This window comes from Chiloscyllium plagiosum, chromosome 4, assembly GCF_004010195.1.
Source record: "Chiloscyllium plagiosum isolate BGI_BamShark_2017 chromosome 4, ASM401019v2, whole genome shotgun sequence".
NCBI classification, from domain to species: Eukaryota; Metazoa; Chordata; class Chondrichthyes; order Orectolobiformes; family Hemiscylliidae; genus Chiloscyllium; species Chiloscyllium plagiosum.
Genome location: NC_057713.1, coordinates 44,521,165 through 44,665,343, shown reverse-complemented (window position 1 = coordinate 44,665,343; position 144,179 = coordinate 44,521,165). Strand labels below are relative to the sequence as shown.

General features: G+C 39.8%; 1 long non-coding RNA gene across 1 annotated transcript; it reads left to right on the top strand.

Annotated features, from left to right (window-relative positions):
* The first annotated feature begins 66,587 nt into the window (after window positions 1-66,587).
* LOC122549550 lies at window positions 66,588-116,919 on the top strand. Its single transcript, XR_006311571.1, has 3 exons — window positions 66,588-66,620; window positions 113,218-113,287; window positions 116,185-116,919. It is a non-coding gene; the product is annotated as an uncharacterized LOC122549550 (long non-coding RNA).
* The last annotated feature ends 27,260 nt before the right edge of the window (window positions 116,920-144,179 follow it).

Here is a 144,179-nt window from a genome sequence, read left to right as displayed (position 1 = left end):
CATCCAGATTGCGTAATTACTGAGGAGAAAAGAAAAAGATCATGTGAGAAAATTTGTCCAAGACCATGCAGACTTGATACTGTAAAACTCACACCAAATGGAAAAATTCAGCCCAAGCTTAATTGCCTTCAGTTAATTTAGTCTTAAACTCTAAACCCCACCCAAACTCTAAATCCTTCAAACCCGTCTCTTAAACAAACTTTCACCTGATACTTTCATGTACAGCTCAGTGTCTTATTTTGTTAGTTTTATAATTCTCCTCATAAATGCCTTGGGATGTTTCACACAGATATTAGTTGTTGTTGGTTGGGGGACCTTTCTTGTTGCATGACTTGCATTACAACAGTCACTTCAATTAACTGTCAAATTCTTTGGGTGGTGCCAAAATCAAAGAAGACACGTTTTAATTGAATGCCTTCATTTACACTGAGATATGCAGGTACAGACCAGAAGAGCCACTGTGTTTAGAAGAGCTCCAAAGAACATGGGAAAAAAATGGCCAGCGTCATTGGACAATACATGAAATATAATAAAGAACAGTCCTGATGTTCATCTCTGAAAAGTGAGTTAATCATGTTCCCCACAGTTATTGCCAGACCTGCTGAGTATTTCCACCATTTCATATACCCAGCATCCAGAATATTTTGCTTTTCACTTGCATCGCCCTGAACATATGTGGAATCATATTCCCCAAACAATGTTAACCACATTGACCCAGTTTTGGCCAAGGTTGCCCTTTCAATCTCTTATTGTTTTCTTCAATTAGCTCTTACACACTGATAAAGACACTATCTGGCCACTTAATTGTTTAAATTGTTTCTAATCATTAATTACTGGTAAACGATATGCGTAGGTGGCTCAATTATGTTTCCCTATTTTGACCTAGATGATGTGTGTGCTGGTGAACCGTATCTGCTCCTTTTACACGTTTCCTGAGTGAACCAAATCGGAAAGGTGACAACATGCTGACTGATTGTTAGTTAGGCGAAAAGGAGTACTGCAGACGCTGGAGGTTAGAGTCGAGAGTGTGATGCTGGAAAAGCACAGCATCCAGGTCAGGCAGCATCCAAGGAGCAGGAAAATCGACGTTTCGGGGAAAAGCCTTTCATTAGTTAGGTCTAGTTGGACTGAAATAACTCTCTACCTCATCAAGCTATATTTCAAGTGATTATCATGATGACTTTCCTACTTGATATACTGTGAAAGTTTCTTGGACATGCACATTTTGCATTTTGCATTGTGAAAGAAGCAGGACAATGACAATGCCCCTATGTAACTGTGTCCAAAGATGCAGACCCCAATATTTGATCTATTATTACACTCCTGGCCTTTGACCACTGTATTCACTTAAATTAATGTTAATAGATTCCATGGTACCAATGAGATCTGTAAGCTTCCTGATAACATCTGATTTGCTGTCATCTGGAAACCAAAGGAGACAGCTGCTACATCAGTTTTTTTCCTGGTCTACATCTGATATGTCTTCATATATTTGCTGTATTTTCACAATTTCACTAGATAAATGGCTTGTGGCTTGGTGATAAATGTCTAGCTTAGGAATATTCCTGATTAAATTAGTTTAGTTAGCCTACACTGGAAAGAGGCATTGTTAGGCTCAGTAATTCTGGGCCTGAAGGAGGAACATGCTTCCAATAATGATTGAAGGCCACCAGTAAAATATTGTGTGGTCTATGTTAGCACAGGATCAGGTTGTAAGGTCTTCACCCAGTTTACTGTGAAAGTTCACATATACCTGTATATAAAGCATCATTTATATACTAAAATGTGTCAAGATATTTTACCACGAACAAATACTAGATAGTAATAATAGAGATGAAGAAGTGAAATACAGATAAAGAAAGAAAATTATTTTAACATATCAATTTGTGACAGTCATAATTCCTTTTCTACTCAGTGAATGCTTTTCTGCATTTATTTTCCACAGTTATAATGTATAATCTTTAATAGCTTCTGCCACCAACCATAATAGCCTAATTATAATTACTTAGCATTTATTTTTCAAATATACATTTACTCAATTCTGGGAAACTAAAATCATGGGCTTGAGCTTACATTGTTTCTGTGTTGTTCCCAAAGAAGAATCTCTGTGGATTTTCTACCCTACATTCTGGAGTACAGTTCAGGTCAAAGTGAACAGAACACAATGGAAAATCAGGAGTTTTAATGGACTAATGAAAATTGAACTAGCTTCATAATGCCATCAACTAAGGATAGCAAAATGGTCTCCAAATTAATTAAGGATAGATACAGAGAATATTCACAGCTTTTGCTTGTCTGCAGATAATGAAAGTGATTGTTCTATGTTCAGGCTAAAAACCTCTTTTTGTTAGATCTCACTAAATCGTTTGCATTAATTGTTCATCTTTTAATGAGATGGTATTTCGAAGGATGCACACAGCATGGTAGGAACTATAATACAAACTCCCACTGATTTTGTCAAATGTACCAATGTTTCAGAAAAAAATGGGAACTGACTCAAGCCCAGCTGCATCTCTGGGCTGAGGAAATTAACACAATACCTGTAAACTTAACAGTGAATTCAAAGTTAAGGTTGTGATTTTTTGAGTGGTGAGTACATTTTCTATTGAAACCACTGTCTTAAATCAGCAATAATCATGTAATCCTGCATCTTTCCCAAATTAGTATCCTAAACCAATCTACACCATGAAACATACTTTGGAATTTCTAACCCTTTATGACTAATAAAGTTCTGCAGAATAGTCATACTGAACTTTAAATATTAACACTGTTTCTCTCTCCAAAGATGGAGACTTGCTGAGTTTCTCCATTTTTTCTGTGTTTGTTTCAGACTTACAGCATCCACACTATTTTGCTTTTATTTGAGTGTTTAATTTTCCATTATTTCAATTCTGCTCTTCTCTCCAACAGGATATCCATTTAAACCTACATCTGTTTGTTCATCTACATCACTTTCCATCTACCTTCTAGTGTTGGATAAAGTGCAGGCTAAAAACTCAGCCAGAGACTTTTAGAGTGATAGAGAGGATGTTGTTAAACTTGACAGGGTGCAGAAATGATTTACAAGGATGTTGCCAGGATTGGAGCTACAAGGAGAGGCAGAATAGGCTGGACCTGTTTTCCCTGGAGCATCAGAGGTTAGACATGACCTTATAGAGGTTTATAAAATCATCAGGGACATGGATAGAGTAAATAGATAAGGCATTTTTCCTGGGGTGGTGAGTCCAATACTAGAGGGTAAAGATTTATGGTGCAAGGGGAAAGATTTAAAAAGGACCTGATGGGTAACTTTTTCATGCAGAGGTGGTGCATGTATAAAACAAACTGCCAGAGAGAGTGGTGGAGGCTTGTACAATTACAACATTTAAAAGGCATCTGGGTGTATGAATAAGGAAAGTTTGGAAAGATATGGGCCAAATGCTGTTAAATGGGACTGGGTCAGACTGGGATGCCAGGTTGGCTCGGATGAATTGGACTGAAGGGTCTGTTTCTGTGGTGTATGACTCTATGACTGCCTCTGGCTCACCCTTATGGATTCCAATTGAAGTTCCAACTTTCATGTTTCAAATTCAACCAGGTCAATGAGACCATACACCGTTCCTCAGACAGCTGCTCCCAATGTCTTCTGAGATTCATACTCATTGACATGTACCACCACATGCACACTCTCCAACTCTGTCCCCATCAACTGTGCCTCACGCTATCTCAAAGCTGACCTGATTCCCAATTCCAATTCATTCTTCACCTCATTCAATGCTTTAACGTTCTCTTCCTTCAGGTATGAAGGAATGCAAGCTCCGAACACTCAAGGCAACTGATGCCTCTCTGGATCCTCCTTCACCTCTCCTTTCTTCTTGCTCTATTCCTTCATCTAATCCCATACCTCACTGTGTATTCTTTACACATTCTGACATACCTCTCTCTGATGCTGGATATTCTGTGCTCAGAAAAGGACTTAGCTCTATTCCTTTACAACCACACTTTAATGAACAGATCACTGATCTCTTCCCCAATTGTCTCTGCTTCTGTGCCCACTTCTTTGGACAGGAATCTTTCTCCACAACACATATCCTTTCACCCATTTCCAATAATCCCACTCCACTTAGACCTTTGTCTCTGGCATTTTGCCAGTACTTGATCTCTTCCTTGAGAACTGCTTATGTGACATTGGCTGCTTTAATTTCTCTGCTCCCCTCACTCACTCTAACCCTTCATGCTGCATTCCATTCTCTCAGGTCCAACCCCAAACTTGTCATCAAACCTGCCAATAAGGTTGGTGTTGCTGTCATCTGGCAAATTGACCTTTACCTGTCAGAGGCTGAGTGCCAACTCTCAGATACCTCCTCATAACTCCCCTTCGGACATGTCCCCACTATTGACTATCTGCCTGTAGTTTCCAGGACAGTCACAGACCTCATTTCCTTTGGAGATCTCCCCTCCACAACTTCCCACCTGATAGTTCTCCTACCTTGCACAGCCCACTATTTCCTTCCCAAAACAAATGGTTCTGCAGAAGAGCCATACTGGACTCAAAATGTTAACTCTGTTTCTGTCTTCACAGCTGCTGCCATGCTGGGTTTCTTCAGCATGCTTTGTGTTTGTTCTGAATGACTAATACTTCATTATAAGAGGAACAATCACCAAATTTGATGTTTCATTTCCAGTACAAGTCTGAAAGCAGGTTCGGTTAGTAAATGTGTACAAATCCTCACATCAAATTCTATAGGTGGCCTCACACCTGAAACGTCGACTTCTCCATCTCCTGATGCTGCCTGGCTTGCTGTGTTCTTCCAGTCGCCTGCCTGTCTACTTTGGATTCCAGTATCTGCAGTCTGTTTGTCTCTCAGCACCATCTGTGGCTAGCTAAGGAAGTTAAGGTTGAAAAAAAAACTGAGAATGAGGTATACAAATATGAGAAGGTTAATCGTGGCCAGATGATTGAGAAATTAGCAAAGGAAGATTTAGAGAAAAGGAAAATAATGTAGAAATAAGAATGAAATAGCAAGAAATATAAACATGTACGAGTACATAAAAACAAAGAATGTATTAAGATTAAATATTGGTCCCTTACAGAATGAGAGTGAGGAGTTAATAATGAGAAACAAAGAAATTCAGAGATTTTGAACAAATATTTTGAATTTTCATGGTAGAAGATGCTAAGAATACTCAAAAACAGTGGAACATAAAGAGTTAAGGGGAGGAAGAAATTTAAACAATCACTATTATTGGAAATATAGTAAGGAAACTAATAAAACAAGGGCTAACAAGTCCCTTCATCCTAGAGTTTCAAAAGAAGTGGCCATGCAATTGTAGATTGCAGGTCAGGCTTTTCCAGCAACACATTCTCAGCTCTGATCTCCAGCATCTGCAGCCCTCACTTTCTCCATGCAATTGTAGATTCTTTGCTTCTAATCTTCCAAAATTTCCAAGATTCTGGAAAGGTCCCACCGACTGAGAAATTGCAAATGCAACACCGTGAATCATGAAAAGCTAGTGTGCAGCTGCAGTAAACAATTACACAGGCAAATCGAATGTTGGCCTTCCTCACAAGAGGATACGAGTACAGAATTAAAGACGTTTTGCTGCAATTGTCTCAAGCCTTGGTGAGACTGCACCTGGTGTATTATGCATGGTTTTATCTAAGGAAACGCTGCCAGAGAAGAAATTTAACAGAGGTTCACCATTCTGGGATGGCAGATTGTCTTATAAGGAAAAAAAAAGAGAAACGGAGTCTGTATTCTCTAGAGTTTTCAAGAATCAAAGGTGTTTTAATTGTAACTTCAAAAAACTGTCACAAGTCATGACAAGGTGAATGTGGATATGATGGTTCCCCTGGCTGATACGTCTAGATCTAGGGGAATAATCTCAGGATAAGATGTAGATCATTTAAGACTGAGTTGAGGGAGAATTTATTTGCTCAAATGTTGATGCATCTTTGAATTCACTAACCCAGAAAGCTGTGAAAGCTCAATCATTGCACATGCTCAAATGAAAAATATCGTCATGTTTCTGGATGCTGATGACATCAAGGAATTTGGAGAAAATGTGGGAAAGTGACAAAGGAAACTGTCATGAAGCATAACGAGCAGACAGGCCTATGACTCCTTCATTACAACCGGATTCCAGGCTGAATGAGACCCTGATATGACTTTAAACCTGTTCCTCCAGTTAAATCATGGTGCTAGTGTCAGCAGAATTGGAACAACACTTCAACAGAGGAGATGATCTGGAGGTTGCAGTGAGAGAGAGAGACTCACTGAGAGTCTTGTAGACAGAGGAGGAGAACTTCTTCAAGGTAGGCATCCTTGTAAGAGGATTCACAGTAAGATTAAAATCAACTAGGCAAGAGTGAGGAATGCAGCTGCTGGGAATCAGAGTCCAGATTAGAGCGGTGCTGGAAAAGCACAGCAGGTCAGGCAGCATTTGAGGAGCAGGAAGATCGATGTTTTGGGCAAAAGCCCTTCATCAGGAATGAAGGCAGGGAGCCTCTGGGGTGGAGAGATAAATGGGAAGGGGGTGAGGCTGGGGAGAAGGCAGTAAAGAGTACAATAGGTGGATGGGGGTGGGGATGAAAGTGTTAGGTTGGAGAGGAGGGTAGACCGGATAGATTGGAAGGAAGATTGGCAGGTAGGACAGGTCATGAGGATGGTGCTGAACAGGAAGTTTGGAACCGGGGTACGGTGGGGGAAGGGAAATGAGGAAACTGGTGAAGTTCACATTGATGCCCAGGGGTGAAGCGCTCCATATTTCTATAACCTTGCCACCCAGAATGAGAAATGCTGCAGCCCCTTAGCACGAGTAGGTCAGGCATGTGTGCAAGCTTGGAAGCAACAAGCATTTGTCATTTTCAATGAAGTTCCACATGTCTCACTGGCAAAATTCCCAAATGCTGTCAATGCCTTGGAAAGAATCTATCATGTATACATCTGAAAGATACGAATAGAAAGCAGTCTCAGCAATATCTGCAGGTTGCCAGATAGCGTCCTACTTACATGTTTACGGATGCTACCCAAAGCAAAACTTACACGTCAGTTTTCAGTGATGCCAGTACTTATGAGGCTACATAGTAAATGGCCCCTTTGCCCATATCACCCATCACTGATTGTCCACAAAGTGGAACACCCTTAAATGCATTAAACTGATAGAACAACTAACATAATGACCACTCAACATACATAAAAAGTAGACTCACAATCAAACATTTGAACATGAATTGCTGGCCTCTAAAGAAGTGATACAATGCCACCTTTGTCATTACAAAGATTTTTCGATTTCTGTGCTATACCAGGTATGCCCTAATATCTAAAGTAAAGGTGGGGCTAGTCTGCTGAAATCGATGCCCGGGTTGCCTCAGAAGATATTGGTTGCTGTTCCCTGGTGAACTAGGGCATGGATGGTTCTAGCCTGTCAAGAGTCTCTGACCTGCTGGTAGTGATGGAATCACTGCTTGATGGGAAGTGGATTGACAGCACACACCTGGATTACACCAAGATGATGCCTCAGGGATGCCATGCTGACACTCAATGTCTCACTGTCCTTGTATGAAGCCACTGCCCTTTCTCCATGAGGAGAAGGGGCACATGCAAGGTGCTTATGATGTCTCATGAAGCTCTCGTCTAGTCAATGCTGCACTGCGCCCATTGTCCGAGTGTCAGGAACCAGCACTAAGTGCACGTCTGGCAGCCATGATTGTTCTGCTGGACCTGGCTCCACGTTTTTAATCAACAGCATCTCCTTGGGGAAAGGCTTACATGGCCGAGACATGACTGCAGTTAGAACTTGGACAGATTTGGCCATCTCTCCCTCAAACCTGCATGTAGCCTCACATTTCCTTGCCAGACGTTCTTCTGTCTGTCTCTGTACCTCCATCAGGTCTCTTAAAAATAGTTCCAGACACACAACATCTACATGAGGCTTAGCATGAGCCTCACCTTCAGCAGTTCTCCACCAATCAGAAAGCTCAGCTCTCACATCCTCCACCAACTGTGGATATGTGTCTGAAATGTGCTGTCCAGATTATCACCCTGAGCCTCACTTAGAACTTTGGTGAAGGTCTGTGCACTGCTGAAGGGTGGAGCGGAATAACTTGAAGGAATTTTAATTCTGAGTCTCTGGTACCATCATCCTTAGTAGTGGAAGTGGAGCTGGGGAAAAGCTGCCTCTCCCTTTTGCTGTTTTTCTTGTTCTTCCAGTGAGGAGCTGCAGTGAAGAACACAATGAACTAGCTTACAGTTACATGCAATCACTTGCCTCACCTATGTTATATATGGTACACCTTTGTGCCCATTTGTTAACACAAGATTAGAGGCTACCTCGCTCGACTGTGCAGATTGTCCAGACTCTATCTATGAAGGAATATTCATGTTACATTGCTTGAAGCCCTAAAAGTAAGTGCCAGTTTGCAAAGAATACAAACTGTCGTTAATCCATTCAGAGCACAGTAGATCATTCATTCTTTTTCAAACTGCACCCAGTTCCTGGAGTCGATCCCATGACTGCTAACTTCCGTTGCAGCTTCTGTTCAGGTCAGAGGGCTCTCACTACCATCCCTAGGAAACAGGACATTTTGCCTTTTCCACTGGGCCCAAAGAGAATGTGTGGAGAGGCATTACTGAATAGCCATTCATTGCTTGTGCAAAAGGTGTAGCAAATGATCAAGACAGAGAAGCAGAGGTAACTCATTGGCAGAGAAGCAGACATCCCAGGGTCCAGTTAGCATCTGGAGTGGGGGTGCAGTGGTTATATTTCACAAAAGCTCATCAGTCAAAATGATGTTTCTGTATTACAGGGATTTCATGCCTGTCTGTGACACTTTGACCTTCAAATCCATGAAGTACCTATAAGGTCATTGGCTTCCATCTTATCCTTGTTGCAATGTTTGCCACTTTCCTTAGTTGTCAAAAGCTATCCTACCCACCAGCAGAAGTATCATGCATTTTCAGGCCAACAACTTGGATGACAATGGGAAGTCATGCCCTTTGTCTGAAGGAACTTTGGCCCAGATTTCTGATAGCCAGAGAGTCATTATTCCCGAGCAGATGGGAGTTGGATATGAGGATGCTGTGGAATCTAACACATTCCAAAGCAATTGCTGCAGAAACTGAAGTTTCCACTGGAAGGTTCTCCAAGTGTGGAACCTTCTGGAAGTCTCTATTTAAAATCGGAAAATTTGGAGCCTTCTAATGAAATTAAGTAAAAGATTTACTCAGATAAAGTTAGACTATTAAATATATAATCTAAAGACTCAGTAAGTATTTAACAAACCTCATACTTACCTCACACCTCCATCTGATCACTTATATTTTCTAGCCCCTGACCTAACATCCCCTCTCTGCTCCCAGCTCCCAACACTGGCAACCACTGTGGAACACTACACCCACCTCCCTCGTTCAGCTTTTCCTCTGCCAAGGACCCCACACTCCCTTCCCCCATCCTGAATACATGTCCATTCTTTCCCACAGTCGTGAGGTGATCTGCCTATCCTCGCAGGAACTAGCATCCACCTTCCCCTACTCCAGAACTGAATTGTTACTGATCATCTTGACCCACCTAACCAGTGGTTCTTGACCCACTGTCCCGCCCTTCATCCCATACCCCACCTCCAGGCCTTGCCACACCCTACTCTGGACCATCACTCCCTTTCCCTTACTTGCCACAAGGCTAAGCCCCATCCTCCACCAATCCCAACAAGTCCCATCTACACCAACCAACCCTAAACACTGCACCATTTACTTCCCCCCATTGCCACCTTGCACTGTAGGAATCTATCCCTGATATCAAACGACAACACACTTCTAATCTACCTACTTGGTACACTCCCCTTAACCACTTGGCACCCTACCAACCTGACACCCTATTGGCTTGGCATCCTTATCCTTTGGCATGCTACCCTTCCAGCATCTTAAGGTCTCATTTACCTTACGTACTTACAGTATGACAGCAGCTGTTGGAGTGGCTGTCTGTGATTCTGGACCTTTACATTGCAGAATGACTGCTGTAAGAAGAGGTCATGTTTGCCTTCACCTGATAGCTCTGCAATATGAGAGAACTGCCATACTGAAAGTATGGCCTCGCATTCCTGATTGAAATCTCTTGCCAGAAATGGGGAGCTCTTTCCTTTTGTAAAACTGGATTTGTGTCATAATCTGTTTGAAACTGCTATTTCAAAACATAATTTCCATGCTTATAGCCGTTTGTGACATGCAGCTTCCTTCTCTCTTAGTGCATATCCAGGCTTCACCGATCCAACAGTAACCCTCAGTGATAAACAGTTCATTTCACTGCAATTCAATGATGTGTAGGTTAGGTTAATTGGCCATGCTAAATTACACATAGTATTCAGGTATGTGTAGGTTGTGTGCATTAATCAGAGGTAAATACACGGTAGGGGAATGGATCTGAGTGGGTTACTCTTCGGAGGGTTGGTGTGAACATGTTGGGCGGAAGGGCCTGATTCCACACTGTAAGGATTCTATTCTGTAGGGATTCAATTCTATTCTTAAACAGAGAAAGTCAGATCTGCAATTAGTACCCCAACCAGTAGATTAAGAAGTCATTCCTTCAGCACTCCAGTATAATCTGGTTCCTATCTGTATCTGCCATAGATTATATTACTAAAGGTAAAGGTAAAGGTACCACAGTCCCACAGAACCATAGGGCTATTATCTCGTTAGAGATTGATGGGTGGTGGTGGGTTAAGCTGAGAGTCACACCATGTCTCAGTCTAGGGGCAAGGTTGAGAAGGTGAGACTTCCATGGTAACCTCAGCCAGCACTAAGTCACAAAGGATTGCATGACAGCATCTTCAAATGCTGTGTTCCCTACCAGCTAGATGAAAAGAACAGGTGAATGAAGACATTCTCCAACTATCCTGATTTTAAAAATGACTGTGTCTTCATCATTCCTGAGTCAAAATCTCAGATGACCCTGCTGAACAGATTTGGGGATAAATCCCCACTAAGTGGGATGCAGTGAATAAAGAAATTATCTACAAACACCATTTCAAGATCAACTAGATGTGTGCAGTGGGTTGGTCTTATCAGTAGCACCACATTCCAGTAATGATACATTTCCAAACCATTAATTACTGGCTTTTCACAACTTTATCTGAGAATGAATGTACAAGTATCTTGAGTATTAATGCTAATGGTTGCATTTTGTATTACCATGTTATTACTTCTGGTAAAAGACAAATGATTCACCAAAAATTCCTGTGAGTGCTTTTGTTTTAACACAGTTGTGAAACCATTTAAATGGATTAACAATTATGTTAAAATACACACAAAAGAATTTAATGCATCGAAGATAGACATTTATTGAATTTCTTTTGCTGGGAAAATTTGAGTTCGCCATGTAGGAAATAAGCACAACAGCATTTTGATATGCAGCAACGTATATTGTTAGTTGTATAACTTCAATAATACAGCCTGTGTTTAGTGTTTTTGTTTTATCCTAATATTTGTACGTGTAGGATCTTTGCAAACAGCTGTTTGTGAACATGATGAATGCATTCATTATTACTGTATATCCCTCATGTAATTTTTTTTGTCACTGATTATGTGGCCAAGTTGTACCAGTAATGAAGCCTGGCTGAACAAGGTGTTAAGTGCATGTGAAGCTTCAGAAACATCCATAGCGTTGCTCTGGCACTGGTCAAATGAAATGTTTCTTTGGCAGAGCCATTTACAGGCAAGGGAAGTAAAGATAAAAATGGATCCGTATCCAAACTTGAATGGCAGGTGAATCTACCCATTAGTCTCTTGCTTAACAAGATGCTGCTATTAAGCCAAAAAGACGTTTTTCATGCTGTACAATCATTAATGTGATATATGAGTTTCAGTGCTAGTGTGATGCCAAGTATATAAGCCATATATCCCAATGACTAGTGGATCATATTGAACAACACAATCCATTGAACATTTGCAGCTAGCAGCTGTATGCACATTACTCAAACAGCCCATGCGTGCATGCCTCAGATAAGTAATGCCATCAAAGGAAGTGATTCTGCTATTGGAAATAACTTATTACATAAACTTCACAGTGCTAAGAGTTACACAATGAGCTGCAAAAGATAAGGATAAAGCATTCACAGCAATCTTCAGCCAGAAGTTACAAGTTGATGATACATCTTAACCTGCACCGGAGGTCCCGACATCATAAGTGCAGGTTTACTAACATGATTCGCTTTACGTAATTAAAGAAATGGTTAGAGGCAACAGGTACTCGAAAAGGTCATGGACCCTGACAACACTCTGGCAATAGTACCGCAGACCTGTGCTCCAGAACTTGCCACAAACTTTGTCAAACTATTCCAGTACAGTTACAACACTTACATTTACCTGGCATTGTGAAAAGTTGCCCAGATATGGTCCACACATAAACATCAGGATGAAACCAACCTGGACAATTATCATAATCAATCTACTTTCAATCATCAGTAAAGTGATGGAAGGTGTTATCAACATATGATAAAGCAGTAATCGTTTAGCTATAACTGACATTCATTTTGGGTTCCAACAGGGCCACTCAGCTCCTGACTTCATTTTAGCTGTTGTTCAAATATGGACAAAAGAGCTGAGTTCCATAGGTGTGGTGGAAGTGACTGCTCTTGACATGAAAGCTTCATTTGACCAAGTGTGGCATCAAGGAGCCCTCGCAAAACTGGAATCAACGCGTATCAGGGAGCATACTCTCTTTGGTTAGAATCATACCTGGCTAGAGGAAGATGGTTGTGGTTGTTGGACGTCAGTTATCTCATCTCCAGGGCAATGCTGCAGATGTTCCTCAGGGTTTTGTCCAAGGCCAAACCACCTTGAGCTAATCCATCAATGGACTTCCCTCCATCGTATAGTCAGAAATGAGATGTTCCCTACTGATTGTACAACATTTGGTGCCGTTCATGACTCCTCAAGTACTGAAGCAGTCCATGTCCAAATGCAGAAAGATTTGAACAATAGGCTGAAGTGACAAATAATATTTGTACCATACACGTGTCAGATAATTCTCCAACAACAGAGAATCAAACTGCCCTTTGACATTCAATATTATCACCATCACTGAATCTCCTACTGTCAACATCCTGGGAGTCAATGTTGGGTAGACACTGAACTGAACTAGTCATGTACTGTGACTACAAGAGCAGTTCACAGTCTAGGAATCTTGCTTTGAGTAACTCATCACTTTACTCCCCAAAGCCTGTCCACCAGCTACAAGGCACAAGTCAGGAATGCGACTCAATGCTCCCCAATTGCCTGGATGGGTGCAGTTCCAACAACACTCAAGGAGCTTGACACCATCCAGGCCAAAGCAACCCACTTGATTGGCATCCACTCCTTCCACCACTAATACCCAGTAAGACTAGTGCGCACTACCTACAAAATGCACAATTCACCAAGGCTCCTTAGACAGGACCTTCCAAATTGATAACCACCATCATCTAGTAGGACAAAGGCATCAGTTACAGGGGAACACCACCATCTGCAAGTTCCGCTCTAAGTGACTCACTGCCCTGACTTGGAAACATATCACTGTTCCTTTGGTGTCACTGGGCCAAAATACTGGGATTTTCTCCCTAACAGCATTGCTGGATAACTTACAACACGTGGCCTGCAGTGGTTCAAGAAGGCACCTCACCACCAACTTCTCAAGGGCAACTAAGAATAGGCAAAGAATGTTGGCCCAGCCAGGAATGCCTACATCACACAAGCAAATAAAAAAAAGTTAGATGATGCTACTGCACAGATAATTGTAAGGAGATATTGTGAGTAATACATGAAATTCCTATGGCAGAGCATGCAGGAATATGAAAACTCAGGCACTGACATACAGTCATTTTACATGGCCAAGACTTCATGTGTAATTCTGTAAAACATGTTATACATGTCAGATAGTGGGAAAATCTCAAATGAAATTAATCCAGCACCCTTAACACCCATACCAGTTTCCGAAGAACTATTCAGTTGGGTATTATTAAATTCTGGAAGGCCATTAGTGGGAATAGTGATTACAATTCCATAAGTTTTAGAATACTCATGGACAAAGACAAGAGTGCTCCTGAAGGAAAAGTGCTAAATTGGGGGAAGGCCAATTATACCAATTTTCGGCAGGAGCTGGGCAATGTAGATTGGGAGCAGCTGTTTGAAGGGAAATCCACATTTGATATGTGGGACTCTTTTAAAGAGAGGTTGATTCGAGTTCAGGAGAGATATGTTCCTATATAAATGGCAAGATTAGGGAACCATGGATGACAGATGAAATTGTGAGACTAGGTAAGAGGAAAAAGGATGAGTCCATAAGGTCAGGCAACTGAAGACAGGTGAAGCTTTGGAAGAATATTGGGAATGTAGGACCAATCTGAAACAAGGAATTAAGAGGGCTAAAAAGGGTCATGAGATATCCTTAATGAGCAGAGTTAAAGAAAACCCCAAAGTATAAGGAGCAAAAGGATAACAAGGGAAAGATTAGATTAGAGTCCACACTGACTCTCCGAAGAGTAACCCACCCAGACCCATTTCCCTCTGACTAATGCACCTAACACTATGGGCAATTTCCCATAGTCAATTCGCCAAACCTGCACATCTTTGGACTGTGGGAGGAAATGGAGTGCCCGGAGGAAACCTATGCAGACATGGGGAGAATGTACAAACTCCACACAGTCAGTCACCCAAGGCTGGAATCAAACCTGGGACCCTGGTGCTGTGAGGCAGCAGTGCTAACCACTGAGCCACCGTGCTGCCCACTCAAGGGTTGGCCCACTCAAGGACACAGGAGGAAAGTTATGCATGGAGTCAGAGAAAATGGGTGAGATTCTTAATCAGTACTTTGCATCGGTATTCACCGAGGGGAGGGACATGGCGGATGTTGAGTTTAAACGATAGATCTTTGATTACTCATGGTCAAGTTGGCAGAAGGAGGGAGGAAGTGTTGGGTATTCTAAAAGGCATTAAGGTGGACAAGTCCCTCTGTCCAAGTAGGATATATCCCAGGTTACTGAGGGAAGTGAGAGAGGACATAGCTGGAGTTTTAACAGATATCTTTGCAGCATCCTTGAACACGGGTGAGGACCCAGAGGACTGGAAAATTGCTAATGTTGTCCCCTTGTTTAAGAAGGGTACCAAGGACACTCCAGGTAATTCTAGACCGGGTAGCCTGACATCAGTGGTAGGGAAGCTGCTGGAGAAGATACTGAAGGATAGGATAAATACCATTTGGAAGAAAATGGGCTTATCAGTGATAGGCAACATGGTTTTATGCAGCATAGGTCATGTCTTACAAAACTAATAGAATTATTTGAAAAGGTGACAAAGGTGTGATTGATGAGGGAAGGGATGTAGATGTCATATACATGGACTTTAGTAAGGCATTTGATAAGCTTTCCCCATGGTTGGCTGATGAAGAAGGTGAAATCGCATGCGGTCCAGGGTGTTCTAGCTAGATGGATAGAGAACTGGTTGGGCAACAGGAGACAGAGAGTAGTAGTGGAAGGGAGCTTCTCAAAACTGAAGACCTGTGACCAGTGGTGTTCCACAGGGATCTGTCCTGGGGCCACTGTTGTTTGTGATGAATGTAAATGATTTGGAGGAAGGTGTAGGTTGCCTCATCAGCAAGTTTGCAGATGACACTAAGATTAGTGGAATAGCAGATAGTGAAGGGGACTATTCCTGAAGAAGGGCTTATGCCCGAAACGTCGATTCTCCTGCTCCTTGGATACAGCCTGACCTGCTGCGCTTTTCCAGCAACACATTTTTCAGCTCTGATCTCTAGCATCTGCAGTCCTCACTTTCACCTAGTGAAGGGGACTGTCAGAGAATACAACAGAATATAGATAGATTGGAGAATTGGGCAGAGAAATGGTAGATGAGGTTCAATCCAGCCAAATGCGAGGTGATGCATTTTGGAAGATCCAATGTGAGAGCGAACTATGCAGTGTGGAAAAGCCCTGAGGAAAATTGATGTACAGACAGATCTGTTCTTCAGGTCCATTGTCCCCTGAAGGTGACAATGCAGGTCAGTAGAGTGATCAAGAAGGCATATGGCATGCTTTCCTTCACTGAACAGGATATTGAGTACAAGAGTTGGCAGGTCATGTTACAGTTGTATAGGACTTTGGTTCAGCCACGTTTGGAATATTGCATGCAGTTCTGGTCACCACATTACCAAAAGGATGTAGATGCTTTGGAAAGGGTGCAGAGGTGATACACCAGGATGTTGCCTGGTATGGAGGGTGCTAGCTATGAGGAAGGTTGGGTAGATTGGGATTATTATTATTATTGGAAAAATGGAGGTTGAGGGGGGACTTGATTGAGGCCTACAAAATCATGAGAGTTGTAGACAGGATGGATAGCAAGAAACGTTTTTTTTTCCCAGAGTGGAGGACTTAATTATGAGTCATGAGTCATGAGTTCAAAGTGAGAGGGGAAAGGTTTAGGGAGGTAATGCATGGAAAGTTCTACACACATAGGATGGTGGGTGCCTGGAACATGTTGCCAGCGGAGTGTGGTACGGGCAGGAATGATAGCGTCATTTAAGATGTATCGAGACAGATACATGAATGGGCAGGGAGCAAGGGATACTGATCCTTAGAAAATAGGTGGCAGGTTTAAATAGAGGATCTGGATTGGTGCAGGTTTGGAGGGTCAAAGAGCCTGCTCCTGTTCTGTAATGTTCTTTGTTCTTTGTTCTATTACTGAAAACTAAAGTCAAACATTCATATATCCTTATAGTTATGACTGTGAAAGCCCCAGATTTCTGGAAGTTATTCCTTTAAGGACAATTAGAGTTAATTAAGTGATGGAAAAAAATCATATGCCTTTTTATTCATCATGAACTAATGATTAAAATAAAATCAGAGCAAGGTTCTAAATCAATTCTAAATCCACAGGGTATAATAAGCAATTTGAGTATAAAATAATTGACGTCCATTATATATCATCTGTAAACCCAGGGAGCTTTGCAAAGTTATTAACTGACTTCCAAAATAATGATTGTCATGTATTGTTACAGATATGGGATTAGGACAAAGGATTAAATTTCTTACTATTTACTACCATTTACATCTAAGGCTAAAGGGATATCAGCTTCTGTTACACCAAATAGCGTTTATTAATATTGAGTAGTGCTATTTGGTTTTAGAAATTCCCCAGCTACATTCCAAAGACATATGAATCAAGTTGTAGCTAAAGTGCCTGGCTATATTTATTTAGATTATATCATAACATAGATTATAGCTGACAAAAAATGGGTAAAGCAATTAGATCTTCTATCAACTATAATTAGGCTTAATAATGAATCTGGGAAAAATGAACTTGCAAAAGCAATAGTAACTTATTTGGAATTCATCAAAAGACAAGGACAAGTTTTGTAATGAATAATGAAAATTAAAACTCTGATTGAATTCTCCATTCCTAAGACGAATGGGAAATCTTTCAACTTCTGGAAACATGTGGGTTTACTGGAAATCTTTACGTAACTTCAGCACAATACTTACACCTCTAACAGATTGCTTACAAAAACAGGCAAATGTGCTATGGTCAGCAGAGTGCCAAGCAGCCTAGAGAAGTTGATATCAATCTTAATAAATGAATTAGTGTTGTTCACCCCTGACTTTATGAAACCTTCAAAAAAGGAATTGTTGCAAGTAACTTGAATAGGTGCAGTCTTATTGCCAGATGAGGCTATGAGGTACTTTTCTAAGAAAGTAAACCAATATCAGGAGAAGTATTATTTTTCTGATATTGGATTACTTTCTTAGAAAAGTACCTTATAGGCTTCATTTCTCCCAATTCATCATCTTGCAATAAGACTGCACCTTCCCCAAGTTACTTATAACAATTGCCTTTTTGAAGGTTGGGATTATTATTGGCTCTTCAACATTTTGAAGCCTCTGTCTGTCACAGATGCAAAGAAGCATTAATATATACTAGTTATTATACCTTAGTTTTGTAAAGAAATTTAAGTCTAAAGTGTGAGATTGCTGTGATAGAGGTTATACATTGAACAATTTAATGTAAAAAATGTTCACAGTTTAACTTCTGCATAAGGAATGATTGACAGTGAATGCGAACAGACTTATTCTGTTGCTTTGTATATATGTTATGTTCACCTACTGATGAAATAAATTTGAAAATGTTGTTTCATCACTTGAAGGGCAAATGTTTGTAAAGGACCAGATATTTTTATGTTTTGGACTATAAACTGGAAAGGCAGTCAACACTGTTGAAATACAGTCAAGTGTGTGGTGCTGGAAAAGCACAGCAGGTCAGGCAGGATCCGAGGAGCAGGAAAATCGACGTTTCGGGCAAAAGCCCATGTAGTACCCACTATTGAAATACAGTTAGGAGAAATTTTCAGATGTACAAGAATATGTTGCTTTTGGAGCAGCAAGATTGTTATAATATTCAGTTAGAGCGGCACCAAGAGATTTTGATCTGAGTAAACACTGCCTGACAACAGCCCTCAGATTGATCAAACTATAGTTTGTTACAGATTAATGGGAACAGTGTATCCAGAACCATCTGGAGTCGGCAATAAAAAATAACATTTTTGTCCCTTCTCTCTGATGGTAAAGACAAAACAAAAATAAACATAGAAGAATGAATTCTAAAGCAAGAGAAAATTGAGGTTCATCCCATAACTGTCGAATTGAAAAAGCAAGCAGAGCTCTGCAGACAGCAATGTTGCTAACACCAAAGAACTGAGTGGCAGCTTCCTCCATACCTATTGTCTGGTCTTCAGAATTTTCTTTTTATTGTGTGCATTTTTTCACCCATAATATTTTTGTCAAACTGTCTGTCTCTTCTCTGTCTTATTCCTTAATGAGTGTGTATATTTAGGGTTTTAAAGTATGCTTTAAGTTGTTTAGTAGTAGATAAATAATGTTTTCTATTCTCTATAATTTGTTAAAGTAAAAATATGTTTATGATAAATAGTTATTTTCCTCTTAATGAAAAACCCAGTGTGAATTACTTTTGTTCTGAATAGTAGTTAGTCAGGCAAATTAGTCATTTTGATTATTTAATTGGTTATTTATACATTTGTGATGAGTTTGGAACAGTGGGGGCTGATTATTGGTGCGTTCTCAATGACGTTGCAACAAAATCTATTAATTGTATGCAAAATACAGGTTCTACCTATCCAAATTTAATAAAGTTAAAAATCACACAACACCAGGTTATAATCCAACAGGTTTATTTCGAAGCACTACCTTTTGGAGCACCCTCCTTCATCAGGTGGTTGTCCGGCGCTCCCATTTAATTTAATTAATTTTCAATTAAATGATGTTAGATACATTAAACCTGCACTTATGGTAGTGCAGTACAGAAGAAGCCCTTCAGTCCATTGAGTCGAAACTGACAATGATACATTATTACCGACACTAATTTCACTTTCTGACACTGAGCCCATAGACTTGAACCTTATGACATCTCAAGTGCTCATCCAAGTACATTTTAAAAGGTTGTACGGCTTTCTACTTCCCAAGCAGTGCATCTCAGACCCCCACCAACCTTTGGATGAAAAAGCTTTTCCTCAAGTCCCCTTTAAACTTCTTTTTCAGTTTTAAATTATGCCCCCTTAGTTTCCCACAATTCCTTGTTAGTAACATTAGTTTTCAACACTTTCTTTTGCGGAAAATTAAACTACAGAAAAATAGAATCCGAATAAAATTAACTATACTGAAACTGGCAGAAAGGGCAAAGAACTGGAAGATTACCCTCCATTAATAATGAATTGGAGACAGATAAAGGAAATAGAACAGGTGCTATTTGAATAGAAGATGAATGTTGCCAAATTGCAGATGATAAACACTATTCATATCTAGACATTATGCAAACATGGACGTACTTATCCAAGATTCATGTCTGACAGACAGAAAATTGAAATGGCACTGAGACACTCACAAATTAATTTCTACTGGGCAATAAATAAAATGCAAATAGCTATACACGACATTTGCACAATGTGAAAAAGTAGATTCTACTTTTCAAGAATACGTAATGACAATATAATTTCAAAGTTAAGTTTTGATCTCGTTCTGAAATGAATGAAGCCAAACCCAAACTGCCTTGCCAGAACACCATGTGTGAGATTTTATATATATATATATATATATGTATATATACACAATGAATTATATTCATTGGCAGTGTTGTAATGCTTGTTGTAGTCTTACCATCTCAATGGGACTAGATAAGTTATTTGATGTGAAAGATGTGGAGTATCTTCAACCACAAAAACTATGTGCTGCAAATCAATTGCCCATGCCTTGGTACCTCTCTCATAATCAGCAAAGTGGAAAGCCCACATATATAAGTTGATTACAGTCAAGGAAGTACGGATAAAACACTGGGTGGGTTACTAGAGTAATGATAAGGTCTAGGGGAGGAAACACACTCTTCAATATCCAGTTAGTAGATACAAAATACACACATAATAGGAGCAATGGAATCTATCATGTTTCTACAGGCTTCAGGAGGGAACTGTCCATCACATGTCTAAGATCGTGCTACAAAATTTGAGAGGTGGTCAATGGACAACTTGCAAGTCATCTTACTTTCATTGTGGAGTGCAAAGAAGGAAACAGGTCTGCAAGTTGCGAATGGGAGTGATGGAAAGATTGTCAATGAGGATAGAGCAAGGATAAAGTGAAGGCTGATTGCATTCTGAAGCAATGCAGGGAGGATGAGGGCTCAAGGTAGAGAAGCAGAAATCTGAGAATGTGAGTCAACTTAGCAATATTCACCATAAAGTGAACTTCCTGATGCTACACTTAGAGGTTTGGCTCAAGGTCCATTTTGATGCAAACATCCAGGAGTGGAAGGTCATGAAAGTACATCTCAGCTGCTTTAGTACGAATGTTAGTCCAGGCAGAGGCATGGGGTATCAGAGTTACAATTGAAAAGAGCATCAGTGACATCTCGGTGTTGAAGATTGCAAAGTGATACAAAGACCCCAGTGACTCCCTGAAACAATCCACTGACAGAGACATTAAGATCAAGTGTAAGCTTCAGCGCTAGCGGGATGGGATTGCTATCCAGTCCTTGTGACCATAGATCCTGATTCAGCAGCTGGCAAAGGTAAGAGATGATATTTGGATGTAGTTTGCTCACAGAGCTAAAAAAAAGGTAAAAACAATGACTGCAGATGCTGGAAACCAGATTTTGGATTAGTGATGCTGGAAGAGCACAGCAGTTCAGGCAGCATCCCAGGTGCAGTAAAATCGACGTTTCGGGCAAAAGCCCTTCATCAGGAATATAGGCAGAGTGCCTGAAGGGTGGAGAGATAAATGAGAGGAGAGTGGGGGTGGGGAGAAAGTACAATAGGGACCGTTCCCTCCGTGACTACCTGGTCAGGTCCACACCCCACTACAACCCATCCTCCCGTCCTGGCACCTTCCCCAGCCACCGCAGGAATTGCAAAACTTGCATGCAGACCTCCCCCCTCACCTCTATCCAAGGCCCTAAAGGAGCTTTCCACATCCATCAAAGTTTTACCTGCACATCCACCAATATCATTTGTTGTATCCGTTGCTCCCGACGCGGTCTCCTCTACATTGGGGAGACTGCACGCCTCCTAGCAGAGCGCTTTAGGGAACATCTCTGGGACACTCGCACCAATCAACCACGCCACTCTGTGGCCCAACATTTCAACTCTCCCTTCCACTCTGCCGAGGACATGAAGGTCCTGGGCCTCCTTCACCACTGCTCCCTAACCACCTGATGCCTGAGGAAGAACATCTCATCTTCTGCCTCAGAACACTTCAACCCCAGGGCATCAATGTGGACTTCAACAGTTTAAGGGCTTTTGCCCGAAACATCGATTTTACTGCTCCTCGGAGGCTGCCTGAACTGCTGTGCTCTTCCAGCACCACTCAAACCCAGAATCGCAAAGCTGAAAGCTTCATTTCCTGATGTTTCGTTACCCTATTTGGTAACATCTTCAGTGGGCCTCAGGCAAAGCAATGCTGAAAATTCCTGCTTCTTTTTATATGTTTGAATTTCTTTGGGTTGGTGATGTCATTTCCTGTGGTGATGTTTTTCCTGGGATGAAGTCACTTCCTGTTCCTTTTCTCAGGGGGTGGTAGATGGAGTCTAACTGGATGTATTTGTTGATAAAGTTCCGGTTGGAATGCCATGCTTCTAGGAATTCTCATGCGTGTCTTTGTTTGGCTTGTCTGAGGATGGATGTGTTGTCCCAGTCAAAATGATGTCCTTCCTCATCCATATGTGAGGATACTAGTGAGAAAGGGTCATGTCTTTTTGTGGCTAGTTGATGTTCATGTATCCTGGTAGCATGTTTTCTGCCTGTTTGTCCAATGTAGTGTTTGCTACAGTCCTTGCACGGTATTTTGTAAATGACATTAGTTTTGCATGTTGTCTGTATAGGATTTTTCAAGTTCATTAGCTGTTGGTTTAATGTGTTGGTGGGTTTGTGGGCTACCATGATGCCAAGGGGTCTGAGTAATCTGGCAGTCATTTCCGAGATGTCTTTGATGTAGGGGAGAGTGGCTAGGGTGTCTGGACGTGTTTTGTCTGCTTGTTTGGGTTTGTTGCTGTGAAATCGGCAGACTGTGTTCATTGGATATCCATTCTTTTTGAATACACGGTATAAGTGATTTTTCTCTGCTTTGCGTAGTTCCTCTGTGCTGCAGTGTATGTTGGATCATTGAAATAATATTCTGATGCAGCTTCGTTTGTGGGTGTTGGGATGATTGCTTCTGTAGTTCAATATTTGGTCCGTATGTGTTGTTTTCCTGTAGATGCTGGTTTGAAGTCCCCCATTGGCCGTTCGCTCTACTGTGACATCTAGGAATGGCAGTTTGTTGTTGTTTTCCTCCTCTTTAGTGAATTTTATGCCAGGTATTATTGATAATTGTGAAGGTTTCCTCTAATTTGTTTCGTTTATTGATGACAAAAGTGTCATTCATGTAGCGGACCCAAAGTTTGGGTTGGATGGTTGGCAGAGCTGTTTGTTCAAGTCTCTGCATTACTGCCTCTGCTAAGACCCCTGATATCATAGATCCATGGGTGTTCCATTGGTTTGTCTGTAGGTTTTGTTGTTGAATGGTAGTTTATGGTAAAGAGATAATAGTTCAGGACATCTTTAGTCTCCTTTTGCACTGACAGCCAATCATTTATAAATAACTGGATCTAAGCCTGGATATCCTGCTCCACAGAAGAGCTCCCTCTTTCATGGTGGCACATATCTGCTGCTTTACTTTGAAGCCTAGTGTGGCAGCTGATGACATTGTTGCTGCAGAATCACTTGTCTCTGCTTCCTAATTACTGTGGTCCCTTTACTGCTGGATTGAGCTCTACCATTCATTCGTAAAGTGTAACACATCCATGAGATCAATGGGAGAAAGTACTCAGGATACAACACTCACTAACCTGGACTGGACAGTTTTAGTTATGAAGAGAGATTCGATAGAATGGGGTTGTTTTCCTTTGAGATTTTGGGGGTTGGGGTAACATGACTGAGATGTATAACATTATGAGGGGCATAGACTGTGTAGACAGGAATGAACTTTTCCCAATGATGGAGGGATAAATGACTAGGGGCATAGATTTAAGATAAGGGGCAGGGTGTTAACAGGGGATGTGAGAAATTTTTTTCACTCAGTCGGAATTGGGAACTCATTGCATTTAATAAATATTTAAAATGTGCACCTGTGATATCGAGGAATACAAGGCTATGGTCCATAGGGTGGAAAATGGGACTAGAATATTTAGGTGGTTGCTTTTGTCTGGCACAGACCCAATGGGTTGAAGGGTCTTTTTCTGTGCTGTAGACCTCTATAACTCCTGATAATCTCCCCTATGGATCTTATGGTAGCATTGATGAGGGACAGTTGCTGGAGAGAGGCTTCTGACAACTACTTCATATTAAACCCCCAAGGACACTTTGAGATAGAGCCTGCATGAGCTCAGGATTGCTAATCTGTATGGGAATGGATTTAGTTAGGATTGAAGGAAAGCTCCTGTGAGATTGGTATTGAGCAATTATTCAATTTACATGCACAGCAATGCAGAGTCTATTGGAAAATGTTCTGTTTGGGTCTTAGCTATGTGCACTGTCTTGTGTATGAGGATATTGCAGAAAGTGTAAGAGTGTATTTCTTGGCTAATCGGAAAGATGAGATATTGAGAAAATATGCCAGACTCCTTTGAGTCTTGTTGACCTCAGAGATCACACGATAGTGATCAAGCTACAACATCTTCTCAGCCAGTTTTTCATAAGATGATGGTAAGAGGAATGTTGGGAACTTCTGAGACAGCAGGTCCTGGTTCAAGTCCCACCTGCACTAAAGTCTCTCTGAACAGGTTGATTAGAAAATATTTGTTCCTGATTATTGGAGTAGTCCTTTATGTAGCCTCATATTTCAGTTTCAACTTCACACAACTTACATAAAAACATATACTTACTGTTCCCATATTGGTTGCTGCTTTGTCAGTAACAAAATCTTATTGTGCAGTTAATTTTTGGATCAACATGGTGTTACGACGCAGCGGTAAACCCTTCTGCTAATTAAAACAAAGGCCTAGAAAAGCTCACCTCGCCTCATAATCTGTTAAAATCTGAATGACAGAGAACTCCCAAATCCCACGATTTAAAGAAAAATATCAATTTTATTCCTTAACTCTAAAAGGGAATATTAAACCACAATTATTTACAACTCTAAGCCTCTTTTCTCTTAAAGGCCTGCTATCTACCTCCAACTCTATAACAAAACACTGATCCAATAAAAGCCCCTATTAAAATTACATCACTTAACTTTCAATTCAAGACAGCAGCTTTGTCGCCGGTATATGTCTTTTTTACAGCTATAGATCTCCCTGGGTCGTCTTCGGTCTTTTGCTGCAAAGATGTTTCATTTGAAGAAGATACCTTTGATACAGTGTGTTTTGAATAGCAGTGTCTCTCAAGATGGCAGGTTGCTCTTTCTCTGGCTAACTCTCAAAATGCCAGCTTATTTATACCCCAAACATTGGATCATCTCATTGGTTTGATATTATCAAAACAGCAAAATTCAAATTTGATTGGGTTATAGTATCCTGGGGCATAATTTAAACTGAAAATGTGTTGCTGGAAAAGCGCAGCAGGTCAGGCAGCATCCAAGGAGCAGGAGAATTGATGTTTCGGGCATGAGCCCTTCTTCAGCCCTTCTTCTCATGCCCGAAACGTTGATTCTCCTGCTCCTTGGATGCTGCCTGACCCGCTGCGCTTTTCCAGCAACACATTTTCAGCTCTGATCTCCAGCATCTGCAGTCCTCACTTTCTCCCCACATAATTTAAACTGATTGGTTAAAATTGAACTGTTGTGAAAACATAGCAACCAAGAGATAGGTATTTCACAGCCAAATGTTATATATTTTCGACTTTCCAGTACACTCTGAGGTTGCCAGTCACATGACAGGTTCCTGCAAACTCTCAATGCCAAAACAACTTTCACTTTCTCTTAAAGGTACAGTACATGCCTTCAACTTCATAACAACAGTGAGGCATTGACCTTGTATTCACTGCAGTGACATGCTCTGCCTGTGATCTATAATTTACCTACCAGTCTACAGACTACAGGTTCCCTATTGTCTTGTAATTCTTGTGACCCTAATGACCCTTGTTATGATCTTAGACTATCAATGATATGATACAGTAAATGACCAGTAATTCTTATTTCTAAAGTTGACAAAGTGTGAAACCTAGGGAACATTAGAGTCATACTTATACAGCTTACTTCTGATGCTCATAATTAACATGTAGTAAATATGGATAAGAGACTGTGATCAAACATCCCACAGTACACATCAAATAGCAAATGCAATTATGACAGACACCATGGAATTCTCAGCAATTTCATCTAGATGTGAATGACACAGTGGTTTATCAAATCACATTTTAGCTTCACGAAGGATTATAATTCTTCACTGTTGCCAATCTGGCTTCAAAGCGCCCCCTCAAGAACTATTGTGTCATGGATTCCCTCAGTGACTGCTCCTGTTCAGGTCTATCAATCTCCTTTACAATGTCTAACTCTTTACTGACAGCTAGCTTACTGAGCCAATCCTACCTCTATGTTTTTGCCTGAACACCAATCTTTTTTTCAGATAGATCAAACAAATATTACTTGAGATCTTTTCAGCTCCACTCACTCAGCTGGATGAAATACTAATGGCTGCAGACTTTGCCCAAGTTCTTTGCAGTTTCTGTCAACACAGCCAGTAATTTTCATTTTCTCAGCTCCCCAAGACTTCTGAGTCTTGACTCCAATAGTTAGCTACTTAGAAATTTGTATAACATCTACAGGGTTCACAAAGTCATAGACGTCAACAGCACAGAGAAAGGTCCTTCAACCCATTAGGTCTTTGCCAGTAAACAAACAGAGACCTATTCTAATCGCAGTTTTCAGCACCTTGGCAGATATACTTATATGCATTGGCATCACAACAGCACATCTAAATGTTTTTTAAATGTTACAAATGTTTCTGCCTCTACCACCCCTTACAGGCAGTGCGTTCCAGATGCCCAACACCCTCGAATGCTTAAACGCTCAATAGGGTGAAGGCATTGAGTGAAGATGTGAGAGAAAGACTTCATGTTTGGAGTGCTGCCATTCGCTGTACTGCTGGGAACAAAGAACAAAGAACAAAGAAAATTACAGAACAGGAACAGGCCCTTCGGCCCTCCAAGCCTGCACCAATCCAGATCCTCTATCTCAACCTGTTACCTATTTTCTAAGGATCTGTATCCCTCTGCTCCCTGCCCATTCATGTATCTGTCCGATACATCTTAAATGATGCCATCATGCCCACTCCACCATCTCCGCTGACAATGTGTTCCGGGCACCCACCACGCTTTGCGTAAAGAATTTCCCATGAATATCTCCCTTAAACTTTTCTCCTCTCACCTTGAACTCATGACCCCTGATTATTGAGTTCTGTACTCTGGGAAAAAGCTTCTTACTATCCACCCAGTCTATACCTCCCATGATTTTGTAGAATTCAATCAGATCCCCTGTCAACCTCCATCTTTCTAATTAAAATGATCCTAATCTACCTAACCTCTCTTTATAGCTAGCACCCTCCATTCCAGGCAACAGCCTGATGAAGCTCCTCTGCACCCATTCCAAAGCATCTACATCCTTTTGGTAATGTGGTGACCAGAACTGTATGCAGTACTCCAAAAGTGGCTGAACCAAAGTCTTATACAACTATAACATGACCTGCCAACTCTTGTACTCAATATTCCGTCCAATGAAGGAAAGCATTCCGTATGCCTTCTTGACCACTCTACTGACCTGTGTTGTCATCTTCAGGGAACAATGGACCCGAACACATAGATCTCTCTGTACATTAATTTTCCCCAGGGCTTTTCCATTTACCATATAGCTCGCTCTTGAATTAGACCTTCCAAAGTGCATTACTTCGCATTTGCCCAGATTGAACTCCATCTGCCATTTCTCTGCCCAACTCTCCAAACTATCTATATTTTGCTGTATTCTCTGACAGTCCCCTTCACTATCTGCTATTCCACCAATCTTAACATCATATGCAAACCTGCCAATCAGATTACCTATAGCTTCCTCCAGATCATATATCACAAACAACAGTGGTCCCAATATGGATCACTGGTCACAGGACTCCATTTTGAGAAGCTCTCTTCCACTACTACTCTCCGTTCCTGCTGCCCAGCCAGTTCACTATCCATCTAGCTAGTACACTCTGGACCCCATGTGACTTCACTTTCTCCATCAGCCTACCATTATCAAATACCTTACTGAAGTCAATATATACAACATCCACTGTCCTTCTCTCATCAATCAACTTTGTCACTTCCTCAAAGAATTCTATAAAGTTGGTAAGACATGACCTTCCCTGTACAAAACCATGTTGCCTATCACTGATAAGCCAATTTTCTTCCAAATGTAAATAGGTCCTATCCCTCAGTATCTTCTCCAGCAGTTTCCTTATCACTGATGTCAGGCTAACCAGTCTATAATTACCTAGATTATCCCTGTTATCCCTCTTAAGCAAGGGACAACATTAGCAGTTCTCCAGTCCTCTGGAACCTTCTCCAGTTTTCAAGGATGCTGCAAAGATATCTGTTAAGGCCCCAGCTATTGCCTCTCTTGCTTCCCTTAGTAATCTGAGTCAGATCCTATCCAGACCCGGGGACGTGTCCACCTTAATGTCTTTTAGAATACCCAATGCTTCCTCCCTATTTATGCCAATTTGACCATGAGTAATCAAACATCTATCCCTAATCTCAAAATCGGCTACGTCCTTCTCCTCGGTGAATATCGAGGCAAAGTGCTCATTAAGAATCTCACCCATTTTCTCTTATGCCACGCTTCCTCTTTCCCCTTCCTCCTTTGTTGTTGAATGGGTCAACTCTTTCTCTAGTTACCCTCTTGCTCCTTATGTACAAATAAAAGGCTTTGGGATTTTCCTTAACCCTGTTTGCTAAAGATATTTCATGACCCATTTTAGCCCTCTCACATCCTCATTTCAGATTGGTCCTACTTTCCCGATGTTCTTCCAAAGCTTCATCTGTTTTCAGTAGGCCTTCTCCTAATTTAGTATTCTTCCTTCAGGACCACTCTTGTCTTTGTCCATGGGTATTCTAAAACTTACGGAATTGTGATCAAAATAATCCCCTACTAAAACTTCAACTACCTGGCCGGGTTCATTCCCCAACATCGGGTCCAATATGGCCCCTTCCCGAGTTGGACTATTTACATACTGCTCTATAAAGTTTCCTGGATTTTCCTTATAAATTCTGCTCCATCTAGGGCCTAAAAAACTAAGTGAATCCCATTCCTGAAGAAGGGCTTATGCCCGAAATGTCGATTCTCCTGTTCCCTGGATGCTGCCTGACCTGCTGCACTTTTCCAGCAACACATTTTCAGCTCTGATCTCCAGCATCTGCAGACCTCACTTTCTCCCCTAAGTGAATCCCAGTCAATGTTGTGAAAATTAAAATCTCCTATCACCACCACCCTGTTGCTCCTACAACTTTCTGTAATCTGTTTACATATTTGTACCTCTATCTCACGTTCACTATTGGGAGACCTGTAGTACAGCCCCAACATTGTTACTGCACCCTTCCTATTTCTGAACTCTGCCCATATTGCCTTGCTGCTCGAGTCCTCCGTAGTGCTCTCCTTCAGCACAACTGTAATATCCTCTCTGACCAGTAATGCAACTCCTCCACCCCTTTTACCACCCTGTCTATCCCACATGAAGCATCTATATCCTGGGATATTTAGTTGCCAACCATCCTCTTCCCTCAACCAAGTCTCAGTAATAGCAATAACATCACTTTCTCAGGTACTAATTCAAGCCCTAAGTTCATCTGCCTTACCTACTACACTTCTCGCATTAAAACAAATGCACTTCAGACCACCTGTCCCTTTGTGTTCATCATCTTCTCCCTGCCTGATGTCATTATCTAATTCCTTACAGGCTTTAGTTACTACCTCTTTACTGTCCACTAACCTCCTCAATTGGTTCTCATGCCCCTGCCACATTAGTATTAACCCTCCCCAACAGCGTTCACAAAAGCACCCCCAAGGTAATTGGTTCCAGTCCAGCCTATGTATAGACTGTCCAATTTGCAATAGTCCCACCTCCCCCACAACCGGTTTCAATGTCCCAAAAATCTGAACTCGTCCCTCCTGCACCATCTCTCAAGTCACGCATTCATCCTGCCTATATTTTCATTTCTACTCTGACTAGCACTTGGCACTGGTAGCAATCCTGAGATGACTACCTCGGGGCTCCTACTTTTTAACTTGGCTTCTAACTCCCTATATTCTGCTTGTAGGACCTCATCCCATTTTAACTTATATTGTTGGTGCCTATATGCACCACGACAGCTGGCTGTTCACCCTCCCCTTTCAGGATGTCCTGTAGCCAATCTAAGACATCCCTGAACTATGCACCTACCTGGGAAGTAACATACCATTCAGAAGTCTCATTTTCAAACACAGAACTGCCTATCTAATCCCCTTACAATTGAATCCCCTGTGACTATAGCCCTTCCATTCTTTTTCCTGCCCTCTTGTACAGCAGAGCCAGCTACGGTGCCATGAACCTGACTACTGTTGCCTTCCCCTGGTGAGCCATCTCCCCAAACAGCATCCAAAATGCTATAGTTGTTTTGGAGGGAGATGACCGCAGGAGATACCTGCACTGCCTTCATGCTCTTTCTCTGCCTTTTGGTCACCTATTCACTGTCTCCCTCAGCAATTCTAATCTGCGGTGTGACCAATTCAGTAAATGTGCTATCCACAACCTCCTCAGCATCGCTGTTGACTGATGCCAATTCTGTGTAGGGCACTTAATGAGAAACAGATAGGTGGCTGTGTGCTGTTAAACCTTAGAAAGAATATGGCCAGCATCTTTGGGGGCATGTTTGCTCATGCTGGGAGGGTTGAAACTAACTTGGTAGGGGATGGTAACCAGAAAAAGTATTCAGCACAAACAGAAGAACAGCAAAAGGATTGTGCAGTCGGACCATGGCTCACTGACCAGCAGGGGCAGGACACAGTACCATGACTAAGACCATGACTAAGACCTCCCTAAAACACTGAATCCTCAGCCCTGGATCAATTGATTGACAACAACCAGCCCCTCAAACTAGAAATAGCCTTCGTCTGTTTCTGACAGTACCCAATGACCTACTGAAATCCACCTTCACCCCCCCCAAACTGTCTGCCTTCTTCCTTTCACACATTGCATGGCCTTCAACCATAGGCACTTTATTTGCAAACATATGCATTGTATTTGCTGTCACTGCACCTTTAATATTGACACAGCTCTGTGCTGTGCATTGATGTGTGGCCTACTTTCAGATTGATTCCTACTGTTTCCTGTGAGCTACCTGCCTTTTCTATTCAATAAACTTCCCCTTTCAGGGAAAAACTGCCTGCTTTTCCTTCTGTGCTAAAGTTCGAACAAAGTCACGCTGTACCTGGTCATCCAATGTGTAGTACCTGAGAGCCTGACATTGCCATCACCCAGTGGGTGGGATGATAGTTCGTGGAAACCTTGTGCCTGACTCAACCTGAGGGCCCCCAGTGTGTTTGTAATGGTTTCACCTAAAATGAAGAGAAAGAACAGTGGCATGCAACCCACTTCGTTTGTGTGATCGAGATTCTGTAGCATCAAGTAACTCAATTAGGTGAGGCTACCTGAGAAGGGGATGTTAATTCTGGTGACTGGAGTAATTAATGAGATGCAAATGCATGTTCAAAAGCTTCTTGTCACCTGATGACAAGAAAGTAGTGGCACCATTGGAGGAGAGAGGACTTAACTGTGACAGGTTAACGATTATCTGATTTTTGGACCCTCGCTCAAGTAACTTATTATGCTTGTCATTGTTCTTAACACCCTGGGAGAGGAAACTTCTCTCCTTAATAATGATGCAGATGTGTGGTTGGAAGTTTAGGGTCAAATATGCAGACAGTTTGCTTCAGCTTCAAATAGTTGCCAAGGAGACGCTTTGAGTCAGGAAAAGAAGGGAGTTTGAGGTAAGGACTGAAACTGATGGATGGATCCCACTGCTTCCTTTAGATATGACCCCCTTCACTCACAGTGGAACAGGAGTAACTGCTGGACAGGATCAGTGACAGATCCAGGCCACAGATCGTTAGAGCCAAGATGTTGGGAAATAGTTTGGATGAAAAGGCAGGAGAAGGTTCTCAGCAAACCTGAGAACCTTCAGCTGCCAGGACCCCTCATGTAGGCATTGTGCCTCTTTCTGAGGACGCCCCTCCACTATCTCCCGAGACTCATTGGGACCCCTAAAGTATACTGTATAAGGTTTCATTGACCAGCCGCTGGTCGAATAGTGCCAACGGCAGAGTGGGCACTTAAATGGGTATTATTTACCCAATGAAAGGCCTCAAATGATATCAGGCTAGGAAGGCTATCATTAAACCTTTCCACTCCAAACCTAATGTGAGGGAGAGGTATGAAGGCAGCATACTCACACACAATAAAAAGCTCTATCTACATCCAAACCTGCCCCCTGGGGAGGCATTACATTTCACCCATACTTTCCCCTCGTATTTAACTCCTGTTCATTCAGTACTGGATAAGTAACTTGACGACTTTGCAACCTTGGAGGAGGGGAAAAAGATGGTGGTAAGTTAGAACTGCATGTCAAAGGCAAATTTGTGAAAATGAATGAGGAATGTTTTTGCTGAGGGCTGGTTGATAATTATGAAGAAGGCTGAGTACAAATAGTTGAGAGATACCAGAGATAGCTATCTGCACAACCCCTTTTGTTCGTTAATCAGAGGATTGGAAGAGAAGTCATACAATTGACACTCTGGTTACAATTGGATAGGTGATAATGGAAACAAATGGATGTAGTCCCATATAACACATGACAATGGAGAATCATTGGAAGAGAATGGCTTGGTAAAATATGTTGTAACGTGAATGTGGTAATTCTATTTTAAAATTAGCTCAAATCTTGGGAGAGGTGGTAGTTAATAATTGGGCTAGTCATTCAGATGGCCACAAACTATATTGTCTACCAAGTTAGTGAGTTTTGAGAAGATTTGTAGCTCAGGTTGAGGTTCTGGATGTAAGTTCGCTTGCTGAGCTGGAAGGTTTGTTTTTAGATGTTTCTAGGTAACATACTAGGTAACATCATCAGTAAGCCTCCGGTGAAGCTCTGGTGGTATGGGCCACTTTTTATTTATGTATTCAGGTTTCCTTGGATTGGTGATGTCATTTCTTGTGATGATGCCATTTCCTGTTCTTTTTCTCAGGGGGTGACAATTGTGTTTGTTGATAGAGTTCCAGTTAGAATGCCATGCTATTAGGAATTCTCATGCATGTCTCTGTTTGGCTTATCCTAGGATGGATGTGTTGTCCCAGTTGAAGTGGGGTCCTTCCTCATTTGTATGTAAAGATACTAGTGAGAGTGGGTCATGTCTTTTTGTGGTTAATTGATGTTCATATATCCTGGTGGTTAGTTTTCTGTCTGTTTGTCCAATGTACTGTTTGTTACATTTCTTGCAAGGCAATTTATAAATGACATTAGTTTTGCTTGTTGCCTGTATAGGGTCTTTCAAGTTCATTAGCTGCTGTTTTAGTGTGTTTGTTTTAGTGGGTTTGTTAGCTACCATGATGCCAAGAGGTCTGAGTATTATGGCAGCCATTTCCAAGATGTCTTTGATGTAGGGAAGTGCGGCTAGGGTTTCTGGATGTGTTTTGTCTGCTTGGTTGGAGTTGTTGCTGAGAAATTGGTGGGCTGTGTTCATTGGATACCTATTCTTTTTGAATACACTATATAGATGATTTTCCTCTGCTCTTTGTAGTTCTCTATACTGCAGTGTGTGGTGGCTTGCTGAAATAATGTTCTGATTACAGCTTATTTTGAAATGTTGAGATGATTGCTTCTATAGTTCAGTTTTAGGCTCACGTGTATTGTTTTTCTGTGAGATGACTGTGGGCCAGCAGCAGGTGGTTGTAGCAGTCTGCAGCCAGAATAATCAGTCTTAGTTTCAGATTGTCAAGCTGTATTTAAAAAAAAACAATCAGGACTTATATTTCTTTCAAAAGCTTTCATAAGTCTCTTTCAGGGCTGCTGGTTAGACAGCAATATATTGCAAAATCCTAATGCAGCACAAGTAGCTTGTTTAAATAGGCATTACAGAATTCCCTTGCTCCCAGTTTGGCCAGTGATAAGCTTCCAGAAGCAATATTGTGTGCACCCATTCATTTCAACTATATTTTCCTACTCTACTTAATTGATATTCCTGTGGCTGAAATCCAGTTAACTATCCCTTTGGCATTCACAACATAACAGCAGATTCGAATCACTCCGGAGGCCTCAAAATTTCTATCTAGTCATTTACTCTGTTGATCGCCCATTCAAAAATCACAAAACTATCCATGTTTCTGCATACAAAACAGGAAGATGTAGTTAGGATTTGGAGTAAGCCAAGTGTCTGAGATATATATCTATAGGATATACTGGATGTCAGTTATTAGCTCCAGACTATTCCAAACCTAATCAATTGGAACATTGAAGCTGCCAACTCAGTTTAGACCATTGATGACCGAAAACCTTTTCATTGTCAGTGTGATTTGTTATCACATTAAGTGGCAAGCTTATCAATTATCTATAAATTGGAGAAAGAGATACTGTATTTCCGTTTACAAACATTAAAATAGATTAAAATAAAATTATAATTATCAACTTGTCAACATTCAAAGTTTGAAACAGAATGCATGCTTTGTTGTAATTAATTCTTACTCTTTCTGGATTTTGGTTTTCATGTATGTTAATTTTTCATTATTACAGTTTTCTTAGGAAAGGCCTACAGTTTGAGTAGAAGAATTACAAGATAAAAAGGAATTAAGGAATTAAGGAAAAAACATGTTTAAAAAAATCATTTGAACCAAAAGTTACTAATTCTTCATTGAAAATTAATTACCAAAGCTTTCATCAAAATTGAAATTTTGTACCAGGAACAGAGGCCTGACAAATAGTTTTTTCTTTATTCATTCATGGGATGAGGGCATCACTGGCTGGGCAACATTTATTGCCTTTCCCTAATTGCCCAGAAGGCATTTCAGAATCAACCACGTTGCTGTGCATCTGGAATCACATATAGGCCAGGCCAGTAAGGATGGCAATTTCCTTGCCTAAAGGACATTAATGAACAGATGCGTTTTCCTGACAATCTATACAATTAATTCCAGATTTTTTTTTACCATTGAATTCAAATTCCACCGTCTGCCATGGCAGGATTCAAACCCAGAACTTTAACTGAGTTTCTGGATTAACAGTCCAGCTACAATAACACTAGGCCCTCGCCTTGCAGTATACTTGTTGTTAATGGAGGAAACCTTATTCATGGAAAAAAATCTGACAGCCAAATTTGTATGTATGTTCTATTACATGAAGAAGGAATTATCAAAATGCAATGAGGTGCAATTAAATCTCGAAAGATTTCCAATTACCCAGAAAAATACTTTTTAGTCAAGTTTATTTTGCTGACATTTTTGAACATGATTTTGTTGTAACAGACAATCAAATAAAGGGCTGTGATAGATCGTTTGCGATCAGGTAACAGATGTTGCCGAGAGTTGGGCTAACTATTAATCATTACAGTACTCTGAAAAAAAAAGCTATGGTTGTATTTACTATGAGTTCTGTTTTGACATTAGTTGTAGGACAATTTGTACTGTTTAATATTAGCTCCACCTATGAAAAAGTAATTACTATCTCGCTATGAGCCTCCCCGTTATGTGCATTGGTGGATTTAAAGGGCTATGATGACTTAATCTTGCCATTGTCATTACAGCTGGTAATTTATTTCATAAGGACCCTGTGACTTTACATATGGTGCTGACATGCATGCATCTTCTTTTTCTCCCATTATCCAATTTGACTCTGGTTCACACTCATTCTTATTTCATCATTCTTTGTCTAAACTTAAATTTCATTGGGTAAGGAAATAAAGCATTGGACTTGATGCTCATCAGATCTAAGACTCATGATGATCTTACGATGTCATTATCAGTCACATTCATAGCAATTAGTGGTATAAAAAGGATACAGTAAAAAAAAATCCAATTCTTGTCACTCATCAAGAGATGCTCCACTACTCCAACAATTTCTGAATTAGGATGAGGATTTGTGTGCTCAGGGATGATTTTTCAATACTCAGTAATATATTTGAAGACACATCAAGTAACTATAAATAATTATTTCATATTCAAAATTCTATCAGTTATTAAAAAAAAGATGAAACACATTGCCTCAAGTATTTCGGTCGCAAGAAATGCTTCGCTGATAGAGATTTGCAATAACTGATGAGGTATGGGTTTGAAATATTAGAATGCACTTATGGAACTGGATGTTGTAACTAATAATTGGCTAATGATGCCTCTTGGTGCAGTATGAAATAAAATTACTAACACTCTGAATATTTACCCCATAACTTTTGGTAAACAGTGCATGAATGATAAATGCATTATAAAATATAATCTTTTTATTCTGTCTCTGGAGCCACAAGCAAATGGTTTTATGATGATTCCATATTAAATGAAGCTGCTTTGCAAGGTTTTTGTATTACTAAAGAAACAACAAACAAATAAAATTACATTATTTTGTTGTATTAGGAAAACATGCAGGCGAAATGTAACTATAATCTAACTTATATTTTAACTTATTAGTAAAGGCACAGCTCAAATCAGATTGAAATTAATCCAAAATCTTATTAGACACTAAAATAATTTTGATTCATTATTTGAAAATATGGTAGCAATATTGCGTACAAAGTATTCTTTTGTGAATTTAGAAAGCAATATCTAAAATTTGCTATGACATAAATGATTGACATAGCCATCTAAAATATTTTTAGTCAGTTATTTCACAGCTGCAGATGCCTTTATTGTAAATAACATAACAAACCAGTTTTTGTTTATGTTTGAATCCATCTATTTAAGAATCTCAGCAATTTATTTTTAATTACTTTGACTATCAAAAAGAGTTGCATGTTTTCTGCACTCCCAATGTACTCATTCTGGTTTTAAACTGATAATTCATCTGTATTTATATTCTCAGGTTCCTGATGGTTGCTAGAGTTCAAAGTCCTTCACATCAAAAAACTGGGAGGTTGGTTTCCGCTGAATTTAAATTCAAAGACCATTGTCAAAGTAGAGATTATTAAGATAAAAATCTGAACGGCAATATGTGGAGCTTGAACCTTAAATTTATTCAAATAACATCAGCAAATCTCTACATCTGAAATGAAAACTGAAATCAAACTGGAAACAAACATTAACCACACATTTATAGGTAAGACTACAAGAATCATTTTATGTTACTGGCAAACTACATAGAATCAGTTCCTTGTGAGTATTTTATCAATGTGTTAATGGAGTCCGGAGTCACTGTTGAGTACTAACTGCTTTACTGCCCACTTCTACTCACACCATCCCTCCCATACCCTTAGTCCAGGAGAGAACAGACGTGGGGTGCAGCCTAGTCCAATCAGTGAGCTGGCTGCCTGTCCCAGCATACCAAGTGTGCTTACAGCAGCATTGCAATGCTAGTTGCCACTGCAATCTAAAGTGCCACTTTAAAATACAGAAGTATCCTTTAAGTGGATCTAAGAGGTGCTATGAGGATTCTGAGAGGCTTCAGGTATCAGATGCCAGCATCCATGAACAAGGGGTGCAGGTGGCTGGACCCCTGGAGTGTGCTTGAGGTGCTATTGCTGAGTGTCCAAGATGGCAGCCCTGAAGAACAAGTGTTAATCTGAAGTAGTCAGGGACACTCTCTGACTTTCATGTCGGGAATTGTTGATGTATAGTTTCCTTGCAGCAGGTGGTAGAATAGGAAATTGAATATTAAGATGTTGTGAAACTTGAAAGGGTTCAGAAAAGATTTACAAGGATGTTGCCAGGGTTGGAGATTTGAGCCATAGGGAAAGGCTGAACAGGCTGGGGCTGTTTTCCCTGGAGCGCGGAGGCTGGGGGGGGACCTTATAGAGGTTTACAAAATTATGAGGGGCATGGATATGATAAATAGACAAGGTCTTTTCCCTGGGGTTGGGGAGTCCAGAACTAGAGGGCATAGGTTTAGGGTGAGAGGGGAAAGATATAAAACGGACCTAAGGGGCAACTTTTTCACGCAGAGGGTGGTATGTGTATGGAATGAGCTGCCAGAGGATGTGGTAGAGGCTGGTACAATTGCAACATTTAAGAGGCATATGGATGGGTATATGAATAGGAAGGGTTTGGAGGGATATGGGCCGGGTGTTAGCAGTTGGAACTAGATTGGGTTGGGATATCTGGTCGGCATGGACAGGTTGGACCGAAGGGTCTGTTTCCATGCTGAACATCTCTATGACTCTATGACTTCCTGTGCAACACCCTAGCAACGTATACTACAGTGCTACCACAACTGGTGTATCTGTCTTGACTTGGGACATATCCAGGTATAGTGACAATGGTGTTTTGGACTTTGCCTCTATTCTTATGATTTCATGAGAACGACTACAGCACATTGTTTCTTGACTAATCTGGAAGACTGCATTCCAAATGTGGCAGATGTCCACTTAAACATTAGTAACAAGGACTTGATTCATTATTGACTTTTGTCACATGTACCAAGATAGAGTGAAAAGTATTGTTTTATGCTTTATGCAGGCAGATCTTACACACAAAGTGCATCAGGGTAGCAGAACAAGTTTGGAATACAGTGTTACAGCCACAGAGAAGGTGCATAGAGAGATCAGAATTAATATTTGAGAGGTCCGTTCAAAAGTCTGATAACAGCAGGGAAGAAGCTGTTATTGAATCAGTTTGTGTGTGTATATTTCTGACCAACAGAAGAGGGTGGAAATGAGTATAACTGTGGTGGAAGGAGTTTTTGATTATGTTGATTGTTTTCCTGAGACATTGGGAAGTATAGATGGAGTCAATGGATCGAAGGCTGGTTTTCATGATGGGGTTATGGTAGGGGACTTTAACTTTCCAAACATAGACTGGGACTGCCATAGTGCTAAGGGTTAAGATGGAGAGGAATTTCTTAGGCATGTACAGGAAAATTTTCTGATTCAGTAGGTGGATGTACCTACTAAAGAAGGTGCAAAACTTGACCTACTCTTGGGAAATAAGCCAGGGCAAGTCACTGAGGTGTCAGTGGGGGAGCACTTTGGGGCCAGTGACCATAATTCTATTAGGTTTAAAATAATGATGGAAAAAGATTGACCAGATCCAAAAGTTGAAGTTCTAAATTGGAGAAAGGCCAATTTTGGCAGTATTAGGCAAGAACTTTCAAAAGCTGACTGGGGGGGCAGATGTTCTCAGGTAAAGGGACAGCTGGAAAATGGGAAACCTTCAGAAATGAGATAACGAGTGTGCAGAGAGACAGTATATTTCCTGTTAGGGTGAAAGGAAAGACTATTAGGTATAGAGAATGCCGGATGACTAAAGTTATTGAGGATTTGGTTCAGAGAAAGAAGAAAGCATATATAAGGTATAGACAGAATAGACCAAATGAATCCTTAGAAGAGTATAAAGGCAGTAGGAGAATACTTAAGAGGGCAATTAGGAGGGCAAAAAGGGGACATAGAGAGCTTTGGCAAATAGAGTTAAGGAGACTCTAAAGGGTTTTTACAAATTCATAAAGGTCAAAAGGGTTACTCAGGAGAGAATAAGTCCCCTCTAAGATCAGCAAGATGGCTTTTGTGTGGAGCCACAGGAGAAGGGAGAGTTAATAAATGAGTATTTTGCATCAGTGTTTACTGTAGAGAAGAACATGGAAGATATAGAATGTAGGGAAATAGATGATGACATCTTGAAAAATGTCCATATTACAGAGGAGGAAGTGCTGGATGACTTGAAATGGATAAAGGAGGATAAATCCCCAGGACCTGATCAGGTGTACGCTAGAACTCTCTGGGAAGCTAGGGAAGTGATTGCTGGGCCTCTTGCTAAGATACTTGGATCATCGATAATCACAGGAAGAATGGAAGTTGGCTAACGTGGTGCCACTGTTTAAGAAGGGTGGTAAGGACAAGTTAAGGAACTATAGACCAGTGAGCCTGATGTCGGTGGTGGGCAAGTTGTTGGAGGGAATCCTGAGGGACAGGCTGTACATATATTTGGAAAGGCAAGGACTGATTCGGGTTAGTCAACATGGCTTTGTTTGTGGGAAATCATGTCTCACAAACTTGATTGAGTTTTTTGAAGAAGTAACAAAGAAGATTAATGAAGGCAGAGCAGTAGACATGATCTATTTAGGCTTCAGTAAGGCGTTCAACAAGGTTCCCCATGGGAGACTGGTTAGCAAGGTTAGATCTCATGGAATATAGGGAGAACTAGCCATTTGGATAAAGAACTGGCTCAAAGGTAGAAGACAGAGAGTGATGGTGGAGGGTTGTTTTTCAGATTGGAGGCCTCTGACTAGTGGAGTGCCACAAGGATTGGTGTTGGGTCCACTACTTTTCGTCATTTATATAAATGATTTGGATGTGAGCATAAGAGGTATAGTTAATAAGATTGTAGATGACACCAAAATTGGAGGTGTAGTGGACAGTGAAGAAGGTTAACTCAGATTACAACAGGATCTTGATCAGATGAGCAAATGGGCTGAGGAGTGGTAGATGGAGCTTAATTTGGATAAATGTGAGGTGCTGCATTTTGCGAAAGTAAATATTAGCAGGACTTGTACACTTAATGTAAGGTCCTAGGGAGTGTTGCTGAACAAAGAGACCTTGGAGTGCAGGTTCATAGCTCCTTGAAAGTGGAGTCGCAGGTAGATAGGATAGTGAAGAAGGTGTTTGGTATGCTTTCCTTAATTGGTCAGAGTATTGAGTACAGGAGTTGAGTACAGGTCATGTTGCGGTTATACAGGAAATCGGTTCGGCCACTTTTGGAATATTGCATGCAGTTCTGGTCTCCTTCCTATCGGAAAGATGTTGTAAAACTTGAATGGGCTCAGAAAAGATTTACAAGGGTGTTGCCAGGGTTGGAGGATTTGAGCTATAGGGAGGTTGAATAGACTGGGCTGTTTTCCCTGGTGTGTCGGACGCTAAGGGGCACCTTATAGAGGTTTATAAAATCATGAGGGGCATAAATAGACAAGGTCTTTTCCCTGGGGTCGGGGAGTCCAGAACTAGAGGGCATAGGTTTAGGGTGAGAGGGGAAAGATATAAAACGGACCTAAGGGGCAACTTTTTCACGCAGAGGGTGGTATGTGTATGGAATGAGCTGCCAGAGGATGTGGTAGAGGCTGGTACAATTGCAACATTTAAAATCCATCTGGATGGGTATATGAAAAGGAAGGGTTTGGAGAGATATGGGCTGGGTGCTGGCAGGTGGGACTAGATTGGGTTGGGGTAGCTGGTCAGCATGGACGAGTTGGACTGAAGGATCTGTTTCTGTGTTGTACATCTCTATGACTCTATGACTCTATGACTGGGCTATGTTTATGACTCTCTGTAGTTGCTTGTGGTCTTGGGAAAAGCAGTTGCCTTACCATGCTGTGATGCATCCAGACGGGATGTATTTTTATGGTGCATCTATAAAAATTAGTAAAAGTCGTTGTGGACATGTTGGATTTCCTTCGCTTCCTGAACAGGCAGAGATGTTGTTGTTCTTTCTCAATCATTGCATCGATGAGGTGAACCAGGACTGATCATTGGTGATCATCACTCTAGGGAACTTGATGCTCTCGACCATCTCCATCTCAACACTATTGATGCAGATAGGGCTGTGCCCACCACTCTGCTTCCTGAAGTCAATGATCAGCTCCATCCTTTGTTGACATTAAAGGAGACATTTACACCATATTGTTAAGCACTCAATCTCTTCCCTATATTCTGTCTTGTACACTGTTTGAGATCTGAACTACAGTGGTGACTGTAGTGTTTTTGCAAATCCAAGAGGCCTGTTGTTTTTCCTCAGAGCCTTGATTGAAGCTGATAGGTCCATCAGACTCCATCACTACTTATAGTAGCAGTTAGAACTGAGTGGATTGCTTGACCATTTCAGTGGGCAGGTAAGAGTCAGCTACATTGGTGTGGATCTGAATGCACATGTAGGCCAGGCAAGGTTAGAATGGCAGGTTTACCTTTCGTAAAGCACTTTAATGAACAAGGTGGATTTCTATTACAGTTGTCAGTGGATTCATGGTGACTATTAGACTGGTTTTTAATTTCAGATTTATTAATTATATTCAATTGTGTACACCATTTGCCAAGATGGAATTGGAAACCATGTCTCCAGAACGTTTTGCGTGGATGATCAGGTTTTTATTTTCTTAATTCAAGGTTTTGTGCATATTGCTGGCTCGGCCATCCTTAATTTCCCTGGAGAAGCTGCCTTCTTGAACCACTGCAGTCCTGCAGATTAAGATCAGTCACATTGATCTTAGAAAGGGTGTGCCAGAATTTTGACCCAGTAACTACACCAGCCCACCATTGCGTTCCTGCTGAAATTCTTCAATAGCCTGGAATGCTATTTGGGAATGGTAGTTTGGGTTCCATGTTTCTTAAGAGCCCTGGAACTGTGCACACATCTGTTACTGTCTTCACCATGCTCATGTCTTAGATCATGCCCACTGCTGTTTGTGTTTATTTAAAATATATCTATTCACAGGATATGGATGTTGCTGGCTGGACTAACATTTATTTCCCCAACCCTAATTGCCTCGGTGGCAATTAAGAGTCAACCACATTGCTGTAATCGTGGAGTCGCATGTAGGCCAGACCAGTAACAGCCTTGTCACATTCATGGGTTAAGAATTGCTGCTGGGCATGGCCTTGCTGGTGAGTCTGTTCCTAAAGTCATTCAGCGAAGAAACAGACCTTTTGATCCAACTAGTTCCTGCCAAATATAATCCTGAACTAAACTAGTTCTGCCTGCCTGCTCCCGGCCCATATCCCTCCAAACTTTTCCTATTCCTGCACTTATCCAAATCTCTGGTAAACGCTGTAATTGTGCCCACATCCACCACTTCCTCAGGAAGTTCATTCCACATGCAAACTCCCCTCTATGTTTCTCCTTACAACCTTTCTTAAACAAAGATGTAAAATTAGCCACCCTCTAGTCATCAGGCACCTCACCCACAGTTATAGATGATGCAAATATTTCTGCAAGGGGTCTCGCAATTTCTTCTCTAACGTCGCACAACGTTCTGGGATACATTAGATCAGGTCCCAGAGATTTATCCACCTTTATATTCTCTAACACCTCTAGAACTTTCTCTTCTGTAATATGAACTCTTTTTAAAACATCAAAATTTCTTTCCCTCCATTCTCTAGCCTGCATTTCTTTCTCCATTTTGAAACTAATAGAATTATGATCACTAAACCCAAAGTGTTCCCCTACTTTTACTTTTACTTTTACTTCAGTCACCTGCCCTGCCTTATTACCCAAAAGGTTAGGTTTTCCAGTAGGAGCATTCACATATTGATATAGAAAATTTTCTTGAGCACGTTTGACAAATTCTTCACCATCCAAATCTTTAACACAATGGTAGCCTCAGTCAATGTTTGGAAAATTAAAATTGCCCATTATTGCAACCTTATTATGCTTACATATATCTGACATCTCCCTACGTACTTATTTCTCAATTTCCCTTTGACTATTGAACAATTTAATCAAAATGATCTTTCCTTTCTTATTTTCAATTTCTATTCATACATTTTCACTGAACGGTTTTTCAGAAATATATTCTCTAGTTACAGCAGTAATGTATTCTTTAATCAAAATGCCACTCCCTCTCCTTTCTTGCCTCCTTTCCAATCCTTCCTATAGCATCTAAAACCCGGAACATTGAGCTGCCATTCCTGTCTATCTCTCAGCCAAGTTTCTTTAATAGCCAAGACTACCATGGGTAAACATGCCCTGAGTTCATCAGCTTACCTGTCAGACCCCTTGCATTGAAATTAATCCAATTTAGTTATTCGGAGTTACTATGCACTCTGACTCTCTCTTCTCTTTCCTTTCTAATTGACATGCTTTCTTCACATTTAGAACCTTCCTCATCAATCTTCTTATTTACACGGTTAATTAGAATTCCTTCACCCCTCTCTAGCAGTATAAAGTCTCCCGTAATGGAACTAGTAACTGTCCCTCTTCCATTTCTCTGCAGTTTTTGAGCATTTAGCTGACCCCCAGGAATGACAATTGTCCAATGATTGCTGTCTTATGGAGCATACACTTAAGATGTTGGAATCTACTAATGAAGATGGAGACTCAGAGGAGCAAGTGATGAGCTGGAGGCATTTCGCCTTCTGAGTTGTTGGCATCTAGTTTCCAGGTGAGGTTGTAATTGGATGTAAATAGGCTCCTCATCACTCACGAGCAACATTTTCATCTTTCCTTTCAAAACATGGTTACAGAATTGAGATCTTCTTTCTTGACTTTGGGAATCTCCTTTCTCTAATCTCACCATATTTTTCTAACTCACTAGCAATTACCCACATGGTTAAAGGATGGGAAAATTCAGCCCATTGTATAGTCAGATGTGAGGATCTGTTTTGTCTTCCACAGGTATGCTGCTTAAAAGAGTGACTTTTTGGCAAAACACCTTTATTTACAGGAGTGTAGTGAAACAGAGGGATCTTGGAGTTCAGGTTCACAGTTCTTTGAAAGTGGGTCACAGGTAGACAGGGCAGTGAAGAAGGCTTTTGGCATACTGGCCTTCATCTGTCAGGGCATTGAGTATAGAAGTTAGGAAGTTATGTTGCAATTTTACAGGACGTTGGTGAGGCTGCACTTGGAGTATTGTGTTCAGTTTTGCTCACCTTGTTATAGAAAGGATGTTATTAAACTGGAAACTGTGCAGAAGAAATTTACAAGGATGTAGCCAGGGCTCAACAGTTTGAGTTATAGGGAGAGGTTGGACAAACTAGGACGTTTTTTCTTTACAGCGTAGAAGACTGAGGAGGCTGATCTTATAGAGATATATAAGATCATGAGAGGCATGGATAGAGTGCATGAACACAGTCTCTTTTCCAGGGTTGGGGAATCGAGGACTAGAGGACATCAGTTTAAGGTTACAGGGGAAAAAATAAAAGGGAACCTGAGGGGCAATGTTTTCAAACAGAGGGTGGTATGCATATGGAATGAGCTGCCAGCAAACGTAGTTGAGGAGGGTTCATTAATGACATTTAAAAGGCATTCGGACAAATACATGGATAAGAATGGATTAGAAGGATATAGGCCAAGTGCAGGGAAATGGGTTAGCTTGGATGGACATTTTGGTCAGCATGGATCATTTGGGGCCAAAGGGCCTGTCTCTTTGACGCTATGACTCTACAGCTCAAGATATATATGCATTGAAGATTCACCCAAGGTTAGAGCTGGAATATTGTTGCTGCTAAAGCTGTAAACCCTGACACCATTTCAGCAATAATACAGAAGACTTGTACTCTAGAACTTGCTTCACCCCTAGCCAAGCTTTTCCAATACAGTTACTGGCTTCACCACAAAGGTATACAGGAAAGCCACACACACAGACCAAGTCCTGAACTATGAAAGCAACACCCCAACACACACAAAAGAAATTGCATCAAGACACTATTCAAAAGGGCCACAACACACTGCAGCACACCAGAACTGCAAAAAGAGGAAGAGGAACACCTATACAAGGTATTCGCTAAAAACGGATACCCGCGGAATTTCATCAACAGATGCCTAAGACAAAAACAACGGAATGAGGACATGCTGCAACCCAAAGGACTAGCCACACTACCATACATCAGGAGCATTTCAGAACTGACAGCCAGACTACTACAACCACTAGGACTTATAACAGCACACAAACTAACAGCCACCCTCAGACAACAACTCACCAGAACGAAGGACCCGATACCCAGCATGAGCAAAACTAATGTAGTGTACAAAATCCCATGCAAGGACACAAATTCCATCAACAAACACATCGACCTGGACCCAATATACCGGTCACTACAGCGGACAGCTGGAACTGACAACCGGAAGCGGCAGGGACAGGCCACTATAAATGCCGGAGGAAACACCACAGAAGCGCTTCACAGGAGGCTCCCAAGCACTGAGGATGTCACCTAGACAGGGGACGAAACGTTTGCAACAAAAACTTCCAGCTCGGCGAACAGAACCACAACAACGAGCACCCGAGCTACAAATCTTCACCCAAACTTTGGCTTCTACTCAACAATGTGGAAAGTTGCCTAGGTATGTCCTGTACAGAAAAAGCAGAGCAAATCCAACCCAGCCAATTACTGCTCCATCAGTATACTCTCAATCATCAGTAAACTGGTGGAAAGTGTCATCAACAGTGCTATCAAATAGTACTTGCTTAAGCAATAACATGCTCACTGATCTCAAGTTTGGGTTCCAATCAGTTCCTTACCTCACTATAGCCTTGATTCAAGTATGGATAAAAGAGCTGAATTCCAGTGACTAGCTAGGTGAGAGTGGCTGTCCTTGATGTCAAGGCTGTGTTTGACTGAGTGTGGCATCAAAGAACTTTTAACAAAACTGGCAACACTGAGTATCAGGGAAAAGTCACCATTAGTTGGCATCATATTTCACACAAAAGGAAATGGGTGTTTTGTTGGATGTCAGTTATCTCAGCTGCAAACATCTTTGCAGTGATTCCTCAGAGTACTGCTGTAGGCCCCACCTCTTGAGCTGCTTCACCAATGATTTTTCCTCCACTTTAAAATCAGAAATGGGGATGCTTGTCAATGATTGCACAATGTTCAACATCATTCATGAGTCTCAGATACTGAAGCAGTCCATGCAGCAAGACCTGGACAATATCCAGGCTTTGGCTGAAAAGTGTTATGTTAATTGAGTACCAGAAAATAACCATCTTCAACAAGAGAGAATCTGATCCCTTGACCTTCTTTGGCATCACTATCTCCTACTATCAACATCCTGAAGGTTACCATTAACTAAATTCAGTAGCTACTAGATACTGGGAATATTGCAACAAGTACCTTTCTTCCTTACTCCCTAAAGCCTGTCCACTATCTGCAAGTCACAAGTCAAGAACATGATGGAATATTCCCCTGCTGACCAGCAATAATCAAGAACCATGACTCCAGATTTCACAAACACCCATTGCCTCCACCATGACACTGAGTAACTGAAGTGTGTACCATCAACAAAATGCACTGCAGAAATTCATCAAGATTCCTTAGACAACACATTCCAAACTCCCAGATGCTAGCATTAAGGAAGATAAGGGTAGCAGATGTATGGGTACACCACTAGCTGTTAGTACCCCTCCAAGCCACTCACCGTTTTGGAAACATCAATATTCCTTCAGGTCACTTACATACTAACTAAAAGTGCTGAAAAAGTTGTAATTTTTGTAATTGATGTTGTAAGTAGTTATTAGTAACATCAATTATAAGAATGAAAATTACTTGCAATATATGTACTACCACAATAGAAACATCGGACAATGCTGTACTGTGGCCTTCGGGCAATACATTTCAGATCATCAAAGTCTAATGTCAAGAAAATTTGCTGACCTTACCTGGTCTGGCCGACATCCAACTCTATACCTACAGCAATGTGATTAATTCCTTCCTGCTCTGTGAAATAATAAGCAAGCTACTCAGTCCAAAGACAGTTAGGCTTGGGCAACAAATGCTGGCCATGCCAAAGGTGCCCAAATAAAACAAACAAACAAATTTTAAAAATCAATACGCTGTAAACAAAATTCTCCTGAACATGAATGCGAGGCTCAAGAAGACTCAATGATTTGATAATAGCTTTTCCTCTTATTCTTTCATGATCCAAACCTAAAGTATATTTGTTGCTGCCTTCTACTTTAAGAACAGAGTGAAGAGGGCACATCTTTCACTTATCTCAGCCAGAGCATGAATCAAACTTGTTCTGTGCAGTGGGTGTTATTCTGAACTGTACACCAACTATCTAGCCAAGTGAGCTAACCAGCTGCATTCTCTTTTCTTTATTTCAGTACAATAATTTTGTAATCATTTTATGTATATCCATGCTTCTGCCTGAATCAAATGCTTCATTTGATATTTAGGACTTCAAAAAATAAATTACATTGCACAAAATATTTCCTTCTTCCCTCGGTATGTGTGATACACTTTGATTTTTACATTTATTGCATGCAGTTTTAAGTACTTCATGAGAGTTTAGCCTACTGCATGGACAGGTCTACCTCTTCATTACATGGTGATTCACATTTCATTTCCTTTAACATCTTATCACTTGAGTGATGTGCAGTCTTATTTCTACAGCTACATGATTACTTCTGAATAGGTGAATCAGGTGCACTATGGAGCTGAATTAAAATTCATTTGATTAAAGTTTCAGCATTCGTTTAGAGCTTTGCATACATTAGCATTTATTCATGGAAATTATCCAGAGAATTTTATTTAAAAGCACTCTGAATCATTTATTTGACCAGACAAAAATTAAATGAATAATTATTAATATGTTTTATGGTTCACTTTTTGTGGCTGTAATTATTTTCTGACAGTCTCTCAATGAGTTCTACTTAAAGTTAATAAATGTCAGTGCTGACAGTTCAAATAAAAGGACAAGATATTCTATCATTTTTGGCCATGTAATCTATGCCCAGAGTGACCATTGTAATGATTATACAATAATGAGAAATGGTCTTAAATGACAACTAATAATAATAAATGTGGATTTGAGTTTTATCATTACTGAAATTATCAAATCTCGTGTTAAGAAAAATGCAATCAAGTTAACTAATTTATATGCAGTTTATTCTCAATACTTTCACGGTACCATCATAATATTGCTTTCAAAATTATCCATTTGAATCATTTTCCATTTTTAAGAACAATATAAAAACGTTAAGTATGTGATTATAAATTAATGAACTTGAGTCTAGTTCACTTAACAGCTTCATTGGTACTTATACAGCTATTAGCTTTGCAGTTGTGTTTCTGAATACATGATATTGGAGCAGGAATAGACCATTCAGCCCCTTAAGTCTATTATTTTATTCAACAGGATCTTGACAGGTCTCATTGTAACTTTAAACACACCTTCCCTATTAACCTTTTACCCCCTTACTTGTAAAAAATGCATCTACCTCTGCCTTAAATAATACTCAACAACTCTACTTCCACTTCTTTTGAGGCAGAGACTTCCAAAGATTTTCAACAGCTTGACAGAGAAAAAAAGAAGTTGCCTTATCCATGTTGTAAATGTGAAACCCTTTATTTTTTAAGCAGGGATCGCATAACATGGCAAATGTGGAAATTGCTGGAAAAACTCAGCAGGTCTGGCAGCATTTGGAGAGAAAGCAGAGTTAACGTTTTGGGTCCAGTAACCATTCTTCAGAACTGTTAGTAGCTAGGAAAAGGTTGGTCTATATACTGAAGATGGGATGTGGAGAGGGGGAGGAGGAGTAAACGATAATGACGATGGAGCCCAGAGAGAGAGAAAAACTCAGTTGGTCAGGTAAAGGAATGGGGAAAGGTCAGCCTAAGAGAGTCAATAGTTGCTAATGGGGACCATTTGTGGCTGCTAATGAATTGTTTGTGGTAGCAGCCCATGTGATGACAGGGACTGGGTGTGTCGGGGTTGGGTTAAGGACATGGAAGAAGGTGCTCAGGTCTTAAAATGATGGAACTTGATATTGATCCCTGAAGGCTGCTAGGTACCCAAGTGGAAAATTAGGTGCTGTTCTTCCAGCTTTTACTGAGCTTTGCTGGAGTACTGCTTCAAACTGGATACAGAAATGTTGGCCAGGGAAGATGGTGGTATGTTGAAGTGGCAAGCTCAGGGTCATTTCTGCGGACAGAATGTAAGTGTTCTGCAAAGCAAGCCTCCAGTTTGTGCTTTGTCTCCCCAGTGTAGTGGAGACCATATTGTGAGCAGCCAATACAGTACACTAGATTGAATGAAGTGCAGATAAATTGCTGCTTCACTGGAAGGTGTGTCTGAGGTCTAGGATAGTGACGAGGGATGAAACAAACAGGCAGGTGTTATACCTTCTGCATTGCGTGGGGAAGTTCCATAGGGGTTGGGGTGAGGTGTTGGGAGTGGAGAACATGTAGACCAACATGTCCGAGAGGAAATGGTCCCAGTTAGCAGCTCCAAGACTGACTTTTATCCATTTCATTTTCTGCCCAACTGTTCTCTTTCTCCCTCTCTCTCTCATTTGGGTTCCAACTCCCCTCCTTTACCTAACATTTACTCCAACCCCCTTCAGCAGACCTGTCTTTAGATATATAAAAATCTGTTTCTAGCTACAATTAGTTCTGAAGAAGGATTACTGGACACAAAACATTAACTCTGATTTCTCTCCAGACCTGCTGAGCTTTTCTAGCAATTTCTGTTCTTTTTTTTCTGATTTACAGCATCTAGAGGTCTTTTTTAACATGGCAGATCTACTTCTGTTCACTGTACTCCCAAGGTTATAACTGACTGGCTTATCAGAAACAGGTTTGGAAAAGAGAAGTGTATTCTTGATTGCATGTCCAGAATGGTCTAGTTTTGTGCATTCTTGGTCACAAAATTGCTTGACATCTTAATATAATGTTGCATGTGTGGGTTTGGGCATTGATAGTGAAGAGGTCTTATGCATTTGCAGATTTGCACCATGGCAACAACAGTGTTGGAAGACAATTTAAAAAATATGAGAGAATCTTAAGGGTCAATTTTCTACTATTTACTTTTTGGCTGTCTCTCTTACATCTAATTTTACTTTGCTATTACATTGAAAACAACTCCAATTTTACTTTCATCTTATTTTTGCTTTCATTCTGGTAAATGCTGAGCTCCGGTGGAATATCAATAATGAGAAGTGAGGAACAGTGTGGTAGACTCATTCCAGCATCTTTATGGAGCTAACAAGCTGTCGACTGTGTGAGGGCTGGCCTGACTGAACAAGTGGGCAGTGGGAGAAGTACTGAAGGACCTTTAAGAACAGAGGCACATTGCCACACTAACTCTGTGATTATTGCTGCGACTGCTACTTTAACATTGGACAATTTAACTGAGTGATCCCAGGAATGAGAAACTGTAGTTAAGTTGAATGAGTGGAGAGGTTGGGATTGATTTCCTTGGGCAGGAAAAGGTTGAGGGGAGTTTTGACAGAGGAATTCAAAACCATGTGGGGCCTGAACGGAGTAGATGGGGAAAATCTGTCGATCAACAAGCAGATTTAAGATAAGTGAGAAAAGAGGCAAAGAAGACTTGAGATAACAACCTTTTCACAAAGTGGGTATGTTTAGGATCTGCAATGTGCAATGTATTGGTCAGAGCATTGAGTATAAGAATTAGGAGGTCATGTTGCGGTTGTACAGGATGTTGGTTAAGTCACTTTTGGAATATTGTGTGCAATTCTGGTCTCCTTCCTATCAGAAGGAAGTTGTGAAGCTTGAAAGGGTTCAGAAAAGATTTACAAGGATGTTGCTAGAGATGGAGGATTTGAGATATAAGTAGAGGTTGAATAGGCTGAGGCTGTTTTCCCTCCCGAGCATCAGAGGCTGAGGGATGACCTTATGAAGGTTTGTAAAATCGTGGATAGGGTAAATAGACAAGGTCTTTTCCCTGGGGTGGGTTGGGGTCCCAAACTAGAGGACATAGGTTATGGGGGAGAGGGGAAAGATATAAATGAGACCTTGGGGCAACCTTTTCACACAGAGGGTGGTGCGTGTATGGAATGAGCTGCCAGAGGAAGTGGTGGAGGCCGGTACAATTACAACATTTAAAAGGCATCTGGATGGGTATATTAATAAGAAGGGTTTGGAGGCATATGGACCAGGTGCTGGTAAGTGGGACTAGATTAGGTTGGGATATCTGGTCGGCATGGACGGGTTGGACCGAAGGGTCTGTTTCCGTGCTGTACATTTCTATGACTCTACCTAAGAATGTGTTGGAGTCGGATGCAATTGAGGCATTCTAGAGGGAAATTGGCTATTATCTGAAAAGCACAGCAGTTCAACTGCTGTGCTCTTCCAGCACCACTAATCCAGAATCTGGTTTCCAGCATCTGCAGTCATTGTTTTTACTTATCTGAAAAGGAAAACCATAAAGGAGAAGATGAAGGAGAACAGCACTAAGTGAATTAGCCCTCCATACCAATGATCCCTGGGTTAGAGAGATTATTTTATAAGCATAGGTTGAACAGGATGAATGGTAGATCCAACTCTATTCATTCGAATTTAGAAGAAAAGAATGTAATCTCATTGAAGCATATAGGGTTCTTCAGGGACTTGACAGGTAGCTTAAAAGTTGTTGAATTCCATTCTATCGTTAAAGCAAAATCAGCAGCATTGCATGCTAATGTTTCAGTGAGAGACCACTTTGTTAAACCCAAAAAGAATAAAAATATGATCTATCAAGCCAAGTTTCTGTCTGGGACCTGACCTGTCCATAATAACATCAACTGGGATTAGACTAATATGACCAAAGTTTCATATTATTTTCCTATGATGAGTGGGACTTCATTACAAATCACTGTCAATGTTTCTGAGAAACAGAAAGCAAAAACAAATGTGTGTGCATTTCTAAGAAAATCTTTATTTATTTGTAAATTACATAGGTAAGCTTGCAGAAAGCTAGGACTCTTCTCTTTACAGTGTAGGAAACTGAGGGGGGGGGGGGGTGTGGAATCTTATAAAAATGTATAAGATCATGATAGGCAATGATAGTCTTTTTCCCAGGGTTGGAGATTCGAGGACTAGCGGGCATCAGTTTAAGGTTAGAGGGGAAAGAATGAAAGGGAACCTGAGGGGCAACTGGTTCTGCAGGTGTTTCAACTATTAGAGCTAGAGTTCCAAATGAAAGCAAAAAAGTCAAGTCCTGCAACTGGTTTTGTTAGCTAAGTCAATGAATAACTGAAAGTTAATCAAAAATTTTGATGACAATAGAATTCTAGTTAAGGATTTTATCATTGAAGAACGTATATATTTAAAAATTTGTGCTTTACTGTATTCGTGCTAATTAAAGATGTGCCACAAATCGATGCCAGCATTGTAGCTCCAATGGAAAAAGCTTGGTTCGGATAATATCAAGCTTTGGAACACAGTTTTCAGTGCTATGGCCGAATACTGTTTTCAAAATTTATAAACTTAACCTTTGGGTTTGTTCTACCTTTGTTGGAGTATACAAAGAAAACTCACATACCTTTTCTACCCAGGCCTAGCTAGAAAAATTGCCCACAAGTCCCAGTGCCATAATTGCAATTTGACTCACATACTTAAAAGCCTTTGGGAAGGTGGTGTGCCTTCAATGTGAAAATCTTAGCAGTTCAGGTCTTTGACAGTTCAAATGAAGTAAACACCAGAGGTATTTAACTGTCCACGCAGCTTGATTCCAAATGGATAGGATAAAATCATAATCTCTAATCTCCAGATCTGAACTATTCTAGACGGTTATCAATGAGGCAAATTGGATACTGACATCATCTTGATGACATGCTTTAGTGGCGTTATAGGATCAGTGGGAAGTCAATTCTAGTGGAAGCATTCATTTTTGGCCATCATTTCTCACGGTGCTCCAGACATCACAAGTGCTTAATGAGCCAGCTCTTTTACACCTACTCACCAATGTTACCTAACACAAATGATTCTGTTTAATTGAAAATCTCTGGCTCAACTAGTACAGAGAGCAGTGAATAATCTCTAGATATACCTTCTGCCTGAAGTACTATGGTGCAGAGTGCCTCTAGTTCCTGGCCATGTGATGACATCTAGTTACTTATCTCATTGCATGTTAGTTATCTTTTGAGCTTTTTAAAGCAACATCACACTTAAAATGATTAGAAATCATATCCTGCAAGAATTTAGCTTGCTTCAATGAGATCATGTCTCAAACTTTGACTCTCTCAAGTTTGCAGATGACACTAAAATAGATGGTATTGTGGACAGTGAGGAATGTGATCAGAAGTTGCAGCAGGACCTTGATCAGCTGGGGAAGTGGACCGATTCAATGAGATCATGTCTCAAACTTTGACTCTCTCAAGTTTGCAGATGACACTAAAATAGATGGTATTGTGGACAGTGAGGAATGTTATCAGAAGTTGCAGCAGGACCTTGATCAGCTGGGGAAGTGGACCAAGAAATGGCAAATGGAGTTTAATACAGTTAAGTGTGAGGTCTTGCATTTTGGCAAGTCAAATCAAGGTAGGAGTTTCATGGTGAATGGTGGGACCTTAAGGAATGTAGTGGAACCTTAGTGTTCAGGTGCACGGTTCACTGAAATTGGAGTCACAGGTAGACAGGACAGCAAAGAAAGTTTTTGGCATGTTGCAGTTGTACAAGACGTTGATGAGGCCACACTTGGAGTATTGTATTCAGTTTTTGCTATAGGAAGGATGTTATTAAACTGAAAAGAGTGCAGATGAAATTTATAAGGATGTTGGCAGGACTCAGCAGTCTGAGTTATAGGGAGAGGTTGGACAAGCTAGGACTCTCCTCTTTATAGTGTAGGAAACTGAGGGGGGAGTCTTATAAAAATGTATAAGATCATGAAAGGCATGGATATAGTGAATACACTTGATCTTTTTCCCAGGGTTGGGGAATCAAGGACCAGAGTGCATCAGATTAAGGTTAGAGAGGAAAGAATAAAAGGGAACCTGAGGGAAAACGTTTTTACACAGAGGGTGGTACTCATATGGAATGACTGGCAGCAGAAGTGGTTGAGGAGGGTACATTAACAACATGTGCATCAGATTAAGGTTAGAGGGGAAAGAATAAAAGGGAACCTGAGGGACAATGTTTTTACACAGAGGGTGGTACTCATGGAATGACTGGCAGCAGAAGTGGTTGAGGAGGGTACATTAACAACATTTAAAAGGCATTTGGAAAATACATAGATAGGAAAGGTTTAGAAGGATATGGGCCAAATGCAAGGAAATGGGATTAGCATGGATGGACATTTTGATCGGCATGGACCAGTTTGGGCCAAAGGGACTGTTTCCGTGATGTGGGACTCTATGACTCTATGACTCAGACCTAGTGTATGCGATCTCTCCTCATAACAAAATCTCATTATTCCACAGATTAACCTCATGAACTTCAATTGTACTGTTTACTATGCGCCCCTCCTTTATTCCTTCAGCAAGAAGACTAAAATAATCCAGGGGCATTTTCAACAAGGATTTATACAATTGCAGCAAGACATCTTTACATCTGTACACAATTCCCCTTGCAATGAAGACCAATGTTGCACCAGTATGCTAGCTTTTAGTGACTCAAGCAGAAAGGCACACATATCCTTTTCAGACAACAGCACTTCTCAACTCTCACTGTTTAAGATGTCTTTTCCTGTCTACTTGATCCACCAAAATAGACAACTACACAATTAGTTGTGTTATATTCCATCTGCAACATTCTAGCCCATTCACTTAGCCTGTCCAAGTATTGTTGAAGTTTTCTCACAGTTTCCCCGAATTTTGCATCATCGACAAATATGAGAATATTATAACTGTTCTCCATGTCCAAACCATTTGTATGGATTGTGAACAGCTGTAGCCCTATCATTAATCCTTAAGGTACCCCACTAGGAATAGCCTGTCATTCCAAGAATTACCCATTTATCCCTACTCTCTGATTTTGATTATTCAATTCACAATCCATATTAGCATATTACCCCCAATCTTACGTGCACTATTTATGTTTTCTAGCTTCATGTGTGGACTCTAACAAAAGTCTTCATCTACTTTATCTTCTTTATTTATTCTGTTATAACAGTCTCAGAAATATACAATAGATTTGACAAACACGATTTCCCTTTCATAAATCTACATTGACTCTGCTCAATTAATCTTTATTTTCACATCCTTTACAATAGACTGCAACATTTTCCCAAGACTGACATCAAACTAACAGGACTGTAAGTCTTCACTCTCCATCTTTCTCCCTTCTTGAAAAAAGTACAGTTACATTTGCTGTTTTTCAGACTGCAGGAACCTTTCCTGAATCTACAGAATTTTGAAAGAACCATAATTTCTTTACCAGCTCCTTCAACAGTTTGGTCAAAGCTCATCTGACCCAAAGGATTTTCCAAGCTTCAATACTGTTAATTCATCGAGTACCACCTATTTACCAATACTAATTATTTTTCAATTCCTCAGTTTCACAAGTCCTTTTATTGCCTAATATTTCTGTCATAGTTTCTGCATCATCTTCTGCAAAGAAGGATACAAATGAATTGTTTAGTTTGTCCATAATATCCCTATTCTCCAAGGCAAATTTTCCTGTCTCTTTCCAAAAATGATTCCACATTTGTCCTAGCTCATGTTTTCCTTTTCACATATGTTGAGAAACTGTTGTGGCACATTATTTAAAGAAATAATCAGGGGCCTCAAGGTACAGATTAATAATCATTTATTGAACCAATGTTGGGAGAGCTCACCCAGAAAGGATTTTGAGGTAGCACTCTAACTCAATGAGGATTTGTCAGATATTTACATATTGTAAGCCAAAGAGGCAGTACCATACTTGAATTCTGAAACAAGGTGTTTTTCACGTATTCCAAAAATGGCAGTGTACCTATTACACAAACGTGAGGACTGCAGATGCTGGAGATTTGAGTTGAGATGTTTCATCAATTCTCCTGCTCCTCAGATGCTGCCTGATCTGTTGTGCTTTTATAGCACCACACTCTCGAGTGCACCTATTACATCCATCTCACCACTCCTTAAGTTCCCAGGTCATAGAGTCATACCGTGATAGAGTCAAACAGCAAGGAAACAGACTGTTCAGTCCAAACAGTCTATATTGACAATAATCCCAAACCAAACTAGTCCTACCTGCCAACACCTGACCTATATCCTTCCAAAAAGTTTTTATTCATGTACTTTTCCAAATATCTTTTAAACGTTGTAATCATATCCATATCCACCACTTCCTTTGCAAATTCATTCCACTCATGAACTATTTTGTGTAAAAAAAAAGTTGCCTCTCATGACTTTTTAAAAATATTTCTCCTCTCACCTTAAAAGAAATTTGTCCCCTTATCTTGTAATCCCCAACCCGAAGGAAAAAGACACCAGCCATTCACCTTATCTATACTCATAATTTTGTAAATCTCAATAAAGTCAACCCTCAACCTTTTATCCTCCAGTGAAAAATATCCCAGCCTATCCAGCCTCTCTTCAAACCCACAATTCCCAGCAACAACCTGGTAAATCTTTTCTGAACCCTCTCTAGCTTAATAATATCCTCCTGTGACAGGTCAACCAAAACTGGACACAATACTCCACAAGAGTACTCCACCAACATTCTGTACAATCACAACGCAACATCCAAACTCCTATAGTCAGAGGTCTGAGCAATGAAGACCCCTAGGTCTCTCTGTTCTACAGCAGGTCCAAGGCCCTACTTTTAAGTGAATATATCCTGCACCGTTTGTTGTACCAAAATCCAACACCTCACATTTATCTAAATTAAACTTCATCTGCCACTCCTCAGCCCATTGACCCCTTCCTGAAACCTGTACTTTGTTCCCATCTTGGACTAAACCCCACTGCTGTGTCTCTGTGTGATATGGGTAGTTGTTATGAGGATCTTTAACTTGCCAAATATTGACTGGGAATACTATAGTTCAAGTACTTTAGATGGGTCAGGTTTTGTCCAATGTGTGTAGGAGGGTTTCCTGACACAGTATGTAGACAGGCCAACAAGGGGCAAGGCCACATTAGATTTGGCATTGGGTAATGAACTCAGCCAGGTGTTAGATTGGGAGGTAGGTGTGTACTTTGGTGGTAGTGACCACAATTCATTTATGTTAACTTGAGTGATGGAAAGGGGTAGGTGTATATACCGCAGGGCAAAAGTTATAGCTGGGGGAAAGGCAATTACAGGCGATTAGGCAAGAATTATGATGCATAGGATGGGGAAGGAAACTGCAGGGGACGGGCACAGTTGAAGTGTGGAGCTTATTCAAGGACCAGCTACTACGGGTCCTTGATAAGAATGTTTCGGTGAGAGAGGGAAGATGGCACGGTGGCACAGCGGTTAGCACTGTTGCCTCACAGCGCCAGAGACCCGGGTTCAATTCCCGCCTCAGGCGACTGACTGTGTGGAATTTGCACGTTCCCCCCGTGTCTGCGTGGGTTTCCTCCGGGTGCTCCGGTTTCCTCCCACAGTCCAAAGATGTGCAGGTCAGGTGAATTGGCCATGCTAAATTGCGCGTAGTGTTAGGTATAGGGGTAAATGTAGGGGTATGGGTGGGTTGCGCTTCGGCGGGTCGGTGTGGACTTGTTGGGCTGAAGGGCCTGTTTCCATACTGTAATGTAATCTAATCTAATCTAATGTTGTCAAGAAATGGAGCCGTGGTTTACTAAGGAAGAAGGCTTATGTTAGGATGAGATATGATGGCTCAATTAGGGTGCTTGAGAGTTACAAGTTAGCCAGGAAAGACCTAAAGAGAGAGCTAAGAAGAGCCAGGAAGGGACATGAGAAGTTGTTGGCAGATAGGATCAAGGAAAACGCTAAGGCTTTCTAAGCCATATTAGCAATAAAAGAGTGACTAGAGTAAGATTAGAGCCAATCAAGCATAGTCGTGGGAAGTTGTGTGTGGAGTCAGAAGAGATAGGGGAAGTGCTAAATGAATACCTTTTGTCAGTATTCACACTAGAAAAAGGCAATGTCATCGAGGAAAATACTGAGAGACAGGCTGCTAGACTAGATGGAATTGAGGTGCATACGGTGGAGGTGTTAGCAATTCTGGAAAGTGTAAAAATAGATAAGTCCCCTGGGCCAGATAGGATTTATCCTAGGATTCTTTGGGAAGCCAGGGAGTAGATTGCCGAGCCTTTGGCTTTGATTTTTATGTCGTCATTGTCTACATGAATAGTGCCAAAAGACGAGAGGATAGCAAATGTTGTTCCCTTAAAATAGATAAGTCCCCTGGGCCAGATAGGATTTATCCTAGGATTCTTTGGGAAGCCAGGGAGTAGATTGCCGAGCCTTTGGCTTTGATTTTTATGTCGTCATTGTCTACATGAATAGTGCCAGAAGACGAGAGGATAGCAAATGTTGTTCCCTTGGTCAAGAAGGGGAGTAGAGGCAACCCTGGAAATTATAGACATGTGAACCTTTCATCAGTTGTGGTTAAAGTGTTGGAAAGGGTTATAAGAGATAGGATTTATAATCAGCTAAAAAGGAATAAGTTGATTAGGGATAGGGTTTGTGGAGGGTAAGTCTTACCTCACAAACATTATTGAGTTATTTAAGAAGGTGGCCAAACAGGTGGATGAGGGTAAAGCAGTTGACGTGGTGTATATGGAATTCTGTAAGGTGTTTGATAAAGTTCCCCTGGTAGGCTATTGCACAAAATATGGAGGCATGCGTTTGAGGGTGATTTAGCAGTTTGAATCAGAAATTGGTCAGCTGAAAGAAGACAGAGGGTGATGGTTGATGGGAAATATTCATCCTGAAGTTCAGTTACTAGTGGGATACCACCAGGATCTGTTTTGGGTCCACTGTTGTTTGTCATTTTTATAAATAACCTGGATGAGGGCATGAAAGGATGGGTTAGTAAATTTGTGGATGACCCTAAGGTCGGTAGAGCAGTGGATAGTGACAAAAGATGTTGTACGTTGTAGAGAGATATAGATAAGCTGCAGAGCTGGGCTGAGAGGTGGAAAATGGAGTTTAATGCTGAATAGGGCGGCATGGTGGCACAGTGGTTAGCACTGCTGCCTCACAGCACCAGAGACCCAGGTTCAATTCCCGCCTCAGGCGACTGACTGTGTGGAGTTTGCACATTCTCCCCGTGTCTGCGTTGGTTTCTTCCGGGTGCTCCGGTTTCCTCCCACAGTCCAAAAATGTGCAGGTTAGGTGAATTGGCCATGTTAAATTGCCCGTAGTGTTAGGTGCAAGGGTAAACGTAGGGGAATGGGCCTGGGTGGGTGTGCTCTGGCGGGTCGGTGTGGACTTGTTGGGACGAAGGGCCTGTTTCCACACTGTAAGTAATCTAAAAAAAAAGTGGGAGGTGATTCACTTTGGAAGGAGTAACAGGAATGGGCTAATGGTAAGATTCTTGGTAATGTAGATGAGCAGAAAGATCTCAGTGTCCAGGTACATAGATCCTTGAAAATTGCCACTCAGGTTGACAAGGTTGTTAAGATATGGCTACATTTGGAATATTGCTCCTCTTATGCTCGGTTAGAAAATACAATCAGCCGATAGCCTTCCTGTTAATAGGGAAGTCCATTAAAGCTTTACAGAATCATATTATTGTGTTCTGCTTTTATACTGATTTCCTGAAGAAGGGCTTATGCCTGAAACATCGATTCTCCTGTTCCTTGGATGCTGCCTGACCTGCTGCGCTTTTCCAGCAACACATTTTCAGCTTTTATACTGAATAGTCCAGGCAATATCAGCCATGTTCCTGTCATTTTGGATATGGCTTCCTCTTTTCTCATACTGAATTTGAATGATTGGTTTATGGCAATACCTTTATAAGTTTCCTTATGTCCCTGTTGTGTATATTGTTTCCTATAGATTTGTGAAATGATGCATCATTAGTTCGGCCAGCATTTACTGCTCATTCGTTATTGCCCTTGAGAAGAAGGAGGTGGGCTGAATTCTTGAACTTTGAAGAAGGGCTTATGCCCGAAACCTTGATTCTCCTGCTCCTTGGATGCTGCCTGACCTGCTGCGCTTTTCCAGCAACACATTTTTCAGCGCTGAATTCTTGAACTGCTGCAGTCCATGTTGTGTGGGTACACCCAAACTGTTGTTATGGAGAGTGCAAGGATTTTGACTCATCTTTAAGCTGGACTTTATAAATTTTTGCTGGAGCTTAATTGGCAGATGAATCATAACATGAATCCAAAATCTAGCCTTTGTAATACAATCAAGCCAAAGTCTATATTCTGTACTTTGTGCGTAACTGTTCAAGACCAATAATTGTACCACTTCTCAATTCCACTCTCTTCAAATCCAGTTGTAATCTATTTTGTTCTTCTAAGCTGCTGATTTTACTGTACAATTTAATATTACATCCTAATCAAATCTGCTTCAGACCATGAATGAACTCAATGAAAAGGGGCAAAACCTAACATCAAACTCTATGGAACCTCACCTGCCTTGTTTAAAAGCAACTCTTAACACTTCAGCTAATTTATCAATCAATTTACTACCCTTTCTTTGACACAACAGGCCTTAAATTTAGAACACAATTCTGAGTAAGGTATTTAATTAAAAGCTTTTTGAAAGACATCAGTTGTCTTCAACTTAGGTAGGGCCGGAAGTTTCCACCATGCGTAATTTTCTGACTTACTTCAAATTGATCCAACTTTCACTAACTGATTAATCACCAATCCCACTTCAGAATGACCATCATAGTATGTGAATCTTGATTTGATTAAAACAAACAATAGAGAAACCTAGGTACTTAGAAAACTGTGTCAGATTGGACAGAATCAGAATAGTTTTACAAAATGGAAATTATACTTGGCAAATCTATGGGAATTCTTTGAGGATGTAACTGGGTTTAAGGTGAAATCATTGGATGTTATTTCTACTTTCAGAAGGCAATCAACAAAGTCCCAATAATAGATGTGAAATTAAATTGCCATGGAATTGGAGTAGTGTGTTAAATGGGATAGAAAACTGGTTAGCACATAGGAATCCAAAGAGTAGGAATATCTTTTTTCTGAATGGCAGGCAGTGATTAATGGGGTACTGCAAGGATCAGTGCTAGGACTCCAGCTACTTACAATTTACTGATGATTTAGATGAGGGAACTAAATGTAATATCGTCAGATTGCAGATAACACAAAGCCGGTTGGGAATGTCAACTGCGATGATGATGCAGATATACCTCTGTGTGATTTGAGCAAGTTGAGTGAGTGGTAACTGCATCACAGATAAAGTATAATGTGGATATATGTGAAGTATTTCATTCTGCTAGAGAAAAGGAGGTGCAAGATTATTATCTCAATGGCTAGAAATTGAAAAAGAGGACTTTTTTTTCCTTTATTTATTCATCTCTGGCTTGGCCAGAATTTACTGCTCATCCTTAATTGCCCAGGAGCAGTTAAGGGTCAACCATATTGCTGTGTGTCTAGATTCACATATAGGACAGATCAAGTAAGGATGACAGATTTCCTTCCCTAAAAGACATTAGTGAACCAGATTAGTTTTTCCAAAAATCAACAATAGTAATTATTAGACTCTTAATTCCATATTCTTTCTACCATGGCAGGATTTGAACATGAATCCCCAGAAAATTAGTTGAGTTTCTTGATTAATAGTCTAGTGATAATACCACTAGGGCATTGCCTGAGAAAAACACGATAAATATGGAAGAAGACTTCTGTGGCCTGGTACATCAATGACTGAAGATATGCATGCAGGTGCAGTGGGTGATTAAAAAGGCAGATGGTATGTTGACCTTCATAGTGAGAGAATTTGAGTACAGGAGCAGAGATACTTTGCTGCTATTGTACAGAGTATTAGTAAGACCACACCTGGAATATTTGGTCTCCTTATCTGAGGAAAGATGTTACTGCTGTAGAGGGAGTCCACCAAACATTATCTAGACTGATTCCTGGGATGCTGCTATTGACTCATGAGGAGAGTTTGAATCGGTGGGCAGATGTAGGAACGATGTCCAAGATGGCAGGACATTCCAGAACCAAGGGTCAGAGTCTAAGGATATGGTGTAACTCATTTAGAACTGAGATGGGGAGAAATTTCTTCACCCAGAGATTGGTGAGTGATGAAATTAACTTACACATCACAGAAAGTGATTGAGGCCAAAACATTGTGTGATTTCAGGAGGGAATTGAATATATCCCTTGGCTAAAGGACTCACAGGATATGGAAGGAAAACAGTAACATACGTTGGATGATCAGTCCTAATCATATTAAATGGCTGAGCAGGCTTGAAGGACCAAATGACCTTCTGCTGCTCTTGCTTTCCATGCTTCTAAGATTTTTAATGCTACTTTTATTTTCTTAATACAAGCATTCGCCATCAAATTTTAACGTCTACAAGATCATTTGCAAATTCTTTAATAACACCTATCAGTTACTTGGTTATTATTTAGAATCTTCTCCTTCAAAAGGCATCATTGCAGATGTGATCCTCTAATCAACTGTCACTTCCCTCAAAATATTTTGTAGATCATTAGTCACAATCAATTAAAAGCTGTAGTACTTTCTTAAAATTGTGAGCACTTCGATTTAATTTTTGCTATTTCCTTTAAGTAATTTACTTGAATCTAACCTTTCACACAAGAATCAGATATAACCTTCTTGTAGTTAAAATCAAAATACAAAGACTGAATCTTTCAACATTCATTCTTATGAAAATACATTTGCAAATCCACTGCCCTTAAGCACCCTCAAACAACTTCCCTTCCCAAAATTCTACTGAACTGTCTATTCAAATTTTCTTGCTCATAATCCTTCCTGGGTTTTGTTTGTTCTCTAATTGGCTTCTCAGTTCTAAGATAGGCATGAGTTATGAAAAAATTTCCACAGATCCACTGCAGCGACACCTTGTTAAATAATCTTCTATACAGAGGACAAACATACTGAATCCTAAAAAATACAATTTCTTTCAAATGATGTTCAAAGCTGATAAGTAGGAGGTTGTATATTTTGGGAGGAAGAAGAGGATGTCACCTAATTGGAAACTGCCAATGTAGGTGAGGTCAAAAAACAAAGGCATCTCATGGTACAAATACATCAGTTGCTCAAAGTTGGTCCAGAGTTAGCAGTGCAATTACAAAAACAAGCCATTTTATGTTTAGAAAGATAGAATTGAGAACTAAGGAATTTATATTAAATCTGGCAGATCTGGCTGCCTGATTATATAATGATGCAGAGGTGCTGATGTTGGACTGGGATGGACAAAATCAGAAGTCACATGTCAACTATGGTCCAACAGAAACAAAAACAAAAATTGCTAGAAAAGCTGAACAGGTCTGTGAAGATCAGCTCTAATTAGAATTATATGTTTTCCCAATAGTTTACCACTGCTTCCTCACTATTTTCCCATTTGCAGCATTGCTTCATTTACTCTGCTATCTCCGTTTTCTGAATAAGGACATAACCCTAACTTCTACCTAAACAACATTAATCCTAACTTCAAAATCCATCTGGGCTTCTGTAGTTCAAATGTTTCAATCCCAGCATTGTTCTGCCATTTTGTACAGTTCTAATATTTTCTATAGAAGCAATTAATAAAATCCCTTGGTAATTTGGAACAGTTTAGACCTTGTTTCACATCTTTATAATGGCGTCCACCAAAGAAGTGGGTTAATGTTAAATTGTTTAAAATGCAAGAGTGTCATTTTGTTATTTTTTCAGCGTGTGCGTTGTCTTCCTGACTTGACCTGTGAAAACAAACTCCTGAGAGAATCCTGTAGTGTAATGAAAAATTAATGTGTTAATGATACAACGATATTACTGTGACATCGACAGTCATATCTTGTCAAGAATCAAAGATGAAAATATTGGAAATACTATAGAGAGCCGTAATTGATGTAATGTATATTAGACACAAATACAGGGCTTACAAGACTAACTGAGAGTGAGGGTGAGTTAACCTTAGATGAAGACAACAATTTCAAGAGTGCAGTGTAGAAACCTAATAACCAAGAATGTGTATGCTCATCGAGATGTTCATATAGATAAAATCCATCAAAAGACAACAATGCAGGCACATGTCTGTGGAAGTAGCAGATCTACAGATACAGTTGCGGCAGAATAAACCATTCTAGCTTTCAAAGAGAAAAACCTTTGTTTTCAAATGAATCACTTTACTCCTCCTTATCTATTTCTTCCAGTTGCAAATCCTCCCAGATATCTGGCTTATTTCTAATTTGTCAGCATGCTTTTGATGCAGGCATTCTATCATGGTCTACTAGAATTTTCCAGTGAAACCCAATACAACCTGGAAGATTAACAATTCACTTATATTTTAGGCATTTTAAAGTCTTCTAGACTCAAAATCGGGTTCAATAAATTCAGACCATTTATTTTTGGCTTCCTCACAACAGTGTCTGGTGTTGGTTTTGCTTTCAGCAGATCTAACATATATTCTGTAGCCAACACTTACTCTGGATTAATCTTACTTCTCCACAACAAGTCCTATGCCCTTTGTCCTTTGTTCTATGACACCGGAGATCCCTAATTCCTAATCTCATTCATCCTCTGATCTTTATTTGACCTTCCCTTCTGTTCCACTTGCTACTCTCCAGCCCTTCAAAGTGTTTACAACTGATCACTAATCTCTCTTCACTTCTGAAGAAGAGTCATATTAGACTTGAAGCATTAATTCTGATTCACTCTCCACAACTGATGCCAGACCAGCTAAGCTTCTCCAACATTTGTTATTATTTCAGATATCCACCATCCCCAATATTTTGCTTTTACTTTTGTTTCAGTTCTGGCTGTTTAATTTTAATCATTTCATCATTGATGAGAAATTGAAGGTGTAGTGGACAGCGAAGAAGGTTACCTCTGATTACAACAGGATCTGGACCACATGGGCCAATGGGCTGAGAAGTGGTAGATGGAGTTTAATTCAGATAAATGCGAGGTGCTGCGTTTTGGGAAAGCAAATCTTAGCAGGACTTATACACTTAATGGTAAGGTTCTAGGGAGTGTTGCTGAACAAAGAGACCTTGGAGTAAAGATTCATAGCTCCTTGAAAGTGGAGTCGCAGGTAGATAGGATAGTGAAGAAGGCGTTTGGTATGCTTTCCTTTGTTAGTCAGAGTATTGAGTACAGGAGTTGGGAGGTCATGTTGCGGCTGTTCAGGACATTGGTTAGGCTACTGTTGGAATATTGTGTGCAATTCTGGTCTCCATCCTATCGGAAAGATGTTGTGAAACTTGAAAGGGTTCAGAAAAGATTTACAAGGATGTTGCCAGGGTTGGAGGATTTGAGCTATAGGGAGAGGCTGAACAGCCTGGGGCTATTTTCCCTGGAGCGTCAGAGGTTGAGGGGTGACCTTATAGAGGTTTACAAAATCACGAGAGGCATGTTAGGATAAATAGACAAAGTCTTTTCCCCAGGGTTGGGGAGTCAAGAACTAGAGGGCATAGGTTCAGGGTGAGAGGGGAAAGATATAAAAGAGACCTAAGGTGCAACATTTTCACACAGAGGGTAGTACGTGTATGGAATGAGCTGCCAGAGGAAGTGGTGGAGGCTGGCACAATTGCGTCATTTAAAAGGCATTTAGATGGGTAAATGAATTGGACGGGTTTGGAGGGATATGGGCCGGGTGCTGGCAGGTGGAATTAGATTAGTTTGGGATATCTGGTCGGCATGGACAGGTTGGACCGAATGGTCTGTTTCCGTGCTGTACATCTCTATGACTCTATGGCTGTACCTTCAACTTCCAAGGCTCTAAGCTCTGCAATTCTCTCCCTAAATCTTTTTGTCTTTCCATTTGCATTTTTTCCAAAGGATGCTCTTTAAAACCTACTTCCAAGTTTTTTTGACATCAATCCTAATACCTGCTTATGCGACTTAGTCCATTAAATTCAATTCTATAGTGTCACTGGAGCATTCTGCTAATTTGAACTGCATAGGTCCAATTAACACCCTCAAATAATCATTCCCATTAAGTATGTGTTCAGCTGCAAAAGGGTCACATTATTTAAATGACTAGCTATCCAACTTGCAAGTGAGGTGCTTTTGACTTAAAGTGATTTGCAAAGGAAGTGATGTTCGTATATATTTTTTTTAAATCACTTAAAACGTTGTTAGGGTAAGAGTACACTGTCTGGAAATGTGGTAGAGACAGAGTCAATTGAGCCATTCAAGAGGGTATTGGATGATTATTTGGATAGAAATAATGTGTAATGATATTGAGGAGGAAGCAGAAGATTGGCATGATAAATCCAAAAAATACAGGCCAGTCAATTTAATTACGGTAGTGAGGAAACGTCAAGAAACAGTTATTGAGGATAGAATTAATAGGCTCAGGGAAAAGTGTAGGTTAATTTGGAAAAATCAGTATGGACTTGTTAAGAGAAAATTGTGGCTAACTAATATGATGCAAATTCTTTTAGTGGTAATATAGGCAGCTGATGAGAATTGCAGTTAATGGGATGCTTTTGGACTTCCAAAAGGTTTTATTACATTGCTAAACATCATGACTCATGGAAGAAAGGGACAGTCGAAATGTGGATAAAACGAATACTGGGTGAGTAATAGGGAACAGAGAGTAATGGTTTTTGGTATTTTTCAGGCTGGAAAAATGTTAGTTGTGGAACTCCCCAGGGATTGGTATTGGAAGCCTCTTTTTTTTCCTGATATATATTGTTTTGATTCACTTGGGAAAGTATATTGATGCTACTCCTGTGATCAACACAGAAGTTAAGGATTTAATAAAATTATTCAAAATCCTTAATTTTCCTGCCTGATGAACTCAGGTTAGCAAAAACACTTAGCATGTTTCTATTCTTAATGAGAAACTACTATTTAGTTCAAATAAACTATTTCTAAACACAGGTGAAAAAAAACTGTGAATTATGAATTTATAACTCTCTAACTTAAAGTCTACCTGCTTCTTAAACAACTGCACACACATGCAGACAGACACTTACAAACAAACGAATATAGATGTTATGGGCAGATGACTGCCAATATCCAAAATGCTGGAGCATGGTAACATGTGAAGAAGCCAGTGCAGAACATCAAAGAGATATTGCTGTGTTGGTGGAGTGGACGGACAGGTGGCAGATGAACTTCAATATGAAGAAGCATGTGATGATCCATTTTTCATACAACTGTGTAGAGAGCATAAAGTAAAGTGTATTAATCCAAAGAGTATGAAAGGGCAGAGAGACATGGATATGTATGTACCTAAATCATTAAAGATAGAAAAGAGAACAATTAAAAAATCATACAGTATTACTGGTTTCATTCATAGAGGTATAGAATTCAACATCTGGAAGGTTATGCTGAACGTATATAGGGCATGACTTAGACCTCAGCTGGAATATTGTGTTTTGTTCTGGGCAGGACTCAGAGGCAAGATTAGAGAAGTTGGGACTGTTTTCCAAAGAGAAGGGAGTTTCCGAAATCATAAGAGGCCTGGACAGAGTGAATAGGGAGAACATGTTCCCATTTGTAAAAAGATTGAGAATCGGAGGGTTTCCATTAAAATTATTTGGCAAAAGAATCAAATGCAGTATGAGAAAAAAAGTATTTTCATATAACGAACAGTTAGGGTCTGGAATGTGCCACCTGGAAGTATGGTGGATACGGATTGAATAAAAGCCCTCAAAAGGGCATTAGATGTAGAAACATTATGCAGCGATTTAGGGAAAAGGCTGGAGATTGACAAAGAGGCAAAATGGTCAAAAAGCCAGTGCAGGGATGTTGGGCTGAATGGTCTTTTCTGCACCATAATGAATCTGTGATTCAATGACAGTTTATAAACAGATTGCACAGGCCTCTGGATATAACATTGTTACCAGACAACTGTACAATTCCCGTTTTTAAAATAATCATTCCATTTTCTTTATCATCTCCCTGGGAAATTCACTACAACATTCATAATCCTCTGTGTGAAGTAATTACTTCTGATTTTTCAAGTCATATTCATATTTCAGCCTTTTATCAAATGTGCCTCAGGTGTATGAATTCAACTGGCTTAGACAATTAAAGGTCCTGAATTTTGCAAGCAAACCATCTTTCAAGTGCCTATCCTCTCTAGGGTAAACAGAACTCCGCATCTGTCACCTCTTTTTCTAGCTTATTTGATGTCATATCAGACGGGTAATCTCTAATGTTCTTGTGCTGCCTCACAGTAACACAAATTAGGTACATGGATTCTGGCTGCTTAAAGGTCTTTAGTGGGTTTAGTTACAGCTAAAGGCAAAAGCCCTTCATCAGGAATAGCCTGATGAAGGGCTTTTGCCCGAAACGTCGATTTTCCCGCTTCTCGGATGCTGCCTGACCTGATGTGCTTTTCCAGCACCACTCTGATCTAAACTCTGGTTTCCTGCAATTGCAGTCCTCACTTTTGCTTAGTTGCAGCTAAACTGGTTTAGACATTATCAAACATCTCCAGACACAACCTATGACCAGGGTTCTACAATGAAGAGTGACTGTGGCCTATGGACACATAATGAAATCCAGGTATTTTGCTCAGTTGCATGCTGGGCTTTTTAATGGGGCACCACTCCATGATTACAGTAAACCTTTTGCTGAACCTTGTCAGGAATATAATATATTCCCTGTAAATCCACTACAACCCACCTTTAATATAGTAGTTTAAATGATGGCCATGGTGGGGTATTGGGTGAACTCACTTTATTTTCATTTCTGGGATTTGGCATTGATTGGAATGGAATTTATTTTCTATGTTGGCTGTCAACAGCTCAGTTCTTAGGAGGCCCAAAGTGCCAAGCAATAATATAGCACAAATTAGCCACTTCATTTTGACATAAGCTTATTATTATGATAGTTTAAAAGGAGCTGTATTAGAACTGAGATATACCTGATTCACAGTTATACAAACTTGGCTTGCATTAATACCCTTAAGACAGTACAGATACTAAAAGTAGAAGCATTCATGATTGGACAAAATTCTAAGTTAAGAATTGACTGTAAGATTTCATTTGTTAATACTTTGCAGAATTAATTCAACTTTTACGAATTTAGCAAGCAGCATTTTTATTGAATGGAAATACTGCTTGCTGTCTTGACAGGTGACGCAGAGATCACTCACTTCATATTAGCTAATGCATTGTAACACTGAGAATGAGCCGTTTAAATTCAGGATCTTTCTTTTAAGCGAGAGAAAAGAGAGAATTAAATACACAATAAAAAAACAATAGCTCTACTCAGAGTCAGAAAATCATACAGTATTAGAAGCAGGCTAGTCCATGCCGACCATATTCCCAAACTAAACTAATCCCACCTGCTTGTATTTGGCCCGTATCCCTCCAAACCTTTCCTACTCATGAACTTATCCAAATATGTTTCAACTGTGTAACTGCATCTGTATCCATCACTTTCTCTGGTAGCTCATCCCACACAAGAACCACTCGCTGTTTAAAACATTTGCTCCTCATGTTTTAAATTTTTCTCCACTCACTTAAAATTTTGCCCCCAGTTTTGAATTCCTCCACCCTAGGAAAAAAGACGCTTGCCGATCACTTTATGTTTGACCCTCATAATTTTATATCCCTCAATAATATTCATTTGTTTTCTGACTATTTGTCACTACCATAAGTACTTAATCAGCAAGAACTGTTTAGAATTGTCTATGAAAACCTGTGAAAGGATCTTATCAAATCACTTAAACTGAATTTTCAGAATCTGAGTAGAACAGAATATATTGAAACACAATATAAAAGGATAAAAGGAAGGGGAGTATGCCAATATTGATCTAGCAATCTATTATTAGTAGTGAGGAGGATTGGTACATTGGAAGTATCGTCAAAGGAGACTATATAGGTAGACATAAAAAAACACAAATTGGCTAACATGTCTCGGCTGTGTAAAATAGCCCCTCAAAGTCATGGAGAGATGGAGGATGATATATGTAAGCAAATTTCAGAGAAGTGTAAGAATAATAAGGCACTAGTACTAACAGATTTTAACTGCACAAATGTTAACTGGAATAATTTTAATGTGCAAGATAGGGAGGGAGCAAAATTGTTAAATTATTTTACCCCCGTGCATACAAGGGGAAGTAATAGTTCAGGACCTAATATGTGGAATTGAGTCTGGGCAGGTAGAAGAGCATCTGGAAATAGTGAGCAGCAGATGACACTATTTCAGGCTGTGTCCCACAAAGATAAAGTGTGGCACAAAAACCAGAGAACCATAAATGTCAAGGAGCATTAACATTTTGGATTAAGTTAAAGAAAAGAGGTCACTTTTGGAGGATTTAATGCAGATACCGAGTGTTCAATACAGTCCCTAGAGAAGAATAAAAGATGCAGGGGAGATTTTAAACAGGAAATTTGGGAAGCAAAGAGATAGGATGTGAAAGCACTGGTGGATAGAATAAAAAAAACTTCAATTTTTAAAAAAAATATATAAAGAACACAAAAATCACTGAGAGAGAGTAGGTCCATTACTGACCAAAGAGGTAATATATATGCAGATGTGGAAGACGTGGCCACAGACCTCAATGAATTTATTTCATTATTCTTCACAATGGAAAAGGACGATACATGTATAGACATCAGAATGAAGCACTGTAAAATATTAGAAGAAATTCATATTAGAAAGCGAGGAGATACTTGTGAGATTAGCAGCCTTGAAAGTAGGTAAATCTGTAGGCCTAGATGCAATGTATCCTAGACTGTTGAGGGACTTAAGGGAGGAGATATCAGGGGCACTGGTAATTTTCAAATCCTCTCTGACAAGAGATGAGGTGACAGAAGACTGGAGGACTACTAACCTCATCCCACTATGATAAAAAGAGGAAGGGATGGAATACATCTGTACTTGAAGCAATGCAGATTAATCAGTGAAATTCCGCATGGATTTGTTAAGGGGAAAATTATCTTTGACAAATTTGATCAACTTTTTGGAGGGGCGGATAACCAAGACTGATGAAAGTTATGAGGTCTACATGGACTTTAGGAAGGCTTTTGATAAGGTCCCTCATGGCAGACTAGCCAAGAATGCAACTGCCCATGGGATCCAAACCAAAGTAGCACAATGGATCTAAAATTGGCTGAGAGGAAGCAAGCAGAAGAAAATGGTCGAAGGATCTTTCTGTAATTGGAACTTTGTTTCCAGTGGGGTTCTATAGCACTCACTGTTGGGGTCATTCTATTTGTGGTATACATTAATGATTTGGACTTAAATGTGGGGGATATGATCAAAAGATTTGTGAATGAGACAAAAATTTGTACAGTGATAAATAGTGAGGATGATAGTTGTAACTGCCAGAGGTCAGGTGGGCAGAGCCATGTGAATGCAATTCAACCCAGAAAAGTGTGAGGTAATACACCTTGAACAGGCAAACAAAAAAGGGATTACTCTCTGAATCAAGAGTGTGGTGTTGGAAAAGCACAGCTGGTCAAGAAACATCCGAGGAACAGGACAATCTCCTGCATGACTGGCTGTGCTTTTCTAGCACCACACTCTCGACTCTGATCTCCTGCATCTGCAGTCCTCATTTTCTCTGAGTTGATTACTTTCTTGGGTTCTACATTTAGTGAGTACTGAAGGCCAGAGGGACTGTGATATGCATATTAACAGAAGGTAGCTTCGAAGGTATTTGAAATATTTGCCTCAACAAATTGCGACATACAATACAAGAGCAGGAAGATTATGCTAGAACTGTTTAAAAGGTGGTTAGGCCACAACAGGGAGAACTGTGTGCAGTTCTGATGATTGCATTATAGGACAGATATGGTTACACAAGCGAGGATGGAAAAGAGATTTACCAGGATGCTGCCTAGGTAGGAGGATCTGAGCTATGAGGAAAGATTGGATAGGCTTGTTGTTTTCCTTGGAGCAGCAAAGGTTGAGAAGAGACATGATCAACGTGTATAAAATTATTAGGGCCATTCATAGGATGGAGAAGAAGGCACAGTTTGCATTAGTAAGAGGGTCAACAACTCTAGTCCCATTTTCTAGCCCTGGAAGATAATCTGAAAGTTAATTGGAGAAGTTAAATATCTAAATACTACTGAAATATTTCATGAATTTCGACCTCAACTACCATTTCTTAGCTGTCTAACTCAAAAATCTATCACCCAGAGGGTGGTGGGGATCTGGAACTCACTGTCAGAAAGGCTGGTTGAGACAGTACTTAGATATTGAATTGCAATGCCATAAGCTCCAGGGTCAAGGGCCAAGAGCTGGAAGATGGGAGTAGATTTGTCAGATCTTTGTTGACTGTGGGGTGGCAGGGTGGCTCAGTGGTTAGCACTGCTGCCTCACGGTGCTAGGGGCCTTAGTTCGACTCCTGCCTCAGACAACTGTCTGTGTGGAGTTTGCATATTTTCCCCGTGTCTGTGTGGGTTTCATCCAGGTGCTCCAGTTTCCTCCCACAATCCAAAGCTGTACAGGTCAGGTGAATTGACCATGCTAAATTGCCTATACTGTGTTAGGTGCATTAGTCAGTGGTAAATATAAGGTGGAGGAATGGATCTGGTTGGGTTACTCTTCAGAGAGTCGGTGTGGACTTGTTGGGCCGAAGGGCCTTTTCCATACTGTAGATAATCTAATCTAATCACAATGGGCCAAATGCTGTAAATGTCTATAAGTAACTTCTGAAGGCAGCTCAGATGAAATTATTTGAGCATTATTTGGAATGTTGCCGATACCCAGTCCAAGTCTCACATGCAAACAGCAAAGTAAGTACAACAGACATAATCTCCTTCATTTTCCTGTTCAAAATCTGCTCAAGTTTACTCTACCTTCAATTCTTCAATATATCTTTTCATCAGTATAGGCAATTTTAAGACAGTTTGTTGCTGAGTTAAGTGACCTTATCCACTGCTGACAGGTTCTCATTATTGACTGAAGAGTTGGGCTTGAGATGCAGCTTTCTTGAAATAGATTGGATGCTTTACTCTTCTGTTTACTTTGTGGTAATTATAAGATCAAAGTTATTCCATGCAATGGCAAACAAGTCCATACTTGTCCAGCTTTGTGCGGTAATTGCTGCAAACTAGCATGCCCCTTGGAGCTTTTGGTCTTCTCTTGGAATCTTCTTAGACTGAGAAGCTTAGGAACAGCATACAAGACATTGGAGAGCATGGCAGAGAAAAGCATGCTGAAGAAGTGCATTGCCTTGTTTAATTCCATTAGTGACTGGAATTGATTAAAACACTCACTGTCATACAGGTCATGAGCAAGTATGCTACTATGAAACTATTGAATGACTAACCTCTTACACTAGCCGCATTTCTTGATTAACTTTTGAAAGACGTATTGTGTCAATATTCAGTCCCTTCACCACCAACACAAAGGCACTGAAGCAACTCACCCAGACTCCTTTGACAGCAACTTCACAATGCTACCACAGTGCATTGGAGGTGAAGGATATGAATGATGAGTGTGGTGGATGGGGTACTAGTCAAGCAGACTGTTTTGTCCTGCATTGTGTCTCAGACTTTTTTAATGTATTGGATCTTCACTTATCCAGGCCAATGAAAAATATTACAACACTGTTCTGACTTCTATTTTGTAGATAATGAACCAGTAGGAGAAAGAGGATATGAATTATACACTATTAACTGCCAAGCCTCTGAATCTATTCATGTTACCTCAGTATTAATATGGCTATTCTAATACTGTTACTGGCCAATGGTAACCCCCAGGATATGGGCAGCACAGAGGCAGAGTAGTTAGCACTCATGCCTCACAACCCCAGGGACCCGGCCTTGATTCCAGCCCTAGCTGACTTCATGGAGTTTGCATGTTCTTCCTGCATCTGTTTGGATTTCCTCTGGGTGCTCTCCAGTTTCCTCCCACAGTCCAAAGATATGTGGGTTAGATGGTTTAGCCATGCTAAATTGCCCATAGTGTCCAGGGTTGTGTGCAGTCTAGGTGGGTTAGCTATGGTAAATGATGGGTGATGGAGATGAGTTGAATCCAGGTACCATGCCCTTCAGTGGAACAGTGCAGACTCAGTGAGCTAAATGACCTCTATCTGCACTTGTAGGGATTTTATATTGATAGATTCCTTTGTGACTGCCTGTTTGAGCCTTGAGGCATTGAGACTCTTCTAGATGTCCATGGGCTGGGAATTATTGGGGCGTTAATTCTGATGTTCAGCCTTGAAAAGATAGCCAGTGCTCAATCTAGGGGTCAGTGCTGTACATGGCTTTTGTTACGCCTATCCTTCTGCCTTCTAAAGCGCAAGCGATTGTTTGCCATTGCATAGAATAGAACTGCATCTGAGACATCTTGCTACAATTAGGGATGTGGAAGGGTGATCAAAGGCTCGTAACACATCTTCAGCAAAGGGAAGACTTTGACTGTTGCAACTGTAAACCCAATTTTTTCCAATTATCCTGTTGATGCCTGTTGATCTACACTAGCTGTTGTGTTGACATTGCCTTGAAAGCCTGGCTTGTCTGACATCAGCACAGTAGCAATGAAGAAACTGCCCGCTCTGGCATTTGAACAGTGATTCCTGGCAGATGAGTCTAATCTGTGTTCCAATGGTCTGGAAAACAAATTAGCAGGTTGCTGGGAACAGCATGCACACTTTTGGTCACCCACTGCACGCAGATGAACATCCAATTGTCAAGTCTCAACTTTAATTTCATACCCAAACCAACTTTCTCCCCAATCTCAGGCACTATTCAAATTGCTACATGACCCTCATTCACCTGTCAGCAATGCCAATCATTCAGAAATCATATCTAACAATTAAATATTTCACTTTATCCTCACTCAGTCAATAATACTGTAAGCTTCCTACCTATTATTTTAAATTGTCTTCATTTTCTCCAGAACATCTTCCATGCTTCTGATCTATGTTATTTAAATCTCTGCCATTCTGTCATTGTATATCCCTTTAATAAGTCATTCTTATTGTCCTGCCTACCTCAGTACAAAGGAGGTTGAGTGATTTGGCTGTCATGCAAGAGCTTGCAAAGCTCAATAATTACATAACCCAGGAGGTCCAAGATCTGAAACATAAAACGCCTAAAATGAATTATCTGAATTATAAGTGCACATTTGTGCTCATATGTCTGACTGAAGTACTTCTGCATTTCTGTTTTTCACAATAAAATTCATACAGTTGTTAACAAACTTTGTTCTCGGATTGTTTTGTCTGGACTAATCTAGTATTACATAAATTTCAATTCTGCTTCAAATTGACACTTATTAATGCCAAAGTGGCTTTCATTTGTGCACACACATTGTTTTGTTCCAGAAAGGGGCAGTATTTTTTTTTAACCTGCAACATGCTAATGTCCTTTAAAGGCTACATAACTGAATAAAAGTACATGAAGTGGGTGAATTAAACTTAAGTTAATAATGAATCAATCTGTCAGTTAATTGACACCCAGCTATAGATTCTCATTTTGCGAAGCTGTGTGATGGCAACAGTATGGGTTCAATTCCCATCAAACTGGCTGAGGTTACCATGAAGGACTTTCCTTCTGAACCTCTCCCCTCACCTGAGGACTGGTGACCCTTGGGTTAAATCACCACCAGTTGCCTCTCTCTAATGGAAGAGCAGCCCTTTGGTCTGGTTAGACTAGGGCGATTTGGCTTGATAGATTCTCATTTGAGCTTGTTTCAAACAGAACAAGTTGAGCTGATAACATCCAACCAAACTGGTTTTGGTTGGAACTGGTCCCGGTAAGGACCATTAGTCAAACTTTACTCATTTTCCCAGTTGAGAACTAATTGAACTGGTGCTTCTGCCATCAGACTGCAATTACAATCCAGGCAGTATATACACACAGAGTTATTCAACCATAACAGCCATACCAGTCCACTTGATTTCAATATCCTCAATGACATACTTCCCTCTCTTCTGCAGGGCAAGTCAGAGCCTACCTAAATTAGCAGTACCGACCTACAGGTTCAGATGCGGTTGCATGTCTAAATACCCAGAGGACAAATGGTACTAGCTATTCTTAGGCTGGCCATTGCTGAGGCCATGGACAATGACATGGCTCAAACTTTTAAAAATGATGGCATCTTCATACTTAGTTCTCCTTCTTGTCTCTTGCTCGTCCATTCTCCTCAGAATTAAAAACTGCAGTTGGTGTATCTTTGGTTTTTGACATTTTTTCCACCAGTGTTAATTGTTCCAACATGGTCCATGAGTTCTGATTGTTCCCTCACCCTCACTGAATATCTTACGTGTGCTGGATGATATCCTTTATTCGCTGACAGTAAGGAGACATCATTCTATTTGGAATCATGTTTGCAGCGATACAAACTCTGACAATTGTCCTAACTATTGACTTCTTTATGACAACTGCATTTAGATATTTATTTTCCAATGTTCAGTTTAATATTGTGCTATGCCAAAATTCAGACACTGAATTCCCCTAATGGGTTGTTATTCTCCCTGGTAATGATAGCAATTCCTCAAACTAATTAATTTTATGGTTTAAAACTTGATAACAAGAAATGTTTTGAAGTAAGGCACTAATTAGTAAGATATTGTCTGATATCATCAATTATTGTTATAGCCTCAGTTGATTATTTACAATTTTAATTGCATTCACCCACCAGACATTCAAACATTTGATCTATACTTACCTCTCCTTCTTCGAAGAAGAATCCATCACTGGTGGATTATCATGTAGCCACGGCATTTAATTTCTCAACAAACACCAATGTGGTTGCCTCTGGCTTCTGCCTTGGTGACAGTTGCTCTGAAAAAATTGCAGCCTTTGTTCTTTTTGCTCTCTCTGGTTATGCGATTAGGCCACGCTATTTAGTAAACCTGGCGAGTTTCTCATGCCAATGGCAGGAGCAGGGTTGTGATGTGTTGAGTTTTTCCTGGAACGTAAAATAAACTTTGGAAAACAGGTGAAGGCAAAATACTGCAGAGGCTGGAAATCTGAAATAAAAGCAGAAAATAATGGGGGCTTTGGCGACTTCTAAGCTAGCTCATAACATGTTGTGATATCAGTTATCTCTCTCCAAATTAAAACGCTCTTCTGATATTTGTGTAATCAATATTTACCTTTTTCCCTACTGTCATCTTCCCTTCTCATAATTGCTAAATGTCAACATCCTTGTAGCACACAGTGACGCACTTCTCCGTAGCAGGGCTGTGATGAAAGTGCCATCACATTCAGGCCTTATATCTGAACCAGCAATTGTCAAAGATAGTAGACGAGATTGCAAGGGCACAACAGTCAGGACAAGGTATGACCAGAACTCCAGAAGATCGATATCCACCTGAACTCCAAGCAGTTGTCACTGACTAGCTCATGACCAGCCTATTACTCCTTTTACTGGGCATCTTAAAAAAAAATTCAGAACATGCTCACAAAACACAACCACCATGAGATGTTAATGTTATTGACATGTCATACAAGGTAGGAGAATATACTGTATTTTTAAAGTTCCTCTTCCTTTTCATAGTCTTTTAACTTGTGATAGTTATTAAGGAAAGAATGGGCATTGATTAAAGTGAATGGAATATCAAGGATAATATGGGACAGGCTGATTTATAATAGTTCCTTAAGTACATGTATGCAATTAGTTTCATTATCGAGTGACCTCAGGCCTTTTGTTGTAAATGTATTAGTTCCCTATTTAATTTCATCTTAATCCAATATATTCATTCCTATTTTATTTAATTGCAGATGATCCTTGTATGCTTCTTACATTTACCTCTCTTTTCTCCTTCCTGTGCTGCATATCAAGCCCTCCCTGAGCATAAAACAAATAACAGTGATTTTGGAGATCTGACTAAGACATGTAATAATATGTTCTCTGATTTATTAATGATCTGAAATATTGCTAGCAGGGATGTAGTCTTATAGGGGCCTGAATGACTTGAGATATGATGAGAGTCAGATGAGAAGTTCAATAAGGCCTATCTCACTCCACCTAATCACAGGTGAGGTGTTGTTCCTTGCTGGTAGCACTAAGTTGCTAATTAAGGTGGATTATTGTTAGTTAAACACATTGTTAATGATCCAACTTACCTCATTAATATTTAGCTTTCTATCTTGCCAAATGCACCAAAAGGCTGGACGTCATTTGGACATGCTCAGTAATGATCACCTCTGACAAGGGAAAATCCAATTATCTCTTCTTGATATTCAATGGTATCGCTCTCACTGAATTACCCCATTATCAATACCTTGGACACTTCCCATTGACCAGAAACTGAAATGGACTTGCCTATTATTTTTATTGATACATGGGACATGGGCATCACTGACTGGCCAGCATTAATTGCCAAGTCTTAGTTGCCCTTGAGAAGGTGATGGCGAACTGCCTACTTGAACTGCTGTGGTCTATGTGCTGTAGGTAGACCCACAATGCTGTTAGAGAGGAAATTCCAGTATAATGTTGTGGCTACAACAGCAGGCCAAAGGCTGGAAATCTTGCAGTAAGTAACCCACCTCTGATCCCTCAAAGTCTGTCCGCTACCTACAAAGCACAGGTCAGAAGTATGATGCAATACTCCCCACTTACCTGGATGAATGCAGCTCCAACAACACTCAAGACACTTGACCCCATTGAAAAAGCTGCCCTGGTACCGTATCCTCAGACATCCACTTCCTACACCACTGACTCTCAACAGTAGCATTGTGAATCATTTACAATACACAGAAATTCATTAAAACTCATTAGACAGCACCTTCCAAACTCATGACTACTTCCACCTACAATGACAAGGGCTTCATCACCAGCAAACTACCCTCCAAATCACTCACCATCCTGACTTGAAAGTTTATCGCCCTTTCTTCAGTGTCAATAGGTCAAAATTGTGGAATGCCCTTGTTGATGACATTGTGGGTCAATATAGAGAACATGGACTGCAGTGGTTCAACAAGGAAGTGACCACCATGTTCTCAGGGTCAATTATAGATTAGCAATAATTGTGAGCCCAGCCAGTGGTGTCCACATCCCATGATTGAAAAAAGAATAGGTACCATAGGTAAAGATACATGACTATTGCTTTGGAAAGCATTATTGACCTTCAAAACAAGTTATTGAACATCATCAACCATGGATTGATGAAGTGGGATTTGGATTGTGATGCTATCTCTCCACCACGCCCTGCAGCTAAGTCCACCCACCTTCCCTTTGCCTTCTCTACAACAGTGTTATCATTCCACATTGCCACCTCTGGGTCCACTTAGAATGCTTACACCTCAACTCAACCTAGCCTTTTCGAAACATTTTTCTACAAGGTCAAAGCAACAAGGACATAGTGTGAAGTCCCAAAGAAGTTAAGTTGTCCAGATATATGCTTTTAATGTGCAGTTGGATATCTGGAGGTTTGGATTTATCGATTGGGTAGAACATAATTAGGATGTGGCACTTAATCCTGCCGTACTATATGCTGAATGAGATGCAAATACATGCAGATAGTTTCCCTGATATTTAAAATTGAGAAAGTTAGTTCCGTTGGCTGGATGGCTAGATGACATTTCGGAACTTTTTGGACCCAAGTTTTTACTATAAGAAGCTTAGCGATAAAAGCTTGCTTGTGGGAGAAAATAGAAAAGATAAATTGAGATTTTGTGCAACCTAATGCCGCATAGATTTTCTGAAAAATACGAAGCATCTACTTTAATTACAGTGTTGCCAAGTTTGCACAAAATACTAATTTTAAATATTACTTGTTTCATTCTTGCTTCCCTTCTTCCCAAGTGAATGCCAAGGATCAAGACCTTCCAATCCTTAAACCTACTTTCCTGCCAGCATGTAAACACTTATATCAAAAAGCACTCAGAACTTTCTTTCAAGCATAAAGCAAATAAAAAAAAAGAATATCACAAAATTTATGTATGCAACTTAAATGACTGAAAAATCAACAAACCAATGGAATTAACAGGAATTGTGATGTAGAAAATAAAAATAGAGGACATTTGTGATGAAGAAAGCAACCATTCAACCCATAGGGTCTGAGGTGGCTGAAAAAAAAAACTATCCAGCCTGATTTCCCTTTTGAGCTTTGGCTCTGTATCTCTGTAGGTTACAGTAATTCAGATGGTTGTCCAAGTACTTATTAAATGTGATGAAGGTTATTTCTCTACTAGGAGGAGAAAGTGAGGTCTGCAGATGCTGGAGATCAGAGCTGGAAATGTGTTGCTGGAAAAGCGCAGCAGGTCAGGCAGCATCCAGGGAACAGGAGAATCGACGTTTCGGGCATAAGCCCTTCTTCAGGAAGCCCTTCCTGAAGAAGGGCTTATGCCCGAAACGTCGATTCTCCTGTTCCCTGGATGCTGCCTGACCTGCTGCGCTTTTCCAGCAACACATTTCCAGCTATTTCTCTACTACCCTTTCTGTCTGTATACCCTGTCTAATGGAATTACTTGTGAGGATTTTATCTTTCTTATAGCTGACTTTAATTGTTGACATGGATACTTTTCAACACAAGAAGATATTCTTTCTGACATTATGAAAGGGAGCTTTGCCACAGGAATGGTCCACTACTCTGATGACTTGGACAGCACTACCTCCATATCCAAACTGACTTCACATTATTCACCCATCATCCAAACTGATTTATTGGAATATAAACTGACATTGTGAACAAAACTGTTCAGTGACATGGATTGTTCTGTCTATTTAAACATGCTAAGTGAATACCCCTTTAAATTTTAAATTGCTTATTTTTCAATGTCAATTTCATCATCTTCAGTGTCCTTTCCTGCCTCCTCAATGTTAATTCACCACCTCTGTCTATTGTCTTCTCTCCTACATAGTGTTATCATTCCACATTGCCACCTCTCCTCCACACTACATTACCATTTACATTTACATATTGGTCTTCAAAATCAGTCCTTTATTCTGTTCTGATTTCGAATTACCTTGAGTACTATCTCTCCTACACAATTTATTATTCCAGACTGCCACTTCTCCTACATGCTACATATTGGTTTGCACACACATGACTTTATTCTACTCTCTCGAGGTATTAGCATGAATACTGCCTTGCCAATTCACTGTGAATACTTAACATTTCCTTTACCAATATTTGCTTTTGCTCCCTTTACTCCTCTCATCACTGACTCATGAGCTATGTAATTTAAGTTTTATTTACTTTTTCTGGAATTTCATTTACTGTTTGACAGACAATGTGATCAGAAATTATGTTTCCAAATTATTGATTGCTGAATATTCTCTTTAAAAAAATTCTACAGTAAATTGCTGAAGAAAATACATATTTTGTCAAAGGTTTTTGACTTATGCTGTTTTCCATTTACTTTGGCACTTTGTGCAAATTGGCAAGTGAAAGATAAAAAGCAAAAAATATGACTTTTTTCAGCAATATTCAAGTTCTGTATGACCAAATGACTATTTGTTAATTTGCATTACTATTATTTAACCTATTGCCTTGCGCGGTGATGTTGTAAAATTTAACAGGTAAGAGGACAAAATGCAAATTTAATATCACTGAGCAAAGTTTCACCCACGTCCGAGGGAGGCAATGGCATGGTGGCAAGGTTCCTTTATTCGTAATTCAGAACCCTAGATGAATGGTCTAGAGATAAGGGGTTTGAATCTCACAGTAAATGATGGTGAAATTGAAACAATTTCAATGTTTGTGGATGCCACAAAACTTGGGAGATTTGTAAACTGTGAAGAGGACAGTGTGAGACATTGACATGTTGGTGGATTGCGTCAATTGGTGGCAGATAAAGTGCTACCTTTTGAAATAAAGAACATGGAGAGGTAGCATAAAAGGGTACCATTCTAAACTGTGTATAGGAGCAAAGAGACCTTGGTGTATATGAACATAAGTTGGTAAAAATGGCAGGACAGTTAGAGAGAGCTGTTAATAAAGCTGCTAATGTCATAGGCTTTGTAAATAGGAGCATTGAGTAGAAGAGCAGGAGGATTATAATGAACTTATACAAGACACTAGTGGAGAGTATAGTGCTGGAAAAGCACAGCAGGTCAGGCAGCATCCGAGGAGCAGGACAGTCAACATTTCGGGCAAATGCCCTTCATCATGACTGGGTGAAACACAATTTAGGGTTATGGGAAATTGCAGAATATTGGTACTTTGTTGAGACATTCAGAGAGCCAGTGGACATGATGGACAAAATGGTATCTTTCTGCAGATTAATAATTCTGTGATTCTGTGACAGATAAAAACCTAGAAAATAAGAGGAATGGTCCATTCAGCCCTTTCGAGCCTTCTCCACTATTCAATATAGTCATGACTGATCATTCAACTCAGTGGCCTATTCTTGCTTCCACCCTCCATACGCTTTTGTTGTGCATTATAGTTGGTGCACGCTCTGTTGGGACAATGTCCCTCTAAGAGGTATGTCACATAACATGAGTGAGTCATCTGCTTGATCAGAGAGCTTGTTGAAACTGGTTTGATCCTGTTCAGTGTACACAGTTATAAAACAAAAGCTCCCTTTTTGTGTTGCAGACAATGTTCTTTAGTTCTGACCAGAGCGTAGTAGCTGCCTAATGCAGAATAACTGGCAACAAGGGAATATCAGTCACTATGTAAAAGAGAGAAGGAAAAAAGAATTCCTTTCTCACTCATTGATGCACCCCAACTTTGGATCAACAGAAGATGAATAGGACTTGACTTGGGCCCTTTAGGACAAAGAGAGGGAGGGCAACGGCAGATTCCTCATTCTCAAAAAACAAAATGAGAATATTCAAGCCTTAAATGGGAGGAAATCTGAAAGCTTGGGCTGCGGAGCTCACCATGAAAGAGCTTTCAGGCACAGATGACGAGAAAAGAAAAGAGTTAGAAATTAATGAAAGACTGTTACAATTTGGTTCAAGAGGAGAACCGAAGGAGATAATATTGATTTTCGAAAGGTTTTCAATATTAAAGGGACCTGGTTATGCAGCTCTCAAATTAAAAACGAAACGCCAAGTCAATTTGGTGCCATTGGACACTTTGAAGAAAATTTGGATGGATGGAAAGCCTACACTGAAAGATTTAGTTATTATATATTTTTAAATTAATTCATGAGATGAGGGCATCACTGGCCAGGCCAGTATTTATCGCCAATTCTTAATTGGCCAGAGGACAGTTAGGAGACAACTGTCTCCTAGCTGTAGCTCTGGGGTCACATGTAGGCCAGACCAGGTAGTGGTGGCGATTTCCCTCCCTGAAGTACAACAATGAGCCAGATCAGTTTTTCCAACAATCGGCAATGGATTAATAGTCATCATTACAGTCTTAATTCCAAATTCTTATTGAATTCAAATTGCACCATCTGCCATGGTGGTATTTGAGCCCAGGTACCCAGAACATTACCTATGTCTCTGGATTAACAATCTAATGATAATACCACTTGGCCACATTATAGCAAATAGAATTGTAGATGACTTGGTAGTACCTGTGTTTCTTAGCAAGATAGGTAGTAAAGCCTCTAAGTTGCTCAGAAGCCTTGTCCAGCCAGACAAACCTGGAATCAAAACATACCAGGCGTTATAGAACATAGAACATAGAACATTACAACCCCGTACAGGCCCTTAGGCCCTTGAAGTTGCGCTGCCCTGTCATACTAATCTGAAGCCCATCCCACCTATACTATTCCATGTATGTCCATTTGCCTGTCCAACGACGACTTAAATGCACTTAAACTTGGTGAATCTACTACTGATGCAGGCAAAGCATTCCATACCCTTACTACTCTCTGAGTAAAGATTGATTTTTTTTTGATTTTTTGAAGGATCATGTCCCAAAATCTGTACTGAGCACAGAGAATTTTGAACTTTACTGAAGGAATTAACTGGAAGGAGAATTGGTGGCTCAATTAATCATTCTGTTAGGAGGATGTTGTTAACACAAAAGATTTATTATGATGTTGCTAAGACTGGAAGGTTTGAACTATAGGGAAAGGCTGAATACACTGGGGCTTTTTTCCCTGGAGCACCACAGGTGATCTTATAAAGATTCATAAAATCATGAGGGGCAAGGATAGGGTGAAAAGCCAAGGTCTTTTTCCTAGGGTAGGGGAGTCCAAAGCTGAAGGACAGAGGTTTAAGGTGAGAGGGAAAAGATTTGAAAGGACCTTAAGGGTAACACTTTCACGCAGTGTGTGCTGCATGTATAGAACAAGCTGACAGAGGAAGTGTTGGAAGCTGGTACAATTACAATATTTAAAAGTCATCTGGATGGGTGCATAAATAGGAAGCGTTTAGAGAGAAATAGCCCAAATGCTGGGAAATGGGACTATATCAGTTTGGGATGTCTGGTCGGCATAGACAAGTTGGATTGAAGGGTCTGATTCCATGCTGTATCACTCTATGACCCGTAAGCACCTTGTGGAACAGTGTGAGTTTGGGAATGTTTTGGATGAGGCCTTAAGAAATAGATTTGTGGGCAGCCAATGAGGTTATTTAATGAAGCTACTGATTGAGAGAAACCTTAATTTTGAAACCAGCAGCACATGTGAGCAGTACAGCTCGACACAGAACCTCAGCACATAAAATGGCAACCACACAAAGGGAACAGGAGCCGTGCAGAGGCAGGACTGCCACAAGTCTGGCCGATCTGGACACTAAAAGTATCTCCTGGTGCAGGAAGGCCCAGTTTGTGAAGTGTGAGCAAGTGGGCCATTTTATTAGGGCCTGCTGAAGGAAACAGATCAGTCAGGAAATGTCCCTGCCAAAACCCAAGGAAGAACATTCATGCTGTAGTCCAGGAGGAATAAGTGGATCTTGCAAGTGATTCAAACATCCCTGACAAGGAATTTAAATTGACTTTACAGGGTGAAATGTACAGATTTTAGGTTCTGCCTAAATTGAATAGACAACCCATGAAGGTAGACAGCAGGGTGGCAGTTTCACGTATTTCTGAAACAATTTATGAGCAAAATCTAAGGCATCTGCAGTACAAGTACACTGACATCACTCTCAGGATATCCATAGAGCAAATAGTAACCTTAAAAGGGGAGGTAATGGTAATGGTATAACCATGGAACTAGGACATTGAGTTACCCGTTTACATTGTCAAAGGAAACTACCAGGCCTTATGGGGCATTTGTAGCTACAGAAACTAAAATTAAACCAGGTGGTCTGTGAAGAAATTGGTCAACTCTAAAACAAGTTGACAAGACATCTTAAATGAACATCATTGTTTTTGAAGACACCTTTGGAAAAATGGAGAGAGTCTGGGTTAAACTCAAATTGATAGTCAACCCAGACATTTGAGGGCATGCACCATTCCATAAGCCATCTGTCCGGGTGTAGAGAACTAATACTGGTGTACTCAAACTATTAATGACCTGTGACTGGGCAACCCCAATCATACCCATTTTCAGACACGATGGATCAGTTTGAATCAGCAGTGATTTCAAAGTTGCTGTTAATGCAGTGTTGTGTCCAGATAAATATCCATTGCCCTTGACTGATTTCTTCCAGAACCCGACTGAATATTGAGGACACATCATTGACAGTAAGGGGAATCACAAAGTACCAAAGAAACCAGACAATCACGGAGGCTCCTTAGCCTGCTAATTCCACTGTTTCATTATGTTGTTTTCACTGAAGCCTAGGAAACCTATGCATGCACAGTCAATTCACAAATCCACCACTGAAGTTGTTCTTAATGGCTCTGAGTCACAGAATTCACTCCAGCATCAGAGAATAAACATCAAACATCAGTTCTGAGGGAGGGTAGCATTCTCTGTTGATACATCTTTTGGATGTGATGTCTGCTCACTCAGGTGGATTTAAAAAACCCCATTGTATTCCTTTGAAGAAGAGCAGAGTGGTTATTCCTGTATAAAGTGTTCTAGCCAATGTTTAGACCTCGATTAACATCTCAACAAATTATCTGATTATTTATCACATTGCTGTTTGCAGGAGTTTTACTGTGTGCAAAACTTGGCTCCTGAATTTTCTACTTTACAATAGTAAATACATTTTTAAAAATAATCCATTAGCTGTAAAATGCTTGTCTCGTGGTCATGAATAGTACAGGGTATAAATGCAAGTCTTTCTTTTAGAAACATATGAACAAAAAAGAAGAGTAGAGGCAAAGAGAGGAAAACAAACAGCAGATGCTGGAATCCAAGGGAGACAAGCAGGAGGCTGGAAGAACACAGCAATTCAGGCAGGATCAGGAGGTGGAGAAGTCAATGTTTCGGGTACAACCCTTCTTCAGTCCTGAAAACTGAAACATTGACTTCTCCACCTTCTGATACTGCCTGGCTTGCTGTGTTCTTCCAGCCTCTTGCTTGTCTACAAAAAACAAGAGTAGGCCACTTGGTCCTTCAAATCTGCTCCGCTGTTCAATAAGATCATGGCTGATCTTGCTAATTACCTGTTGACACATTTAAATTGGTAATTGGTCTCTCCCATTAGGGTTACTTGTGTGTATCCAAAAGCTGTTTAAGAAAATATGGAGGCCATCGGGTTGAAACCAACTTCACAAGACATTGTTAATTTGAACATTTTTCACTGCACACTACTGCTAAACAAAATTAGGCTTTAAAGTTACAACTTCACCAAAAAGAATGGAAACAATAAGGAAGAATGGACTGGGAGAAATAAAAGGGATAGGCAAAGTATAAAAAAGCTTTGTTATTTCAAATTTAAAAAGCTTAAAATCACTAACATCAATTTACTAGCAAAGGGAATGAGATTCTACAGTGAAAATCTAACTCTTTTGAATTTGAGAGGATGATTGATGTTCCAGGAACATAAATCTGCTCACTAAAATGTTCCTGTTAAGTACAGTCCTAACTTACCAAGGCAAATTTACTTGGCAATTCATGCTCAAGTACATCAAGCTCATGAACAGGGTGGTTGAGTATGCGTTATCATGTTCATGAGGTTACACTAGAGAAAGGCAAATCAGCCAGCAACTTATGGTGATTTATACTTCCTCTGCATCACAAGTTTTTGCACAATTTACATGTTGTAGACTCATCCCTGGAATGAGCAGATTGCCTTGTGAGGAAACGCTAGACAGGTTAGGCTTGTATCGTCTGGAGTTTAGCAGAGTCAGAGGTGATGCATGACTTGAAGGTGCTGGTGTTGAGCCACCTGATGAAGAAGCAGCGCTCCAAAAGCTTATGGTTCCAAATAAACCTGTTGGACGATAATCTGGTGCTATGTAAGATCCTAGGGAATCTTGACTGGGTGGATGTTGAAAGGATATTTTCTCTTGTATAAGAATCTAGAACCACGAGTCACAGCTTAAAAAAAAAAGGTCACCCATTTGAGACAAAGATGAGGAGTTTTCGTTCCCCTGGTCAATCACTGAATATATCCACCAAGAGGCTGTCAACATACTTTTAACAAAATAAAATCAAATGGTATTACATAGACACAGAGAAAATAGGATCAGAAGAAAGTCATTTGGTGCATTGAGCCTGCACTGACTGATCAACCCCTCTCAGGATTATGAATATTTGGCATTCCTTTCCTCAATGGATGCAGAGCCTTTAAATATTTTTAAGGTGAAGGTCGAGAGATTCTTGACTACCAAAGATGATTGAGGGTATTCAAGAATGTAGAGTTCAGGTTAAAATCAGATCACTGATGCTCTTATTGAATGGCTCAAAGAGCCAAATGGCCTAATTTTGTTCCATGTTCATCTCTTTTCATATTGTAATGAAGGTTTAAACATATATTATCATTAATTAGAAACATAGCTTCTAAAGTATGGGTAACTGGGTTTATGATTACAATCAAAAATTCATTTATCTTAAGGTTTGGATCACTTAGCCTTTACATGAAACAATGTGATTAAGCTGGATGTTCAAGCAAGCATTAAAGAACAATATTTTGTTTTTGGAAATTTCATGATTTTGAGTTTCGGACAATATTTCCAACATAACAAGGTCAATTTGCAGCACTAATCTGTAGTCATTTTCACTGACACTTCATTTTCAGTGGTGAAATCTTTTTTAAGTATGCTTTGTTTAACTAACAAGCAGCAGTTGTACATACTATAGCAAGTAAGCTTAAAGGTCAGCACTTTTAGAAAACAGAATTGGGCCCACTCCACCGAATGGTAGCAGGTGGGCTCTATCTTACCATTCTGACAAAAAGATTCATGTCTAGTCTTAGAAAAGTGTCACACACTTTTTCAGTTATGAGAAGGCTTTATTTTTCATTTTATCAATTCAGGAAATCTATAACATTCAGACGAATTGTGTGTCATATTCTCCTCTGGGAATTGGACTGCAGCTGAAATCTCCAGACCTAATGGTCTTCAGTGACAGACTGACATTTGTGTTTTGGCCTGTCTGACTCATCAGCTGTCAGTCAAATGTTCAACTTTGAATTCAGTTCACAAGTAGTTTGTATTGTAAACAGAAAATCCTTATGGTCAGTAAAAGTATGAAAATGTGTTATATTTAATGCACATACTGGAACAATTCATTCATATTATTTCTCCTTAATTTAAATTACACATTTCTATAAATTAATGTGTTCATATTTTGAGCCAGAATACTTTATACGTTCCAGTGGCACTTTAAAAGAATTGTTTTTCCTCATGTCACAAGTGTTACATGTCGGGATATGTGAGTATATACTTCAAATTACTTATTTTCAGTTTGGGCGTTGTTCAGTTCCTGAAGGTGGTCAGACAGGTCACAAGGTTACATATTTGGATGGTTGCTTTACCCGAAACACTACTTGGGTATTGTCTCCCACCCATCCTCCTGTTCTATCGAAAGAAAATGTTCGGTGTGTCGGTTGGTAAGGTGACCAGTGATTTATTTTGTGTTTCATGTTTTCAGCGGTGTATTTTGGGAATTTAGAATAGTGGGAATGGAGGTTAAAGCAGTTAAATGTTCCTCCTGCAATATGTGGGAGGCAAGGGTCACCTCTGGTGTCCCTGCTGACCTGAGTTGTGGGAAGTGCACCCAACTCCAGCTCCTCAAGAATCCTGTTAGGGAACTGGAGCTGGATGAACTTCGGCTCATTCGGGAGGCGAGGAGGTTATTGAAATGAGTTAGAGGAAGTTAGTTACTCCACAGCCGCATGAAGAAAGTAGATGGGTTACCGTCAGGGGTGGGAAAGGGAACCAGCAGGCAGTGCTGGGATGTTCTGTGGTGGTTCCGCACAACAACAAGTATACAGTTTTTGATTCTGTTGGGGCAGAGTCAGTCCCTATTGCTCAGAAGGAATGGGTGAAGTGGAGCAGAGCTTTTGTCACTGGGGGATAAAGTTAGGGGGACAGATTGTGAAAATTAGAGAAACCCACAGTTGGTGTGTTGCCTCCCAGATGCCAGGGTTCATGATATCTCTGATCATGTTTTGGGGATCCTTGAGGGGGAGGGGGAGCAGCCCAAGTCATTGTCTACATAGGCACCAACGACAGAGGTAGGAGGAAAGGTGGGGATCTAAGGCAGAAATTCAGCGAGCTTGGGTGGAAGCTTAAAGCTAGAACAAACAGAGTTGTTATCTCCGGTTTGTTGCCAGTGCTACGTGCTAGTGAAGCAAGGAACAGGGAGACAGCAGAGCTGAACACCTGGCTGCAGAGATGGTGCAGGGGAGAGTGTTTTGGATTCTTGGATAAATAGATCTATTTCTGGGGAAGGTGGGACCTCTACAAACAGGATGGTCTTCACCTGAACCAGAGGGGTACCAATATCCTGGAAATTTGCTAATGACCTTCGTGGGGGTGGGGGGAAGCAGTGAGTGGAGGTTAAACTAATGCAGCAGGGGGATAGGAACTGGAATTGTAATTCCAGTGTACAGGAGGTTGAGGGTAGTGAGATCAGGGAAAGGTTTACAAGGTTGTGAGAGGGCACCGGCAATCAGAATGTTGGTTTGAAATGTGTGTACTTCAATGCCAGGATCATTCGGTACTGGCGAATGAACCCGGCCAGGTGCTAGATTTGGAGGTAGGTGATCACTTTGACAATAGTGACCACAATTATTTATGTTTACTTTAGTGATGGAAAGGAATAGGTATATACTGCAGGGAAAGGGGTATAACTGGGGGAAAGGCAATTATGATGCGATTAGGCAAGGTTTAGGATGCATAGGGTGGGGAGGGAAACTGCAGGGGATGGACGCACTTGAAATGTGGAGCTTATTCAAGAAACAGCTACTCCGGGTCCTTGATAAGTACATACCTATCCAGCAGGGAGATAGTTGTCGAGCGAGGGAGCCATGGTTTACTAAAGAAGTTGATTCTCTTGTCAAGAGGAAGAAGAAGGCTTATGTTAAAATAAGATGAGATGGCTCAGTTAGGGGACTAAGAGTTTTAAGTTAGCCAGAAAAGAGCTAAAGAGAGGGCTAAGAAGAGCCAGGAGGGAAAATGAGAAGTTGTTGGCAGATAGGATCAAGGAAAACCCTAAGGCCTTCTATAGGTATATCAGGAATAAAAGAATGACTAGAGTAAGATTAGAGCTAATCAAAGATAGTAGTGGTAAGTTTTGTGTGGAATCTGAGGATATGGGGAAGCACTTAATAAATATTTTTCATTTGTCCTTTTCCAACGTGAATACTATGTCAGTGAGAATACAAGCTATTAGGTTGGATGGGATTGCAGTTGGCAACAAGGAGATTTTAGAAATTTTGGAAGATCTGAAAATAAGACCCCTGGCCAGGATGGGATTTATCTTCAGATTCTCTGGAAATCCAGGGAGGAGATTGTAGAGCCTTTGGCTTTGATCTTTATATCATCATTGTCAATGAGAGTAATGCCTGAAGACTGGAGGATAGTAAATGTTGTCCTCTTGTTCAAGAAGGGGAGTAGAGGCAGTCCTGGTAATTATAGGCCAGTAAGCTTTACGTCAATTGTGGGTAAAGTGTTGTAAAAGGTTGTAAGAGATACGATTTACAATCAACTGGAAAGGAATAATTTTGATAGTCAACGTGGTTTTGTGAAGGGTAGGTCATGCGTAACTAACCTTATTGAGTCCTTTTAGAAGGTGACAAAACACGTGGATGAAGATAAAGCGGTTGATGTGGTGTATATGGACTTCAGTAAGGCATTTGATAAAGTTCCACATGGTAGGCTATTGCACTAAATACAGAGTTTCTGGATTGAAGGTGATTTAGCGATTTGGATCAGAATTTGCCTAGTTGAAAGAAGACAGAGGGTGGTGATTGGTGGGAAATGTTCACCCTGGAATGCAGTTACCAGTGATGTTTCCCATTTTTATAAATGATCTGGATGTGGACGTAGAAGGATGGTTTAACAAATTTGCGAATGACACTAAGGTAGGCAGAGTTGTAGATAGTACCAAAGGATGTTGTGGGTTACAGAAGGACATAGATAAGATGCAGAGCTGGGCTGAGAAGTGGCAAGTGGAGTTTAATGTGGAAAAGTATGAGGTCGTCCACTTTGGAAGAAAAAGCAGGAATGCAGAGTACTGGGCTAATGGTAAAATTCTTGGCAATGTCGATGAACAGAAAGATCTTGGTGTCCATTTGCAAATCCCTGAAAGTTGCCACCCAGGTTGATAGGGTTGTTAAGAAAGCCTTTATTGATAGGAGGATTGAGTTTTGGAGCCTTGAGGTCATGCTTCAGCTGTACAATACAGTAGTAAGGCCACAACTGGATACAGTTCTGGTCACCGCATTATAGGAAGGATGTAGAAGCTTTGGAAAGGGTTCAGAGCAGATTTACTAGGATGTTGTTTGTTATGGAAGGAAGGTTTTATGAGGAAAGGCTAAGGGAACTGAGGCTGTTTTCACTGGAGAGAAGAAAGTTGAGAGGTGACTTAATCCAGGCATATAAGATAATCAGCGTGAGTTAGGGTGGATAGTGGGAGCCTTTTTCCTCAGATGGCAAAGGCTAACATGAGGGGATATAGCTTGAAATTGAAGGGTGATAGATTTAGGACATATGTCAGAGATAGTTTCTTTACTCAGAGTAGTAGGGGCGTGAAACGGCCTGTCTACAACAGGAGTAGACTCACCGACGTTAAGGGCATTTAAATGGGCATTGAATAGACATATGGCTAATAATGGAATGATGTAGGTTAGATGGGCTTCAGATTAATTTCACAGGTCGGTGCAACATCAAAGGCTGAAGGGCCTGTACTGCGTTGAAATGTTCTATGTTCTATGTTTTACGTTGCATGTCCCACTAACATTAACTACAGTGCATTGTGCAACCCACAGCATTGATGAATCACCCCAATCTCAGCACTCTCTGGGTCAGCAAGAGTTATCAGGAGGCAAAGAAGTTGCTTGTTATACTATCACTTTAATACAGGTGAAAATCAGTTCAAATTTTCCTGTTCAAGTGAAAGGATATGTAAACTTTGAAGGGAGTAGAGCTCTCACATCTGGTTTCCATTTCTAATTATGCTTCTTTTCACTATGACTCTCTTCAATTTTGGGCTAGGACAGACAACCCTTGCTATATGAAGTAATTCTCTCCCCTTTGTTCTTTCCTTGGAAAATGTTTTAATTCTCCTTCTGAAGCTAGAAGTGTTGTACTATGTTGAAGGTCAATCACACGCCATGAAGACTTGACAATTTAATACCATTCCTTCACTGTCATCAGGTCAATATCCTGGAAAGCCCTCTTGTAAAGCATTGTGGGTATACCTACACTATGGTCTGCAGCAGTTCATGAAGGCACCTCACCACCACCTTCTCAAGGGCACTTAGGGATGGGTAATACATGTTGGCCATGCCCCTGAATCCCACATCCCTGATCTTGTTTAATTCATTCATGGGATTTGGGAGTTGGGCATTGCTTGCTAGTGACCTGATTGATATCCCAGCATAACCTACTAAACACTTCATTACTTACCTGCCCCTCCTTCTTGCCCCTGTACCATATGTACCTAGCACTCTTCTTACTTGGCAAACTTTCATGATGAAGGGGTCCTGCCCGAAATGTTGACTTTCCTGCTCCTTGGATGCTGCCTGACCTGCTGTGCTTTTCTAGCACCACTCTAATCTTACCTGCCCCTGGCAACCTACTTCCCTGAAAATGTACATTCTTCCACCCTAACCATACCCGTCTGGCATCCTAAACTCAAATTTAACATATGTGAGTACTTAACCTTTCATAAGTGTTATTATGGTGTCTGCCTGTGATGTTGAATCTTTGAATCACAACTGCTGTGAATGAAGTAGTGTGGTTTACCTTCCTCTGGTTATCCTCCACCAATTGATATTATCCTCCATGATTAAGGACCTGTCAGATTTTAAATATGGCTCTGCATTTCTGAAGGAGCCAAACACAAACTTGGGCAATGGTTTGCCATGCATCTCAGCCGGGCCCGCAGGGGATGACCGGACCTCCCAGTCACCACCCATTTTAATTCCCCCTTCCCACTCCCTTTCCAACATGACCATCCTTGGCCTCCCCCATTGTCACAATGAACCAAACCACAAATTGGAGGAACAACACCTCACCTTCCACCTAAGCAGCCTACAGCTCGGACGACTCAACACTGAGTTCTCCAATTTCAAATAACTTCCCTCCCCATTTCCCTTACTCCCTCTCAGCCGCTCCCCATCCCTTCGAATCTTCTCAGCCACCAACCAGATTCATTCCTCCCATTGACCATCCAGGTAATACCCTCTACCTGACTTCACCTATCCCCAATTCACCACCCTGCCTCCGCCACCTCCTTTATCTGTAGCTACCTCCACACCCACCCCCCAGTCCTGAAGAAGGGTTACACTTGAAATGTCAACTTCACCTCCTGATGCTGCCTGGCTTACTGCGTTTTTCCAGCCTCCTGCCTGTCTACTTCAGAGTCGTCTGACAGAAATCTAAAGTATTTTTATTCTCTTCTTACATGTTGGCATCACTGGCTGGACCAATATTTATTACCCGTCCTTAGTTGCTCTTAAGAACTGCTGAGCTGCCATCTTGAACTGCTGCAGTCCATGTGCTGTAGGTTGACCCACAATGTCCTTAAGGAGGGAATTCCAGGATTTTGACTCAGTGACAGAGAAGGAATGGCAATATATTTCCACGTTAGGTTGGTGAGTGACTTGAAGAGAATTTTAAGTGGTGGTGTCCTCATATATATGTTGCCCTGTCCTTCTAGATTGAAGTGATTATGAGTTTGGAAGGTGTTGTCTGAGGATCTTTGGTGAATTTCTGCAGTGCATCTTGTAGATAGAATACATTGCTGTTACTGAGAATCATATTGGAGGGAGTGGTTGTAGGGGCAATCAATTGGTTTGCTTTGTCCTGGATGGTGTCAAGCTTCTTGAGTGTTGTTGGAGCTGGACCCATCCAGGCAAGTGGGAGTGTTCTATCATACCCCTGACTTGTGCCCTGTAGATGATGGACAGGCTTTAGGTAGTCAGGTGATGAGTTATTTGCTGCAGATTCCCAGCTTGCTCTTGTAGCCACTGTATTTATGTAGCAAGTCTAGTTGAGTTTCTGGTCAACAGCATCCATAGGACATTGATAGTGGGGAATTCACTGATGGTAACCCCATTGAATGCAAAAGGTGGTGGTTAGATTGCCTCTTATTGGTTATAGTCATTGCCTGGCATTTATGTGGCAGAAATGTTTCTTGCTGCTTGTCGGCCTAAACCTGGATATTGTCCAGGTCTTGTTGCATTTGAACATGGACTGCTTCATTATCTGATGAATTGCAAATGGCGCTTAACACAGTGCAATCATTAGGCTGAACATCCCATTTCTGAGCTTATGAAGGAGAGAAGGTCGTTAATGAAGTAGGTGAAGATGGTTTGCCCTAGGAGACAATCCTGAGGAATTCCCGCATAGACTTTCTGGAGCGGAGATGACTGACCTTCAACAACCGCCACCGTCTTCCTATGAGTCAGGTATGAATGCAAGGATCACTGGGCTCAAAATGTTAATTCTGTTGTGCTGTCCACAGAATCTGCTTGAGCTGGAAAGTTTCTCCAGCAATCTCTGGTTTTAATAGTAATGAGGTCCCTTTTTTGAGTGGCAGACAGTGAATAGTGGGGTACTGCAGGGATCAGTGTTTGGACCTCAACTATTCATTGTATCTCCAGGCTTGTAGGCAACAGAAAGCTAGGTGAGAGAGTGAACTTTGAGGAGGATGCAGCATGTGATTTGAACAAATTGAGTGAGTGGGCAAATGCATGACAGATGAAGTAAATATGGACAAATGTGAATTTATCCACTTTGGTAACAAAACCCAGAGAAGCAGATCATTATCTGAATGGTGATACATTGAGAAATGGATCGGCACATGGAGACCTCTATGTTCTTGTGAGTCAGCGAAAGTAAACTTGTAGGTGCAGCAAGTGTTGAAGAAGGTAAATGGTATGTTGGCCTTCATGGTGAGTGGATTTCAGTGCAAGAGTAGAGATGTCTTGCTGAAATTGTACAGGGATTTGGTGAAGCCACAACTGGAGTATTGCATCCAGTTTTGGTCTTCCTATCTGAGTAAGGATATTCTGGCTCTGGAAGGAATGAAACAAAGGTTTACGAGACCAATTCCTGAAATGGTGGGACAAATATATTAAGAGAGGTTGGATTGGTTAGGACTATTCTCACTGGAGTTTAGAAGAATGAGGATGATCTCATAGAAGCCTGTAAAATTCCCACAGTCTAGACCTGTAAATGCAGGAAGGATGACTGAGGAATCCAGAATCAGGGGCCACAGTTTTAAGGACACAGAGTAGGCTATTTACACCTGAGATGAGAGAAATTTCTTCATCCAGAGAGTGATAAGCCTGTGGAATTCCCTGCCAGTTGTGGCCAAACATTAAATGCTTCAAGAAGATATTAAATACAGTTCTTAGGGATAAAGGAATCAAAGAAAATGGGGAGAAAGCAGGAATAGGGTGTTGATATGGGAAAATGTAGACATGATGTGATATTGGCTCAGAATAAGCGAGAGGCCATGGATTATTAGTAATGCAATTTGATTAGTAATACAGAAACCAAAGCTAATTTTCAGTGGACATGTATTCAAATTCCACGCTGATAGGTGGTTAAATTCAAATTTAATAAAAAGCTGACATAGGCATAACTACTGTTAATTGTGTAAAATCTCATCTAGCTCCCTAATGTCATTTAGGGAAGGAAATCTACTGTATTTACCTGGTCTGGCCTACATGAGACTCCAGATCCGCAGCAATGTGGATGTTTTTTTTTACTGCCCTTTGGGCAATTAGAGATGAGCAATAAATACTCGCCCAGCCAAGTGTCAACATCCTAGAAATGATTTTTTTTAAAATAAGGGATCTCCCACGTAAGTGAGGAAATATTCCTTTCCTCAGAAACTTGTTATCCTTTGGAACTCTCTATTCCAGAGAACACTAGAGGGAAGGTCATTAAGTATATTCAAGGCTTGATTAGACTGATTTTTGATTGACACATGAGCCAAACATTAGGGGTTCATACAACAAAGTGGAGTTGAGACCATGATCAGATCAGCTACGATCTTATTGAATGGGAGAGAAGACTTGAGGAGCTGCATGTTCTCCTACTTCTCCTCATTCTTAAGCCCTTATGAAAAGGGGAATTTTATTCAGTTAGGTAGCTTATTCTAAGATCTGGCACAAGTACAATGGATTGAATAGTCACCTTCGGTGCTGCAGATTCTGTAATAATAATAAGTATTGAAGCAAAATAATGCAATAGCTCTGAATCTAAAAACACTGGAAATATGCAGTAGGCCTGTCAGTGTCAGTGTATGTATAGTGAGCTTGCATTTAGAAGGCTGTCCCTTCTTCAGAAGTTCTTCTACCTTTATAAGTTCTATTTATTGACACAAGTCATTAGCCTCTCATGTTTAGTTATTCAGCAGAGCGCTGTTTTGAAAAGCTTGACCTCGTGTGTAAAGTTGGCAATATGAAAAGCTTGGTCATCTCCAAAAGTTATGTTTCACCATTTAAATGAGTGCTATTGTCTTTGGGGCTGCCTTTCAGTGATACAGGCCTAGAGTAACAGTCTTCAGCCACTAGATGATGTTGACACTAAATAAGGAACGAATACATTAGACAAGCCTCCTGCTGAATTGCAGGAAATAAAATGGCAGAACCAACCAACCCACTGGTCAGAGATAAGATTTTCTAAATTAGAAAGTTAATTTTTAGTTCTTAAAGTTTAAAATTCTTTTCAAATGTAAGGACTCTGGATTTAAATAACAGTAATCTTTGGCTGTCAATTTTAGTTTTGAACATGGAAGAAGCTTTTTAACGATCAGTTTTACTTTTAGCCTTGTAAGAAGTATTTGAATTGTTGCATCTTAACGTTTATGTCAGAAAGCAGTCTGAAATTTAATTTTAAAAAAGACACAATATAGTGCTTATAGCTCAAAGGACCTTGAACTTTAAGTAGAAAGAAGGTAAGTCTGCCTTTTGGCTGTTTAAGTTACAGAACATTACTCAAGTAAAATTGTTGCTGTTATCTACTGAATCCTTTAAGCTCTAGACTCTCTAGTCTTTAATGAAGATTCCAACGCACTACAAGCAAGATCTTGAAGTTCCCTTCAAATGAATGCTGCTGCTTAACACTGTGCAGACATTATGATGCGTTACAATGCGATACTTGTGCTGGCTCCTTTAACATAAAAACATATAGGTAATGGAATACTTAAAATCATTTGACTTTTGTTACTGCTCCTGGTATCTACGTCAGATCAATCACAAGTACTTGCTGTCTGTCTCAAGCAATTTGGATATCAATTATGGCATTTCTCCCTCAATGAATGGGGTAAAGTTTGGCAGATGGTGTTTACCATAGAGAAGTGTAAGGTTTTAGTTGGAAGAATTGGAAATTATTATCTGAATGAAGAGAACTTCAAAATGCATCAGTTGGATCTGGGTGTTCTCATGCATGAGTCACAGAAAATTTGTGTGTAGGGATAGAAGGGAATGGGGGCGGGACAAATGGAATTTTGCTAAATGAATGGAGTACAAAAGCAGGGAGGTGTTGTTGCTACTGTACAAGGCATTGATGAGACTACACCTGGAATACTGAATCTAGTTTTGGTCCCCTTGCAATGAAGAATGTAATGGTATTGGAGGCAGTTCAGGGAAGGTTTGTTAGGTTAATTCTAGAGATGAAAAGTTTGTCTTATGATGAGAGATTGAATAGTTTAGGCCTCTTCTCTTTTGAGTTTAGAAGAACAAGAGGTGATCAAATTGAGGCATGTAAGTTGCTAAAGGAGATTGACAAAGTAGAGATAGAGTGGATGTTTCCCCTTGTGGGGCAATCTGGAATGAGAGGTCATAGTTTTAGGCTAAGGAGTGGTAAATATAAAACAGATGAGAAGTAACTTTCTCAAGTGTCGTGAATCTGTAGAATTTACAACCACACAGTTCAGTGATGCCAGGATGCTGAATAAATCTAAGCAAGAGATAGACAGATGATTTTTGTTAAGGTTAAATGGTTCTGGGGAATAGGCAATAAAGTGGAGTTGTAGATAAGATGCGATAAACCATGGCCATATTAAATGGCAAAGCAGGTTGCAAGGGTTAAATTGCCCACGTGCAATTCCAATGTTCTAATGGTCGAAGAGGACTCAGCAAGATGAAGACTGAGATCGTTATACAATCATGTCACATGCCAAAGGTACAATAATGACATTATCTCATGTCCTTCAAAGGTATATTGCATACTGGTTGTGAGACATAACACATTACACTCTCTTCTTTTTAACATAACAGATCTTAACAAATTAGTAAAGATAAATATATAACTTAATTACAGTTATTCCCAACCCAAAATTGAAACATTCAGAACAGAGAAAATAAAAATAATCAGCAAACTCCATCTTTTTGTGATACTGTTTTTAATATTCATTGTTGTCATGGTAATCTATATGATCTGTAACTATTATATAAACATTTTCTCCTGTCTTAAAGTAATTATATAGCCGGTGTCTTAATCAGTCAGCAATTATTAAATCCAACAGGATTTGAGGTAATGTCTACAGACAGGATGTAAATAATTTCATCTGTGAACCCGAATGTTTACACTCTTCACTCCTCAGAAATATTAGTAAAGACGTAATAATTACAGATTTTGTAAGAAGTGCAGTCCTCTCAATTGTAAGTAGCTGCCCCTCAAAAGAAAAATCACGTCGAGCATGCCTAGGGGGAAATCAAGTCAAACTCCGATGCCAAAGAAACTAGGAACTGATCTACTTTGTACAAATATTAACAGAAACTTGCCAATTAACCTTTTATACACTGGTTTTAAGCTCCTAGGTAAATTTCACTCCAATGACGGAATAGGTTTCTCTAAGAACATTGTGTTTTGGATGATAGCCAACAACAGACTCAATAAAATACCCTGAATATCTTTACATGACATTAAAGGAAGAATTTTAAACCATCTCTCCTCTCTGTACCCACTCTTGTTGGGGTAGTCAATCATTAAAACAGGCAAACAGTTCTTATTACCCAGTTCCTGCTTGATTCTCAACCATTCTCAACTTAATCATTTCTAGTTCATTAAGATACTTATGGTATTTTGACAGGAAATAGTAATTGTTCAAGCAATACCACACTACCTGAATTAAAGCTAGCACAACTTGTTTAAGGAAACCACAAGAAACTGAATTTAAGGAGTAGTCAGGAACAGGCATTCTAGTCATGGATATTTTGTATGCTATAGTACATTTTGGATTTTAAGAGTTTTGAACTTAGTGATTACTCACTCCTGATTGGATTTTTCTATGAGTTAAGTTGGCTAGGTTCCACGCAGGTCAATAATATTGCATCTTGATCCATCTCTCCATTCAATATCACAATTCTAGATAACTTTAATCATTTTATTACAATAGAACTAACAGAAGTAAAATTCAGGTGTGAACTGTAACTGAAGTTTGGTTACCTTGCTTTAACCATTTTACAGGGTTAAACTTGTTTTGTTATTTAACGGGTTAAAGAAGAAATTTTAATTGGCAAGTTTCATGCAAAATGATGTCATGTATTGTCTGCAGTCTAACCTTAACCGCCGATTTTATGCAAATGTTAAATTAAGTAGGATAACATTTGTACAGAAGACCAGGACAATGTTAAGCCTTTTTCCATCACATTTATTGATCAAATTTTCTTGCCTTTTTGCACTTTCAAGACCTTGTATTTGCTTATTATTTCACTCAGTTAGCATATATCGATTTCTACCAGACCTATCTTAATCTCTGGACCAATTTCATTAAATCTCAGCTTGTGAGGCATAATTTGATTTTATTTTTGGTGCTTCTGTCCAATTCAAATCCAATAAATCTATGGATTCAGCATTTTACTGCAAGATAAGAGGCCCTTCAGCTCATTATATTTGTGATGGTCATCAAACATCAATCTATTTGAAACCCATTTGGAGGGCCGAAGGGCCTCTTCCTTGTTATTGCATTGTTATTTTCCTTTGTTCTTTGTTCTTTCCAGCACTTCATCGAAATGCTTCTTAAATGTCTTTAGGTCTTCCACCTCTACCCCCTTTTAGGCATTGGGTTCCAGGTACCCACCAGTCTCTGAATGAAGAAATGTTTCTCAAAATCTCTTGCTCTTTACATTAAGACTGTGCTGCTTAATTATTTACTCACCTATAAGGAGAACAGTTTTTCCCTACCTGTGTCCCTTTGTGCACTTCAGTGGTATCCTTCATACTTCTTTGCTTGTTGCTTTGAGAAAAAGGGTGCACTGTTGCAGCCACCTCCTTGTAGTATCACTGACCCTTCAATCATACCTCATTACTGCTGAGACTTGTTCTAATTTCTGTTGAATAAGGTAATGGTTCTGAATGAGTTAGTAGAAGAGACTATAATAAGCTACATTAAATCTGATGGTGTCATTCAGGATTGGGCTGGGAAAAAAAGCCTAACTTGAGATCCTGGTGGAGACAGAAGTATCATTGATGTTTACTGATAGTCATAATAATTATGACTAACTAGCCAAACAACCTGTACCTATTGCTATCATGCAATAAACTCAATTTTGTTGTCATGACAAGTGTTTTCTCTTGTTAAAACTCATTAGAGAGTAGTTCACTCTCTCAATGTTAAGCAAATAGACCCCCAAACCCAGTAGAGAAATAATGATTGTTTGGGGTTCTTAAGTTGCCATAGTAGATACCTTACATCTTAATCAGGAGGTCTGAATTCAGGTCTCACGTAGTTGCAAGATATGTCTTAGCACATCTGAACATATTGGTTAAAATAAATAAAAGCTGGAAATGTGTTGCTGGAAAAGCGCAGCAGGTCAGGCAGCATCCAGGGAACAGGAGAATCGACGTTTCGGGCATAAGCCCTTCTTCAGGAATCCTGAAGAAGGGCTTATGCCCGAAACGTCGATTCTCCTGTTCCCTGGATGCTGCCTGACCTGCTGCGCTTTTCCAGCAACACATTTCCAGCTCTGATCTCCAGCATCTGCAGACCTCACTTTCTCCTTAAAATAAATAAAAGCCAAAGTTTGAAAACATCTGGCAATTTGTGACAATTGCAAATTAAATGGATAAATGATCTACACCTCATGGTTGTATGGCCTAATGGAAAAGATACCCAACTTTGATATGGTATTGCTGTATTAGCAGCAGATTTATGAATGTAAATCTAGTTTGACTGAATGAAGTCAAATGCCCTTAATGTTACGGTGTCTTGAAGTCCTGTTTGTAATGGAGTAGAAAGGAAGAATAATGGCAACTTTTTTATCCCAGCTATTAGCAGGTTGTAGTTGCTTGTCAAGCACATTTGTGAAGCTCTCATAGAACCATGGAATGCACGGAAACACACTCATTGGTCAAACTCGTCTATGCCAATCAGATATCCTAAATTAATCTAGTCCCATTTGCCAGTATTTGTCCCATATCCCTCTAAACCCTTCCTATTCAGATACCCATCCAAATGCCATTTAAATGTTGTAATTGTACCAGTCTCCACCACTTCTACTGATATCTCATTCCATACATGTTTCACCGTCTGTGTGAAGGCGTTGGCCTTTAGTTCTCTTTTATATCTTTCCCCTCTCACCTGAAAACTATGCCCTCTAGTTATGTACTCCCTGACCCTGGGGAAAAGACTTTGACAATTCACCCTATCCATGACCCATAATCCTCTATAAGGTCACCCCTCAAACTCCAATGCTCCAGGGAAACTAGCCCCACCTATTCAGCCTCTTCCCTATAGCTCAAACCTTCCGACCCTGACTACATCCTTGTGATCAATAGTGGCCATTGTTGCTTAAATGTCACAAGATAACAGCAATGGAAAACAGTCACAAGACTTAGAAGAAAACCATTTCAGAACATAAGTGAGTTTATTGCTTTAAATGCTTTACTACTTTAAGAATATTCAGAGAGTCAGAGTAAGCACTTGAAGCAATAAGCAGTCAGCAGTTCCTGTGAAGGAAACAACAAAGCAGAAGCAGTATTCCAAGCTAAAACCTTCACCTCAGACCTGGTAAAGTGTGCTGAAGGAACAGTGTGAGCTCGTCATAATTGGCAGTTGTGAAGTCCTTCGAGAAGCTGGATCTGTAAGGCAGTTGTAATCTTCGTTCAGCTGGGAAATGACCACTTCAGCACTCTGAAGTAAGATTAAAAGTCTCAGTTTGGCAAGGGGAAAACCTTTAATTTAAAGAGCAAAAAGGACCAAACTGGAGAAAGTAGGAATTAGGAAAGGAGCGCTTACCACTCACAACAAGCATCACTTCCATAGCGAAAGTGCATCATGAAGCATGGCTACAGTAATGAAATCAAGGCCATAAAGTTGATTTATACCAAGGCTACAGCATTGGAGATGTCGTGGGTACATTTAATGTGAAAAAAATGGACCATTACTGGATAAATTTGACAGGAAGATTTTTCAGGCTACAGCCATAAAGTTTCATTAGAAAATCATGGAAGGGGAAGTGTACTATGCATTGGGCCATGATTGGCAGGAAATCATCCATTTTGCTTGCAGAATACCAAGAAAACCATATCTTGACTGAAAGACATGGGAAAAACCCCATCAAACTGCAGAAAGCAAAAGAATCACCATTTTGACAGCAAAAGAAGCTGCAAAGAGCTTCATTAAGCAGTGCAAAGACAAAGCATTACTATTTAACATATTTTAGAGATTTAAAGGGAGTAAAATGAAACAGCACTTCTATAATCCAGAATTGGAGGGTTTATTTAAAGAAAATAATGTAGCGTTGCTATACTAAACAGTTTAAAAACTTGTGAAACTAAGAAAATAAACAGTGTTAATATTTGCAGAAGTAGAAGTTTTCCAAAGAAGATTACAACAGCATTGACTTAAATACTTTAAATCTAAAACATAGTAGCATTCAGATACTGGAGAATTTAAGACTGCTTTAAAAGAAGACAAATAATCCCATTCAGAAGACATGGCAAAAGAACAAATACTACCACAAATATTATAAGTATACAACATAGAGATGGGTCAACTAGAACACAGCATTGGATATTTAGGATAAAACATTTCTTAGAATATAGGATTACTTAAATCTTAAATACTAAGGCACAAGCTGAACAAATAAATATACAATTTTAATCAATAGGACCTATAGTAGATGACATTATAAGTCAACAATATATAAAAGGTACAGAATTTTTAAAAAAGTTCTTTAAGCTATTGACAATTATTTTACTTCGACAGCCAACAAAATTTCTGAAAGAGCAAAATTTAACAGGATTATTCAGCATCCAGGGGAATCTGTAAATTATTTCATTAATAATCATTATAGATTGATGGGTGTACCTACAGAGCATGAATAGCAGTGTTTAAGGAAATAGGACAATTAAGCATAGGCAAGGATGCTCACATAACAATAATTAATAGAAAAGAAAGATCAATGGAAAACTGCGACTATAGAGCTTTGAAGTCTGAATTCATAAGATAAATTCTTCATAGTAATGAGGAATGTATGCTTGAAATGTCGACTCTCCTGCTCCTCGGGTGCTGTCTGACCAGCTATGCTTTTCCAGCATGATATTCTTGATACATAAGATACAAAATTGTTGAAATTTTGGATGAGGGAAGATAAATTAGGGCCTGTCTATGACATCATCAGATTAATTAGAGCTGATACAACTTCAACATTAACTTCTTAAAAACTATTACGTTATTCAACAATATCCAATCCAAACCTCCTTAAAAGCTTTGTCCTGAATAGTGTCTTGCTTGTCCTTATATTTCGCTCAGTTTAACACATTTTGTGATGCTCTACAGCAATGAAGCCAATTTTCAGTTTGGATGTTCATAGTTTAGTGGATGCAGCTCCCCAATAGCACCTAAACTATTTTAACGAGCAGATCTTATTTGAATGCACTGGATGAGCTGTCAGCATAGGCACTGCCACTGACAAGCAGCTTGCCAATTAGGTGTGAAACTTAGCAACTTCACTATGGAATAAATCAGGAAGTGGGTTTCTAGATGTTGGGAAGGAAATCCTGGAAAGATGTGGGTGGAGGCATGGACAGAAGGCTTGAAGACACATGACTTTTTGCAGACAAATCAGGTTACTGTTATTTTTATTCATTCCCAGAACAGTCTCTTCAAGGAAGGCTCGGTTACTCAATGCTCAGTTCCACTCAACAGAACAGGTTGAAGCATATGCTATGGATGGTGGGCTATCAAAATCCTCTCTGCAACTCAAAAATAGAAGCTAACATTTTTGTAAAATTAAGCCTTGTGGGTTGGCACTACATTTCTAAGCCTGTTTGAAAATCGATTCAGGCAGCACAAACTTATTTTGTTTTAATTTCAGATAGTAATTTACTCCAAGTTGATTTTTTGCCTTTTTTCCGCTCACCTCCAATACACTCAGTATCACCCTTTCATCTTTTACCTTTTGCTCCGTAATAATGTATGTTTCGTACCTATGTGGTAAGTTGAATGTCTTTGCACTTTTTTGTACAATTCTAAATTCATAATTAGAGCAAATAACATTTTGTGACTGCAAAACAGAGCAAGAAGACCTTTATAATCAATCCAGATAATGTAATTTATTGTACTTCAGTGCAAAAATGCTTAATACAACACGAATAATTGTCAAACAAAAGACCCACCATGACAGATAATATACTGGAAAGATACAAACTGCTTCACTTTGAAGAGTTATCTATGTTTGTACTGAAATATCAGACAAAATGCAAAAAAAAGGCAACAACACTACTTGCCTTAAATGACCCACACTAGATTGTTTACCTGTGCCTAAACTCTTCATAAGTTAAAGAGACTGCACAGGCATAATGTACAATAGTAACCGTCATTTTTAATTATTCTGAAGGATGAGTCAATTGCTTTTTCATCAATGGTGCTGCTGATGCAGTACAAATATTCTGAATAGGGAGATAGGTATTAATAATTTCCGATTCTAAGGACTTGTTAGGCTTTTGAAACATAAAGGGGGATTTTAACCCCACCAACCTGGTGTAAAGCAGGTGGGTGAGTAATTGAATTTGATGGGGTAATATATTTGTCGATGCCCTATATCGATTTTCTATTTAAACCTACTATTCTAGCAGGAGAAGGGCACCTGCCTGAGACTGACAGTAAATGTACAGATTCCCTTAAATATACAGACCAATTTCCAATAATGTGATCACGTCTAGAATACAATTATAACTAAAAGCCTGAACACAGAAATTATTATGGTGAAGAAGATTCAGGAGCCTCAGTGTTTATAGTAGTTTCCTCATTGACCTTTCCTCAATCCTAAAAATCCAAAGTGGGGATATTTACTGCTGTCTGCATATTTATTTAGTGCCATTCAAGATTCCTCAGGCAGTCCATGTCCAAATGCCAAATGGTCTGGAAGATATCCAGGCTGTACTGACAAGTGACAGATTACATGAATGTCACACAAATGCCAGGCTATGACTATCTCCAATAAGAAACAATCTAACTACTTCCCCTCGACATCAATGACATTACCATCACTGAATCCCCCATGATGAACATCTTCGTGGTTACCACTGACCAGAAACTGAAATGGACTGGCCATTTAAACACAATAGCTAAAAGACCAGGTCAGAGAGGCTAGGAATTCTGCAGCGATTAACTCACTTCCTGACTCCCCAGAACCTATCCACCCTTTACAAGGCACAAGTCAGGAGTGTGATGGAATACTCCCCACTTACTTGGATGAATGCAGCTTCAACATCGTCCAAGGGGCTGGGGTCCAAGATAAAGCAGCTCACCTAATTGGCACCACATGAACAAACATGAGTTACTCCATGACCATCACACAGTAGCAGGAGAGTATATGATTTACAAGATACACTGCAGAAATTCACCCAAAATCTTTAGACAGCACCTCCAAACACATGACCACAATCATATAGAAGGATACAAGCAGCAGATAATTGGGAACACCACTAACTACAATCCTCCACCAAGTCACTCACCATCTTGACTTGGAAATATATCACCATTCCTTCAGTGTCACCTGGGCAAAATTCTGGAACACCCTCCATATGCATTGTGGGTCAACTGACTGGACTACAATGATTCAAGAGACAGCTCGCCGCAACCTTATCAAAGGGACTTACAGATTGAAATAGATGGTGGCCATAGTCCATAAATAATGTTTTAAAAACACAGCCATTTTAAAATGGTTTATATAGTGCATGAATGAAAATATCTATAAATTTTTTTACTATATTAAGGGACTTGCTAAATTGGCAGAAAATAGTGACAAATTTGGGCAGCATTTATATTTATTATTGGCAGTATTTCATTCTGCTGGTTCATGTTATAAAAGACTCCTTGGATGACTTCACACCACCTCATAACCTGCTATTATAATTATTCTTTTCACTACATATGACAGAGGCTATGTTATTCCTTTGTAATATACAATGAAATATACACAAATAAGTCTGATTTTAAATCAAGTGAGCAACACAAAAAAAAATTAATGATGGGAGCTTTCTGTTTATCATAGCCAAACATTAGTAGTAGAAATCTCACAAGAAGTGAAAATATGACTGTGTTGTAGTTCATTCTGTGCAGACAACATGAACTGCATGTTTTAGAAGGCTCCTGATTGAATTTCTAGTCTCTGTTGGGTTCCCTTAACTCAGTTTGGAGAGCATTTAGGTTACTATAGGTACTGCCGGAGCCCCTGGTTAAACCAAATCAAACTCTCTGAGAGTTAGACAATGCTCTTGTTGAAGAAATAATTTACATATGCAAGCAATGCCTCTCATTGAACCTCACATTGCCTGTAATTAAGGAAGAAAAGGAGCTCTTAGGGTGAGCAGGTGATTATTACTGCAGACCTATTTGTACTGTGTATATAATCAGCCCAGAAGTAGTCAATGATGTTGTATTTTGGAGTATGATGTTCAGATCACATCCAGCCCGAAAACAGTCCTGCTAAGTCACAATTACATAAATCTTTTATGAAGCTCATTCACTTCAAGTTACTATGGATATCAGTCGCCAGTGCACCATGCCTTGAATAGGTCATGACTGGTTTGAAAGCAAGGCAATGTTCCTGCCACTCTCCTCATTCAATGGAGGAAATGAATTGGAAGAGAAACTGCACTTGTATGGCCTCCACCACAAATATTCAGAGGCTTAGTCTTTGTAGTGGATAATGTGATATAGATCAACTGGGCCACCATCTCCCGCGAATTCTCTACTGATGTTTATGTGCAAACTTCTTTGCATTAAAGACCATCCATGGAGCATCCTGGATTTCAGCATACAGTGACACAATTGTCACTTCTTCTTTACTCTGGCTGCATTTACAGGATTTCTCTTTCATCCCCAATTTGGCAATTTACTCAGGAATACATTCGCCAACTAATCTTAAGAATACTTCATGAAAGCAAAGAGTTCGAGGAGTTCCAGGAACTAACAATTCCACTTGTTTAGAAAAACAAAATGCTGCCTTTATTTCAAGAAGTCCCTTATGTTACCGCATCAAGTGAAGCTAGGGAGCAGATTCTATTAGGCATTTTAATTGTAAAATTTGATGGAGTCAAATTCAACCTATATAGATGCACTGGAATCTTATACATGTTTAGCTAACCACTGAGCAGGCAATGTTGATTTCTTCTTCTTGAAAATTTGAATTTGTTTTTAAATTTAAAAACAGTACGGCTGATGCTTTTTAAAAGTGTAAACAGGCCTTGCATCATGAATTGTTACTGATTTGCTTATACACTGGGGTAGCTCTATGGCCTGGATTTTAATTTCCAGTAGTAAGTGGGTTCAGAGTATGTGAGGCATTATAAATGGAAGAACTGGCAATGCATTGGGAAGCTTACTACAAGGGCCAACATCTGGGTTTCACTGCAGTGTACTACACTGAATATAAACAATCCTCTGAGAATACGAAGGTTGGCGCTTGATATATCTTAAATTCTCAATCACATTTTGTTGAGACTGAATTGGGTGCAATAACTGGAACCTCATCTCTTCCTGGTTTTCTGTCCTCACACATTCCCCGAATGGTGAAAAATCCACGAGCTGTTTGAGGTGGAGCTGGTGCTTAGTATCCATGTGGAAACTGATGCTGTGTTTTCAGATTATATCATCAAGGGGCAGCTTGCTGGTGAGAAAAGGAAGGGAGTCAAGGACAGATCGTCGGGGAACACTGGAGGTAATTGTGCCAGAACAGGTGGAAAAGCTATTACATGTTATTCTTTGGCCACAACTGGAATGATAAAAAGGGAACCAAATGAGTACAGTATCATCCAATTACCCCTTGGTAATGGAGTAGGATGGTGTGGTCTAGCAAATGAAAAGTTGCAAATGGATTTTATCTTTGTCTTTGACACAATCATGAACGCTGTCATTTGTGATTTTGATAAGAAATGTTTTTGCATGAAAATTAGAATAATTTAAACTTGTAGTTCAGAGAATGTTGAGCTCCAGATTTGGAAGGTAATAACATGTTCAAGAACATGAAAAACAAAGAATATTTGGGGACACGTTATTAATCGGCAAGGCCAGAGGACCAGAATTGATTTTCACAGTCAAGGTACTTTCAATTTTCTGATAACTATTTCAATTCCTTCACCTTTCACATTTGGATCATTATTTTATATACTAAAGTTGAAAATGTATCATATTGTCATCACATCATTGCCATTGGTTGGATAAAAGGGTCATAATTAAAATGCAAATGAAGTAGTTGTGTTAAAAAGCCTCTGGAACACACACTAACATATTTCCAAGTTTCCCATAGGCTAGTGAGTACCCTGTACCCTGGACCTCAGCATCTCCTCTCCCTCACTCTCAACACAACACATGTTAAAATTTAGCCCTTTATGTCTTGTTGTCATTGTACTATATTAATGTTCTGTTTGGATTTGATCTCACAATTGAAAATGAGTAATACTGAAGAAAAAGACTTTCATAATGGCTATCCACAAACTGTCTACTAATTTGATTGCACTTAAGTTAAAACATAAACTATTTTACTTTAATTATCTAATGAATGATGAAAACAATATGAGGAGCTATGCTTCATAACCAATATTATATTTGTAGTATAGATTATAAAACATTTTCATTTTCCAATACTAATGTTAAATAGTTTTAGTCATTGTTATACATCCTCTATTTGCTTCTGATGTATGTTAATATTCAGGTAGGTATGCCTTTTTTCCAAACAAAGCAGCAAAGCATCAGGATTATTTGAAGGTTCTGTGATATCTAAAATTTCTGTTGCTAGATGAATTGCTAGGCAACATCATGTCACTTTCCACTGTAGTAATGGTTGCTGTAAATGCCTGAAATATATTGCTCCCTTGTTAAATAATAGTGTAGCACACTGTCCATTGACCAAAAATACTTTTGTCATCCTTTTCCTCATCTTAATTCTATATAATGTGACCAAGAACACATAATGAACTGACTTGGATTCATATGAAAAACCTTTCCCTTAGACCCAGAGATTGCCTTTAAATTATTCAATTGCAAATGATTGTTGACACAGCCTAATTATTAACAACATTGCATCTCACATTACAATAATACTTATAAACGCCTTCTACTGGAGTTGAAATAATGCTGATAATAAAACAAATGAATCCAAATCCTTTAAACAGACAAAATTACAATCCCTGTGCTATTCACATTGAAGATACTGTAAAATAAACATCAATATATTTAGGGCTCCCAGGAAGCTAATAAATGCCTTAATATCTCAAACAGTTGTTATGAAAGTACTGGTGCAAAATAGATGCAGCAAATTTGTAAGGTTAACTGATTACAAGACAGCAAAAAGATGTCTAGTATTAGGGATGGAATTAATTTACACAATATAGCAACTTGTGTATCCAGTTTGTTGTGTGTTAATTCCAATATGTTTTGGAGTCAGCTGTATTTTAGTCACATACATTTACAGTAATGAATTCACAGCAGAGAGGTTTTGTAGCTTTGTGAAAATTCTGCAATCCCAATTTTGCATTCCACAATCTGATAATGCTATGTTTAAACATGTTTAATTTATTCTCTGTCCTGTATCTCTCACATTTTATATCTATATTGTTCTATTTTTGACTCTGAAAACATTGCAAAGTCTGTTTCTTCCTGTTCCACTCCATCCCTTCATACTTTTATTTTGATTTTTATTTTATGGGATATGGTCAGCATTAGTTGCTAATCCCTAAAATGCCCTTGAGAAAGTGGTGCTGAGTCACCTTGGTGAAAACACTGTCACCCATCTGTGGGTACAGCCAGAGTGCTGTTCAGAAGAGAGAACCAGGTTTTCTTTGACCTAGCAACCATGAAGGAACTATAGTCCGGTGGTGGAAGGACTGAATGTTTCTGTGGTGAATGGGCTGCTAATCCAATGGCTGTTTTGACCTGGGTTGTGTTTAGTTTTTTGAGTCTTGCTGGAGTTGCACTAATTCAGGAATTCACACACTTGACCTTCAACTGGATAGATGGTGCACATAGGAGTCAAGAAGAAAGTTATTTGGTGCAGAATTCCGACCGTTGACCTGTGCAGTACTTAAATTACTACTCCAGTTAAGTTTCTGGTCAATGAGAAAACCCCAGTGTGTTGCTGGTTAGAAATACAGCAGTGTAATGCTATTCAGTGTGAAAGGGAGAATTTTTTTGTTGGAGATAGTTATTGCCTGTTACTTTTATGACATGAATATAACCTGCTGCTTATCAGAACAACACAAACCATGGAAGGAAGGCCATTGATGAAGCAGCTGAAAGATGGTTTGCCCAAGAACATTTTTGAGGAGAAAGTGAGGTCTGCAGATGCTGGAGATCAGAGCTGAAAATGTGTTGCTGGAAAAGCGCAGCAGGTCAGGCAGCATCCAGGGAACAGGAGAATCGACGTTTCAAGAAGGGCTTATGCCCGAAACGTCGATTCTCCTGTTCTCTGGATGCTGCCTGACCTGCTGCGCTTTTCCAGCAACACATTTTCTGCCCAAGAACATTACCCTGTAGAATTGATGGGCTGTTTTGATGGCATTCCGTCTGAGCCAAAAAGCCTGGGTCCAAGTCCCACCTGCTCCAGAGGTGTGTAATAATATGTCTGTGCAGGTTGGTTAAAAAATATTGAGCCTATAGATCTGCTGCAGCAATATCCTGCAGCTGAGATGATTGACCTCCAACAGTCATCTTCTTTTGCATTAAGCATAACTATAAGCTATAGCAAGTTTTCCCCAATTCCCATTAACTTCAATTTTGCCAGTGGACCTTGATGGTACACTTGGTGAAATGCTGCCTTGTTGTCAAGTATAATTATTGTTCTCCTACTTATTGAGTAGAGTTCTTTTCCCCATGTTTGTACCAATGATGAAATGAGGTCAGGAACTGAGTGGTCCAGGTGAAACTCAAATTGAGCATCCGTGAACAGGTTATCACTTGGTAAGTGCCGTTTGATAACAATTATGCCTTTTCTCACTTTGCTGATGTTCAAGAGTAGACTGAGGGAGCAGCAATTGATCAGTTTGGATTTATATGATTTTTCTTTTTTGGACAGGACAGCTCTGAGCAATTTTCTGCACTGCAGGTAGATGATAATAGATGCTAGTATTGTTGCTGTAATAGAAAATCTTGGCTAAGGATGCAGTTATTTCTGTAGTCAAGGCTCATAGGCTTTGCAGTATCCAATGCATTCAGCCATTTCTTAATGTCATGTGGAGCAAATCTAATTGATTAAAAAATTGGCATCTGTGATGCTGGTACCTCAGGAGGAGGCTGAAATAAACGTTCACTCAGCACTTCTGGTTGAAGGTTATAACAAATGGTTCAGCATTACATTGATGCTCAGGACTCCTCTATCATTGGCAGATGAGGTCCCTTCTTTAAATAGTTATTTAATTGTCTATTCATGTTGAGAAATGGCAGAACTGTGGGGCTTAGATGAAATCAGTTGGTTGTGGGATCAAATAATTCTATCATATGCTACTTCTACTGTCTAATTTGAAATTCTATGTAGTGCTACACCAGGATGACACAACATTTCAAATTAGTTTGGTGCTGCTCATGGCATGCTCTTCTAAACTACATATTAAATCAGGCATTGAACCTTTGTCAAGTTACCTTTAACTTCTATTCTCGTTTTTAGTCTCTGCCAGGCAGTATCCAACTAATTCTGTCTTGTAACCTTTTTGTTGTCCCAACATCATTCTCATTTTGTGCAGCCAAAAAGTACACTGTATTCTGTAATATGTACACCTTTTACAAAAAAAACAGTTTCTTTTATGGCCTTTACCACTTGAAGTACTCATTTGAACATCGTGGGAATCTGAAACATCTAAACTTCTCCATTCATCTTCCCTTCATCTAAATTATAATGATTACATCTTTTTCGCATTAGCATTTAATGACATTGATTAAATTACATATGCCTTTTTTTTGCTCTTTTCACCAAATTATCTTTATTCCCTCACTTTTCTTTTGGTTGAAACTATTTTCTATGGCCCCCATGTCATCAGAAGATCAGGCCAACAATCTCATTAATCTTATCAATCCATTCATATGCAGTCTGAGCCATCTCAACCTACCTCACTCAAAGCACTCTTGTATTCAGTTTAAAATTAAGTAACTAAAACATACCTTATATAGTGATTAAAAAGGCAGGGTTTTCTGAGAGGGTAACTTATGTGCTTTTTTGTATTGACACTGAAATAGATCATGTAACTATATTTTTTCCTTCTTGGTGTTCAGACCTAATTGTTGGGGGAGGTTCAATGTGTCAGAAATGGTGAGTCAATATGAGTGCAGAGAATGTGCTACTTCCACTGTATTGATTGTCATCATTTGAAATAATGTAACTGGTAGTAGGCGTCACTTGAAGCAGGTCCTTATGAAAAGATTTCTCCCCACCCACGTTCCAACACCTTAACTCTGCCTCCTCTTCTACCTTCCTTCTTTGTGTAGGATTTGCCGTCCCATTGGTCTCTCCATCTTCCAGCTAGATGCTCATTCCTCTTTAGTCAAGCAGTAAATGGTAGGCCATAATGATTTTCCACATCTTATATGGACTGTACAAAAGAATGTTGCCTGTATGGTCTCAGGAGCAAAATAACATACTGTACAATGTGTGTAATGTCTAACAGCAATTGTGGAGGGGTTAGAAATTCTGGGTATAAAGGAATGTGTGGTCTCTTGAAAAGCATTTGGATAGTGCTACATTGCCTGAAAACAAACAGGTAGAATGGACTACTAAAGAATACAAGTGTCATGGATGCCCCTGGACAACAGAAATTAAGATAAGATTTGCCCTTACAGTCAAAAACCACTGCAGTTTGATAGAGTGTTAATGAATGCTATTTGTGCATGTTTTAGGTTCCCTCTTGAGATGACTACAAATGGTAAAGTTACTACGCCTTGTCTAAGCAATATTACGTTCTTTTGGAAAAGTGATACAAAGTTGTTTTACCTTGCAAAATCCTACTTATGTTCATCTAGATACCATACCATCACAAATGGAACTGCAGCAGCAAGAAATGGGCAATAGATATTAGTTCCACTCACATGTTGTGATCAAGTAAAAAGGACATGCCATTAGACATTTCCTTTTCAGGAATAATTGTGAACTGGCATCTGGAAAATGCTTCTAGAACCAGTATGAAAGTCTGGAAGGGGAAATAGTGATGTAGTGATCACTAAAAACAAGTAAACCAGAAACCAAGGCTAATGCTCTGCAAGATAGTGGTTCAACTCCTACCATTGGTGAAATTAAATTTCAATTAAATACTGTATGGAATGTGAAATCAGTCTCACTACTAATATTGCTGGACGGACTAATCACTAATATTCTTTAGGGAAGGAAATCTGTCTTATTTACTTGTCTAGCCTACATCCACATCAAAGCAGTTGGCTCGTAACTAACGTCTGAAATGGTCTTTCAAGGTATTCAGTTCAAGGGCATTTAGGATTCAATTATAAATGCTGACTCTGCAAGTTAATGCATCTAATATGTGCTGTTGTGCCCAAAGTGGAAATTTTGGCATTAAATTCCATTACCAGGAAAATAAAACCAACACTAAAACCATTAACTCATAGATTATTTAATCTAATTCCAACCACCAAAGACATTAACCAAAATTCCAATTAAACTAACTTAACACCAACCAGCAAAAACATTACTCAATGAGTTTACTCGTCTATTGCTCCTTGTGACATTATTCTTTGGTTTTCCTCTCAACTTGCGTCTCACTCTCAGCTGTAGGAGCTGAATAACCTTTCCCCCAACTGGGCTGGTACGCTATTGCTGGACACTTGCTTGGTGTCTGCAACTTAACTGGAAGTTGTCAATAATGCCTGAGGATGAAATTATCAGGTACTGGCAGCTAACAGCTCAGATACTAACCATGATGTGGAGGAGCTGGTGTTGAACTGGTTTGAACAAAGTTAAAAATTACACAACACCAGGTTATAGTCCAACAGCTTTATTTGGAAGCACTCATTTTCAGAATGCTGGTCCTTCCTGAGGTGTTGTGATTTTTAACTGAACTCAGATACTGGCAATGAAAGTATCTTGGAGGATAGTATAGAGGTAGGATCTGCACCTGGTGAATCACCAGGAATAATTGACCTGCAGCTAGTCTAATAGGAATGGATAGCACATCTGCCAGCTCCCTGGACAGCAAGCTTGGAGATGAGTTAGAGTCATAGAGTCATAGATTTACACAGCACAGAATTAGACCCTTCAATCCAACTCATTCCTGCTGACCAGATGTCCAAAATTAAGCTGACAATATTTGGCCCATATCCTTCTAAACTCTTCTTAATCGTGTACCCATCCAGATGCCTTTTAAATGTTGTAATTGTACCAGACTCCTCCATTTCCTCTGGCAGCTCATTCCATATACGCACCATCCTTTGTGTGAACAACCTGCCTCTTAGATCCCTTTTTATATCCTTCCCCTCTGACCTTAAACCTTTGCTCTCTAATTTTGGACTCCCCTACTCTGGGAAAAAGATCTTGGCTATTCACATTATCCATGCGCCTCATAATTTTATAAACCTCTATACGGCCACCTCTCAGCCTCTCACGCTCTAGAGAAAACAGCCTTTGCATATTCAGCCTCTCCTTGTAGTCCAAACCCTCTAACCCTGGCAACATCCTTGTAAATATTTTCTGCACCATTTCAAGTTTCACGATATTTTTACTATAGCGGGGGGGGGGCAGAATTGATGCAGTATTCCAAAAGTGGCATAACCAATGTCCTGTACAGCTGCAACATGACGTCCCAACTCCTATACTCAATGCACTGACCAATAAAGGTAAGTGTACGAAATGCCTTCTTAACTACCCTGTCTACCCCATCTTCAAGGAACTATGAACCTGCACCCCCAGGTAGTTTTGCTCGGCAACACTCCCTAGGACATTACCACTAAGTGTATCAGTCCTGCCCTGATTTGCCATACCAAAATGCAACACCTTACATTAATCTAAAATAAACTCCATCTGCCACTCCTCAGCCCATCGGATCAAGGTCTTGTTGTACTCTGAGATAACCTTCCTCAATATCCACTACACCACAAATTTTGGTGTCATCTGCAAACTTAATAATCATTCTTCCTATATTCACATCCAAATCATTTATATGAATACAAAGAGCAGTGGACCCAGCATTGATCCTTGCAGAACGCTGCTGGTCATAGGTCTCCAGTCTGTAAAGCAACTCTCCACCATCAGTATCTGTCTTCTACCTTCAAGCCAATTTTGTATTCTGCAAAGAAATCAGGGAAAAATGTTGAGGGGGGCAGGAAATAGTAAAAGTCTGGTGGTTTGCACACCAAAATACCTGGTTCATTAGTAGGCTTGCCATATGGCCAGCAAAGTCCACAAGTCACCAATGTGTGAACCTTAACCACCTTTCCATCTCTGTGTTTCAGATGATTGCCATTTGGTCTGGAAAGGATGGGTTCCAAACTCTGCACCGAGCCTCACGTCACTCATATGGATGGAAGTGAGGGGCATGTGGAGAATCATTTGGAAAATAATTCTTACTATATTTTTCATCCCCCAAAACAACAGAGAAGCAGACCCAAACTTTGTGGCCAAACTATGATCTTCACTTTGTTTTGATTACTCGAACTTACATCCTATTCCTCATGTTTTGATATGAAACAGGTTCCAGAAGCTACAATCAATTCTAGTCCACTATTGTAATAATTTCCTCTAACATTTTTCAAAACCCAGAGTGATTTACTTTCCTAAAATGGGTCTCATTTTATGGTTTACTTTGGTAACTTTGTTCCCAATGATTCTCAGTTCTTTTTTCCTGTTATAGAGGCTTTTAACTGCATTGCACAGAGCACTTAACTGAGTATTTTCGGCTTGGCTGTGAACATTTTACACCGTGTGCAAAGCACTCAGACTTTCTATTTTATTTTGTTTTTCTTCCTGCCCATACAAAAATTCCCTTTAAATTTAAGTGAAGCATTACTCATCTAGAACTGAAAGCTGTTGTTTTACCTCAGAGTTCATTGTTTATCAGTTCACATTCACATTTTTAAAATTCAACTTACTTTGCCAAGATGCTACATACTTTACTTTTTCATCATTTCTATTATATTTTTCTCAACTTGCTTCTTGTGGTCTTGCACTACATTAATCATCAAGTTTTATCTGCCTCTTTTCAGTTGTTTTCAAATTTAAATTTGTCCCTTGATTTTTGATCCATTTGCTGTTGGTTTTTAACTTGTTTATTCTTACATTTTACTTGTTGCTAAATATTCTCAGAATCAGAACAGTACCTGGGTTCGGGCAAATCAGGGGATTACCCTGGACTCTGGGCTTTAGGAGGCCCCATGCTGGGATCAACTCTACCTGGGAGGAACCTGAAACAGGAGTGGGTGTGAATTTTGAATAGGCGAGAGTGATACCATGTTCTTGATTTGATTTATTTATTTTCACATGTGTTTATTACAAATGCAGTGAAAAGTGTTGTTTAATGTTGCCACTCTCGCACGCCATCTTAAAACACCAACATTAAACAGAATATAAGGCCAGAAAACAAAACAATAAAGTTCATCTTACAGTCTTATCTCAATAGATCCCAGTTCTAGCTCAGCCATGGGCCTGTGTCTGGGCTCCTCCACTCCGATGCCTCGAGTCACTGCTGCAACTGCAGTTTGCCACCTGGAACAATCTGTTGCCTCCACCCAATGTTGCTGTTGCCATGAGTTTACACTGGGCTGACCTCGCTGGTGCAGCGGCCACCAGTGTCGCAGAGTACTGCATCGGGACCAAACTCACCGCCATTGCCACCTCCACCATGAGATGCCCAGGCCTAACCATGGACCTGTAGCTTCAGCTCAGCCTGCAAGCCTGGATGTGAGGATTAAAGCTGGGACTAGCTCCTCACTCTCTGGGAGACCTCAGGTGAAACCTTGTCCAGCCCGTCCTGGTGTTGTTGCCTTCTCCTTCAGCATTGAATCAGCCTCACTGCTTCCCGGCCTGCATTGCCATCTTCACCTACCATTCCTGCAGGGCCCGCTCTCGCCAATGCCATAAGTAATCTCACAAAGGGATTACAAAGTACTGTTCTCTGTGCTGTTTTCAATGTTCTTTTTCCTTCCACAAAGGCTATTAATAGTCTGATCCTGAGGAATTAAGTGCTCAGATCACAAACTGATGTTTCTCTTGGCTTGAGTTCCTTTTACTGGCGCCAATCCTCACCTCCAGTAAAAGGAAGTTAAAATCACACAACACCTGGTTATAGTCCAACAGGTTTATTTGGAAGTACAAGCTTTTGGGGTACTGTTTCTTTGTCAGAGAGCTACTTGATGAAGGAGCAGTGCTCAGAAAGCTTGTACTTCCAAATAAACCTGTTGGACTATAAACTGGTGTGTGATTTTTAACTTTGTCCACTCCAGTCCAACACCGCCACTTCCACATCATCGGTAACAGAAAGTCTGCATGTACACCGCATTCATCCCATGGAACATTGTGCCAAATAAAGATGATAACGGTAACTCAGGCCAATTATTGCCTAACACCCACAGTCATTTTCTACTTTGATGTTCATGGGGACCGGCAATTTCTAATTTTTTTTCTGGGGACTCACAGCGGGTGTTTTGAAGCCTTCCAATCCAAACTGGTTCCATTTCTCTCCTGTTCTCTGCTGTCTCCCCCTTTACATCTCCTTCACCTCCCACACTCACCCATGTGACATTTCATTTAGTTTAATTTCTGATTTAGGGGAGGGGTGGAAGGGGGAGGCAGACATTGGTACCTGTCCAGGGAGAGTGTCAGCATGATACACTGTGATCTATCCTAGGAGAGGGTTGACCCTAAATATTGCGATTTGCCCCAGGTTCAGCATCCTGGCTACAGATAGCTCTCCTTATGGTCACCCCTTTCCTCATCATCTTGAATACATTGTTAACTTTAACAGTTTTTTGCAATTTTCTCATTAAAGTTTCAGTCTGTTGAAATCATAAAAGGTACATTGAACTTATCCAATAGATAGTTGATCAGTGTTGATCAGAAAGATCCTAGATTCTGTATGACTGATTGATATAAGGCAGAACAGTTATAAGGGTGAAGTGAGCATTTGAAGGATTGAGAATGTTTGCGTAATAGTTATTCTATTTGAATGTTCTTCCATGTCCTCACTTGTGGACTATAATGGAGATAAAAAATACAATTCTAATCTTTTATATGTGGTATTATGGGGTAATTTCTTTGCACAATGACATAACAATGGCAATAAGATGAACTATAGATTTTGGCATTGTTGGTTGAAAACCACCAAGATGGATAAACCAGGCTGAAGGCTGAATTCCTTTTTTTAGAAGAATGAACCTCTACTTCTTTCAGTGCTGCAATGAAGTGCCAACTTAGATTAGATGTTCATGTCCTGAAATGACTTGTAGCTTGAAGCAATAAGCAATGGACTCAGAGAAAATAAAATCACACAATGAGAAGGCAAAAAAGTAGACTTAGAATCGAACAGAAAGGAAGAGTCTTGGTAGAACTAATTGGATTTTTCTTTTTTAAAAATGTCTTTTATTTCCTTCTCATGTATCAGTGCTGGATAATCTGTGAGTGAAGACACAGGGAAGCAATGCAGCAGTTTTCTTGATGATTAGATGATATTACTTACAGTGTGTAAACAGGCCCTTCGGCCCAACAAGTCCACACTGACCCTCCGGAGAGCAACCCACCCAGACCCATTCCTCTACATTTACCCCTTCACCTAACACTACGGGCAATTTAGCATGTCCAATTCACCTAACCTGCACATTTATGGACTGTGGGAGGACGCAGGGAGAATGTGCAAACTCGACACAGACAGTTGCTTGAGGTTGGAATTGAAGCCAGGTCTCTGGCACTGTGAAGCAGCAGTGCTAACCACTGTGCCACCGTGCCGCCCAGTTGATAACAGGAATAGAAAGGATGGGCTTCCAACTGAATCATTACCATAATATGAACAGCAATTATGAAAGTGGCTTTTTGCTGTGAGTTACTTCCACATAACATATTCTCAATGTTAAAATATGTTTGAGGTGAATACTTGACTATTTTCATTTAATGTAACTGGAATTATATCAACAATGTTTGGAAATGTATGTTTTCTGAACTGTTTGTAATTAATTTTGTCAAAGTTATTTTATCACTGTCATAAAGTGTCTTTAGTATTAATATGCATACTACTTTACACACTTAACAGAATGCTCAGCAATTTGTTTGGAAACCACATTCTCTGTTAAAACTCATGCACGAAAGGCAAATAAATCAAATCTGCCAACTAACAGAACAAGTCAAGTTTAAAAGAAAAACATAATTGGAATACCATTTAAGAATCCAATAATGAACAGGACCATTCTTGAAGAACTTCTTTTTGCACAAACACTGTGAATGGAAAGCGCATGACGGAGGATTTAAATAAATTAATGAATCAATGGAATGAGGAAACTGAATTAGCATTCACAGAAAACTGAATCCGCAAAGGTTAATGATGGTGTCAATTGAAGTTAATCCCAATTTCTTCCACTGTCAGGATTAGGAAAGTCACCACGTGAGTACCCCGGTGATGTTATGAGAGTTCATAACCTAAAAAATATTCAAAATAGCAACAAGAACGAGCTGCATGTTCCAATCACTTTAGATGTAAATATGGGTATATGAATAGGGAGGGTTTAGAGGGGTATGGGCCAAATGCTGACAAATGGGACCAGATTAGGTTAGGATAAATGGGTGGCATGGACAAGTTGGACTGAAGAGCCCGTTTCCATGCTGTACATCCCTATGACTCTATGATGTACACAAAGGGGAGGAGTGGAGTTCAATGTTATTGTTGCTGCAATGTCAACCTCTACCAGCATGTGAGGGGGTGGTTTGTTACCACCATCCACACTCCTTGACTGAATGAAAGGCCTCCTTTTCATTTTAATGGAAAAAAATCACCAATGAGTTTTATCAAAACAATATTCTTTGAAACAAGATATAGTTTAATGCATCAGGTATAAGTTCCATTCAAAAGTTAGACATTGTTACAAAGACAATGAGGAGACAAGGGATAATCTCTTTGAGATCCTATTAAATTCTGGCTTTCCACACCCAGATCTTTATGGTAACATTGGATTGAGTGAAACCTAATGCGGTTTCCAACAGTAACCTGATCAAAGTCGTTACCTTAAACAACATCTCTATCCAAGTATTTCTCATGGATACATGGGTACCATTGATATATTTATGTATATAATTGCTTGAGTCACTATTTGACTTCCTCCTATATCTCTGACTCCACAAAGTCAAGCAATTTGAAGATTTCACAATTCTTCTAGAATATGTCCTCCTTTAACTTAGAAGTTTGGATAAGTCTTTGACTTGAGAATTGTTCATCTTGATTGTGCTCTTGACTCTGCATGGTCTGTAGAGTCTTTTTACACTTTATGAGAGTTTACATGTTACTGAGGATTATGTCGGCAATAAATATCATTGGGTGTGATTCCTATCAGATTGAATGGATCGGTTGGAGTGACAGTTAGAAGCAATGAGGAATTTACAAGAGCAAGGGGTGTGATAGGTGTCAGTTATCGGAAGGGAGAAAAGCCACAGATACAGTCACATGGATGGGTTAACTCCAGGAAAGGTAGGCAGGTAGTGCAGGAGTCTTCTGTGACTATTCCCATTTCAAACAAGTATGCTGTTTTGGAATATGTAGGGGTGATAGATCCTCAGGGGAATGTAGCATGAACAGCCAAGTTTCTGGTACCAAGACAGGCTGTAATGTAATGAGGAGTATGTTAGGTTCCAAGCAATCAATTGTGTTAGGGGACACTCTAGTCACAGGCACAGACAGACAGTTCTGTGGCCAGCAGTGAAAAATCATAATGGTGTGTTTCCTCCCTGGTGCCAGGATCAAGGATGTCTCAGAGAGGGTGCAGAATGTTCTCAAAGGGGCGAGGGACCAGCAGGAGGTCATTGTACACATCGGAACCAATGACATAGGAAGGGAAAAGGTTGACATTCTCAAGGGAGAATATCGAAAGTTAGACAGGAATTTAAAAAGGAGGTCCTCGAGGGTAGTAATATCTGGATTACTCCTGGAGTTATGAGCTAGTGAGGGTAAAAAGAGGAGGATAGAGCAGATGGATGTGTAGCTGAGGAATTGGTGTATGGGAGAAGGATTCACATTTCTGGATCATTGGAATCTCTTCTGGGGTAGAAGTGACCTGTACAAGAAGGATGCATTGGACCTGAATTGGAAGGGGACTGATATACTGGCAGGGAGTTTTGCTAGAGCTGCTCGGGAAGATTTAAACTAGTAAGATGGGGATGCGGGGAGGGGAGGGTTGGGACCCAGGGAAGTGAGGAAAGTGATCAATCTGAGACTGGTACAGTTGAGAAGGGAAACGAGTCAAACAGTCAGGGCAGGCAGGGCCAAAGCATAGAACTAGGTAGGACTAATAAATTAAACTGCATTTATTTTAATGCAAGGGGCCTAACAGGGAAGGCAGATGAACTCTGGGCATGATTCAGAATATGGGACTGGGATATCATAGCAATTACAGAAACATGGCTCAGGGATGGGCAGGACTGGCAGTTTAATGTTCCAGGATACAAATGCTACAGGAAGGATAGAAAGGGAGGCAAGAGAGGAGGAGGAGTGGTGTTTTTGGTAAGGGATAGCATTACAGCTGCACTTAGGAAGAATATTCCTGGAAATACATCCAAGGAAGTTATTTGGGTGAAACTGAGAAATAGGAAAGGGATGATCACCTTATTGGGATTGTATTATAGACCCCCTAATACTCAGCTGGAAATTGACAAACAGGTTTGAAGGAAATCTCAGCTATCTGTCGGAATAATAGGGTGGTTATGGTAGTGGATTTTAACTTTCCAAACATAGACTGGGACTGCCATAGTATTAAGGGTTTATATGGAGAGGAATTTGTTAAGTGTGTACAAGACAATTTTCTGATTCAGTATGTGGATGTACTACTGGAGAAGGTGCAAAACTTGACCTACTCTTGGGAAATAAAGCAGGGCAGGTGACCGAGGTGTCAGTGGGGGAGCACTTTGAGGCCAGTGACCATAATTCTATTAGATTTTAAATAGTGATGGAAAAGGGTAGACCAGATCTAACAGTTGAAGTTCTAAATTGGAAGAAGGCCAATTTTGACAGTATTAGGCAAGAACTTTCGAAAGCTGATTCGGGGCAGATGTTCACAAGTAAAGGGGCGTCTGGAAAATGGGAAGTCTTCAGAAATTAGATAATGAGAGTCCAGAGACAGTAAATTCCTGTGAGTGTGAAAAGAAAGGCTGGTAGGTATAGGGAATTCTGGATGACCAGAGAAACTGAGGGTTTGGTTCAGAAAAATCAAGGAAACGTACGTCAGGTATAGACAGGATCGATCGAGTGAATCCTTAGAAAAGTATAAAGGCAGTAGGAGTATACTTAAGAGGGAAATCAGGAGGGCAAAAAGGGGACATGACATAGCTTTGGCAAGTAGGGTTAAGGAGAATCCAAAGGGATTTTATAAATACATTAAGGCCAAAAGGGTAACTAAGGAGAGAATAGCGCTCATCATAGATCAGGGTTTAGAATAGAGTGGTGCTGGAAAAGCATAGCAGGTCAGGCAGCATCTGAGAAGCAGGAAAATCGACGTTTCGGGCAGAAATCCTTCATCAGGAATAGAGGCAGGAAGCCTCTATGTCCCCTTTTCTCCCTCCTGATTTCCCTCTTACGTATACTGCTACTGCCTTTATACTTGGTTCTCATAGATCAGCAAGGCAACCTTTGCATGGAGCAGCAGGAGATGGGTGAGATAATAAATGATCATTTTGCATCAGTGTTTACTGAGGAGAAGGGCATGGAAGATATGGAATGGAGAGAAATACATGGTGACATCTTGAAAAATATCCATATTAAAGAGGAGAAGGTGCTGGATGTCTTAAAGGCATAGAGGTGGATAAATATCCAGGACCTGATCAAGTGTACCCTCGAAATCTGTGGGAAGCTGGGAAGTGATTGCTGGACCACTTGCTGAGATATTTGTATCATCGATAGTCACAGGTGAGGTGCTGGAAGACTGAAGATTGGCTAACGTGGTACCACTATTTAAGAAAGGTGGTAAGGATAAGCCAGGGAATTATAGACCAGTGAGCCTGACATCGGTGGTGGGTAAGTTGTTGGAGAAAATCCTGAGGGACAGGATTTACACGTATTAGGAAAGGCAAGGACTGATTAGGGATAGTCAACCTGGCTTTGTGCATGGGAAATCATGTCTCACAAACTTGATTGAGTTTTTTTGAAGAAGTAACAAAGAAGATTGATGAGGGCAGACTGGTAGACGTGATCTATTTAGACTTCAGTAAGGCTTTCGACAAGGTTCCCCATGGGAGACTGGTTAGCAAGGTTAGATCTCATGGAATACAGGGAGAACTAGCCATTTGGATACAAAACTGGCTCAAAGGTAGAAGACAGATGGGGCTGGTGGAAGGGTGTCTTTCAGACTGGAGGCCTGTGGCCAGTGGAGTGCTACAAGGATCGGTGCCAGGTCCACTACTTTTCATCATTTATATAAATGATTTGGATGTGAACATAGGAGGTATAGTTGGTAAGTTTGCAGATGGCACCAAGATTGGAGGTGTAGTGGACAGTGAAGAAGGTTACCTCAGATTACAATGGGACCTTGATCAGATGGGCCATGAGGAATGGTAGATGGAGGTTAACTTAGATGAATGCGAGGTGCTGTATTTTGGGAAAGCAAATCTTTGCAGAACTTATACACTTAATGGTAAGGTCCTAGGGAGTGTTGCTGAACAAGGAGACCTTGGAGTGCAGGTTCATAGCTCCTTGAAAGTGGAGTCGCAGGTAGATAGGATAGTGAAGAAGGCTTACCTTTATTGGTCAGAGTATTGAGTATAGGAGTTGGAAGTCATGTTGCGGCTGTACAAGGCATTGGTTAGGGAAAGTTTGGCATATAGCATGCAATTCTGGTTTCCTTCTTATCAGAAGGATGTTGTGAAACTTGAAAGGGTTCAGAAAAATTTACAAGGAAATTGCCAGAGTTGGAGGATTTCAGCTATAGGGAGAGGCTGAATAGGCTGGTGCTGTTTTCCCTGGAGCATCAGAAGCTAAGAGGTGACCTTACAGACATTTATAAAATCATGAGGGGCATGGATAGGATAAATAGACAAAGTCTTTTCCCTGGGGTGGGAGAGTCCAGAACTCAAGGGCACAGGTTTAATGTGAGAGGGGAAAGATATAAAAGGGACCTAAGGGGCAACCTTTTCATGCAGAGGGTGGTACGGCAAATGGAATGAGCTGCCAGAGGAAGTGGTGGAGGCTGGTACAATTGCAACATTTAAAAGGCATCTGGATGGTATATGAATAGCAAGGGTTTCGAGGGATATGAGCCAGGTGCTGGCAAATGGGGATAGATTGGGTTGGGATATCTTGTTGGCATAGATGAGTTGGACCGAAGGGTCTGTTTCCGTGCTGTACATCTCTATGACTCTATGACTCCATAAGATATCTTATCTCTTGTCCTTCACTACGAATGTTGTACCTGCTCAACCAGGTAGTCAGTCCGTTAACTTAGTTTGAGTACCCATAATCCTCTGAAATCTTTTTAAAGAGGAACTCTGCTGAGTCAGGTGGAATCATTTGGGGGAACTTTAATCTGATGAATTTCTTCTGTGAATGACAATCGTTCTATTGAAACAGGTACTTTGTATTTTGCTGTATCCTAGAGTTCTGGACCAGGCAAATTTTTTTTTTCTTGACTGTGTTGTAAATTTGTAGGTATTGGTCACCTGACCTTAGTGTTGACTTCCATGGAGTCATACACATTCCATTTTCAATCTGTGTTAACAAATCTTTGCTCTCAATCTCCTGGTACGTATGTGTGGAAGTTTGTCGACTCTTTATTTTAATGTGCAGATTAGAGTAATTGCCAATTTTGGCTGCCTCACTGGTGAATCCAACATGTCCACATCCTCAGTCATTCTACTTGAAGCTTGCTCCTGACATAATCCTGTCACTGATACTGATCATTTTTATTTCATCATAAAATTTGATTCTGCACCACATTTTGCTCACCAGGTTGGTGCCTGAAAATTTTCAGTTGAATATTGATCAATGAGCTCCAGTGGGTTGTATAGCTCATCTTTTCCCTCCTTGTCAGTATCTTCTCCTAAACTCTGCTGGTTTCTATCATCTGATTTTTTTTTTGAATGCTGACAATCATTGTAATCACACAACTGACAAGGAATTATAAGATCTTCAATTCTGTTGAGATATCTGACTACTATGCAACTGACTGACCCTTAGCTTGACACCTGGTAATCAATTAGTTTCTCTGTTATAACTTTTCCATGACAGTTTCCCAAATTGAAAGGCAATAAATAGTTTACTTTCATAAATTCATAAGTTGTATATAGTTTGAAGTGCTGTCAATGCTCAAAATGTGTGTTCTTGGCCAACCTGTTGGATGTTTGTTCTGGTCATCTCAGTTGGCCTTTTGAATTTGCCTGAGCCTGTCTTGACTTGCTGATTACTAGTACCTCTCAGCCACATAAAACATATTTCTTATACAATTATAGCTAATCTCTCCAAGATTCGCTCTCCTTTTTGGATTTAAGCATGAGCCAATGAAGAGTTCTACCAATTGCTCCTTGACCAGTTGCTCAACAATTGTTTGCTCCTGAACCATTAATTTTTTACTGGTGTGCCTTTGAATGGACTTGTCATAAGTTAGTCTCTCTTGACCTATTCTATGCCTATTGTAATGAATTAAACTCCTTCTTCTACCTCAACAGGTTGCGGTCAAGAGATAGATGCATACTCAAGAGTCCTTCTTGATTATGAATCACATTTACATTACTTACATATAACACCTGTTACAGTGTTGTATGCAACATATTTTTAATCTTTAGAGCCCTACCACCTGGAACTTGTACTCTATAACTTCTATTTATTTATCCATAAATGATCTAATAAGACAATGACACTCACTGGTGCATCAATCTTAAAATTAATAAGATGTCAATTGACATAAACAGGCTCTGAGAAACTTGAGTTGGTTAAACCTTCAATTTCTTCTCCGAATATACTAGATAACTAGGTTGATGCCAGTGGCTCTGCCACATTAAAATCTTTATATGAATAACCATTTCACTTTCTACTGTTCTAATTCTTATATAAAGCTTCTAAAAGTGACTTATTGTTTTACAGATATAACACACATTTAATAGTTGGACACTGCTTGTGCCTTTGAGGCTTTCTTGCTCTGCAACACTGCCACTGACTCTCAATATCTGCATCTTCTGTACACTTTGAGTTGTCTTGTAACATCTGTCTTAGGATTTCTATACCTTCTAAACTGAATGCATTCTGCTTTTCTCCAATGATAAGGTTGTCTTTTTCCTCTCAATTTTCTCTATGACTTTTTTCTGCTTTCTCCATCCAGGATAATCTAAAGAATTCTCTCTATTATCAAAACTTCTTTGGATAATAATAAACCTGATAAAGGTTCATCATTAATTCAAATTATGAATTTTGTCTCATCAATTCAGATTTCAAACATCCAAAGTCACTGTTTTCCACTAATCTTTGCAATCATTAATTTACTTACTTATGGATTCCTTGAACTCTTCTGTTAAATGTAAGTCTTTCGAGCAATATCTGTTCTCAGATTAAACCAATCATCAAAACATATAGAACTTCATCAACAATATCTATGCCTTTTGTTAAGTCTTGATAAGATATAACTTCACCAGATATGTGGGTTATTGAATTCAATAATGTTTCTACTTACAATTTAATATCCAGCTTGGAAGCACAACTGAATCTGAAGAACTGTTTTCTCAAAAGGGCCCACACATTTGTTCCATTTGATACCCTACTGATATTAAATCTTCTAGATAACAGTATTTCACCTATTTCTTCTTAACATGATTATTTATTCTTCTTATTTTATAGTGTTTTAATTCTGCTATGCCCCCAGATTGTGTTCTGAGATGCAGTTTGATCCTAAGCAACATGGAGATCCTTTAGAGCAAATAGTGACCTGAATTTGCCAGGTATCCGCTCTGATTTCCATATTGAGTTTTATTGACATCTAACTTGTTTGGCGCTATTGTTAAGATTGAAAGCTGAAATTTATTGAGGTGAGTTGGATCGCTGACAAGGTATTTAACAAGCAATAGTTTCCTTCTTAACTGGCAACTCACTGCTGCCTCACAAGAAATACACCAAAAGCATTCACGATGGATCAAGATGTGTCCAATGTCTCACCAAATCTTTCATCTGATTCTGCCATAAATCTCATAGCCCATGTCAATCAACCATCTGTAGGACTAGGGGGAGACAATGGCAGAGTGGTATTATCATGAGATCTATTAATCCAGAGTTCCCCAGTAATATCCTGGGGACACAGCTTCAAATCCTGCCATGGCAGATATTGGACTTTGGATTCAATTAAAAATCTAGAATTAAGAGTCTAATGATTAGGAAACTGATGTCAATTATCAGGAAAAACCCCATCTGGTTCACTGTTGCCCCTGAGGGAAGAAAACTGCCATTTTTATCTAATCTGGCCTTCCTATGATTCCAGACCCACAGTAACATGGTTAACTCTTAACTTCCCTCTCGACAATTGGGAATGAGCAATAAGTGCTGGCCTAGCCAGTGATGCCCACATCTTGTGAATCAACTTAAAAAATAATCCACCCACTTTGACCTTTATATCATCCAAAAGGACAGTACTCACATTCGTTTTGTAAACTCTTAACAATCTTGTTTCTTGTCTGCCTGTTTTACTTATATATGTTAATCCACTTTTAAAAGGTTAGAAATTATTGATAAAATTAATTTAAATGAATATTCACGGAGTTTCATATCAATTTATCAGATCGAGCAATTTTCTCCCATAAGTTCCATTCAATGTAATATATTTAGGAAATTTAGATTCTTAAATGCTCACTTTACTGGAGACTGGCAACTATTAAAATCCAAAGACACATTCTGAGCTTGGGGTCAGTTTAATTTCACCAGATTTAATGTCAATACTCTTTACAATGCATTTTTAATACCTCTGCTGAGAGCTGCATTCACTGCTGTACTTGCTCCTATTTTGCTCTTGACAGCAGCTCCTGATTCAGATTACTTTTTAAAAAACTTTTCTCCTGCCAGTTATTATCCCACACGGCATCTTGAAATTGCTCAGAAAAACTTCAACAGTTGAGTCATTTCCATTCTACCTCAGAATTGCTTTTATCCTCCAGATCAATATTAATTCAGACATTAGAAAAACGTATTCACGGACCATTAACTATTAGCTGAGAACATTTCAGCAATTGGTTCAGAATTGAAAAATGTCGCTTTCCTGATTTTATTAGTCTGTTTCATTCCAAATATCATGCCTTAAGGTAATATTATGTGCTATTCTTCGAACTTCTCCAGAAAGTTCTTCGACTTAAAAGAAATGCGGAACGTGCTTTTGCCTATTCTGATTAAATATTAATTATGGCTCTGCTAATGAATTTCGAACATTCCTATTAAAAAGCATCTCATTCAGAATGTTTAATGCTACAGATAGCAGAATACAAAAGAATGAATCCATTGATGCCAAAGAGAATGCCAAAACCAGCCATTTATGAAAAAGAAAAATACTTGACTTGACAGCCTTCAGATTTTGTTCTTATGAATAATGTGATAAATTGTATGGTATTGATGATAATGCCAGTCATGTGCATTCAGGTGAATTAATATTGAAAACAATTAGATGCAAGCAGACTGGAATCTGTAATTGTCCAAGCATTTTTAAACAATTATTTCTTTAGAGGAAATGTCGATGGGGTAGGGTTATATTGGGACCAGTATAAAGGTGTCATCAACAGATTCTTTTGACATCAGAAGGAAATGTGATACCCAAGAACAGGCAAGTCAGGGTCACCAGGGTCAGGTGGCACCTACAAATTGTAGAAAACTGAATAGCAATTGCAATCTGGTTCCAAAGCACTCACTTTAGAGCTTAATAGATATAAGTTTGTCACCTGCTTGTTGGAGTCAAAAAGGGTGGTGCTGGAAAAGCGCAGCAGGCCTGAAGAATATTCCTGAAGAAGGGCTTATGCCCGAAACATCGATTCTCCTGCTCCTTGGATGCTGCCTGACCTGCTGCGCATTTCCAGCACCACACTTTTCAACTCTGGTCTCCAGCATCTGCTGTCCCCATTTTCTCCTGCTTGCTGGAGTCAGCCTAATTATTAGACCAGGCAGTTAGGTAATTAGCACAAGTATTAAAATCGTTAGTCAATGGCAATGAGTTGATTTTCATTTGACTTGAACAGGCATTTGAATTTTATGCATCCAGCATGGGTTGTCCAAGGCTCGATATACATGCCTGTATATTTCAGATTGATCAATCTTGATAAAGGCTCAGCATTTACAACTATTTGTCTGTACCTTAAGGCAAACACTTTATGGAAGGTTCTTCGCAAGAGATTTATGAGAAACTTGGAAGCTATGAGCTGGACATGAGCAGGGTCGGTTCAGCATGAGTGTTTTGACAGGTATTGATTTATGATGTAATTATGACAACAGCAAGAAGGAGTATGTATTTGCATTCATCTCACTGGCTGGCATCCCACAGGTACAAATTGCATGAGGACCATCGCATCGACAAAGAGTTCCTAATCATTTGCAAATGACTTTGTTCCATCAGTTTGCAATTGGGTTACAACCACAAAGTGCCTTAATCCCAGAAGGATCTGCAAATCAGGGAAATAAAGGGAAAGAGGAACTCAAGAAAATCATGATCTCCTCTCCTACTCTTTTGCTCTGTCCAAACTCAAACTAGCCACCTCTCAATTCAACACCTTCAAAGTCTCAGGGGTCTGTTAACACCTTCAAAGTCTCAGGGCTTTCTCCGCCAACCTTTGCTGCACAAATTAATCCCTCTCAGCAGTCCCTCCAATCAGAGATACCATCCCAACAGCACTAGTAATGACAATTCTGTGTCACTGGCTGAGCATGATTCCACAAGTATAACTTTTCTTCCCCGGTGAATCGATTAGCTCTATCAGTCCTTATGACATCTACACCCTGACATGTCACAAACTCTGCATGTTCCCTGTGCCTTCTAATTAAAAATGTCACGTTGTTCCTCTCGAGCCTGTCAATGAGTCCATCATTGAGCTCAGCAAATAAGTTGCTGAGGGTGAGTGGGATCCCATCCCCCCCACCCCACCACTCAGACTCCTCCAAATATCCTCCCTATAAAAATTGAATTATGTTCCAGAGGCATTAGGATCCAGAGAAGCCCTAAAGGAGTGTGATTTTCAACATGCGCCTCCATCGGGTTTGCCCCTACTAGAAATTGGAAATCTGACCAAATACTCTGCAAAGAGATATAATTGTGCAAGGTTTGTGAAGGTTTGTAGCTCAGGTTGAGGTTTAGGGTTTAGGTTTGCTCGCTGAGCTATAGGTTTGATATCCAGACGTTTCATTACCTGGCTAGGTAACATCATCAGTGGTGACCTCCAAGTGAAGCAAAGCTGTTGTCTCCTGCTTTCTATTTATATCTTTCTCCTGGATGGGGTTCCTGGGGTTTGTGGTGATGTCATTTCCTGTTCGTTTTCTGAGGGGTTGATAGATGGCATCTAGATCTATCCTGGGACAGGCTAAGCAAAGACATGCCAGAGAATTCCTAGAGGCCTGGCACTCCAACCATAACGCCATAAACAAACACATAGATCTAGATGCCATCTATCAACCCCTCAGAAAACAAACAGGAAATGAGATCACCACAAACCCCAGGAACCCCATCCAAGAGAAAGATATAAATAGAAAGCAGGAGACAACGCTTCCCTTGGAGGTCACCACTGATAATATTACCTAGCCAGATATAATTGTGTTGTGATTGGGCATAATTTGGGAGACAGACCACATGTAAATGTGACATTATCTATTTTGATATTTAAATGGACAAAGTGATACAGAGGAATCCTGGTGGTCTTGTAGGTGAAATGCAGGAAGTTAGCACACAAATACAGTAAATAATTAACATGCAACAAATGAAATATTGATCTGATTGAAAAGGAAGGAACTCTTGCTACACTCGCTGTACACTGTATACTGTACACAATTTTGGTTTCTTTATTTAAGGAGGAATACGGTTACATCTCATCGGGGAAGCACCCTGGAACTCAAACCCTGCTATATCGGGAGTCATCGCAAAAGTCAAAGATTTTAATTAATACACAGACTTCCCCAATTTACCTGTCTTATAGACCCACATTGATGGAAAGCAAAGACCAATTTTCTGTCCTGAACATTTGTTACAAATAAGCAAATAATTATGAACCATTAACATAAAACTCTACTAGTTAAAACTGAAATCACCTTTTCAATTCCCCTAAAGACACATACGGACGTACACAGGGAAAAAATGGGTGATATGGGTGGAGAGAAAGACTGGAAAGACACTTCAATGGTCCTTGTCCCCAGCGGTTGCTAAGATGATTCTTTTGGCTTATCAGGGAAAAATAAGTTGGCTTACTTCAGGCTTCAGGGAAATTTTACCACAAACCAAAAACACAGCTCTTTCCTTTCCCGAAGTTTAAAGGCTTCTGATACAAATGTTCGCACCCACAAGATAATATCTGTTTTCTATCCACCCTGTCCATGCCTATCATCATTGTATACACTTCAATGAAGGCATTTCCCCACCCCATCCATCAGCTTTTTTTGTTCTAAATAATCCCCAAGCCTATCTAGCCTCTCTTCATACCTAAAGTGCTCCAATCCAGGCAACATCCTGGCAGATCTCCTTGGCACCTCCTCCAGTGCAATCACATTCTTCCAACAATGTGGCGAGGGGGATTGGATTGAACATATGGCTAGCTGGCTGGGTTGCAATGCAAAGTGACCTCAGCATCATGGGTTAAATTCCCACTCCAGCTGAAGTGACCATAAATGTCCTGCCGTCTCGACCTCATCGTCTGCCTGAGGGCTGGAGAAACTCAGGTTAAATTCACCACTAGTCATCTCTGTCTCTAATGAGAGAGCACCTGTTATCCTTCAGGACTATGACAACTTTGTCTTTACTGTGAGGCAACCAGAACTGCATACAGAACTGTCTAACCAGAGTTTTATACAGCTCCAACATAACTTCTCTTATGTCGTGATTGTCCAGTATGCCTTTTGTTTTTTATTATTCACTAGTGAGACATGGGCTGTTTGGGCCAGCATTTAATGCCCAACCCTAGTTACCCTTGAGAAGGTGGTGAACTGCCTTTTTGATCTGTTGAAGTCCATAGGTAGATCTACAATGCTATTAGGAGGGAATTCTAAACCAACTATTTAGCTGTCCTGCCACCTTCAGGGATTTGTGGACAAGTATCCCAAGATCCCTCTGTTCCTGAATTTCCTAGTGCCCTCTCATTCATTAAGTACTCCCTTCTTCCAAAGTGTATCACTGCACACCTTCCAGAGTTAAATTCCATCTGCCACTTATCAGCCTATCTAAACAGACCAAGCCATCTATATCTTCCTGTAATTTAAGGTCTTCTTCCTCACTATTAATCATCTGATTAGTCCTCATGACAACCACAAACGTACTAATCATTCCCTCAACATTCTCATCTTTACATTTATATATTTATCATGAACAGTAAAGGACGCAACACTGACCCCTGTAGTGCATCATTGGATACTGACTTCCAATCACAAACAGCCTTTGACTACCACTGTCTGTTTCCTACCACTAAGCCAATTTTGGATCCACCTTGTCAGATTACACTGCACTCCATGTGCTTTTACCTTCTTTTTCAGTTTCCCATGGGGGAGCTTGTCAAAGGCCTTGCTGAAATACATATAAACTATTCCAACTGCACTACCCTCATCTACATACCTGGTCACTGCCTCAAGAAATTCAATCAAATTTGTTAGACACGACCTCCCTCTGACAAAGCCATGCTGACCATCCCTAATCAAAACTTACCTCTCCAAGTAGAGATTAATTCTCTCATTCAGAATTTTTTCCAATAGTTTTCCTACCACTGACTCACTGGTCTGTAATTTTCCCTTATCGTTACCACCCTTCTTAGAAAGTGGGATCACATTGGCTGTCCTCGAGTCATTGAGTCATACAGCATGGAAACAAATCCTTTGGTCCAACTTGTCTGTGCTGACCAGACATCCCAATCTGACCTAGTCCTATTTGCCAGCATTTCACCCATGTCCCTCTAAACCCTTCCCATCCATGTACCCATCTAGATGCCTTTTAAATTTGTAATTGTATCAGTCTCCACCACTTCCTCTGGTAACTCATTCTGTATATGCACCACCCACAGAATGAAGAGGTTACCCTCAGGTCATTTTAAAATCTTTCTCCTCTCACCTTAAATCTATGATGTCTAGTTTGGACTCCCCACCTTAGAAAATAAAAACCAAGACTATTCTCCCTATCTATACCCCTCATGATTTTATAAGCCTATACAAGATCCCCCATCAGCCTCTGATACTCCAGGGAAAAAACCCAAGCCTATGCAGCCACTCCCATAACTCAAATCATCCAGTCCTGGCAACATCCTTGTAAGTTTTGTCTGCACCTTTTCACATTTAATATAATCTTTCTGAGAGAAGGACGACCAGAATTGGACGCAGGATTCTAAAAGTCCTTTGGCATTTTGCATTGAGAGGAATTAAAAATTTAGATCAGAGTTGCCTTATAATTTCCATTGTCTCATCCCACAGCAGCCGAGGATACAACTCATCCAGACTTGGAGATTTATCTACTTTTAAGCCTGCTAAAACCTCAGTATCTCTTTTCTCTCCATGCCAATCTACACTTTGTTCAGACTCAATAATTGACAACCATATTAACCAAATTACAAAAAAAATTATGGTCTATCAAGCCAGATTCATTATTGGATCAGACTTATCCAGTTTTATCGTCAGCTGAGATCATACAATACAAACATACAAATTTGGATCAGAAAATGGCCATTTGGTCTCTGAAGTCTTCTTTATCTCTGAAGGTAATGGTTGTTCTGACTTTGGCTACAACTGCACTTTCCTACCTATCCTGATGCCCTTTGACTCACTTGTTGACAAGAATCTACCTACCTCTGCCTTAAAAATATATGACAACCCTATCCCCACCACACTCTGGGGAAGAAAATGCCACAGACGCATGACACATTGAGAGAAAAAAAATCTCCCTACCCCACCTTAGTTGGAATATCCCCTTGTTTTAAACTATGTCTTAAGTTTTTGTATCTCCCACAAGGGAATATCCTTTCAGCTTCCATCCTTTCAAGCCCCCTTAGAATATATTATGTTTCAATGAGATCACTTCTCATTCTTGTAAATGCCAATGATATTAGGCTCAAACTTCTTTTTGTTTCAAAAATGTACTTCATTCACAAAAAAAAATACACATACATAGTCAAGGAAACAGCACAGAAGTTTGACCCTATCAAAACTAACAAACCAAAAGCATCTATTACTTGTGCAAGCTTATATTTACATACATTTGAGATACCAGGAAGGTCTAACTACTGTCATTTCCACATTCTCCATTATAGTTTCTCCTCACTCAGTATCTAAGGAACAAAAATTCACTTTAGCTACTCTCTTTTTTTTTATATTCTTCGTTCTTTCATAGTACATGGCCATTGATGGTAAGGCCAGAATTCATTGTCCACCCCTGATCACCCATGAATTGTATAGGTTACTCAGCTCCAACTGCATTGTTATGCCTCTGACTAGAGAAATATTTCAGATTTCTGGGTGGCACGGTGGCTCAGTGGTTAGCACTGCTGCCTCGCAGCACCAGGGTTCCAGGTGAATGGACTCCCATTTAACTTCGGCAGAAAGAAAAGCCACACAAGAAGGATCTCTCAAGTAGTACCCTTCTTCTCACCAGTAAAGTGATGTCTTGATGCTTGTTAGAAAGATCTGGTGACGAGGCATTCTGCCAAATGACTTCAACAGTCTGCTCAGGGAACACAGGACAGGTTCCATCCTCTCCTTTTCCTGCCTTATCCCAGAAATCTATTGAGTGGACCTCCTCCGCACTGCTTCCACTCACTTATGTCCTTCTTTAGATAGGGTGACCAAGATGATCAACAAGTAAAATCTATGCATGGAAGAGTAATAAAAAAAAGTTTCTTTATCTGTTTAAGGATGCTTCAAGGAATAAGATAAACAAACTAATGGCACAAATAGAGGGCAATGGTTTAAATTCAACCTATATTACAAAGACATGTTTACACGGTGACCTATTTTGCACATAAATAAAAGGATGTTAATAAGTGCTCAGAAGATCAGTAGAATCAATACTAAAGAAAATTTTCTGCAAGAGGCAGAAAATTCTGGTGAGACCATTTTATAAATCCCCAACTGTCATTAGATTGTTAGGCAGACAATTAAAAAAAAATTGGAACTTATCACAAATGAATTTTAATAATTGTGAGGGACTTTAATCTTCACTAAGACAAATGGGACAACAAACTGCCAAAGGGTATTTAAAAGCTAAATTTGCAGAATGCTTTCATGACAGTTTTCAAGAGCAATATATTGTGAAGCTGATGAGTGAAAAGATATTTCAGAGCTAGTATTTTATAATAAGGTATGATTAACTATTACAATAAAAGTTAAAAAATCCACTGGGAAAGTGATCATAACATAATTGAAATCTATGTTAAGTTTGAAAATACCTTCTATCATAAGCAAGCCAGGGATATAAAATGTAGGAGTTCTCACAAGTATCTGAGTGAGGTGGTGGTGATGTGGTACTGTGACTGGATGAATAATCCAGTGATAAAGCCTCAGATGATACAGGTTCAAATCCGCCAGTGGAATTTAAATTCATTAAATAAATCTGGAATTTAATACTAGTCTTGTTAATGATGTCATGAAACTACCACCGAATATCATAGAAATCTATCTAGTTCACTAAAACTAATGAAATGATTAGATTCCCTACAGTGTGGAAACAGGCCCTTCAGCCCAACAAGTCCACACCAACTCTCTGAAGAGTAACCCACCCAGACCCATTTCCCTCTGACTAATGTACCTAACACTATGGACTATTTAGCACAGCCAATTCACCTGACCTGCATAGCTTTGGACTGTGGGAGGAAACCCACACAGACATGAGGAGAACATGCAAACGCCACACAGACAATTGCCCAAGGCTGGAATTGAACCTAGAACCCTAGTGCCGTGAGGCAGCAGTGCTAACCACTGAGCCACCGTGCCACCCAGAAATCTGAAATATTTCTCTAGTCAGAGGCATAACAATGTAGTTGGGGCTGAGTAACCTTTACAATTCATGGGTGATCAGGGGTGAACAACGAATTCTGGCCTTACCATTAATGGCCATGTGCTATGAAAGAATGAAGAATATAAAAAAAGAGAGTAGCTAAAGTGAATTTTTGTTCCTTAGATACTGAGTGAGGAGAAACTATAATGGAGAATGTGGAAGTGACAGTAACATTATATTAAGTGCCTTTCATCACTGTAGAAGATATAAGAAGGTATGCCAGAAATAGAGGATAACCTAGAAGCTAAAAAGAGTGATGAAATGACAGTAATCAAAAATAATAAAGAGAAACATTGGAGAGAGTTAAGGAACTCAAACATGACAGGATTGGTGGCCTACATAAGAATTGTAAATATGTTAACAGTGATTTTATAACATCCATTTGATTCAGGAATGACCACATTGGACTGGAATTCGGCATGTGTAACATGGCTTTGCAGGAAAGAAAAAAAACTACAGCCCAGCAGTTGGGAAACTAATGGAATTTATTATTAAGGAAATCTAAACAGATGTAGCATGATTAGAAAAGTTAATATGGCTTGACAAAATTAATATCCTGTTTGATAATTTGGATTAGGCTGTATGGAGTGCTGTTTGGTTGCTGGAAATATAACGATCCAAGTAGCTTTCTCTGTGCCATAAACTTTCTATGATCCTACATTTATTACAATTTTTTGAAGATGTGATTAATTGGATAAATGAAAGGGAAACAGTATACATCCTTACATATATGTATTATACAAAGATTTCCAAAAAGCATTTGATAAGGTGCCAAACAAAAAGTTTACTGGAAGGATAAAGGGTTAATATACTTTTCAGTATTATATTAGCATAGAAAGAAACCAGGGTAAGTAAAAATGGGGCATTTTCAAGTTGTCAGTTTCTAACTAACAGTGTGCCATAAGGGTCAATGCTGGACTCTCAGCCATTAACAATCTACATTAATGACAAAGGAGCAGAGTTTTATATCTAAGGTTGCTGATGATAGAAAGTTAGGTGGAAATGTAAGCTGTGAAGTTGCCAAAAAAAGTCTGCAAAGAAATATAAATAAGTGGGAAGCATGATGACAGATGAAGTATAATCTGGAGAAGTGTGGAATTATTTGCTTTGATCATAAGAATACAAAAGCAGAATATTTTTGTTGATATTCAAAAGAGTTAGGTCTACTCATACAAGAATTCAGAAAGTCAGGACATAACTACAAAAGGCAAGTAGGCAGACAAAAGGCTTATTGGTTTTATTGCAAAGAAATTAAAGTACATGGGTCAAAAGTCTTGCTTTAATTATACATGACATCGGTAAGATCATATCTCGAATTATGTGTACAGTTTTGGTCTCTATACTTAAGGAAAGATATACTTCCATTGGATTTACTAGATTTGTCGATTGGGATAAGGCGGCAGGCCTATGATGAAAGATTGAGTAATTTGGCTCTCTGATGTCTGAAGTTTAGAAGAATAAGCTTGATAAGTCAGACAGCAAGAAAATATTTTTATTCATTGATAAACCTAGAACAAGGGAGACGCATTCTCAGGATAGGGAGATAATCATATAGGACTGAGGTGAAAAAAAAATCATTCAAGAGTTGTGAATCTTTGGAGTTCTCTCCAATGAATGAATACAGTTAAGGGTGGAGTAAAAATACCTTTGGTCTCTTACTGAATTAAAAAATATGGGGAATGGGTCAGCAAGTGGTATTGAAGTCTGTGATCAGCTATGATCATATTGAGTACTAGACCGTGCTCAACTACCATAAGGTCTCCTCTTGTTCCTATTTATTGTGTTTTCTAATTGACATCAACATATTAAGGACAAAGTATGGAAGCTAAATATTAGGCACTTTCAAAAATCTAGAAAATAATAGAATGATTTTCTAGATGGTTGAATTAAAACAAATCAAAGGCTCCCCATAATTTTCTTAATACGTCTTGTCAATTAAAGCCATTGTTTACAAAACAATACTCACAAAAAAACACAATAAATTCATGTTAGACTCAGCAAGCATGGCTTGATAACTGGGGTGTGCAAGCTATTTTTAATATTGTAGAGACAGCTGGAAAAAGTAACAACGTGCTCTCAACACGGCTGGTAAGTATCTCTCTTAGGATATGAGACCTTTAGAAAGACACCAGAGCGCCAGATGTGTACATAATAAAATAGGATTAATTCCAATTTCAATCTGTCGTACTATGACTCAATCTCAGAAAAAATAATTCAACGGCAAATAAATTCCAGCCTAGTCAGCGACACCCATATTCCATGAAGTAAAAAAAATTACAAGTATCTTATGATCTGAAATATTTAAGGCATATTTTGCAATCAGTATTTTGTCCATCACAGTTAATTCTATTTTCTTGCATTCAAGCTCATACTATAGCCAATTATTGGTGTCTGATTTCAAGCCTAGCTGCTCTCTATAGTGTTGTGAATGTCACATTGTGACTTGGCAATATCATAATGTTTCTGAAAGGTATGATTGAACTATAAGATCTTATAATGATAATTGAAATAAACAGAGAACACAGGGGGCCAACACCTTCAACATATTGTCTAGCTATCACCATTGTTAACAGCTAACCCGAGAATGCAACTTTTTTAAAAAAAGGTTTTTGTGATTTACACATGAAAGAAGTGAAACTATCACTGTATTCCAACAGATGAAGGGCTTAACAGACAATCAATTTTTCACTGTATAATTTCAGTTACATCACACTGTAAATTTTTGCTATAAATTCTGAGTGTTAGGATTGAGCCCTTCACTATCACTTGATGAAGGAGTGTTGCTCTGAAAGCTAGTGTGCTTCCAATTAAACCTGTTGGACTACAACCTGGTGATGTGTGATTTTTAACTTTGAAATAAACTCAGATTTCATGTCACTCGGTTCAGTGCCAAAGTTCAATAATAGAGTCATAAAGTCATAGAGATGTACAGCACGGAAACAGACCCTTTAATCCAACTGGTTCATGCCAACCGGATATGCCAAATTAATCTCGTCCCATTTGCCAGCACTTGGCCCAAATCCCTCTAAACTCTTCCTCTTCATATATTCATTCAGATGCCTTTTAAATGTTGCATATGTACTAACCTCCACCACTTCCTCTGACAGCTAATTCCATACATGCACTAACCTCTGTGAGAAAATGTTGCCCCTTAGGTCCCTTTTAAATCTTTCCCCTCTCACCTTAAACAATTGCCCTCTAGTTTCGGACTCGCCTACCCTGGAGAAAAAACCTTGACTATGCACACTATTCATAACCCTCAATATTTTACAAACTTCCATAATGTCATCTTTCAACCTTTGACACTCCAGGGAAAACAGCCCCAGCCTGTTCAGCCTCTCCCTATAGCTCAAGCCCTCCAACCCTGATAACATTCTTGTAAATCTTTCCTGAACCCTTTCAAGTTTCACAATGTCTTTCCTATAGCAGGGAGACCAGAATTGAATGCAGTATTTCAAAAATGGCCTAACCAATGTCCTGTAAAGCAACCTCTCAACTCCTATACTCAATGCTTTAACTAATAAAAGCAAGCGTACCAAACACCTTCTTCACTACCCTGTCTACCTGCAACTTCGTTTTCAAGGAACTATGAACCTGCACTCCAAGGTCTCTCTGTTTGATCATACTCCCCAGTACCTTACCCTTAAGTGTGTAAATCCTGACCTGATTTACCCTGGCAAAATGCAGCACCTCACATTTATCTACATCAAACTCCATCTGCCACTCCTTGACCCATTGGCCCATCTTATCAAGTGTACTATGAGGTAACTTTCACTGTCCACTACACCTCTAATTTTGGCGTCATATACAAACTTACTAACCACAACTCCTATATTCACATCCAAATCATTTGTATAAATGACAAAAAGACTGCGGGAAATAGCAAGAGTAAGGATGGCTGACTCTGAAGCCACTGTGGTCATAATTTGCTGAAGTTCCATACTAATTTAAGCTCATGTCTTTTGGCTTGAAAACATCATATGAAAATCAACAATGCAATGAATGCAGTAGTTTGATGTTCTTGTGCTTAAATAATGTATCTTCTTTTAAGTAATTAGTCATAGAGATAAATAGCTTTTTTAAAGGGATTAATTTATCAATGACCATTTAAAATAAATTGATTCACAAGATTTCACTTTTTAAGACTTTACTGTAAAAAACACTCTGTAAATCATACATTACTTAACAGATAACAAGTAACTAATACATTGAACTAGAGAAAAGGTTCTTTCACATTTAATAATTTTTACCATTGAGATACATTTTCAATACCTTATGCTGTGCACCACTGGTAGAAGGGTAACAATGTAAGAACTGTTCCAAATTATTCATTGTTCATGATGTTCAAGATGGCGGTGGTGGAGTATGGAACATCCAGGCTCCTGGGCCCAGGCCTTATCCATCTTTTCCACTTTTCTTTTTTTGCTCTTTTCTCACTTTCTTTTTGCTTTTTAGTTTTTGCTTCTACTTACTTTCTGGGGAGAGCTCAGTCTTAGCAGCATCGGTGGTAATGGCATCGACAAGGAAGCCGACTTTGTCAGAGTTGGGAGTGTGGCAGTAACTAGTGAGCCCAGTGTGAGACTCTGGTAGCAGCATCTTCGAGGCAGCTGGCAGCGAGACAAACAAAGGACCCTGCATCAGTTGCAGTATCGGCAGAGGCAACATTGGCAAGGTAGGCCCAGCAGCAAAAGATGGTATCCAAAGAACAGCAACTTCCACATTGGTTGTATATGGCGCAGGTGGGGCAAAACAATGGTGGAAGGGTTACACTGTTTTTTTACTCTTAAGATATTCAAAATGCTGGTGGATCGGCAAAAGTGGGAACATTTCACTATATTTAACTGTAGTTTTCACTGTAAAATGCACATAGCAATAAAATCATTTACTTAACCAAACTTACCCTCAACTTTCCAGCAAGCTCAATTATTCCTACCATGCAAAGTCTCATCTATCAGTGTCATTCAAAGATTGTCTCACTTAGCCTACGGATTTCAGTACAAATTTGATCAGCAAGGCCAACTTCAACACCTCTTTGTTCCTTAAACTTTCAAAGATCTTGTATGCTTTGCCTTCTTCTTTTCAGATGCTGTTGGCCTTCTTGTACGATTGGGGACTTTCATGAGTTATGAAAGAAGTAGGTGAGGGTGGGACCATGTCCATTTCAAGCGATATGTTAAATGGCTTTGTCAGAGTGCGCACAAAGCAATGTACAGCAGATATAGAGATTTCATGACCATGACAAGTCAGCAATACATTAAGTACAAAGACATTCTGCAAAGATATCCAATTTCATGAAAAAAAATGTATTTGCACAAACTATCATCATTAGAAGTTACCCAATATAAATAGTTACAATGAAAATGATTATTCATGGACAAAATGATGTGTTAACTGTAGTCAATTCCATTTTCATCAGTCTCTGAACAGGCAGTTCAGGGCTCCTAATAAAACATGTAGCATTGACATTGGTTTTTCCTCTGGCATTTGCACATTTCTAGGTTTGATGTTTCATCTCCAAGGTGTGTTATTCTTGTGGTGAGTGTTCTTGCCGTGGTAATTGTTGTTGCTGATCTATCTCTGTTGCCGCGTTTGCTCTGTATTTTGTGCAGGCAGTGAAATAATTTCTTCCTGATCTAATACCTGCAGTGAAGAGACAACTTTTCGATGGGTTGCAATGATATCTGGCCATTCACATTCAGCATGTACATTTGAAGTAACAACTGCACAGGTCCCAAGTGGCCGTATGGACTGGTTCTTGTTGAGAGAACTGAATAATTACATTCTGACTGGCTCCCCAATGCTCAGCTCTGTTAATGATTTGGCAGTTCGATCAAAGTTAAACCTACCTTTTTATCATTTCACTTTGATTCCATCTTCCATGCCTAATAAATATGTCTGACTTCTATAGTTTTTTTCACTGTTGGAAGAGGAACATTGATACAGTCTGACTGAAGTGAACAGCCTGACCTAACCTTTTGACTGAACTAATATTTATATCTTCAGTTGGTATTTTCCTATGCTCCAGAATTGCCTCTGCTGGATTTTACCAATTTCATTACGATCCCTTTGCCGATTTTCAATGCTGCACAGCCTTTTCATTTGAATGGTGATAGTGTGGAGATGATGTATGTTGTTAAATTTTCCCATCCTCAATAAAGCTGCTAAAATCTTCACTCATGAATTGTGAACAATTGTCAATCATCACAACACAAAACAAAACAAAGAGTTGCCAATGCTGAACATCTGAAAAAAAAAGACAGAAATTGCTGGGCAAGCTCAGCAAGTCTGGCAGCATCTGTGAAGAGAATGTATAGTTAACATTTCACATCTAGTGACCATTCTTCAGAAGTGATTAGAGCTAGGAACGTGGTGGTACATATACTGAAATGGGGTGGAGGGAGGGGAGAGGAGTAATGATAGGTGGAAATGAAGTCCAGAGAGAGAAAACATCACTTGGATAGATAAGGGAATGGGTTAAGGTTAGCCTGGTAGCATTAATAGCTACTAAATGGGACCATCAGTGGTTGATAACACATTGTCTACGGTAACAGTCCATGTGATGACTAAGCCTGGTGTATGGGGGTTGGGGTAATGGCATGTGAAATGGTACTCAGGACTTATAATGAGTGAATTTGATATTAAGTCCTTAAGGCTATAGAGTCCACAACGGAAAATTATGCTAAAAATCACACAACACTAGGTTATAGTCCAGCAGGTTTATTTGGAAGTACTAGCTTTTGAAGAACTGCTTCCTCATCAGATGGTTGTGAAACAGGACCATAAGACACAGAATTTAGAGCAAAAGATTACAGTGATACAATGAAACATTGAACAAATCTAGATTGTTAAGTCTTTCATCTTTTAGAATGGTTTTGCTGGTTTTGGTTCTTTAATATGTAAATTCCAGAACTTCTTTTAAGTCACATTCTCAAGATAATTTAAGGTTTTAAAACACCCCCAAAAAGTGATGTCTCAGCTCATATAATGCCTTAAAGGTGTGAGTCAGACCAATCTTGAGTCAGACTGGTTCTATTTCCAAAGTAGAATTTACAAATATTATATGGCTTCACTGCCTGCATTGACTGCTTGCATGT